Source organism: Bos javanicus, chromosome 3 (assembly GCF_032452875.1).
Source record: "Bos javanicus breed banteng chromosome 3, ARS-OSU_banteng_1.0, whole genome shotgun sequence".
Taxonomy (NCBI): Eukaryota; Metazoa; Chordata; class Mammalia; order Artiodactyla; family Bovidae; genus Bos; species Bos javanicus.
This window is the reverse complement of record NC_083870.1, coordinates 30,461,456-30,605,634: the sequence shown is the minus strand read 5'-3', so window position 1 is coordinate 30,605,634 and position 144,179 is coordinate 30,461,456. Positions and strand designations below refer to the sequence as shown.

At 41.8% G+C, this 144,179-nt stretch overlaps 2 protein-coding genes across 9 annotated transcripts; one reads left to right on the top strand and one right to left on the bottom strand.

Annotated features, from left to right (window-relative positions):
* The first annotated feature begins 29,712 nt into the window (after positions 1-29,712).
* Positions 29,713-95,728, top strand: LRIG2 (leucine rich repeats and immunoglobulin like domains 2). 8 transcript variants are annotated; one of them, XM_061410694.1, is made up of 19 exons: positions 29,713-30,206; positions 69,665-69,730; positions 71,103-71,177; positions 71,332-71,466; positions 72,008-72,151; positions 72,275-72,418; positions 72,883-73,026; positions 73,229-73,372; positions 75,580-75,660; positions 76,403-76,474; positions 76,613-76,681; positions 81,163-81,326; positions 82,889-83,209; positions 84,171-84,452; positions 85,564-86,013; positions 86,614-86,763; positions 89,052-89,372; positions 90,623-90,664; positions 91,237-95,728. In XM_061410694.1, the coding sequence occupies exons 1-19, from the start codon at positions 29,968-29,970 to the stop codon at positions 91,302-91,304; spliced, it is 3,111 nt and encodes a 1,036-aa protein (XP_061266678.1). In that variant the 5' UTR covers positions 29,713-29,967; the 3' UTR covers positions 91,305-95,728. The 8 variants fall into 8 exon arrangements, with proteins under 8 accessions (XP_061266678.1, XP_061266682.1, XP_061266670.1 ...); XM_061410698.1 differs by having other exon boundaries at positions 29,714-30,206; positions 89,052-89,342; XM_061410725.1 differs by adding an exon at positions 37,890-38,806 and having other exon boundaries at positions 30,116-30,206; positions 90,623-95,728.
* A 37,760-nt stretch (positions 95,729-133,488) lies between these two features.
* Positions 133,489-134,059, bottom strand: LOC133245304 (large ribosomal subunit protein uL11-like). Its single transcript, XM_061413233.1, has one exon. It carries the CDS (start codon positions 133,984-133,986, stop codon positions 133,504-133,506), a length of 483 nt encoding a protein of 160 aa, XP_061269217.1. The 5' UTR covers positions 133,987-134,059; the 3' UTR covers positions 133,489-133,503.
* Between the last annotated feature and the right edge of the window lie 10,120 nt (positions 134,060-144,179).

Sequence of the window (144,179 nt, the reverse complement as noted above, 5' to 3'; positions counted from 1 at the left end):
ACAGGATTAGGGAAGAGGGAGAGGTAAATTTTTTTTCCCTGTAAAATGGCAAGAGGGCAGTTGTGAAAGAGATAGGAAAAGAAAACCAGGGTTGCAGATGCCCTCTGAGGCACGCCAATTTTATGGAAGAACACGAATGAAAAGAGTGGAAATTGAGTCCTTCCAAACAATCTGTGGTCATATACCCTTCCTAAAGGATTACCATGCTGGAACCCCTAGCAGCCCTGCCGGTCTCCATGTTAATTGGATCCCCTCATGAGCCCAGGTGAAGAAACTGGGTCATGGTAGCAGTAACCAAACAGGGCTCTTTGTTCCCTACTCCAGGGAAATGGCACCTCACTCCAGGGTTCTTGCCTGGAGAACCCCAGGGACAGAGGAGCCTGGTGGGCTGCTGTCTGTGGAGTCGCACAGAGTCGGACACGACCGATGCGACTCAGCAGCAGCAGCAGCCAGGGTCTTTAAACAACCTAACCTCTCCTTCGTGATCCTCCTGAGTCATTCTGGAGTCACTGGGAGTGGCTTTCTTGTGCTCACAAAGCGATCTTCTGGGCTCTTTTGTAGTTTCTGCGCGTTTGCTAATCTGCTATAGCCTGGCACAGCCAGCTGCTAGCCCTTTAGCTGCCAGAGCCAAGTAAAGGGTCACGCAAGGAAGCTGAGCATCAGTCCTCTAGACCCATCGATCTCCTCTGGCTCACACAGTGGCCCCACCCCAGCCCAGTGTCTTCCCGGGGAGCCAGAAGGTCTCAGCAGGGAAAGTTCCTCCAGCTGACAGTTATTAACAGGAGTTTGTGAAATCCAATCTTCCCATTTGGTCTCCCTTTTGGTTCTGGAGTGGTGATAAATGCCCAAAGTGGGCTGCAATACCAGGTGCTCTGAAAGAGGACCCTCATCCCAGCCTGCCTTTTATATTTCAGCATTTCCCATCCCAAGCAGATGGCTCTTGCCCTTGACTTTTTGTCTCCTTGGTGAACTCATACTGACCCTTCCCATCTCAGTGCAATCTCTCTTATTTCAGGATGACTTCCCTTTCCTCTGATGGCTTCAAGGTTGGTTTGTTTGTTTTTTGCTATCTCTCTGCTCATTTTGGCACATTTGCTCTCACATATTACACTTCTTTCTCTCCTATGGACCTATGGGCTCCTTAAGGGCTAGGACTGGGTTTGCTAGACTTTTCTCTGTCTTGTTATCTTTTGGTGCAGAAACAGAAGCCAGTGGCTCTCCTTAAGACACTCTAAGTGTCTTTGAGTGCTCAGCTATCTGGAGAATAACCGGCTTATTCCACAAACCTCTGAGACTATAGAGAAGTTTGAAGGATGCTGAAGGTAGGGGTCAGAGGCCTCTGGGCCACAAGCTGTTGAACACAGCCGTGGTAGAGACAGCATGCAGACAGAATCTCCATTCCCTGCCTACTGTGAAGCACGGCCTATGGGATCTCCTGCTTTTGGGGATGAGATAAACAGTTAACGGAGAACCAGCCTATTATTTGAACTCATCCCCCTCCAAACAATGCTCTGCTTGATAAAGTCTCTGATCCTTTTCCAAGGGGAGGCAAGGGCAGGAGGCTGAGCGATAAGATCTTCTGGCCTGGATTTGGAAGGATCTGGACTGTTCTAGGGGAATTCACCTTATCAGGATTTTATTCAAAAAAGCCCCTGACTCAGATCTGTAGAGTCTATTCACTGCATTTGGTGTACAACAGTGCTACTGAAGATGTGATCTACCACTAGCAGCGTGAAAATATCTTGGGAGTATGAAGAGTGTAACTGTTGGGCCCCTCTCCAGACTTACTAATCAGAATTCCTGGGTGAGGCCCAGGAAGCCGCGTTTTAACAAGCTCTCCAGATGATTTTTCTGTATACTGAAATTTAGCAAGTACTTGTATTGGATACACATACACATTCCTTCTCTGGCTCTCTCTCTCACACAGACACAGACACACACACACAGACACAGACACAGACACACACACACACACACACAGAGCTGCCTATAGCTGCTAATGCCACTTGGTCATTTCCCTGTGGTTTCCCTCATCAGGGCCCTGGGATTTGTTTTTCTCCACTGTGGACCTTGTTCATTTCCTGCAGCTTCCCAGAGGTTGGGAGAGGAAAGCGAGACAGCCTGAAGGCAGGAGGGAGGGGGAAGGGGTTAGCTGAGGCAGTGAGCTTTCTCGAATGAAAAGGAAAATGCTTAGTGACAATGTTCCTTTGTGAAGAGGTAGCTTTATGTTGATGGAGCTGCAAGTCATTAGCGATCTGGGTGCGTGCGAGAGGCGGGAGCTGACCCGGTCATTCTCCAGGGACAGATCGCCCTCTGCTGCCAACGGATAAATAATACTCTGGGACTCTAGGACAGCCAAGGAAAAGAGAAAGAGTCCCTGGGGCTGGGGTGGGAGAGAGGACGTGACTAAGGCCAAGAGGTCACAAAGTCAGCACTTCAGGCAGTAGATGAATCTTGTTCCAATCTTGTTTGCAGGAAGGACGAAGAAGCCAATTCAGTGCGCGTTTCCAGGACCCATTCAACAAATAGCCGAGTTCTGCCAAGATCGCTGCTGGCTCCCATGATTCCAAGCTCTCAGCTTGACTTGGCTCAGTGGACACTCATTCCCCATTACCTCACCTTGAAAGGAAAAGAAGGGGTGTTTAAAATAGGAAGAGGGATTACAAAAAGAAGAAGTTTTTGTTTTTGTTTTCCTGGTGAGGGCATCTAGGGGGAGTCAGTCAAGCCTCAGACTTTTTTCTAAAAATCTCGTTTTCTCAGAATCTCTCATTTCCTTTTGTCTCCACGAAAGCATTATGTCTCTCCATCTTTCTTCTCTTAGGAGGGAACACTTACCCCGCAAATGTGGAATCAGCCCTTCTTTATTGCTCCATTTTATTGCTGTTGAGAATTATGGGTCATGTGGGTCACTGGTGAAGAGAGCAAAGATTTGTTCCCAGAATAAAAGCTCAGGCACAGCAGTTGCTCCTGCCAAGCACGGGCAGTGACCCATTTCTTCCAGGTTCTTGTTTTTGCCATTTCCCAGCTGTGACTGGAGCTGAGCACCAGTAGACCATCAGCCCTGTATCCCCAAGTCTTGGAACTTCTATAGACTATAGGACTCCTGCTGGGGAGATACCATGAGGGTCTGGTCTAGAAAGTTACTTAAACTGCCCTAAAGGGGTTAAGGTGGAGTGGAGGAAGGGAGGAGAAGGAAAGGGTGGGAGACTGGGGAGATGAAAGGTGGAGGTGAAATGAGAACAGCAAAATTTTCAGAATGTTCTGGTATCATGAAACATTCTGGCTTTTCCTCAAAACATCTATGTGTAGAGTAAGTCTGTGTAGTTCCAAATCCCTCAACCAAACCATGTCTTAGGTAAACTTGGTTGTTTGCTTGGTTTTTGGTCTGTGCTGTGCTTAGTTGCTCAGTACTGTCCAACTCTTTGTGACCCCATGGAATGTAGCCCGCCGGGCTCCTCTGTCCGTGGAGATTCTCCAGGCAAGAACACTGGAGTGGATTGCCATGCCCTCCTCAGTTTTTGGTCTGCTTGGGACCAAATATCTTTTGTAAGTCGCTCGACCCTATGGACTGCCAGGCTCCTCTGTCCATGGGATTCTCCAGGCACAAATACTGGAGTGGGTTACCATTCCCTTCTTCAGGGGATCTTCCCAACCCAGGATGAAATATGCGTCTCTTATGTCTCCCGCATTGGCAGGGATGTTCTAACGCCACCTGGGAAGCCCCGTCTGGATCTTTAGATAACCACATTTGGATGATCTGATCTGTATGACCCCCAGATATACGCTGGTTATCTATTCATATTAAAATCAGAGCACCTTATACACTGCCTTGTGGTTATGGTACTTGGCGGACGGACATAAGTGACCTACTTTGTTGTGGGTAAGGTTGGATCTCTGGAACAGTTTTGTGCCTGGAGTTGGACCAGAACTCCAGGTACAAGGGGCATAATCATAGACACTTTGGGTGGTGAGAGTGATCTGGTCTCTGCAAACATAGGCAGGTCGGGAGTTTGGGAGAGTAATGGTTTATAGAGGGCGTGATTGTAACAACGTATGGTGGTGAATTGTAACCAGAATTATTGTGGAGATCTTTTCACAATATGTACAAATAGTGAATCATTATATTGTATACCTAAAATAAATATACTGTTATATATATGCCACTTATATCTCAATTAAAAAGTAGAGAGTGTAAGTAGCTACATAATTTGCAAGACTCAAGGCAAAATGAAAATTCAGGGCCTCTTGTTCAAAACTGTATTAAGAATTTCAAGATGGAAACAATAAACATAACATTGTAAAGCTCCAACATTGTAATACTCCAACACAAATTACTTAAAAAACCAAAACAAACAAACAAACAAAGAAGGCAACAGCAGAACATTAAATGTGGGGCCCTGGTAAGCATGGGGGTCTGTGTGATTGCACAAGCTGAAGGCCATGGAGCCAGCTCTGATAGAGGCTCCCCTTGTGAGTGTGTGGACTCACAAACTCAGAAAGCTGTGATATGTCCTTTCCAGTTTAGGAGTCTCTCCATTTCAGTGTCATGACTCCCATGAGACTCAAATCTTCTGTCAGACATTTTTTGGACACTCACATGCTGGTCTTCTCTGTGCTTTGGGGAGGGAAGGATGAAGCCTATGTCCATGTTGGGGAGACACGCCTTGGGGAGAGCAGCAGCAGTATCCAGCGTCAGGGAGGAGACAGTCCAGTCCTGGGATGGCATCTCGTGGTCTGGGAGATGTGGAGCAGCGGCAAAAGTGGCAAGTGTACCTGGGGAGGAAATTGCAAATGTCAGGATCATGTTGGGTTTCTTCTGTGATTCCTGCTACCAACAAACAAGAAAGAAAACTAAGATCCAGTGGGAATCAGCTACTCACATTCTAGAGAAGATGACTTGGAGTCATGGTTCGGTTCAGTTCAGTCACTCAGTTGTGTCCAACTCTTTGCGACCCCATGAACCGCAGCACGCCAGGCCTCCCTGTCCATCAGCAACTCCCAGAGTCTACCCAAACCTATGTCCATTGAGTCGGTGATGCCGTCCAACCATCTCATCCTCTGTCGTCTCTTTCTCCTTCTGCCCTCAATCTTTCCCAGCATCAGGGTCTTTTCCAATGTAGTCAGCTCTTTGCATCAGGTGGCCAAAGTATTAGAGTTTCAGCTTCAACATCAGTACTTCCAAAGAACACCCAGGACTGATCTCCTTTAGGGTGGACTGGTTGGATCTCCTTGCAGTCCTGGAGTCATGGTAACATGTATATTAAAGAGGTGTGACTTTATAGTTTTGGGCTAATGAAATCTTGGGACACTTTGGGTTGCGTAATCAGACATAACTGGTCTGACATGCCTTGTAGCTTAGTCTCATCTTTTTTTTTTTTTTAGTCTCATCTTTTAATTTTCTACTTATTGAGAGAGTCAATTCCTAGGCAGGTTGAAAGAAGTCCGGGGTCCCCAAGGAGGAGAAAGGGGTCTGGGGCTCTCCAAGCAGAGATAGGGGACTGGAATTCTCAAGGAGGAGGAAAGGCAAACATCTTTTTTTTCTCTACATTCCTTAGTCACATAAAACGTTTTTTTCTTTAAGTCCAGAACTGATGATTACACAACAAACAACTCAGTTTAAACTAAGGATTATATAACAACATGGAGAAGGCAATGGCAACCCACTCCAGTACTCTTGCCTGGAAAATCCCATGGACGGAGGAGCCTGGTGGGCTGCAGTCCATGGGGTCGCTAAGAGTCGGATACGACTGAGTGACTTCACTCTCACTTTTCACTTTCCTGCATTGGAGAAGGAAATGGCAACCCACTCCAGTGTTCTTGCCTGGAGAATCCCAGGGACGGGGAGCCTGGTGGGCTGATGTCTATGGGGTCACACAGAGTCGGACAGGACTGAAGTGACTAAGCAGCAGCATATAACAACAATGTATCCTGCTTGAGGACAGTTTCTCCTTCCTGAAAACCTTCTGGCTAATCCTGTTATTTTAAAATGCAAATTATGGGAGTGAGTCTAGTAAGATCTTTACTGCATTCTTTTGATGTATTGTAATAACTAATTTAAAAAGTATCTAACTCTCTTGCTAACACTAGTGAGGGGGGCACTCTCTGTCCCCCTTCTGATGTCTATGTCAGAAGCTTTCTCTGTCCTTTTTCTTACTTTAATGACACTCTGCTTCACAAAAGCTCTTGAGTGATCAAGCCTGGTCCAGAGATCATGAATCAATGACTTCGTTCACCGTAAGCTATCGTTACCACCTAGCCCCCAACTGCCTTTAGTGGTGGGAAGTCCAGTATCTCCTTGGAGACCTTCCCATCTCCCTTTGGAATTGTTTAGGAATAGGGGGCTCCTGCAGGTCTGCCCAGGTCCTTGCTTGGAGGGAGAAATAGCAACTGGGAGAACTTGAGAGAGTGCAGGAGGAGATGCCTGGTCATTCACTGAAACCAAGGAAGCAGCACCCCTCAAGTTCTACTTGTGATTTCCTTCCCCTCTTAGGCAGAATCGGGGCTGTATCTGTGGGTGAACGAGCCAGTTACATCCTTCTTCACTTTTTCTCCTCAGAATTAGGATACCCAGATGAGTTTTCAAAACCTCACTTTTCAGTGACATCAGACTAATTAAAATATCAAGACCTAAGCAACACACTGATGACATTTCATATTAAGGAAGTTAATAGAATATATTAAAATATGTTTAAAATGTGTGTTTTGAAAATGAAAGTGTTAATCTCTCAGTCGTGTCCCACTCTTTGCAAACCCATGGACCGTAGCCTGTAGCCTGCCAGGCTCCTCTGTCCATGGGATTTCCCAGGCAAGAATACTGGAGTGAGTTACCATTCCCTCCTCCAGGGGACCTTCCCAACCCAGGGGTCAAAACTGTGTCTCCTGTGTCTCTTGCATTGCAGGGAGATCCTTTACTGTCAGAGCCACAAGCATAAGGAAGTTAATAGAATATTAACATATTAAAATATGTTCAAAATGTGTATTTTAAAATGTGTTTAAAATATGTATTTAAAATGGTTATAAGTCTCAGTAATTAAAATTGCAGTTTGGACTGATAATTGTTACAGATTCTTTCTTTTAAGGAAGGTAACAAAATGCGTATTGATAGGGAAATGAACCTCTACCTTGATTCCTGATTTTCCCAGGGGCTCTTGGGGAATACGAAGAGAAAAGGGCTCTCTAAGTGTCCCTGAAAGGTTGGCTCTGGGGAGAATGCTCACTGGTTAGCAGAGCACAGTCAGGAGTCTGTCTTTGTAGAGAAGGGTTAGGGTTGAGTTAGCCGGTGAAGAGGTCAGTTGTTTTGCATAACAGAGATAGGGGAACAGCGTTTCTGAGAGGTCAAAGGAAGGGGAATGGGGTTTGAAAACTGGATAAGCAAGGAGGCTTTGGGGAAGAAATGATGATCAAGTTCAGTTTGTTTTTCTATAATGTCTCCTCAAGTGTTCAGTAATGTCTACTACACACATGCATGCCTTGGGCTAACAATGAAACAACAGATAATACTTGCTGTGTATCACATACTATTCTGAGTACTTGACATATACAAACTTATTTAATCCTCACAATAATTGTATGAAGCCAGTACTGTTATCCCATTTTTATGGATGAAAAAACTGAAGCACAGAGAGGGTAAACAAATAGCCTAAAATCATTCATGGTTATTTTGAAATTTCACTAGAAATTAATATGCTTTTATTTATTTAAATGCAAGTAATTCAAAAGGTTCAAAAATTATACATCAAAATACCTGATGAATGAATTTTAAGTTATCAAGTTTAAAATTAATGGAGAGATGTAATAAGGATGAGTGTGGGCCAGGACTGACTTTTGTTGATTTGGCTGTTTTCTGTTTTTCTTTCTCACACTAAAGAGGCACTGAGACCACAACTCTAGACACACAGACACTGTAAGGTAAAAGGGGCTAGTGTAGCAAGGATAAAGACATGAGCAATGCTGTGAAGAAACTGAAGTCAGAGCAAGTAAGGAGATGGTAAATGAGCTTTTAAAAAATGTTCCTCCCAAATTTCTTTTAAAGAATGCCCCCCAAATTTTTGGGCCCAGAGAATTATATTCCAGTAGTAAAATAATTTGTTGATGGTATCACGGATCTACCAGCAATTTTTTATCTTTGAGCATAAAGTTATAAATATTTAACTTTAAAAGAACCCTTGAGAAGTTGTGGCAAAATGAAAGGGTGTCAGAAGGCAGGAAACATGAAAACATCAATTCCATAAATGAGAAAGGGGCAGATTTCAGAACCTCAGTAGCAGGATATTGATCACAGGAAAAAATAAATCTCAGAATAGTGTATTCAATCGTTATATTGACACTTCATAAAGAAAGATGTTATCACTTGGAATGAGTTTTCTAGGAATATTTCCTATCAAATTGTCTGTATTTTATTTTATGATTAAGTTACTAGATGTGTGAATTCGGGTGATGCGATAGTTTTGCTCTATCTTGATTTTAGCAAGACATTTACAGAGTTCATTGATATTATCATGGAAATGATGAAAAATGTGACAAGATTCTAATATGGTGTGCTAGGTTGTATGGGTTAAACAGCTCATGTCAATGTGAACTGATTCAGGGTCGTTGGTCCTGTCCTCCTTGGTATTTTCATCAAGGGCTTAAGAAAGTGTTTTTATTAAATTGGTAGATAACAAATTTGGGAACAGTATCTAATGAATTAGCTAACAGGGCCAAGATTCAAAAAGATGTTGTTATTTTGGAATAATTACCCCAAATCAATGAGAATATTGCATCCTGTAATAAAGTCTAGAAACAGATTGAACAGGTATGAGACTTTGAATGAATGATTCTAAAGAAAATCCTGTGGAAAACCCTGAGGGGAGGGGATCTTCATTATTTTTAGTATGACTACTAAAAACAGACGAAAAACAAAAGAATTATTCCTGGAGTGGCCATATCTGGAGCCTTGCATGTGGTTTGGTGGATGTTCGTTTAGGCAAATCTTTAAAGAACTGGAGGATATTCCATGTAAATAACACTGTGCAAGAGGCTTTAGTATATTTTCTTGTTTAATCCTTGCAACAGTCTTATTTGATAGCTCTTACTATCTTCATTTCACAAATGAAGAAACTGGGACATAATAAGAGTAAACATTTGTGCCATATCACACAGCTATAATTAGGATTGAACACAGATCTGGCAGGTTATCCCACACATTCACTTAGCCACTATGCATGCTGATTTTCAGAATGACCAGGTCAGTGTGGTCTTAAGTTAAACTGTGACTTAACACAAATGGTTAGTGAGTCTAGGTCTGTATTTTCAAATATTTTTTCGTTTCATGTGGAAAACTTGGCTCCAGAGGGCATAATTAAGACAAAAAGTGTAGTCAATATCTGCTATGCATAAGGAAAGACTTTATAATCATTAGAACTGTCCAAAAATGAAATGAGCTACTTAGAAAAAAATTTTTTGTTTGTGTGTGTGTGAGAGAGAGAGAGAGAGAGAAAGAGAGTCCAGGCTCTAGGTGCTGGAATATGGCAATGATCAAAATTCCTACCCTGAGGGAGTTTCTTGTCAGTGTTTCATTCCTTGCACAGTGTATTCAGGATGACTGGTGCCTGTCCAAATTCTTCCCAGAAGTGATGGTGTTTGAGTTGGGTCTGTACAAGGTGGGAACTTGGGAACATGGACTGGTGAAATCAAAGTTTGCAGTCAACTCAATGATTCTTATCTGTAAATGTTTAGATAATTTGATGCTTAGGATTTTATGCAAATATTAGCTAAACATACTAAAAAGAAACAGTATTTTGAAAAATATTTGAAAATGCAGACTCAGACTCTTTAACCATTTATGTTAAGGCACAGTTTAACTTAGGACCGCACTGACCTGGTCATTCTTCTGAAAGATAGCATGCATGCTGGCCAAGCATATGTGTGGGATAGCCTGTCAGATGTGTGTTCAATCCACATGTCACCACGATCACTCACGGTTGTTGCTGTTGTTGTTTTAACAGTTGTTCAAATCAGACTGGCTTTTATGTCTACACAGACTTGTACACAAACGTTCAGAGGAGTTTTATTTGTAATAGAAAAAAACTGGAAATATCTCAAATATCCATCAATAATGGATGGATAAATATATTGAGATATATCTATAGCATGGAATATTACTCAGCAATAAAAAGGAACAAAATATTGATGTATACAATAACCTGTGGGATCTCAAAATAATTATATTGCATGGAGTAAGCCAGATTCGCACCACCCCCCCCCAAAAAAAACAGAGTACTTTTTGTCCTATTTAATTACTGTAGAATATGTAAGCTAATCTATAGTGATAGAAGGCAGATCTGTGGTTTCCTGTAGACAGGGCTGGGGAGTAGGGGAGTGAGGGATGGATTACTAAGGAACAGAAGGAAATTTAGGGAAAGCCATGGACAGTACATTATCTTGATCATGGTTATGGCTTCACAGGTATATATGTGTGTTAAAACTCACCAAGTAGTAATCTTTAACTAAAGGCAGTTTATGATTTGTCAGTTACACCTCAGTTAAAGCTGAAACTAAAAAAAAAAAAAGTGTGAAAGGAAATACAGGAAGCAATAAGCAATAATTACCTCTTAAGTTAGGACTAGGGAGGTGATAATTTATTTTCTCCTTTTTGTGCTGTTTAAGTTGTTATATAAAAAAAAAGGAACTTAAAATGTTTGAAAAATAGGACCACACAAGCCAAAAAAAAAAAAAAAATCAGGCTGTTTAGAGCCCAGAAAATAATGGATTTGGGGAGACCTCAAAATGGTTACATGCAGAACAAAACGGGCCACTGTAAGAAGCTGTTCAGAGGTGGCCTAATTACTAGAACTGCAAAGGCTGAGCCATATAAGCTCCCTCAGGGGCCTCACATTCCTCTTCCCTTGGGGTCAAAGTCTTTGGGATTCAGCAGTAATCAGAGAATAGCATTCTGCCTCTCTGGGATTAAATTAAAGGTCTTTAAGAAATCTGACTATTGTTCACTTTTTGGGAAAAAAAGTTATTTATCTGGCTGTGTTGGGTCTTAGTTGTGAACTCGGGACCCTCACTGCATCCTTTGGGATTTTTCTTTGCTGCGCACAGACTCTTTAGTTGTGGTGCATGGGCTTAGTTGTCCCAAGGCATGTGGGATCCTAGTTCCTAGACCAGGAATCCAACCCAAATCCCCTGCATTGCAAGGTGGATTCTTAACCATTGGACCACCAGGGAAGTCCCTATTGTTTACTTTCAACACTGTGCTTAGAACATGCAAGGGACTGGATGGTACTAATTGTCTTTGCTGTTAGTTGTAACCATTGTTATAGCTAACCTGTGCAAAGCCCTCTGCCAGAGGACTTTGTTTAATTTTAACAGTCATCTATGATATGGATATTATTTTTAAATCCCCATTTTACAATGAAGAAATTGAGGCAGAGACTCTCTTATCCAAGGTAATATAGCTAATAAGAGGAGGAGCTGGGATTTTAAAGTAGGCAATGTCCCTCTAAAACCAGTTTACTGAACCACCAGTTTATACTGCCTCTTTAGGGATATTGAGATGAAAAAGACAGAAGCCCTGCTCTTGAGGTGCCACGGCCTCGTGGGGAAGACTGGCACAGAAACACTGGACCGTAGCATGTGAGAAGCACTATGATGAAGGTGTGTACAATGGAGTGCCACAAAAAGACCAAGGAAAGCCTCCCTGCCCTGCCTCTGAAAAATGGGGGCAGTGGCCCTTGACTTGCACCTTGAAGGTGGATTTGCCATGTAGAGGAGGGAGAAAAATATGGCAGGCAAGGGGAACTGCTTGTGTATAAGGTACTGGCGAATGGAACATGAAAGCACGTTGGGTTTGCATGTGTGCTCATCGTGTCTGACTCTTTGCACCCCATGGACTGTAGCCCACCAGGCTTCGCTGTCCATGGAATTTTCCAGGCAAGAATACTGGAGTGGGTTGCCATTTCCTACTCCAGGGGATCTTCCCCATCCAAGGATTGAACCCATGTCTCTTGTACTTCCTGCATCAGCAAGCAGATTCTTTACCACTGCACCACCTGGGAAACCCCATATTGGATTTGGAGAATAGCAAATAGTCTGACGAGAGAATAGGGTAGTGCAGAGGGAGATGAGGATAGAGGCGAGGCGGCTTGTTAAGGGTCCTTAACGGGTGTTCAGGAGCCATGGAAAGTGTATGAGCAGTGTACTGGGGTCCGAACTGTGGTGGTGATGCTGGTGTAACTGCCCCTCAACAGCTTAACAAGGAGAACCTAAGACTTTTGCCATGGGTTCAAGAGACCTGAGTTCAAATTGGTTATGACTTTGAAAGAAGAGTTTTTGCTCTGTTTGTTTATTGTTTATTTGCTTTTGCTTAGAGAAGCCTACCTTGGGCTATGCGTTCTAGAAAGAGAAGGAAGAGGCTCTAGCAAAATACTTGTTATTTTCTTGTGAAATAGGAAGAAACACTAGACATTCCTTGTCCATTGTTATTGCTACCTATATAAGAAATACTTTTCTGGAATGCTTTCAAACAGAAAAAATAGGCTTGAGTAAGGAATTTATCAAGAAAAGACCCTGATGCTGGGAAAGATTGAAGGCAGGAGGAGAAGGGAACAACAGAGGATGAGATGGTTGGATGGCATCACCAACTCAAAGGACATGAGTTTGAGCAAGCTCTGGGAGATGGTGAAGGACAGGGAAGCCTGGTGCGCCACGGTCCATGGTGTCGCAAAATTCGGACACGACTGAGCCAGTGAACGACAGCAACAGAAGAATTTATCAGTTCATGGTGTTAGAAAGTTCAGAGGCAACTTGTTTTAATTATTATTTTTTATTTTTAAAATTTTGGGGTATACCATGCAGCATGTGGGATCTCAGTCCCCTGACCAAGGATTGAACTGACATCCCCTGCACTGGAAGGCGGATTCTTAACCACTGGACCTCCAGCTGCTGCTGCTGCTGCTAAGTCGATTCAGTCGTGTCCGACTCTGTGTGACCCCATAGACAGCAGCCCACCAGGCTCCTCGGTCCCTGGGATTCTCCAGGCAAGAACACTGGAGTGGGTTGCCATTTCCTTCTCCAGTGCATGAAAGTGAAAAGTGAAAGTGAAGTTGCTCAGTCGTGTCCGACTCTTCTCGACCCCACAGACTGCAGCCTACCAGGCTCCTCCGTCCATGGGATTTTCCAGGCAAGAGTACTGGAGTGGGGGGTACCATCGCCTTCTGGGACGTCCCTAAATCCTTGATTTTCATATAACCTCATTCATGGATTTTAGTAGCCTCCAAACCGTCACACTCATGGCAGCCTCTGTTTAAGGTGTGATTCTTAACACCTTCAGAGTTTCTGATTTCATTGGCCTAGACATCAGTAGTTTATTTTCAGCTTACCAGATGATGATTCTAGTGAGCAGCCAGGGCAGCAATGGAGCATCATTATGCTAATCTTCGTTATTGCCACTTCTTCCGTCATAGGCTTAGTTCTTTGTGCAGCTGAACTATGTTGAATATAATAAGAAGAATATAGGCAAACATATAAGAATTAATAATAACTACTCTTACTGAGACTTATATGTTCCTTATAAGACTTATATTTCATAGTATTATCTGATTTCATCCTCTCAATAGCAATCCTATGAGATAGAGACTTTTATCTCTTTATCACAGATTAAGAACCTGAGGCCCAGAGAACTGAACTTCGAGTCCAAGGTCATGCATCTAGCATGTGGTTAAGTTAGGACTTGAATCCAGATGATCTGATTCCAAAATTCCATTCACTTAACCCCTGTTACACATCGTTTGTTCCAGAACTGTGACTGTAAGCGATCTTATTTAGAGTTCCTTTCCCAACTCTTTTTAGTCTCTGACATACTTTTTTTTCTCCCAGTTTTATTGAGATATAATTGACATATAGCCCTGTATAAGTTTAAGGTTATAGCATAAGGATTTGATTTATATATATCATGAAGTGATTATCACAAGAAGTTTAATGAACATTCTTTATCTCATATAGGTACGAAATTAAAGAAATAGGAAAAACATTTTTGTTGTAATGAGAGCTCTTAGGCTTTATTCTCGTAACAACTGATACATGTAACACACAGCAGTGTTATTTTGTCATGTTGTAGTCCCTGACATATTTTTGTCAGGAATTTGTCAGGGCTTGCCAGGGGACATTTAGGTGGGGTTTTATTTTTAAACCACCTCTTAGTGTCTCCTGAACACAATATATATAAAATCTATTACATTTTATAAACGTTGTATCAGTATTATACACATAGAGATTATACCTAGTATATGTCTGTTGGTATAAAACAGGGTGTGATCTAAATATGTGCTCACAAATTACACATTGTGCACATAGTGTTCATACACACACACACTTATATTTTATTTACACAAATATAAAAATCGTGGATGAGGCGTAAGAGGGAGAATACTGATTTAGAGTTCCACTTTTGACTAGCACTGTGACCTTAGGCACATCGCCCAAATTTGTTAGTCTCCTTTTTATCAGCTCTAAAATAGGGAGATAACACTTGCTTTTTTAAACTGCATGATTATCTGATGATTGAATGAGATCCCAAATGTAGCAAGAAGTCTTGAACATACTTTTTTTTTTTTTTGGTCAGTCAAAAAGCTGTACATTTGAACTCTAGTATAGGTGATGGGTTGACATAACCTTTTACAGAGGATTGCATCTCTGTGTATGCCAGTTGATGAGCCATAAAATCCCCCTCCCTTTGTTTTTTCATTGGCTGACAAACCTTTGAAATTCTGTAATGTGCATGGGTCAGAGGTTGTGAATTTAATGGAAAGTAGGTGAAAGGACAGGTTTCCCAGATGGTGCTAGTGGTAAAGAACCTGTCTGCTAATGCAGGAGACATAAGAGAGGCTGGCTCGGGTCAATCCCTGGGTTGGGAAGATCCCCTGGAGGAGGGCATGGCAACTCACTCCTAGACAGAGGAGCCTAGTGGGTCTGTGGGTCGCAAAGAGTCGGACACAACTGAAGAGACTTACTATAGCACAGCACAGATGAAAGGACAGAAGGAAAGGAAAAAAGTGGGAGAGGCTTTTTTGGTTTTGTTTTTACTTTTGGCTGCACCATGCAGCATGTGGGATCTTAGTTCCCTGACCAGGCATGGAACCCAAGTTCTCTGCAGTGGAAGCTTGAAGTCTTAACCTCTGGACCTCCAGGGAAGTCCCAGGAGAGATATTTTTACTGTTTACATACTAGCACTTTTTTTCACTACAAAATAAGTCACTGTTGGCTAGGATGGGAGGAAATGTACTCATTTATACACTCTTGGTAGGAGGGTAAATTGGTATTGAATTTTGGAAAGCTTGTTATCAAGTTGAAAGTCAACATATCCCTCCCATTTTATATTAGATAATAAAAAATTTAAAGTGTAAGCTCATAGTTATGCCAAGATTTGGCTGAAAAAGATATGAAAAGATAGACAGCAAATAGCAGTCGTGAGTGGGAGATCTGGGAAGAGGAGTTTCAATTTATACTTTAGTTTATACTTTATATTCTCCCATATGATTTGAACTTGCCTTGTAAGCGTTTATTTTTTGAAAAAAAAAAAAAAAAGCCCAGAGCAGAAGATTAGCTAGACATGCACACATCAGCTGTGCTCCTGTGTCTCTATTCCTTGGCTCCTATCAGCAAGACAAGGCCCTCAGTCCCGGGAGGGCACTGACCCCTGCCTGCCAGGCCCTCCTCATGTTGTTTTTGCAGTCCATTACCAGCTGCTTAAGCAGCAGGTTCCCAGTGGCTGGTCAGCTGGAACTGCTTCAGAAGGACAAACAGGAAGGACACAGCTACCAGTGCAGATTATCCTGTTAGCCTTGTGGACAGCAAAACATTTTTTTTTTTTTAGATCTTAAAATGTTGAGGAAAACTTCATGCTGTTAGCAACTCCCTCAAACCTCTGCCTGGAGAGGGCAGTGAGCCGGATTTAGCTTGTCCTGAAGGAACCCTTGCAGTTGCATCCAAATAAGCTTCTAGCTCCAGGTCCTGGCGATTTATCCCCTAGGCTTGCTTGGTTAGGCTTCAGCTCCACAGGCTAAAGCTCAGGGCTATCCTTATCTTCTATGTCAAACTGTAGTTTCCACTAGAGAATAATGACGTCTCACCATTTCTGCAGCTAGCCTTCTTTTAGGTAAGATGCCTGCAGGAGCTTGGAGCAAAGAGAGATTAAGGGAGGCAATGAAAACTGTTCTCCCCCTACCTGAGGTGTGTGCTCAGTCACTCAATCGTGTCCGACTTTTTGCAACTCCACGGACTGCAGCCCGCCAGGCTCCTCTGTCCATGGAATTTTCCAGGTAAGAATACTGGAGTGGGTTGCCATTTCCTCCTCCAGGGGAAAAATGAATGCAAGGAATTCCCATCTCATATGGCTCTTGTGAAGATTAACTGAAATAATGTTCCTAAAACAATCAAGTAGGGACTTCTCTGGTGGTCCAGTGGCTAAGACCCCGTGTTCCCAGTGCAGGCGACTCAAGTCCAGTTTTCTAGACAGAGAACTACATCCCACCCACCACAACTAAGAGTTCACATGCTGCAACTAAAGATCCCATATGCCACAAGGAAGATGGAAGATCCCATGTACAGCAACTGAGACTCGACACAGCCACATAAATATTAATAACAAACAAGCCAACGATAAAGTGCCCAGAGCACAGGCTTTTAGGACATGGGATGGTACAACTTGCTGATGAAAATGATTATGTTCCCTATAAAAAGTGTGAGGCTTGTAAAGCCACTCTTCAAATCCCTGCCTGCCCACTCCCTAGATACACAGAAAGTGAGTTGCTGGTTCCAGTTTGAAATCTTGTCCTGAACTCCTGTGCTGTAGATGTTCCTGTCTTTATCACCTTCCTTCTTACTCTTCCAGCTTCTCTTTCTCTCCCTGCCTAAGCCTCTCATTAGTCCAGTTAATAAACTGTTGTTGTCATTGTCCTGTCAGTTCAACACCCCCCCCCCCCACCCGAGGAGCAGGGTCCTCTAGGGATGTGCATCAAGCTGGGGAAGGCAGGCGGAAGGGGAGCTGCAGGGACATCCTCATTTCCATGGGGGAGTCGAACAAGGAATCGGAGTTGGCAGCAGATGGATCATCCTGGGCCCTAGTCTTTTGGTACATCATCAGGATAATCAGGGAGCACTTCATTATACAGAGAGAGTCTGGTTGTTTGGAAGAGTCCCATTAAGGGACTGAAAGGTTCTGGCCTGGAGATAATGACTACCTGGAAGCCTTTAGCTTTCTTCTGTGCACTGGCCTTCGGCTGCCCCTCGGCACGTGCACACGCACGCGCACTTTCTCATACACACACACACAGAGTTCCCTGGGCTTTTAGTCAGCTGAAGAGTTTGTGGGTGCATTCCAGGCCTGGAAGGCTGGTGAGCAGAGTCAAGCTGGAGGGGCCAGATACGCACGACTGCTCTTGCTGATTGCTGAGAATATGCAAACCCCCAGGTTCCCAAGGACCCATTAAACCGTCACTAAATGCCTCACCCAGGCTTCCCAGGTGGCGCTAGTGCTAAAGAACCCGCCTGCCAATACAGGAGAGGTAAGAGACTCGGGTTCAATCTTTGGATCTAGACGATCCTCTGGTCCCCTGGAGGAGGGCATGGCAACCCGCTCCAATATTCTTGCCTGGAGAATCACCATGTAGGAGCCTGGCGGGCTACAGTCCGCCAGGGGTCGCAAAGAGTCAGACACAACTGAGTGACTTAGCAGGCACATGCAGTGCCTCATCCAGAGTGGGAGTGGGCTCCCTCCCGACCTGGGAAGGATAAAGGAGCAGACCTGGGGAGTGGCCCTGCCAGCTGAAAACAAGAAAATGGACTAACAGCTTACCTCAGAAGTTCCAGCAGCCCAGGGACAGTTGGTTCGTTGGGTACACACAACGGAGTCAGCATTTTCAACTCCCTCCCTCCTACCATCAGGGTGTGAAACTAGAGTTTATTCTGAGGATGGGGAAGTGGGGACAGTGGGGGTGGGGGGTAGGGGCTCATGGGGAGGGGGCATGGTTTGATGGGAAGTCAGTCAAGTTACTTTCTCAACCAGTTACATCATACCTACCTGTTCGGGCATATATTTAGGGAAAAGGGAATTCAAGTCAAGCTCATTCCCCTGACGCTTGGCTCCTACCGCTGCCCTGTCAGCACTACTGTTCTCCACCTAGAATTATGAGCTTCCATGCTGGCCTCCGCCCAAGGTGAAGGTGGAGAGCGCCGCACTTTCTTTCACTGCTTTGTCTCCTAATTCCCCACAACCACAAAAACACATGTACGGTGTAAGACACACTTTACTGTAGGTCTCAAAGTGTGGCCCACGGACCAGTTACTTCAGCATCACCCAGGAACTTGTTAGAAAAGGAACTTCTCAAGTGTCAACCCACACCTACTGAATCAGAAACTCTGGGATTTGAGTGTTAACAAGCCCTTCAGGTGGTGCTGATACTTGCTGAAATGCAAGAACTGAAGCTATATGTTTGTGTATAACTTGAAAAAAAAATTACAATGTAGAAAGGTGACTAAATTAAAACAGAAATGTAAGTAGGACTGTTTGCAAGACTATGGGAATATAAAAAGGGTCTTTCATGAAGTTTCACTTCCCTCTCAGGTGGCCCGCATGCAGAAGTTAAAATGTTGCCAAAATCTTTTTGTCGTGTCTTTTGTAAATTCAGATTTACTATAATGTATTAAAATTTACTGTTCTTGTATTTATGAATTTTTTTTTTCATTTTAAGATATAATTTTGTACTCAAGTGAAAAAGATAGTCTTTACTATTCTCTTCTAAAAGAGTCTTGATTTTGCTTTTCATTTTTAGGTCTTGAATTGATTTTTGTATTGGGTTAGCCAGAAATTTTGTTCAGGTTTTTCCATGGTATCTTACCTGTTAATCCCCTATCTCTACTTTGTCCCTCTCCCCTTCACTCTCCCTACTGGTAACCACTAATTCGTTTTCTATATCTGTGAGTCTGTTTCTTTTTGTTGTATTCACTAATATGTTTTACTTGTTAGATTCCACATGTAAGTGATATTATCCAGAATTTGTCTTTCTCTGACTTACTTCACCTAGCATAATGCCCTCCAAGTCCATCCACATTGTTTCAAATGGCAAAGTTTCACTCCCTTTTTATGGCTGAGGACTATTGCATTGTATACACACACCACATCTTCTTTATCCATTCATCTGTTGATGGACACTTAGATTACTTCTGTATTTTAAATGTTGTAAATTGTGCTTCTATGAATATTGAGGTGCATGTATCGATTTGAATTAACTCTACACTTTTTTTTTGGTCTTGCTGCGAGGCATGCTGGATCTTAGTTCTCCAAACAGGGATCAAACTCATGCCCACTGCAGTGGAAGTGTGGAGTCCTAACCACTGGACCACCAGGGAATTCCCCCTAATACTACACTTTTTAATCACTACTACTTTAAAACCTATTTTGAAATTTGGTAAAGCAAGTACATACATACAAGACTTTTTTCATTATTATTTTCCCCTTGCAATACCATGTACATTTGGGAATTTTGAGGAGATTGTATTAAATCTACAAACTGACCTGAGGGAATTGACATCTTTATAATAACCATTCTTTCAGTGTAAATGCATAATGAAAAACTCTCCATCTGCTTAGGTCTTTTAAAAATGGTTTTCAATATGTTTTATAATATTTGGTACATATGTATTCTCTTGCACTTCTTTGTGTGATCTAGGTATCTCTCAGCTTATCCTAAGAATCTTTTCGTTTTTATTGCTATTACAAATGCTATCTTTTGAAAATTGTATTTTATTATTGCTGACTTATTAGAACAATATTTATTTTAGTATTTTGATCTTGTAGGCACAACTTTGTTGGAATTTTTTGCTGATTCCAATAGATTACCTGAAGATTTTTTGGATTTTTTTTCTTCAGACATTCTTATCCTCTGTGAGTAAGGGTAATTTGTTTCTTCTTTTAAAATCCTTATGTCTTTATACTGGCACAAGAAAAGGGATGCATAGATCAAAGGAACAGAATAGAGAGCCAGAAATAAACCCATGCCCTTACGGTCAATTAATCTATGACAAAGGAGGCAAGCATATACAATGGAGAAAAGACAGTCTCTTCAATAAGTGGTGCTGGGAAAACTGGACAGTTGCTTGTAAAATAATGTGATTAGAAAATTTTCTTATGCCATATACAAAAATAAACTCAGAAATAAAAGGATTAATGACCTAATGTAAGCTTTTGGACAGCAAAGTAAACCATTAACAAAATGAAAAGAAAACCTACTGAGTCGGAGGAAATATTTGCAAATGATGTGACTACCGGGGGTTAATATCCAAAATATATAAACAGCTAATACATCTCAATACCAAAAAACCACAAACAATCCAATAAAAAAATGGGCTGAAGATCAGAGTAGACATTTGCCCAAAGAAGGCGTGCAGATGGCCAACAGGCACATGGAAAGATGCTCAACATTGACAGTCATGAGAGATATGCAGATTAAACCCATAATGAGACCACTTCACACCTGTCAGAATGGCCATTATCAAAAAGACCACAAATAGCAAATGTTGGCAAGGATGTGGAGAAAAGGGAATGAAAACTGTTGGTGAGAATGCAAATTAGTGCAAGCACTATGGAAAACAGTATGGAGGTTCCTCAAAAAAATAAGAGTAGAGCTACCATATGACCCAGCAATTCTACTCCTGGGTATCTATCCAAAAAAAAAAAACAACCCACAAAACACTTAATTTGAAAAGGTACCTGCACTGCAATATTCATTGCAGCATTATTTATAATTACTAAGATATGGAGGTTACTGAAGTGCCAACCAACAGATGAATACATACAGAGTGGTATATACATACCACTGAAGTCGTTCAGTTGTGCCTGACTCTTTGTGACCCCCTGGATAGTAGCCTGCACCAAGCTCCTCCATCCATGGGATTTTCAAGGCAAGAGTACTAGAGTGGGTTGCCATTTCCTTCTCCAGGGAATCTTCCCAACCCAGGGATCGAACCCAGGTCTCTCACATTGTAGACAGACGCTTTTACCGTCTGAGCCACCAGGGAAGTCCATATCCATACAATGGGATATTATTTAGACCTAAAAAAGAATGAAATTCTGCCATTTGCAACAAGGCGGATGGAACTAGAGAGTATTATGGTTAGTGAAATAAGTCAGATAGAGAAAGACAAATATTCTGTTATCACTTGTGTGTAGAATCTAAAACATTAACCAACTAGAGAATATAACAGAAAAGAAACAAACTTGCAGATATAGAGAACAAACCAGTTGTTACCATTGGGAAGCAGAAAGTGAGAGGGACAGGATAGGCATATGGGATTTGTTGCTGTTGTTTAGTCCCTAAGTCATGTCCAACTCTTGCAACCCCATGGACTGTGGCCTGCCAGGCTTTTCTGTCCACGGGATTCTCCAGGCAAGAATACTAGAGTGGGTTGCCATTTCCTTCTCCAAGGGATCTTCCCGACCCAGGAACCGAACCTGGGTCTCCTGCATTGCAGGCAGATTCTTTACCGATTGAGCTATGAGGGAAGCCCTGTGTAAAATAGATAAGCAGCAAGGACATGTTGTACAACACAGGAAAATATAACCATTATTTTGTAATAACTTTAAACAATTATTCATGTGTTTTTGGCTGTGCTGGGCCTTTATTGCTGTGTGTGGGCTTTGGGCTTCGGTAGTTGCTGCACGCCTACTCGGTAGTTGTGGCATACAGGCTTAGTTGCCAGTGGTGTGTGGGCTCTTCCCAAGGACTGAATCTATGTCCCCCGCCAGTGGTGTGTGGGCTCTTCCCAAGGATTGAATCTATGTCCCCCGCATTGGCAGGTGGATTCCCAACCACCGGACCACCAGGGAAGTTCCTGTCATAACTTTAAATAATCTATAAAAATATGGAATCACTATGTTGAACACCTGAAACTAATACATATTATTGTAAATCAGCTGTAGTTCAATTTAAAAATCCTTGTACCTTTAACATTTTTGCTTGTATCTGTTAGGACCTCTTTCTGTACTTGTTACAACCTCTAGTACACTGTTGTATAGCAACAGTGATAGGCATCCTTATCTTGATCCTAATGTAAAATAAATATTTTTTAATATTTCGCTGTTAAGTATGAAGTTTGTTGTTGCTTTTTTGGTAAAGGCCTTTTATCACTTTAGGGAGGTTCACATATTCCAAGCTGGTGAAGAGTTTTATAATGAATATGTCTGGAACATTACGCTTTATACACATATGTGATACACCTCAGGCTCCCCAGGTGGCACTAGTGGTAAAGAACCTGCCTGCCAATAGAGGAGACGCAAGAGACACAGGTTTAATCCTTGGGTGGGGAAGATCCCCTGGAAGACGGCATGGCAACCCACTCCAGTATTTTTGCCTAGAGAAACCTATGGACAGAGGAGCCTAGTGAGCTACAGCCCATAGCATCACAAAAAGTTGGACAGAGGAGCCTAGTGAGCTACAGCCCATAGCATCACAAAAAGGTGGACACGACTGATGTAAGTGACTTAGCTCACACATAGATGATATACCTCATATAGTAGATGTTTACAAGTATCTTAGATGGTATATGTGACCTATATCATATACCATATACTAGGATATGTGTGTGTGTCAAAAAAGAAAAGCCTTATAGTTATTTCAGTACATATATCTCTGTACTGAAATAGAGACAATGGGAGATGTAATGGGAGATAGATATGGAAGATGGGGCAGCTAAATTTTAACAAGGTGGTGTTATACAAAGGTCTGGAACAAGGTAGCCAAAGTAAGCAGTTTTATTTTTCTTTTTTAAAATATTTATTTATTTGGCTGTGCTAGGTCTTAGTTGCGGCAAATGGGATCTTTAGTCATGGCATGTGGGATCTAGTTTCCTGACCAGGGGTTAAACGGGGGCCTCTTGCATTGGAAGCTCAGAGTCTTAGCCACTGGACTACCAAAAAATCCCAACCTGTTTTATTTAGGAGTCTGGAACTGAGTTATCTCTGCTTGTAGATCACACTGAACTCTAAAGGTACTATGGCACCCAAGGATTAATTAGATAATTCTAGAGCAATGAATACAAAACTCTTTATTCCATTTTTAATGAGAAGCGAATCACTAAACTCTTTATTAAAAACATGCATTTGCTAAATCTATTTGGTTACATGGGGGGTTATACTGTGATTCTCTTTATTTGGAGTTTTTTCACACTAAAATAGTTTCAAAAGGAAAATTTTCTTTTATTTTTTAAAGGTTTATTTATTTAATTTATTTACGGTTGTGCTGGGTCTGTGCTGCTGTGCTCAGGCCTTCTCCAGTTGTGGTGAGCTGGGCTTACTCTCTAGTTGCGGCGCACAGGCTGCTCATTGCAGTGATTTCTCTCGTGGAGCGTGGGCTCTAGGCATGCGTGCTTCAGTAGGCATTGGGCTTAGTTGTCCCGCATCAGAGATCGAACCCATGTCCTCAGCCTTGGCAGGTGGATTCTTTACTTGAGCCCCAGAAAAATGTTTAGATGACTTTATTAAGTAGAGTGTAATCTCATCATCTAGTCATTTATCAAACATTTATTGAATGTTTATTATGTGGCAGTATCTGTGCTAGTCCATATGGGAGTATAAAGATATATAAGGTACATATAAGCGCTATCAAAATGGAAAAAATAATGTGCAGAAGAAATTAAGAGCTGGGAGGGACACCTTGCGGGTGTGACCTGCATCACTTATTGGAAAAGACACTGGCTAGAGAGCCCTTTAGTATGTCTAAAGGGCCCATGGGGAGCTTTGAAACTATAATGCACAGTGGTACTAAGATGCCTCATTGTTTTTTTCTTTTTTTTTGTGGGGCTCTTTTCTAGGCCCAGTTTCTTAGTTGAGGTTGTTAAGCATTCTCAACAGCAGGGAAGTGAGGCTAAGAGCAAGTTTCACTCTGCTCTCTTGGTTTTTTAAGTTTAGTTTGCATTGGAGCATTGGATATGTCCTTGAGTCCAAGAAATATTTCAATATTAAGAAACAGAAAAAGGTCCTTAAAACCATAATTGTGACTCCAAACCTGCCATGGGAAGATTGATTTTTATTACTTTCTAGGACAACTCTATGACCTAGGCATTATCATTCACTTTAACCTGCTCAGGTTTTTAATTTACAAGTCAGAAAACCCACAGTAATGCCAGCTTGCCTCTGTTTCTGGCTAAGTTAGTTTAACCTCTCTGGGCTTGTTTCCTCAACAGTAGTAACTGTCTTGCCAACTTCATAGTAGTTGAGAGATCAGACCATGTAACTGATGTAAATGCTCCTTGAAGAGCATAAAAGCACTATATGTAAGTGGACTATCACTATTATTCTTAACGTCTATTCATAATCTTGGGTATAACATATGACTGAATGAATATAAGGCTGTAATCAAGCAGGACCCTATGGGGCCTTCCCTCATATCTTCTGCTTTAGCTCCTGTCTGAAGTACCTAGATAACAGTATTTGATGCACATTTCCTGAGTTGTTTTACATATGTGAAAGTTCAGTTCAGTTCAGTTCAGTCACTCAGTCATGTCCAACTCTTTGCAACCCCATGGACTGCAGCACGCCAGGCTTCCCTGTCCGTCACCAACTCCCGGAGTTTACTCAAACTCATGTCCATCGAGTCAGTGATGCCATCCAACCATCTCATCCTCTGTCATCCCCTTCTCTTCCCACCTTCTATCTTTCCGAGCATCAGGGTCTTTTCGAATGAGTCAGTTCTTCGCATCAGTTGGCCAAAGTATTGGAGTTTCAGCGTCAGCATCAGTCATTCCAATGAATATTCAAGACTGATTTCTTTTAGGATGGACTGTTTGGATCTCCTGGTTAGACTCTTCTTGCGAGTCTAAGGGACTCTCAAGAGTCTTCAAAAAAATCAATTCTTCGGCACTCAGCTTTCTTTATAGTCGAACTTTCACATCCATTCATGACTACTGGAAAAACCATAGCTTTGACTAGATGGACCTTTGTTGGCAAAGTAATGTCTTTGCTTTTCAATATGCTATCTAGGTTGGTCATAACTTTCCTTCCAAGGAGAAAGTGTCTTTTAATTTCATGGCTGCAGTCACCATCTGCAGTGATTTTGGAGCCCCCCCAAAATAAAGTCTCTCACTGTTTCCACTCTTTCCCCATCTATTTGCCATGAAGTGATGAGACCGGATGCCATGATCTTAGTTTTCTGAATGCTGAGTTTTAAGCCAACTTTTTCACTCTCCTCTTTCACTTTCATCAAGAGGCTCTTTAGTTCATCTTTGCTTTCTGCCATAAGGGTGGTGTCATCTACAAATCTGAGGTTATTGATATTTCTCCCGGCAGTCTTGATTCCAGGTTGTGCTTCATCCAGTCCAGCATTTCTCATGGTGTACTCCACATATAAGTTAAATAAGCAGGGTGACAATATACAGCCTTGATGTACTCCTTTCCCGATTTGGAACCAGTCAGTTGTTCCATGTCCATTTCTAACTGTTGCTACTTGACCTGCATATGGATTACTTAGGAGGCAGGTTAGATGGCCTAGTATTCCCCTCTCTTTAAGAATTTTCCAGTTTGTTGTGATCCACACAGTGAAAGGCTTTGGCATAGTCAATAAAGCAGAAGTAGTTGTTTTTCTGGAACTGTCTTGCTTTTTTCATGATCCAATGGGTGTTGCCAATTTGATTTCTGGTTCCTCTGCCTATTCTTTTTTTTTTTTTTCCTCTGCCTATTCTAAATCCAGCTTTAACATCTGGAAGTTCATGGTTCATGTACTATTGAAGCCTGGCTTGGAGAATTTTGAGCATTACTTTGCTAGCCTGTGAGATGAGTGCACTTGTGCAGTAGTTTGAACGTTCTTTGGCATTGCCTTTCTTTGGGATTGGAATGAAAACTGATATTTTCTAGTCGTGTGGCCACTGCTGAGTTTTCCAAATTTTCTGGCATACTGAGTGCAGCACTTTCACAGCATCATCTTTTAGGATTTGAAATAGCTCAACTGAAATTCCATCACCTCCACTAGCTTTGTACATAGTGATGCTTCCTAAGGCCCGCTTGACTTCACATTCCAGAATGTCTGGCTCTAGGTGAATGATCACACCATCATGATTATCTGGGTCATGAAGATCTTTTTTGTATAGTTCTTCTGTGTATTCTTACCACCTCTTCTTAATATCTTCTGCTTCTGTTAGGTCCATATCATTTCTGTACTTTATTGTGCCCATCTTTGCATGAAAACTTCCCTTGGTATCTCTACTTTTCTTGAAGAGATCTCTAGTCTTTCCCATTCTATTGTTTTCCTCTATTTCTTTGCATTGATCACTGAGGAAGGCTTTCTTATCTCTCCTTGCTATTCTTTGGAACTCTGCATTCATATATGGGTATATCTTTTTCTCCTTTGCCTTTTGCTTCTTTTCTTTTCTCAGCTATTTGTAAGGCCTCCTCAGAGAACCATTTTGCCTTTTTGCATTTCTTTTTCTTGGGGATGATCTTGATCCCTGTCTCCTGTACAGTGTCACAAACCTCTGTCCATAGTTCTTTAGGCACTCTGTCTATCAGATCTAATCCCTTGAATCTGTTTGTCACTTCCATTGTAAGGGATTTGATTTAGGTCATACCTGAATGGTCTAGTGGATTTCCCTACCTTTTTCAATTAAGTCTGAATTTGGAAATAAGGAGTTCATGATCTGAGCCACAGTCAGCTCCCAGTCTTGTTTTTGCTGACTGTATAGAGCTTCTCCATCTTTGGCTGCAAAGAATATAATCAATCTGATTTCAGTGTTGACCATCTGGTGATGCCCATGGGCAGAGTCTTCTCTTGTGTTGTTGGAAGAGGGTGTTTGCTATGACCAGTGCGTTCTCTTGACAAAAGTCTATTAGCCTTTGCTCTGTTTCATTGTGTACTCCAAGGCCAAATTTGCCCGTTACTCCAGGTATTTCTTGACTTCTGCATTCCAGTCCCCTATAATGAAAAGGACATCTTTTTTGGGTGTTAGTTCTAGAAGGTCTTGTAGGTCTTCACAGAACCGTTTAGCTTCTTCAGCATTACTGGTCGGGGCATAGGTTTGGATTATTGTGATATTGAATGGTTTGCCTTGGAAACGAACATTGATCATTCTGTCATTTTTAAGATTGCAACCATACTGCATTTTGGACTTTTATTGTCTATGATGGCTATTCCATTTCTTCTAAGGGATTCTTGCCCACAGTAGTAGATATAATGGTCCTCTGAGTTAAATTCACCCATTCCAGTCCCTTTTGGTTCTCTGATTCCTAAAATGCCAATGTTCATTCTTGCCATCTCCTGTTTGACCACTTCCAATTTGCTTTGATTAATGGACCTAACATTCCAGGTTCCTATGCAATATTGTTCTTCATAGCATCGGACTTTACTTCCATCACCAGTCACATCCACAATTGGGTGTTGTTTTTTTTGGGGCTCAGTCTCTTCATTCTTTCTGGAGTGATTTCTCCACTGATCTCCCATAGCATATTGGGCATCTATCAACCTGGGGAATTCATCTTTCACGGTCTTTTCTTTTTGCCTTTTCATGCTGTTGATGGGGTTCTCAAGGCAAGAATACTGAAATGGTTTGCCATTCCCTTCTCCAGTGGACTGCGTTTTGTCAGAACTCTCCACTATGTCCTGTCCGTCTTGGGTGGCCCTATATGGCATGGCTCATAGTTTCATTGAGTTAGACAAGGTTGTGGTCCATGTGAACAGATTGGTTAGTTTTCTGTGATTGTGGTTTTCATTCTGTCTGCCCTCTGATGGATAAGGATAAGAGGCTTATGGAAGCTTCCTGATGGGAGAGACTGATTGAGGGGGAAACTGGGTCTTATTCTGATGGGCAGGGCCATGCTCAGTAAATCTTTAATCCAATTTTCTGTTCGTGGGGCTATGTTCCCTCCCTGTTATTTGACCTGAGGCCAAACTATGGTGCAGATGAAGTTAATGGCAACCTCTTTCAAAAGGTCCCATGCAGCACTGCTACACTCAGTGCTCCCGACCCTGCAGCAGGCCACCATGAACCCACGCCTCTGCTGAAGACTCCTGGACACTCATGGGCAAGTTTGGGTCAGTCTCTTGTGGGGTCACTGCTCCTTTCTCCTGGGCTCTAGTGCACACAAGGTTCTGTTTGTGCCCTCCAAAGTGCCCAGTGCCCAGTCCTGTATAAGCTCTGGTTGCTCTATGGTGGGGTTAATGGAGACCTCCTCCAAGAGGGCTTATGCCATGCCCAGATCTGCTGCACCCAGAGTTCCTGCCCCTGGAGCAGGCCACTGCTGACTGGTACCTTTGTAGGAGACACTCAAACACACAGTTCTGGCTCAGTCTCTGTGGGTTCTCTGGGTCCTGGTATACCCAAGGTTTGTTTGAGCCCTCTGAGTGTCTCTGGTGGGTATGGAGTTTGATTCTAAATGCGATTTCGTCCCTCCTACCATCTTGCTGGGCTTCCCGGGTGGCTCAGAGGTTAAAGCGTCTGCCTGCAATGAAGGAGACCTGGGTTCGATCCCTGGAGAAGGAAATGGCAACCCACTCCAGTATTCTTGCCTGGAGAATCCCATGGACGGAGGAGCCTGGTGGGCTCCTCCAGGTTAACCCGGTGACACCACCCTGTTACCTCACTGTCAGTCAGAGAACTGTGCCTGAGTTGATCACACACTCTGTGACCCCTTCCCTCACTTGGCCTTTTTGTAGCTCAGCCGGTAAAGAATCTGCCTGCAGTATAGGAGACCCACTCCAGTATCCTTGCCTGGAAAATCTCATGGACGGAGGAGCCTGGTGGGTTGCAGTCCATGGGGCTGCAAAGAGCTGGGCACAACTGAGCGACTAACACTTATTTACTAAAACCTTTTTTGTGTGCCTGAGCCACCAGTCTCTCTGCATGACCCTCAATAAACCTTTCTCTTCTCCAAACTCTTACATTTCAGGTTGTTTGGCCTTACTGTGCCTTGGTCACATGAATTCACACTAACAAGGTGGCCAGACTTCACTGTTCTTGTTACATTTTCCACAGGCTCTGCTTTAGAATAAAAAAAAATTCCTCACACCCAAGCCTTTTCTTTGTTGACAGTTCAACAGTCTCTGTCTATATGTCCTGCTTGCTTCTGTGAGAGTGAGTGTAAATACACCACAGCATTCTCCGAATCAGAGGAGAGAGGAGTATTTTCCTTAAACACATGCCTTGCAAGTGTGGCCCCATCAACATTTACTGAACTCCAAGACAGAACAGAAGCTGGAGGTACACAGATGAATAAATAGGTTGTCTGCTCTGATAAGCGTAAGAGTCCACCAACGGATGGGGCTTCCTTTTAGGAGACTGGGAGTTGCCTTGCATTTGCAGGAGCCATAGACGAGCAGGATTTGCAGAGGAGGCCCAAGCTTGGCTCTGGAGTCCAATGGGCTGATGAAAGCTCCCGCACCCCCTTAGTGTTTGCCACTCGGAGGCACCTCTTCTGCCATTCCCCTTACTTGATGCCCAGAGACGATTAAAGATCCTTTTCTAGTACCATAGCGGATACATTGCAAATCAGGACTTCGGACTTCAGCGCTTCTGCCCTCACTCCCTCCTAAGGAGCCACTGCGCCCTCCAGCGGAGAAATGGCAGTGGAACTCCAGGGGCCGCCCCCAAGCTCTGGACACCTTAAAGTCCTCCTTAAGGAGCTCGCTGTCTCCGACACCTCCCCTCGTGGAGTCCCGCCCCTACGCGCCTCGTCCTGTGGCACCGATTGGTTGGCTCCTGTGCGTGAAGACGTTGCGTCGTGGGGCGGGGCGAAGCAGCGTTGACCACAGGGCCTGTGTTCTGTGTCCTCGGCCGCCGCCCCCGCTGCCGCGCTGTATCCGCCCCTCGCCTTCCTTTAGAGGGTACAGGCGACCGCCGTTTCTCTGGGTGGTCGCGCAGCCACCAGACGTCTCCGCCGAGCTGCTTTTTCTAGCTGGCTGCTGTTCTCTGCTGGGTCCAGGTCTGGGGGGTGGGGAGTAGGGAAAAATGGCGCCGGCGCCCCAAGGCGTTCGGGAGGAGCCGCTGCTGGAGTGTGGGTCAAGATTGCTTTCCCGGCTGCTCTTCCTCGCTCAGGCAGTGGTGCTCCTGCTGCCAGCCGCCCGTGCAGGCCTCTGCCCCGTGCCCTGTTCCTGCCGCATCCCGCTGCTGGACTGCAGTCGCAGGAAACTACCAGCGTCCAGCTGGAGGGCGCTGTCGACCTCGCTGCCCCCCGATGCCGTCAGCCTGTGAGTAGAGTTGCTGGGCGGGGACCAAAGGAAAGCAGGGGAGAGTGGGTGGGTGCTACCCCTCTCAGAGGGGCAGGAGAGAGATGCTTGGCCGGAGGGTGCGGCCGGGAGCCCAAGTTCTGAAGGGAAATGCCATTGCGATGTTGTGAACTTTTCGGGAGGATGGTGGGAGCCTGAAATCCTGGTGTTAAGGTTCTGGAGACTTGTATGAAGACCACAGTTAAAATTCTCGGGACCAGGGAATATGTGAGTCCTGGGCTGGGAGGAGTTGGGGCGGGATGCTGTTAAGGGCTCGCTGGTTCTGGGCACCGGCATTGGCTCTGAATGGTTGGGGCTCCTCGGCCACTTTGGGCTGCATCATCCAGTGCATCAGCTTGAATGATCCCCAGGTATGTGGTTTTATATCCTTATCATGAAGACTTGTCTACTCTTTTTTTGGCTGCCGTTCACGTTTTGGCAGGTTTTGTGCTGTTTTTGATATTTAACTGGGTTAAAACTTCATGTGTTACTACATCCAGTACTACCTCGAACAAGCATTTTTATAAATAGAATTTTTGTTCTACTTTAAGAGTCATTGTCTGCCGTCTATGGGGTCGCACAGAGTCGGACACGACTGAAGCGACTTTGCAGCAAGAGTCATTGTAAAGAAGAAGACTTATCCTTGACAGAATTAAGTGATGTGCATTTCCTTGTGGCAAATAACCTAAGAATCAGTACTCTTTGTTTATGTATAAGAAGCAAGTACAGTGGTTGGATGAATTCTTCTGGGGACTCCATTGCTGAGTCCTCGTCTTGACAGGCCTGTGTTAGACAGTGGCACCTGGAGAGTTCATTAGTCTGAGTCAGCCTGATGGCATTAGGAACAACAGTAGGTATTAAATGCTGCAATTATGGAGCTTCTTAACCACTAACATACAGTTATTTTCCTGCCACTAACTGAACAATGTATTTATTAATTGACAGACTTCTAATAGAGTCGTCTCTGAAAAAAGTCCTGTCACACACACGAAAAATAGCTGGAGGTGTGACTAAAAATAGCTCGAGGGGCTGTTGGGTGTTTGACAGAAAACAACAAAATTCTGTAAACAATTATCTTTTAATTAAAAAATTAAAAAGGAAATGGAATACAAATAGAACGTCTCTGTTTGCAGTGGTTAAAGCATTTATACATTTGGGAATAGGTTCTGTTAGGAAAGAAAGCTACCTTGTAAATTCCTTGAGGAAATTCATGTTAACAACCAAGTGTTGTCATAGCATAGACCTGCAGTGTAATAATATGGTGTTTTCTGTTGTTTTATGATAGTGACACCTTTAACTAATTCTGATTCTGTTGACACAGATAAAACGTAAAAATTTATATCAATGTGCAGCATAGTCTGAATTCAACCTAGCATGCTGCTGCTGCTGCTGCTGTAATGCAACAAGTACCTTTTCCTAAGAAATTCTTGAAACAGCTATCTGATTATGACAAACTAAATCTGGTGCAGGTTTAAAAACAACCCAACTTCATTTAGCTGTAATTGAAATAAATGGGGCCTACTTTTCAAGCTCATCCATTGGTAGATAAACAATAATTAGCAGTGGTTTCATGCTGGATACATTTATTTTGTGTTGAGGTTTGATTTTTGTGTAATGAAGACAAATTGCCCAAAGCCAAATAAAATTCAAAAATTTTGTGTCCTCTAGTGAAATTGACATTTTCAGTTGAAGTGAGATGCCTTGGAGAGCAGTTCTCTTGAAGAAATGTAACTGGAGGGAAGTCTTACATTAGCAAAAGAACTCTTAGGATATTAAAAGATGGGATTGTGCTATTTTAAACTGAGAAATGTAACATTAAAAAAAAAAATCAGTTGCTTTCAGCTATGAAACCACCATTGTACATGGGTTTATGTATTTTTGAATCTTTAAAACACATGCAGTGCTTTAAATTATTAATGATTCAAACTCAAATGCTCTAACTTGTAGTCATCAGAAAGTTGGCAGACAAAATTCATTAATCTTGGGTTCTAAAATATGTATCTGTCCCCAGTTACAGGCTTCCCAGGTGGCTTACTGGTAGAGAATCCACCTGCCAATGCAGGGGATGCAGGTTTGATCCCTGGGTTGGGAAGGACCACTCCAGTATTTTTGCTGCGAAAATCCCATGGACAGAGGACCTGGCGGGCTACAGTTCATAGATTCACAAAGAGTTGGACATGATTTACTGACTTAATATAAATGCCCCAGTTACTGACACAGAGCCCCTGAAACCCTTGTAATTTCCAAAGTGATAGGAGAACTAGGAGCGCCTTTCATTTTTGTGTTTGGCCTTTGACCCTGATTCCTGACATAGAACTCATACATCTCTTAGTATTTTCTGGATGATAGGAATGTCTTTTGACCAAATGAAGTGACTTTTAGTTGGCTCCAGGATGGCTTCAGGATGGGGGCTGGTCACCAGAAAGACTAAGCTGTGATTAGAAGCTTGGAACTTTCAGCCCCATCTCCCCTCCCCATCCTCCTGAAAGAGGAGAGGGGCTAGAGATTGAGGTAGTATTTGATCATGCCTGTGTGATGAAGCTTTCATAGAAGTCCTAAAGTATGGAGTTCAGAGAGCTACTAAGTCGGTGAACACATCCACAGGGCGTTATGCTGTGAGGGTGGTGCATCCCAACTCCATGGAGACAGAAGCTCCTGCACTGGACCCTTCTGGATCTCACCCTCTGTATGTCTCATCTGGCTCTTCATGTGTGTCCTTTATCGTATTTTTTATTATATAGTAAACCGGTAAATGTAAGTAAGTGTTTGCCTGAGTTCTGTGAGCTGCTTTAGCAGGTGGTTGAATCTAAGGAGGTGGGTCTTGGGAACCTCCAATTTATACCAGGTTGACGGAAGTTGCAGGCAACGTGGGGACTTGTGATTGGTGTCTGAAGTGGGAGGCCGTCTTGTGGGACTGAGCCCTTAAGCAGTGAGGTCTACAGTAATGCCAGTTAGTGTCAGAATTGAATTGAATTGCAGAATATCCAGCTGGTGAAGGAGAATTGGTTGGTGTTGGGGGGAAAAAGCGCACATCTGGTGTCAGAAGTACTGTATGTGTGAGTAAAGGAAAAAACCAGTGACAAAAATTTTTTGCTTGACCAAACTTTAGTCAGGTTCCTGAACCTTATCCCAGACCATTTCTGCACATTCTTGTAAAATGTAGTTTTAGCAGTATCTCTACTGAGTCAGTGTAGTGGGAATCCCCCATCCTCAGTGTCTGATCAGATTCCTCCACCTATACCACCCCCCAGGTGATATTTGATTACCCTGGCCTGTCTTCAGCAAGAATCCTGTTGGATCTGTTTAGTTAAAAACCCCCTTACCTTGATGTTTACTCTTAGTGATTTTCCATTCACCAACCCTACTTTGCTCCTTAGCTGTGAGTTTCCTCTTATTCATGGAGTATTCAGAGTTAAGCCCACTCTCTTTTCCCCAACTTCAAAACTTCTTTGCAGTGGTTCCTATATGGAGAAAGCATCCCCAAAAGTCTTCCTTATCATGCTTTAACAAGTATCATTGAATATTTCTTTCCTTTTAACAGTTTGTGGTGCCACAACTCGGGATAGGATCAGATTCATCATTGGACCCCCGGACCTCTCACCCAGGACCCTAAGTGCATACCTTTGAAGTCTTTATCTTCACTCCTGACTGATTGATCGGGGATCCATTGGTGAGTCCGACTCCTGAACCATTGCACCGGACAAACATCTGTGGAAGCTGGTAAGGACAGATTTAGATTTTTAAGAGTCTGAGTACAGTTGACCTTGAACAACATGGATTTGAACTGTAAATAAATACTCCAGTACTACACAGTCCATGGTTGGTTGAATCCACAGATGCAGAACCTTGAATACAGAGAAACCTCATGTTTGGAAGGCAATTACAAGTTACCTGTGGATTTTTAACTTTGCAGATGGTCGGTACCCCTAACCTTCATCTTGTTCAGAGGTCAACTGTATGCTCCAGAAAATGGGATAGAGTCCTAAATAAACACAGGCTGGGTTAGAGTCCCAGATTCTGTGTTTGTAAGAAAGCTCAGTTAGAGTCCTAGGCTTCTTTGTTTGAACCGTACTTACTGGCCTGGAAATCTCTTCTTCCTAGCTCTGTTTTTCCTGAGTGGGGATTATTCCTTGACTCCTTACACTGGAAATCTTTCTTCTTGGCTGTCTGTGAGGCCTCTCTCTCTCTTGGGTCCTACTTCTTCCATGAGAACTCATCAGATGGCCCAAACCCCCTTCTTGAATCCCTGCTGACTCTGTCTGCGTCCATTCTTGTTGTCATGCTTTTATTGAGGATAATGTGGAATTTCACTGACTTCTTTGGGAAACTGGAGATCTTTCTACACTGACTCCTCTAAGCCCTCTCCTTTCTCTTTGCTTCTACTCCTCCTTTGCTCTCTCACCGCCTTCAGTCTTTCTTCCAATTCCCTTGAATCCTATGATACATGTGTGCGTGCTAAGTCACTTCAGTTGTGTCCGACTCTTTGCAACCCCGGAGACTGTAGCCCGCCAGGCTCCTCTGTCCTTGGGGTTCTCCAGACAAGAATACTAGAGTGGATTGCCATTCCCTTCTCCAGAGGCTCTTCCTCACCCAGAGATTGAACCCATGTCATGTGTCTTACATCTCCTGCATTGGCAGGCAGGGTCTTTACCAGTAGCACCACCTGGGATATGTCTCCCTCAAAATCCCTTCATCCTTCATCCATATGTCCACCCTGCTAAATCTTTTTCCACCTCCATCTTTATAGTCACTTGAACTTTGGACCTCCTGCTCTCCACTGGAGACTATAAAGAAACTTAGGGACCCCCAAAAACAACTGAAAAAGAAAAAGGCTAATTGGAAATACTCTGGATGTTTTCACCAGTTGAATGGGCTTTGGAGACATCCATATAAGTCTCTTGATATCTCCTCAGTCAACACTTAAAAAATTTGGTCCATAGTCTCCATATGATTACGTATTAGGGCAAGGGAAGGTGGTCTGTACAAAATCGGTAAACAGATAACCTTAACTTGTCCCATTTGCCATAAACACAACTCACATAAAAATACAATGAAAATGCAAGAGGTTATTATTTTATGTAAACCAGTAAGTTTATATTTCTGTGTTTACTAACTTATGACTAAAATTTTCCATTGAAAACTGAGATCTCTTAGAATCTGTATGTTTATATAGGTCTGTAGATATGTTGTAGATACGTGAATTTTTCTATTTCTAGATGATATTACCAAATTAATTTATAAAATCCAGGTCTGTTCAAATTGGCTTAGAGATAAATGAGCGATTACATAAGTATTCCTGATGCAAAACTAGAATCCCAAAGTTTTATTGGATTATTGATCCGCTCCTTTTAAGATCTGTTCAGTAGTTGTGGTACGTGGGCTTAGTTGCCCAGTGGCATGGGGGATCTTCCTGGACCAGGGATAGAATGCTAGTCCCCTGCAAGTGGATTCCTAACCATTGGCACACCAGGGCGGTCCTTCCTGTGCCTTTGCCTTCTAAGTAATCTTTCTAGGAAACAAAGATTTTGTATCTTATCAAAATAATTTCCTGTATTTCATGTTGTCTTTTTCAGATCTTTGATTACTTTAAAAAATTGAGTTGTATCTTATTAGAAGAGCTATTTTTTTTTTTAAGGAACTGTGAGCCTTTGAAATCTTTTTCCACTTTGTTTAAATGGATAACTACGTATTTTCACAATGACCTGTGATCTTAGTCAGATTTTTAAAACTTTTTGATATTTTTAACGTCACAAAATCAAATTCTGAATGGAATCTGTTTGATTTCATACTAACTTTGAGACTTTCCAGAGGGTCCCTGGAAAATCTCAAAGGATATGTCTCTCACCTTGTAAAAGGATCAGATCAGATCAGTTGCCCAGTCGTGTCCGACTCTTTGCGACCCCATGAATCGCAGCACGCCAGGCCTCCCTGTCCATCACCAACTCCCGGAGTTCACTCAGACTCACGTCCATCGAGTCAGTGATGTAAAAGGATATGTTAAACTAATTAGGTTTATTTGATATTTTAAATTACATGAGAAGCATAGTAAATAAATGAGGACAAACCTTAGGTTATACATGTATGGATATAAGTTACTAACATAGGTGTTTCAGAAAAGTTACGAAGTTCATAGAGATATGAAATAGCCTTGTTGTCTGGTTGTTAGGTTGAAGTATTGTATGCCACAGAGGTAGATAATTTTCTTTATCAAATGAACTCTCATCAGAACTTTAATCATAGCCATTTTAAGTCTTTTTTCATTCACGAACAAGTTGTTGTTTTACTCTCCTTCTCTGAAAGTATAAACAGTCAGCCACAGGCAAGACTGCTCCATGATGGCATCAGGAAGGCCATGCCACAAGACTGAGAATTTCCAGAAGTAGTGAAGCTGATGAATTGATAAAACTGTTAACCCAAGATCAAGTAGAATAAGAATTAATTACATCAGACTGATAAACTAATGAGAATGGTTATAATTTTTTATCACTCTTTATTTGAAGCAGTGCTGGTTCTTTAATGTTTTTTCCTTCAAATTTAAATAACCTTTTTCTTTTCTGTTGTGTTATGTATAGCTTACAACAGTAATACCTTTGTGAACAAAGAAGAAACAGTTACTTTTTCTCCCTACCTGGTTCCTCCAGAATTCAGAAACTTTTAGCTAGTACTCTTATTTTCATGACAATGTAGTAATTTGAATAAGTTCAATAATATGCTCTTGTAACAGGATTGAACTTGGAAATGATTGATATATTACCATGGCTTTGGTTGAAATGTTATATTGAAGAGTGAACTGTGTATGAAATCTGGTTTAAGCTACCAAGGTTGAGGTCATGGACCAGTGTTCTTGGGAAAACTGGCCTGGTATCTGGGTGATAAGGTTCCCAACCCCATAAATGAGTAAGGAAAGTTGCTTCTGGGCTGGCTCAGGACCCGTAGGATATCTTGGGGACCCCAAGAAAAGCGAAATTCTCCTGAATCTTTAGGAGTGGGAGATAAAGTCTGGTGGCTGCTCCCTGAGCTGTCTTCCTAGCCTCGAGAGGCTTTTAAAAGCCTAATCTGAGTTTTCTTTCAGCAAGTTTCTTACATGGCCTACTTATATGGTCAGTCACTATTCCTGCTGCACTTATGTAAATAATCAGGACAAATCTAATGAGATCGGAATTTGTAAGCAAGAGTTAAAAGGTTGACTGTAGAGAGAAAGTTTTTTGTTTCAGTATAAAACTGTAATGCAGTCTTGTGAATTCTGTCTTGCTCATTGGCCAGTCCTTACCACATTCTCAATTCTAGTTTCCTCTGATATCTGGCTTTGATGCTCCAAACTGATGTTTACAGTTTTTCTCCCACCCTCCTGACGCGGCATCCCTGAGATCTAAAATTGCTGTTTTCCTGAAATTGTGCAAGATGAAGCTGGATGACTTGGTATAAACTTGAAAAAAAAGACCACGACACCTTGCATATGGGCAGCCTCTGTGCCTGCTGAATACTTAGTGCCATCACCACAGACATTCAAACTGCAAACCAGGAAACTTCAGGTGACCACTGCCATCCTCACTGTACCATTAAAAGATGATTCAAGCTCAAAATCTAAGAATCCCAACTGGCTGCGTCTGGGTTGAGAAACTGGGTCTCTAGCTATTAATTTTGGTTTCTCTTTTATTTTCATAGAAACTGCCATTATTAAATGCTTGACTGCTGGCACCATTGAGCAAATATCCACTAAAACCAAGTCTCCACAGAAGGTTTACCCTGGTCCTTCATGAGCAAAAGACCACTGAATGAGAAAACAGACTTATGTTTCTCCTTTCTTTGAACAGAAAGGGGCCTGACAAAGATTCTTTGACTACATTTTAATTGGACTCCTGAACCATCTTCTACTAGGCTCATCTGTATACTTCCTTGTAAAATGCAGTTTTAGCAAGAATCCTGCTAAGTCAGTTTAGCAATAAACCCCTGATATCTGATCACCCTTGACCTATGATCTGGTTTCTCATCTTCTGCCACCTCTTAGGTGATGTCTGATCACCATGGATCATCTTCAGCAAGAATCCACTTAGGTCTGTTAGCCAGAACCCCCCTTAGCCTTGTTGTTTCCAGTTTTCCATCCATTGACCTTGTCTGTCCACCCTGCTTCATGGCTATGAATTTGTATTAGCCCATGCAGTATTTGGAGTTGAGCTCAATTTCTTCCCCCACTGCAGAATTTCATTATTTTAGTCCCTGTACTCATAAAGATAACCTGCATCACCTTGAATAAAGTCTTTCTTACCAGGTTTTAACAAGTGTCATTGATTATTTTTTCTTTTAGCACAGGGAGTTTTTCCTGGACATTTGGTATCACAGGAGTGAGACTTGCTAGAATGGACCTGGCTCATGGAAACATGGTTTGGGAAGAGAAAGGATAAAAGGCAGGGGATACAGAACCTTTGATTCCTGGGAGAGCATGTGGTCACCCATGGTATGGAGCAGCAGCTTTGCTGCTCTCAGTTACTAAAGGTGAAAGTTACCAATGGAATTTAGAGATGAATCCAGTTCCCAGCATGTTGGTCCACTGGATGCATAAGGACATGGAAACTAACAAGAAGGTGAAATGTTTAATCTCTTGGTTGTTGTGATAACCAAATTATAATAGTTGACATTGAAATAATGTAATATAATGCTTCTGCTGCTGCTAAGTCACTTCAGTTGTGTCCGACTCTGTGCGACCCCATAGACAGCAGCCTACAAGGCTCCTCTGTCCCTGGGATTCTCCAGGCAAGAACAGTGGAGTGGGTTGCCTTTTCCTTCTCCAATGCAGGAAAGTGAAGTCATTCACTTGTGTCCGACTCTTCGAGACCCCATGGACTGCAGCCTACCAGGCTCCTCCGTCCATGGGATTTTCCAGGCAAGAGTACTGGAGCGGGTCGCCATTGCCTTCTCCTTGTAATATTATGAGTAAGAGCTAAAATTGAAATTAAAAGCGAGTCCTGAGTCAGACCTTGATATTGGACCAAGGTCAGATTTCACTAAGTCAGAGCTTTGGTCATTGGCCCAAAGCTGCCCACCAAGGAAAAAATTATGCAAGGACAGCAGAAAGTACCTCTTAGACCTCTGGTCACCAAGAATGTAGCCAGGGTGGGAGGAGAGGAAAACCAAGAAACTACTGAAATCAGGCAGTATAGTGTGAAGAAGACATTTGCTTTTGTAGATCAGTAATACCAGCTTACTGAAGACCAAGGCATACCCTGAAGAACCTTTATTAAAATGGATTGTGGAGTAATTAGGAACAGTATCTGGTTTTAGATGCTACAGTGGAGAAAAGCATGTTTGAGTTGATGAAGGACCCACAGCTTAGCGTGAAACAACCACTGATGGCCATATGTGATTCAGACACAAAGCAGCTTATTCCTGAGGGAACAGCCAGCCTAATGGATTGGACAGAAGCCACTGTAACGTTTCTTTATGCCTGAAAAAGAGGACTGCCCACCTCTTCCAATAAATATTAAGTGAAAACAAACAGTGTGTTTCGTGTATAAGCCATGTGGGTTTATCTTTCCAATAATTGAGATAGTCAGCTGCTGAATAGTTACCCAGTCCATGGTAAATGCTGTGGTTGAGGGGGAACTCTTATATGGACACCCCATATAACCTTGCTGATGCAAAGCCAAGGGACAGATGGGGAAGCCTTTTGCATTTGCTGCTTCAGCTTGTCCTTTGGATCTTATATAAGTAAGTAAGTGTTAGTTGCCCAGTCATGCCTGACTCTTTGCAACTCCATGGACTGCAGCCCACCAGGCTCCTCTGTCCGTGAGATTTTCCAGGCAATGATACTTGAGTGGGTTGCCATTTCCTTCTTTAGGGGATCTTCCCAACCAGGGATTGAACCCAGGTCTCCTGCACTGCAGGCAGATTCTTTACCGACTGAGCTACAAGGGATCTTACATAGATGCCAATAGAAACATTAGGTTAGTAATAATGAGGAAAGGCAAAGGAGAGAGTCAAGGAACTGATCTTAGCAAGGTGAACATTTTTAAACAGGTTTTAGAAATGTGGGGAATAAAGCAAATATTTTTAGCAAAACGAAACTGGGAACAATCATGGGATCCAACCTATGGAAAGCAGAATAGAGAATGGAAGGCTTTAAGATGACTTTTAAGAAATGGGATGAATAAAACGGACTTTAATGGGGTTGAAACAAAGGCTTTAATACTGCACTATCCAAGGCTGGGCAGGCTGAAGGGACCTCTTCCTGATCCCCGGAGAGTAAAGGGCCTTGAATCTGCTCTGTTTAATAGTTTGAAGAAGTCTAAAAGTCCAAAGACTGAGAGTGCAGTGAAGAACATGACCAGCAAATGCTTGAGTCATTGGTTAGGCAGATTAAATGGGATAAAAACTGACCCAAAGGGGGACTTCTCAGGCAGTCCAGTGGTTGGGATGCCACACTTCCCACTTCCACTGCAGGGAGTGTAGATTTGAACCCTGGTCGGGGAACTAGTATCCCGCATGCCTTGTGGCATGGATGAAAAAAAAATTGACAAAGAGGACCAGGGTCCCTTGGCTCAGCCTATGGTGGGAGTACCGTGAAACCTTTTGCAGTAGAGTGGATAATGGTTAGAAGGCAGAGAATTTGCCAGGATTTTTTGATAGGAGAGCATCTTGCCCTCTGGTACCAAAACCATTTGTGAAATCTGACGCAGCTGAGAACATAAAAATGTAAGAGTTGATAAGTAGGAATGTTTAAACAGGCTTTATGTAAAAAAGCTGTATCTTCTTTATCTGAATATTTTATGGGAATGGGTGTTACATCTGGGGATTGCTTCTCTTACTTAGTATTGTAAAATGAAAACCTGTTAATATCAGCCCTAGTGGAGACTACAGTTAAGAATGTAAGGTTAAAGTTTGTAGGAGAATGATATGTTTGATCAGACTTTTTACCTGATTATATAATGAGGACAGACATTGTATCTGATCAGGGAATGTTTCCTCTACCACATAGTATCATAAAACAGAAGGCATGTAAATCTACCCTTTGAGCAATATTAATTGGACCTGCTAAGTGGGAGCCAATCAGATGGACCAGGCCCACACATCATAGGGTAGAAGCTGGAGTGTTGGTATGAACAAATTCTGTGTGTGATATCCCTGTGTGTACCTGAATGCCTCCCAGCAACAACTACTAGGACTTCAGACTGCAGAATTCCCAGTTGAAGGGTAGCTGTTGGCTTGCTACCACACATTCATTGAAACTGCCACTATGACTAAAACTCATAAAGTAATCCTGAAATATGAAATAGTCATAATGTGTTGCATAATGTCTGATAAACACTCCAGGGGAGGGCAGTGCCCAGAAGAGTAATAAAGTGGAAATGGTTTACACAGGATCATACTGCTTGGGGAATGTGAGGAGGAGATCCTGAAGAGTAGGGAGCCTCTTTTCCCCTAGGACTGGCTCTGGAACTGTGTGAAGAGCTGCTGGGTTCTCTTGTCACCTAGCAGTGTCCTATAACTGACCAGCAAAGAGTTGCTTAGTTTTTGAATGACAGTTGCAAGGTGAATGGACAGCATTCTATTTGGAAGGTCACCACTGATTGAAGAAGGTAAGGACATGAGCTAATTGGGTTGAATTGCATGCTGTTTTCCTAGAGTCCTCTTCTTTCCTAGAGTAGGAATTGAACAGTGGTAAAAGCCCTGTGTTTGAGTTTGACTCATGGGCAGTGGCCAGGCCATATGGTCAGGCAGAAGAGCAGTGAAAACCTGGCCTGTGTAAGGAATGCCCTTAAGGGGCAGAACCCTGTGGGAATTACTGTGGGAATTTGAAGGGTGTATTAAAGTGGGACTTTCTTGATGCCCACCAGGAGAAGCCCCTTCTAGGTTCAGAAGGTGAATAGGATCAATAAGCCAATACGCCTGTGTACTTTCTTGAGGTGGCCACCTGGGTCCCTGAATGAGTAGATATGGGGACACTGCAGGAATGCAGAGATAGTCTGAATCTATAGACATAGTTGTCTTGTACCCCTGAGGCACGAAATGATGGTAATCATTGACAGAATAATGTTCTGTCTTCAAGTGAAAGAGACGAAGACAGCAGATGGTTGTGTCAGATTGCTCTGGTGGAAAGGCTTGAACATAGCTGGTAAATGAGCCTGGTGCTGGTAGGCCTGAGGGGCTACAAATGAGTCCTGATAGAGTAGATACTGACTCTGGACCAGGCTTTGTTTACTTGATGGTAGATGCCAATGTTCAAGGGTGCTTTAAAAGAACCAGAAAGTGAAAGTTAAGTCGCTCAGTCGTGTCCGACTCTGCAACCCCATGGACTGTAGCCCACCAGGCTCCTCTGTCCATGGGATTCTCCAGGCAAGAATACTGGAGTGGGTTGCCATTAACCAGAAGAGAAGATAATTGTACCAATTTAGATGGTTGACCACCATCTCTTCACATCAAAGTATATACCTTGTAGCCCATAATGTCCCAACAGTGGGCAGAGAGAGATCCTCCTCAGGGTACTAGTTTGATGGAGAACTGGAATGGGCAGTTAAAACATTGGTTATTTAAGATGGGGGAGATAAAGACATGAAGGGCTGTCTTATTATATACCATCAAAGTGTACTCACAACATGGGGTGTGGTTAAAGGAGTGGCCGTACTCTATAGGTGAGTCTGGGGAAGAGGGTATGGAATGACTGTGCACTTCTTACCAAGGGAGAAGAATGCTGGTGTAATAACTATACTTTTTTCTTTCTTCCCCATATCATATCAGCTTTTTTCACCTGCTTGATGCAGTGGTTACTAGGACCAGGGCTGCAAATATAAGTGCTGGAAATGGATGATTTTTAAGCAAGAAACTAACTCTAATTTAAAATTTGGGGTCAAGGTTCCTAAGTGTCTAGTTGGGTATGTTGTGCTTTCATTCCATCTCGCAAAATTGAGGTCAACAGTGAATGTCTCTATATTGCCTGGTGGTAGAAATAGCCCAGTAGTTCTGTACCTGTGTAACCTTACCCTAAATGAATGAGTGGATTGAAGGGGAGGAACTTGCTAAACTAGTATTGCTGTTTGTTATCTAGATCAGCACAGTGGCTGAACCTGATGTTCCTTCTAAAGTTGGAAGAGTTTGGGTTGGAAGAGCTGAAGATAAAGAAATAAATGGGTTGTTATAGTGAGGGAAATCCAATATTAACACCTCAGAAGGGCTCAGAGTAGTAGATGATATCATATCTTAGTTCAGCCAGACAACTAAAAGAATGAAATCGTATGTTTGCCTAGACCATACCTGCATTTGGAACCTGACAAGATTAACTGGAAGCGTGCAAACCCAAGTGGCCTTGCCTGGAAATTTATTTTTCATATCATATGATGACGGATGGTCCAGTTATTAATGACTGAATGGGATTCTAACAATATGCCAGTGTCTTTTTTGAGTTGTGTGTCATTTTGCTGTAAAGGGGGTTGGCCAGAGACCAAGAGTGTGAAGTAACAAAATATGTGAATTGATCTCTGCCCCTGGTTCCTGGCACAAAGCTGAAACCCTTGTGATTTCCAAAGTGAAAAGAGTATTTGGAATGCGTACTGGTCTAATATTTGTGTTTAGACCCTTGATTCCTGACAAAGAGCTCCTACATTTCTTGGGATTTCCTGGGTGATAGGAGTGTCTTTTGACCTAATGAGGTGACTGTTAGTAGGTTCCAGATAGCTTCAGGACGGGGGCTGGTCACCAGAAAGACCAAGCTGTGGTTAGAAGCTTGGAACTTTTCAGCTGCATTCCCCTGCCCCCTCCATCCTCCTGAAGGAGAGTGGGTAGAGATTGAGGTAGTACTTGATCATGCCTGTGTGATGAATCCTCCATAAAAATCCTGAAAGTATGGAGTTGAGAGAGCTCCTGAGTTGATGAATACACCTGCTGGTAGGTATGCTGTGAGGGGGGTTCATCCCAACTCCATGGAGACTGAAGCTCCTGCTCTGGACCCTGCTGGATCTCCCCCTGTGTGTGTCTTCGTCTGGCTGTTTATCTGAGTCCTTTATCATATTTTCTTATTTTATAGTAAACTAGTAAACATATGTGATTTCTTGAGTTCTGTGAACTGTTCTAGCAGGTGTTTGAATCCAAGGAGGGGGTCATGGAAACCTCCAGTTTGTAGCCAAGTCAGACAGAAGTGGGTAACATGGGGACCTTCTATTTGTGATTGGTGTCTGAAGTGGGGATGGGGGCAGTCTTGTGGGACTAAACCCTTAACTTATGGGGTCTGCACTGACTCTAGTTAGTGTCAGAATTGAATCGCAGGATATCCAGTGGGTTTTGGAGAATTGGTTCGTGTCGGGGGGGAAACCCCAAAATATCTGGTGTTAGGAGCATTGTGTGTGTGAGTAAAGATAAAATTTTTTTTCCTGGACAGAAACTTTATTTATTTTTAGGTACTGTCTGTAAAAATTTTTTATATTGACTTACAGTGTTGTGTTAGTTTCAAGTGCACAGCAAAAGGATTCATTATATACATATATATATTCATGTATCTATTCTTTTTTAGGTTCTTTTAGCATATAGATTATTACAGAATATTGAGTAGAGTTCTCTGTGCTGTACAGTAGGTCCTTGTTGATTATTTTATATATAGTGTATATTTTGCTAATCCCAAATTCCTAATTTATCCTTCCCTCCCATGTTTCCCCTTTGGTAACCATAAGTTTGTTTTCAAAGTCTGTGATTCTTTCTGTTTGTAAATAAGTTCATTTTTACTAAAAAAAGATTCCATATGTAAGCAGTATGTGATATTTGCCTTTCTCTATCTGATTTAGTATGATAAATACTTCACTTAGTATGACCATCTCTAGGTCCATCTATGTTGCTGAAAATGGCATTATTTAATTCCTTTTTATGGCCGAATAATATTCCACTGTGTATATGTACTACATGGTCTTTATCCATGCTTCTGTCAGTGGACATTTAAGTTGCTTTTGTGTCTTGGTTGTTGTAAATGGTGCTGCAGTGAACATTGGGATGCATGTATCTTTTCATACTGTGGTTTTCTCTGGATATATGCCGAGGAGTGGGATTGCCGGATCATATGATAGTTCTAGTTTCAGTTCTTTAAGGAATCTCCATACTTTTCTCCATAGTGGTTGAACCAGTTATAGGTTCTGGGTTTTTTTCGGTCATGTTACTTGGTTTGCAGGATCTTAGTTCCCTGACCAGGGATAGAAGCCAGGCCCCTCAGTGAAAGCATCGAGTCCTAATCACTGGACTGCCAGGGAATTCCCTAGATACTGTCTTTGCATGTCAGAAACTTCTAAATTTTATTTGGTTATTTAAAAACTGACTGGATTCTTCATGAGTGGTGAGGGCTGTATCACACTGTTCTGATTTTACACCTCTACCACCCCCTATACACAGAGAATTGAAGGACCAGGTGTATTAGTTAATTTTTTGTTTGTTTCAAGTAAGGGCATTAGAACCCCTCTTCTCCAACATTTGTTTTTATGGTAATGATTACTGTGATACTGAATGGTTTGCCTTGGAAATGAACAGAGATCATTCTGTCATTTTTGAGATTGCATCCAAGTATTGCATTTTGGACTCTGTTTACTATGATGATTACTCCATTTCTTCTAAGGAATTCTTGCCCACAGTAGTAGATATAATGGTCATCTGAGTTAAATCCACCCATGCCAGTCCATTTTAGTTCACTGATTCCTAAATGTCGATATTCACTCTTGTCATCTCCTGTTTGACCACTTCCAACTTGCCTTGATTCACGGACCTAACATTCCAGGTTCCTATGTAATATTGCTCTTTACAGCATTGGACTTTACATCCATCACCAGTCACATCCACAATTGGGTGTTGTTTTTGCTTTGGCTCAGACTCTTCATTCTTTCTGGAGTTATTTCTCCACTGATCTGCAGTAGCATTTTGGGCACCTACTGACATGGGGAGTTCATCTTTTAGGGTCCTTTTTGCCTATTCATGCTGTTCACAGGGTTCTCAAGGCAAGAATACTGAAGTGGTTTGCCATTCCCTTCTCCAGTGGACACATTTTGTCAGAACTCTCCACCATATCCCATCCGTCTTGGGTGGCCCTACATGGCATGGCTCATAGTTTCATTGAATTAGATAGGGCTGTGGTCCATGTGATCAGTTTGATTAGTTTTCTGTGATTATGGTTTTCATCCTGTCTGCCCTCTGATGGGTAAGGTTAAGAGGCTTATGGAAGCTTCCTGATGGGAGAGAGTGACTGAGAGCAAAACTGGGTCTTGTTTTGATGGGCGGGGATATGCTCAGTAAATGTTTAATCCAATTTTCTTTTGAAGGGCGGGGCTATGTTCCCTCTGTGTTGTTTGACCTGAGTCCAAACTATGGTGGAGGTAATGAAGATAATGGTGACCTCCTTCAAAAGGTCCCATGCATGCACTGCAGCACTCAGTGCCCCCGACCCCGCAGCAGGCCGCTGTCAACCCACACCTCTGCAGGAGACTCCTGGACACTCACGGGCAAGTCTGGGTCAGTCTCTTATGGGATCACTGCTCCTTTCTCCTGGGTCCTGGCACACCCAACGTTCTGTTTATGCCCTCCAAGAGCCTGTTTCCCCAGTCCTATGTAAGTTCTGGCAGCTTTATGATGGGGTTAATGGTGACCTCCTCCAAGAGGGCTTACGCCATACCCAGGTCTGCTGCACCCAGAGCTCCTGCCCCTGTGGCAGGCTGCTGCCGCCCCATACCTTTGCAGGAGACACTCAAGCACAGTGCTAGCTCAGTCTCTGTGGGGTCTCTGGGTCCTGGTGTGCCCAGGGTTTGTTTGAGCCCTCTGAGTATCTCTGGAGGGTATAGGGTTTGATTCTAAACGTGATTTCACCCCTCCTGCCGTCTTGCTGGGGCTTCTCCTTTGAAGGGGCTTCTCCGTGAAGACTGGAGATCCAGCATTCTCCAGTTGATGGTTGTTTAGTAGCGAATTGTAGTTTTGGAGTTCTTACAGAAAATGAACACAGATCCTTCTACTCTGCCATCTTATGCCACAAAATGGTATAGACCTAAAGAAGCAGAAGAGGTGGCAAGAATACACAGAAGAACTATACAAAAAAGATCTTCATACCTCAGATAACCACGATGGTGTGATCACTCACCTAGAGCCAGACAGCCTGGAATGCAGAGTCAAGTGGGCCTTAAGAAGCGTCACTACAAACAAAGCTAGTGGAGGTGATGGAATTCCAGTTATGCTATTTCAAACTCTAAAAGATGATGCTGTGAAAGTGCTGCACTCAATATGCCAGAAAATTTGAAAGATGCAGCAGTGGCCACAGGACTGGAAAAGGTCAGTTTTCGTTCCAATCCCAAAGAAAGGCAATGGCAAAGAACGTTCAAACTACTGCACAGTTGCACTTACTTCACATGCTAGCAAAGTCATACTCAAAATTATGCAAGCCAGGCTTCAACAGTAGGTGAACCATGAACTTGCAGATGTCAAGCTGGATTGAGAAAAGGCAGAGGAACCAGAGATCAAATTGCCAACATCCGTTGGATCATCGAAGAAGCAAGAGAGTTCCAGAAAAACATCTGCCTTTCACTGTGTGGGTCACAACAACTGTGGAAAATTCTTAAAGAGATGGGAATACCAGATCACCTGACCTGCCTCCTGAGAAATCTGTATACAGGTCAAGCAGCAACAGTTAGAACTGTACATGGAATAACAGACTGGTTCTAAATCGGGAAAGCAGTACATCAAGACTATATATTGTCACCCTGCTTATTTAACTTATATGCAGAGCACATAATGTGAAATGCCAGGCTGGATGAATCTTGGAAACAAGATTGCCGGGAGAAATATCAATATCAATATCCTCAGATATGCAGATGACACCACCCTTATGGCAGAAAGTGAAGAAGAACTTAAGAGCCTTTTGATGAAAGTGAAAGAGGAGAGTGAAAAAGTTGGCTTAAAACTCAACATTCAGAAAACTAAGATCATGGCATCTGGTCCCATCACATCATGGCAAATAGATGGGGAAACAGTGGAAACAGTGTCAGACTTTATTTTTCTGGGCTCCAAAATCACTGCAGATGGTGATTGCAGCCATGAAATTAAAAGACGCTTACTCCTTGGAAGGAAAGTCATGACCAACCTAGACAGCATATTCAAAAGCAGAGACATTACTTTGCCATCAAAGATCCATCTAGTCAAAGCTATGGTTTTTCTAGTAGTCATGTATGGATATGAGAGTTGGACTATAAAGCTGAGCACTGAAGAATTGATGCTTTTGAACTGTGTGTGGTGTTGGGAGAAGATGCTTGAGAGTCTCCCTCAGCAAGGAGATCAAACCAGTCAATCCTAAAGGAAATCAGTCCTGAATATTAATTGAAAGGACTGATGCTGAAGCTGAAATTCCAATACTTTGGCCACCTGATGCGAAGAACTGACTCATTTGAAAAGACCCTGATGCTGGGAAAGATTGAAGGCAGGAGAACAAGGGGACAACAGATGATGATAATGTTGGATGGCATCACCGACTTGATGGACATGCGTTTGAGTAAGCTCCAGGAGTTGGTGATGAATAGGGAGGCCTGGTGTGCTGCAGTTCATGGGGCCGCAGAGTTGGAAATAACTAGCAACTGAACTGAACTGATGGTCATGATAACATCAAAAGATTAGGAAATACATGTTTTTAGAGTTAAGGGCAATTTTGTAGATTAAGTATATTTAGCTTCATGGAAAACTTGTAACCTTGACTTTATTTTCATTTCTTGTTGACTGGTGGAAACTTCATCATGTAGTTGGGAACCACTGCTGGACTAGATTAATTGGGTTTCATATACATTCTTTGGTTCAGTCACTCAGTCATGTCAGACTCTGTGACCCCAGGGAATGCAGCACTCTAGGCTACCCTTTTCTTCACTGTCTCCCAAAGTTTGCTCAAACTCCTGTCCATCGAGTCGATGATGCCATTCAATCATCTCATCCTTTGTTATTCCCTTCTTTTGCCGTCAATCTTTCCCAGCACAAGGGTCTTTTCTTTTTTTTTTTTTTATGACAGTTGTTTTTATTTTATTTTATTTTTATTTAATTTTTTTAATTTTTTAATTTTTTTAAAAATTTTTTTTTAAATTTCAGGAGGGAGGAGGGTTCAGGATGGGGAGCACGTGTATACGAGGGTCTTTTCAAGTGAGTTAGCTCTTTGCATCAGGTGGTCAGAGTATTGGAGCTTCAGCTTCAGCATCAATCCTTATTTATTTATTTTTTGTTTTAGCATCAATCCTTCTAATGACTGTTCAGAGTTGATTTCCTTTAGGATTGACTGGTATGATGTCCTTGCTGTCCAAGGGACTCTCTAGAGTCTTTTCTAGCACTGCAGTTCGAAAGTGTCAATTCTTCAGCATTCAGCCTTCATTATGGTCCAACTCTCACATCCATACATGACTACTGAAAAAACCATAGCTTTGACTATATGGACCTTTGTTGGCAAAGTGATGTTTCTGCTTTTTAATATGCTTTCTTGGTTGGTCATAGCTTTTTTTCCAAGGAGCAAGTGTCTCAATTTCATGGTTGCAGTCACTATCCACAGTGATTTCAGAGCCTAAGAAAGTACAGTCTGTCACTATTTCCATTTTTTCCCCATTTATTTGCCATGAGGTGGTGGGACCAGATGCCATGATTTTAGATTTTTGAATGTTGAGTTTTAAGCCAGCTTTTTCACTCTCCTTTTCATCTTCCTCAAGAGGCCCTTTTTACTTTCTGCCATTAGGGTGGTGTCATCTGCATGTCTGAGGTTATTGATATTTCTCCCGGCAATCTTGAGTCCATCTTGTTCTTCATCCAGCCTGGCATTTCACATGATGTACTCTGCATATAAGTTAAATAAGGAGGGTGACAATATACAGCCTTGACGCACTCCTTTCCCAACTTTGAACCGGTTCATTGTTCCATGTCCAGTTCTTACTGTTGTTTCTTGTCCTGCATACAGATTTCTCAGGAGGCAGGTAAGGGGGTCTGGTATTCCCATCCCTTTAAAAATTTTCCACAGTTGTTGTGATCCACACAGTGAAAGGCTTTGGTGTGGTCAATAAAGCAGAATTAGATGTTTTTTTGGAATTCCCTTGCTTTTTCTCTGATCCACAGAATGGTGGCAATTTGATCTCTGGTTCCTCTGCTTTTTCTAAATCTAGCTTCTACATCTGGAAGTTCTTGATTCACATATTGAAGCCTAACTTGAAGGATTTTGAACTTTACCTTGGTTGCATGTGAAATGAGCATACTTGTAGAGTAGTTTGAACATTCTTTGACATTACTTTTCTTTGGAATTGGAATGATAACAGACCTTTTCCAGCCCTATGGCCACTGCTTAGTTTTGCAAATTTGCTGGCATATTGAGTGCAGCACTCTAACAGCATCATCTTTTAGGATTTTAAATAGCTCATCTGGAATTCCAACACCTCCTCAAGCTTTGTTTGTGGTAATGCTTCCTAAGGTCCATTTGACTTTGCATTCCAGGATGTCTGGCTCTAGGTGAGTGAACACATTATCTGGGTCATTAAGACCTTTGTATAGTTCTTTTGTGTGTTGTTGCCACCTCTTAATCTCTTTAGCTTCTGTTAGGTCCTTGCCATTTCTGTCCTTTATTGTGCCTGTGTTTGCATGAAATGTTCTCTTGGTATCTCCAGTTTTCTTGAAGAGATCTTAGTAGATCTCTCTAATTGTTTTCTTCTATTTCTTTGTATTGTTTACTTAAGAAGGATATCTCCAGGGAGATTTCCTCTCCCTCCTTGCTGTTTTGATTTACCATCTAAACTTGTTTTGACACTGAGAGTGCCTTTCTTATTACACTTTCCCTGGCATTGATTATCATCATCTAAATTATTTTTTGTTAATTTGGTAGGGGAAAATCATATTGGTTTAATTGCTTTTCTTTATATAATTTGATTCTCTTAATATTAACTTTGCTTCCACTGCTTCCTTTGTCCTGAATGGCACTTAATTTTAGGTGTTAGAACCACTTGGAAAGAGGAGAGTAGTGTGCTCAGTATCAGTTAAGTTCAGTCGCTTAGTCGTGTCCGACTCTTTGCGACCCCATGAATCGAAGCACGCCAAGCCTCACTGTCCATCACCAACTCCCGGAGTCCACTGAGACTCACGTCCATCGAGTCAGTGATGCCATCCAGCCGTCTCATCCTCTATTGTCCCCTTCTCCTCCTGCCCCCAATCCCTCCCAGCATCAGAGTCTTTTCCAATGAGTCAACTCTTTGCATGAGGTGGCCAAAGTACTGGAGTTTCAGCTTCAGCATCATTCCCTCCAAAGAAATCCCAGGGCTGATCTCCTTCAGAATGGACTGGTTGGATCTCCTTGCAGTCCAAGGGACTCTCAAGAGTCTTCTCCAACACCACAGTTCAAAAGCATCGATTCTTCGGCGCTCAGCCTTCATTAGGGAGATGCAAATAAAACCCACAATTAGATACTACTACTTATCCACTGGCATAACTAAAATTTAAAAAGGTCACATCAGATCAGATCAGTCGCTCAGTCGTGTCCGACTCTGCGACCCCATGAATCGCAGCACGCCAGGCCTCCCTGTCCATCACCAACTCCCGCAGTTCACTGAGACTCACGTCCATCGAGTCAGTGATGCCATCCAGCCATCTCATCCTCTGTCCCCTTTGGTCTTTTTGACAAGATCTTGCTGGGCAAGGGAACAGTAGTTAAGAGATGAAGACAGACAGACAAGGCTACTGCTGAACAGTGGTAAGGAAACCTAGAGTCATTTTACCTTGCTAGACTCCCCCGCGGGCAAAGTCGCTTTGGTTGTGTCCATCTTGTTGCAACCCTATGAACTGTAGCGCACCAAACTCCTCTGTTCATGGAATTCTCCAGGCAAGAATACTGGGGTGGGTTGCTACACCCTCCTCTAGGGGATCTTCCCAACCCAGGGATCGAACCCACCTCTTATGGCTCCTGCATTGTCAGACAGGTTCTTTACCACTACCACTACCTGGGAATCCCATTGACTCCCCTACCTAAACCTATTTCCTGACTCTGTTCTCCAGTGAGATATCCAAGGAGCTATCCAAGAATCTACTAGTATGTCTTGCTGTGTTTATCTAAGACCTCACTTTTAAAATCTAATTTTAGAAAACATGCATAAAGTATAAAAGGGTATATATTCTTATTAAAAGAAATAAGCAAAACAGAGGTGAATTAATTAGAAAAGCATCCATCCCTTCTACCCCTTCTATCCTAACTTCCTGTGGTATAAATAGGGATTTATAGGAATTTCATCTTGATAATGAATACTGTTTAGTGACATTTTGGTGTCAGTGAGACTTTATATTAAAATGATCCTGTAAACTCCAAGAGGGATTGTATAACTCCTTTAATGCCTATTTTATTCTGTGCTACTTAGTGCAGTGCCTGGCATATGGTTCAGTTCAGTTCAGTCACTCAGTCATGTCTGACTCTTCGAGACCCCATGAATCGCAGCACGCCAGGCCTCCCTGTCCATCACCAACTCAAATATTTGTTGACAGGTTTATTGCAGAGCATCCTTTTGGGTATTAGATTTCTGGAGAAGCGCAGTGGCTCTCAGCCCTGGCTGCAGGTTAGACTACTACTTGGAGAACCTTAGCACAATACCAGTGGTTGGGGCGCACACCCCAGTGATTGTGCTTTGATTGGTCTGAAGGAGACCCCTGCATCAGTGTTTTAGGCATTCCCTGGTAATGCTGAAGTATAGTGGTGGTGAAGAACTGCTGAACCATAAATGGTTGTTGCTTACTGAATGTTAATTGAAAGATCTGTGCTTTACTTAATTCTTTAAAAGTCCTTTATGCTTTGGAAGACACTTTTATTTTTATAGAGATTGTTGTCCTAATTATGTTTCATTATATTAAAAGTATTTTGCATTTCCTTATATACAACATATATAATCAGCACGTGAATGAAAAATCAAAGAATTACTTGTACATTAAGGTAATCATTTGGCTTCCCAATGCTAGAAAATACATTTCCCTCATCTTAGGTTCATGACATTTTATGTAGTATACTTTCTTTATTAAGGACTCTTTAATCATAATGGAGGACTGGCATTTAAGCAGTAGAGAAAACAAATCATATTAAGAGATTAGCAAAAATGTTTAAAAAAAATGCATTTGTATGTTGTATTTTCTTTTTTATGCCAAACTAAATGACACAGCTTGTTTTTTCTGTATTATTCAAGTCATCAAAAATGTTAAGATGTTCTGGTAGTACAAATAAAAAACAAAAGCAATTTAAGTAATTAGATTCCATCCAAATTATTCATTTCATATTTGGAATAAAAACCAGAATAGAGCATTTAATGCAAGCTTTTTTTACTTTGCTGTAAACCTTTTTTTAAGTGTGTTTCTTCTTTTCCTCTGCTTCTCTTGTTGTTCCCTAACTTTTCCCCAAAAAAGAGACCATAACTATGTTGTTTGTAATAAACTTAAATAACTGTCAGAATTACTAGTAGTGAAGAATAGTTTAGACGTTAAACCATAAAAAGTGCAACATTAATGAAGTGTGGTGTAAATAAATTTGTTTCTAAATGCTTCTTAACTTTGGATTTCTCTTATATGTTTTTATTTTTTGTATTTCCTTTTCAAAATCACTCTGACATCCTGCTTATATAATAAAAATCTTGGCAGGTTGCAGCCTGAAAACCATAGCCAACCCTGAGCATAATTAGGCATATTTGAGGAGATACTAGACTTGGTGCCAGGTTAAGCTACATGAGTATTAAGGAATGATGGATTATGTTAATAATGAGAAACCAGCTGATGCTTGGCTTTGATTAGACCTGCCTTCTCTGCCAATATTGTGACAAGATAACTTATATTAAACTTATTGCATATCTATTCACTTCCCAAAATCTTTACAGTAACTTAATAATTTTTAGGTTGGTGCAAAAGTAATTCCAGTTTTTCACTATTGAGCTTTGCCATTTGATACTGGAATACATTCTTAAATAAATGTGGTTATGTTATACATAATTTTAATACACATTTCTCCCTTTTTCTTTTTTCAACTGCTGCTAAGTTGCTCAGTCGTGTCTGACTCTGTGCTATCCCAGAGACGGCAGCCCACCAGGCTCCGCCGTCCCTGGGATTCTCCAGGCAAGAACACTGGAGTGGGTTGCCATTTCCTTCTCCAGTGCATGAAAGTGAAAAGTGAAAGGGAAGTCGCTCAGTTGTGTCCGACTCTTAGCGACCCCATGGACTGCAGCCCACCAGACTTCTCCTCCATCCATGGGATTTTCCAGGCAAGAGTACTGGAGTGGGGTGCCATTGCCTTCTCCATTTTTGTTTTTTTTTTCTACTAATGGCTTGTATTTGCTTTTTATATTTATTTTAGACTAGGGAAATGATGTTAGACAAAAGCAAATTTGAGCGATATTCTTATTTGACTTCAAAATGGGTCGTAAAGCAGTGGAGACACTTGCAACATCAACAACGCATGTGGCTTAGGAACTCCTAACAAACATAAGTTGCAGTGGTGCAAGAAGTTCTGCAAAGGAGATGAGAGCCTTGAAGATAAGGAGCATAGTGGCCGGCCATCTGAAGTTGACAGTGACCAATTGAGAGGATCATTGAAGCTGACCCTCTTAAAACTACATGAGAAGCTGTTGAAGAACTCAGTATCAACCATTCTACAGCCATGCGGCATTTGAAGCAAATTGGAAAGGTGAAAAAGCTCAGTAAGTGGGTGCCTCATGAGCTGACTGCAAATCGAAGAAGTTGTCATTTTGAAGTGTCATCTTATTCTACACAACAAAAATGCACCATTTCTTGACTGGATTGTGGCATGAGAAGATCGGATTGTGACTGAGAAGAAACTCCAAAGCACTTAGCCAGACTTGTACCAGAAAAAGGTCATTGTCACTGGTGCTCTGCTGCCAGTCTGATCCCCTACAGCTTTCTGAATTCCAGCAGAATCTTTACATCTGAGAAGTATGCTTAGCAGGTCGATGAGATGCACTGAAAACTGCAGCGCCTGGAACTGGCACTGGTCAACAGAAAAGGCCCAGTTCTCCGTGACAACACCCACTGCACGTTGCACAGCCGGTGCTTCAAAAGTTGAATGAGTTGGGCTATGAAGTTTTGCCTCATCCATCATACTCACATGACCTCTCACCAACCGACTACCACTTCTTAAAGTATCTTGACAGCCTTTTGCTTCTACAACTAGCAGGATGTTTTCAAGAGTGTGTCGAATTGCAAAGCACGCATTTTTATGCTACAGGAATAAACAAACTTAGTTCTTGTTGGCAAAGATATATTGAAGATCATGGTTCCTATTTTAATTAATAAAGATGTTGTTTGAGCTTAGTTATACTCATGTAAAATTCATCGTCTGAAACCACAAAGTTATGTTTGCACCAACCTAATATAGGAGGAAAGTTATGACCAACCTAGATAGCATATTGAAAAGCAGAGATATTACTTTGCCAACAAAGGTCCCTCTAGTCAAGGCTATGGTTTTTCCAGTGGTCATGTATGGATGTGAGAGTTGGACTGTGAAGAAAGCTGAGTGCTGAAGAATTGATGCTTTTGAACTGAGAAGACTCTTGAGAGTGCCTTGGACTGCAAGGAGATCCATCCAGTCCATTCTGAAGGAGATCAGTCCTGGATAGGTGTTCATTGGAAAGACTGTTGCTGTAGCTGAAACTCCAATACTTTGGCCACCTCATGCGAAGAGTTGACTCACTGGAAAAGGCCCTGTTGCTGGGAGGGATTGGGGGCAGGAGGAGAAGGGGACGACAGAGGATGAGGTGGCTGGATGGCATCACCGACTTGATGGACATGAGTTTGAGTGAACTCTGGGAGTTGGTGATGGATAGGGAGGCCTGGCATGCTGAGTTTCATGGGGTCGCAAAGAGTTGGACATGACTGAGAGACTGAACTGAACTGAATATAATAAAATATAGTCTGTCCAAATATAAATATAAAATAGTCTGATACACAGATGTGAACCCATTTGATACCCAGAAACTGATGATGGAATGTATCTTAACTTTTTGTATATTTTCATATATAAGCAAAAGCCTTTGTCCTGCTGTTGCTGAATTATTTTTTATTTTATTGAGTAAATGGAAAAAAAAATTGAAAACATGGGATTACTCTGCAATGACCTAGATGGGTGGGGTGAGGGGAGGTGGGAGGGAAGTCCAAGAGGGAGGGGACATATGCATACATATAGCTGGTTCACTTTGTTGTACAGCAGAAACACAATATTGCAAAGCAGTTAATATCCAATAAAAATAAAAGCATGGGATTAGTATGCCATGGTTTTGTACTGCTTACTAAAAATTCAGCTGTTCATTGGCTTAAAATTTGAGGGCCAGACACTGGGATATAAGGTGCAATGCACTGTTTCATAAGTCAGTCCAAAAACTAAGTCTAGTATATATGTATTTACCACTCTCTTTCTGAGGTATATTACTAATTAGGAATACAAAAAACATCTGATTATTATTTTTTCCTTTGTCCAGTGTCATAATTAACCTTATTGGGTCAATTTAGGGCATTATTCTGAAGGAGATTCCTAATCTCTTTGAAAAAAAAAAACAGAATTAAAATCTTCTTTCCCAGTCATATCTTGGGCTAAAGATAGGTTTTATGTGTGAGTTTATTTTTAAATAATATTTTCCTCTGGTAAACTATTAAAAAAGTACAGGAGCATAAAAAATAAAAAAGTGAAAAGTTCTTTTGTTCCATCTAAGGAAGGCTCACTGTTAACTGTTTCTTGGGTGTACTTCCACAAAGTTTTACATATATGGCTTTTCCTTTTTTTTTGGTCACAAATCACAGGGATTCTTTTATTTTTGTGGCTGAATAATATTTGTATATGTATGTTTATAATACAGATATATAAATATATAATTATAAATTATATATATATTATATATAAATATATATTATATATAAATATATAAATACAGATATATGTGTCTATATATATATTCACACACATATACATATATTCTTATATTTCCTTTTTCTATCCATTCATCAGTGAGCACTTAGTTTCCACATCTTGGCTATTTTAGATAATGCCACATTGAACACAAGGGGCCAGTATCTCTTTAATGATTTCATGGGACGTTACTTCAAGGTGGTGGAGTAGGAGGATGTGCACTCATCTCCTCCTGCTAGTGTTGGAAGGTCTCCCTTGGAGGCACGGGTTAGCAGTGGCCTGCCTTAGGGATAGAGGCATTGGCAGCAGCAGTCTTAGGAGGTGCCCCCTGGTGGAACCTTCCTGGAGGTCCTCCCGTTTCTTTAAGCAACCCTCCCCAATGCTGTTCTATGTACTATGTATAAATATCTCTTATTCTTTTGTTTTTTAAATTGAAATATATAGTTGATATACAGTAGATATACAGTATTATGTTCATTTCAGGTGTGCTACATAATGATTTGACACTTGGATACATTATGAAGTGATCACCATGATAAGTCTGGTGTCATGATAACCATCTGTCTCCATATAAAGTTATTACAATATCATTGACTGTATTCCTGATGCTGTTCTTTTTTTGGCTGCAGAGATTTCCACTGTATGGAACTTTCATAAGTTATTTAATTGATCATGTTTTAATGGACATTTAGGTTTCTTTTTATTTTATGGTTTTGCTATTATAGTAACTTCCTGGTTCAGTTCAGTTCAGTTGCTCAGTCATGTCCGACTCTTTGTGACGCCATGAACTGCAGCACGCCAACCCTTCCTGCCATCACCAACTCCCGGAATTCACCCAAACTCATGTCCACTGAGTTGGTGATGCCATCTGACCATCTAATCCTCTGTCGTCCCCTTGTTCTCCTGCCCTCACTCTTTCCCAGCATCAGAGTCTTATTCAAATGAGTTAGCTCTTTGCATCAGGTGGCCAAAGTTTCAGCTTCAACATCAGTCCTAAAGTGAACACCCAGGACTGATCTCCTTTAGGATGGACAGGTTGGATCTCCTTGCATTCCAAGGAACTCTCAAAAGTCTTCTCCAACACCACAGTTCAAAAGCATCAATTCTTCTTCACTCAGCTTTCTTTATAGTCCAACTCTCACATCCATACATGACCACTGGAAAAACCATAGCCTTGACTAGACACACCTTTGTGGACAAAGTAATGTCTCTGCTTTTGAATATGCTATCTAGGTTGGTCATAACTTTCCTTGCAAGGAGTAAGCGTCTTTTAATTTCATGGCTATAATCACCATCTGCAGTGATTTTGGAGCCCCCAAAAATAAAAGTCAGCCACTGTTTCCCCATCTATTTGCCATGAAGTGATGGGACTGGGTGCCATGATCTTAGTTTTCTGAATGTTGAGCTTTAAGCCAACTTTTTCACTCTCTTCTTTCACTTTGATCAAGAGGCTCTTTAGTTCTTCTTCACTTTCTGCCATCAGGGTGGTGTCATCTGCATATCTGAGGTTATTGATATTTCTCCCAGCAATCTTGATTCCAGCTTGTGCTTCCTCCAGCCCAGCGTTTCTCATGATGTATTCTGCATATAAGTTAAATAAGCAGGGTGACAATATACAGCCTTGACGTACTCCTTTCCTATTTGGAACCAGTCTGTGTTCCATGTCCAGTTCTAACTGTTGCTTCCTGACCTGCATACAGGTTTCTCAAGAGGCAGGTCAGGTGGTCTGGTATTCCCATCTCTTTCAGAATTTTCCACAGTTTATTGTGATCCACACAGTCAAAGGCTTTGGCATAGTCAATAAAGCAGAAATAGATGTTTTTCTGGAACTCTCTTGCTTTTTCAATGATGCATCGGATGTTGGCAATTTGATCTCTGGTTCTTCTGCCTTTTCTAAAACCAGCTTGAACTTCTGGAAGTTCACGGTTCACGTACTATTGAAGCCTGGCTTATTTTACTAGCGTGTGAGATGAGTGCAATTGTGTGGTAGTTTGAGCATTCTTTGGCATTGCCTTTCTTTGGGATTGGAATGAAAACTGATCTTTTCCAGTCCTGTGGCCACTGCTGCATTTTGCAAATTTGCTGGCATATTGAGTGCAGCACTTTCACAGCATCATCTTCCAGGATTTGAAATAATAGCTCAACCGGTATTCCATCACCTCCACTAGCTTTGTTCGTAGTGATGCTTTCTAAGGCCCACTTGACTTCACATTCCAGGATGTCTGGCTCTACGTGAGTGATCATACCATCGTGATTATCTGGGTCGTGAAGATCTTTTTTGTACAGTTGTTCTGTGTATTCTTGCCACCTCATCTTAATATCTTCTGCTTCTGTTAGGTCCATACTATTTCTGTTTTATCGAGCCCATCTTTGCGTGAAATGTTCCCTTGGTATCTCTGATTTTCTTGAAGAGATCTCTAGTCTTTCCCATTCTATTGTTTTCCTTTATGTCTTTGCACTGATTGATGAGGAAGGCTTTCTTATCTCTCCTTGCTATTCTTTGGAACTCTGCATTCAAATGAATATTTCTTTCCTTTTCTCTTTTCGCTTCCCTTGTTTTCACAGCTATTTGTAAGGCCTCCTCAGACAGCCATTTTGCTTTTTTGCATTTCTTTTTCTTGGAGATGGTCTTGATTCCTGTTTCCTATACAATGTCACCAACTTCCATCCATAGTTTATCAGGCACTTTATCTATCAGATCTAGTCCCTTAAATCTATTTCTCTCTTCCACTGTATGGTCATAAGGGATTTGATTTAGGTCATACCTGCCTGGTCTAGTGTGTTTTCCCCAAACTCTTCAATTTCAGTCTGGATTTGGGAATTAGGAGTTCATGATCTGAGCCACATTCAGCTCCCGGTCTTGGTTTTGCTGAGTGTATAGAGCTTCTCCATCTTTGGCTGCAAAGAATATAATCAGTCTGATTTCAGTGTCAACCATCGGGTAATGTCCATGTGTAGAGTCTTCTCTTGTGTTGTTGGAAGAGGGTGTTTGCTATGACCGGTGCATTCTCTTGGCAGAACTCTATTAGCCTTTGCCCTGCTTCATTCCATACTCCAAGGCCAAATTTGCCTGTTACTCCACGTGTTATTTGACTTCCTACTTCTGCATTCCAGTCCCCTATAATGAAAAGGACATCTTTTTTGGGTGTTAGTTCTAGAAGGTCTTGTAGGTCTTCATATAACTGTTCAACCTCAGCGTTACTGATCAGATCAGATCAGTCGCTCAGTCGTGTCTGACTCTTTGCGACCCCATGAATTGCAGCACGCCAAGCCTCCCTTGTCCATCACCAACTCCCGGAGTTCACTCAGACTCTCGTCCATCGAGTCAGTGATGCCATCCAGCTATCTCATCCTCTGTCGTCCCCTTCTCCTCCTGCCCCCAATCCCTCCCAGCATCAAAGTCTTTTCCAATGAGTCAACTCTGCACATGAGGTGGCCAAAGTACTGGAGTTTCAGCTTTAGCATCATTCCTTCCAAAGAAATCCCAGGGCTGATCTCCTTCAGAATGGACTGGTTGGATCTCCTTGCAGTCCAAGGGACTCTCAAGAGTCTTCTCCAACGCCACAGTTCAAAAGCATCAATTCTTTGGTGCTCAGCCTTCTTCACAGTCCAACTCTCACATCCATACGTAACCACAGTAAAAACCATAGCCTTGACTAGACGAACCTTTGTTGGCAAAGTAATGTCTCTGCTTTTGAATATGCTGTCTAGGTTGGTCATAACTTTCCTTCCAAGGAGTAAGCGTCTTTTAATTTCATGGCTGCAGTCACCATCTGTAGTGATTTTGGAGCCCAGAAAAATAAAGTCAGCCACTGTTTCCACTGTTTCCCTATCTATTTCCCATGAAGTGGTGGGTCCGGATGCCATAATCTTCGTTTTCTGAATGTTGAGCTTTAAGCCAACTTTTTCACTCTCCACTTTCACCTTCATCAAGAGGCTTTTGAGTTCCTCTTTCTGCCATGAGAGTGGTGTCATCTGCATATCTGAGGTTATTGATATTTCTCCCGGGAATCTTGATTCCAGCTTGTATTTCTTCCAGTCCAGCGTTTCTCATGATGTATTCTGCATGTAAGTTAAATAAGCAGGGTGACAATATACAGCCTTGACATACTCATTTCCTATTTGGAACCAGTCTGTTGTTCCATGTCCAGTTCTAACTGTTGCTTCCTGACCTGCATACAGGTTTCTCAAGAGGCAGGTCAGGTGGTCTGGTATTCCCATCTCTTTTAGAATTTTCCATAGTTTATTGTGATCCACACAGTCAAAGGCTTTGGCATAGTCAATAAAGCAGAAATAGATGTTTTCTGGAACTCTCTTGCTTTTTCCATGATCCAGCGGATGTTGGCAATTTGATCTATGGTTCCTCTGCCTTTTCTAAAACCAGCTTGAACATCAGGAAATTCACTGTTCACATATTGCTAAAGCCTGGCTTGGAGAATTTTGAGCATTACTTTACTAGTGTAGAGAAAACCACTAGACCATTCAGGTATGACCTAAATCAAATCCCTTATGATTATACAGTGGAAGTGAGAAATAGATTTAAGGGCCTAGATCTGATAGATAGAGTGCCTGATGAACTATGGAATGAGGTTCGTGACATTGTACAGGAGACGGGGATCAAGACCATTCCCATAGAAAAGAAATGCAATAAAGCAAAGTGGCTATCTGGTGAGGCCTTACAAATAGCTGTGAAAAGAAGAGAAGCAAAAAGCAAAGGAGAAAAGGAAAGATATAAACATTTGAATGCAGAGTTCCAAAGAATAGCAAGAAGAGATAAGAAAGCCTTCTTCAGCGATCAATGCAAAGAAATAGAGGAAAACAACAGAATGGGAAAGACTAGGGATCTCTTCAAGAAAATCAGAGATACCAAAGGAACATTTCAGGCAAAGATGAGCTCGATAAAGGACAGAAATGGTATGGACCTAACAGAAGCAGAAGATGTTAAAAAGAGATGGCAAGAATACACAGAAGAACTATACAAAAAAGATCTTCATGACCCAGATCATCACGATGGTGTGATCGCTCACCTAGAGCCAGACATCCTGGAATGTGAAGTCAAGTGGTCCTTAGAAAGCATCACTACGAACAAAGCTAGTGAAGGTGATGGAATTCCAGTTGAGCTATTCCAAATCCTGAAAGATGATGCTGTGAAAGTGCTGCATTCCATACGCCAGCAAATTTGGAAAACTCAGCAGTGGCCACAGTACTGGAAAAGGTCAGTTTTCATTCCAATCTCAAAGAAAGGCAATGCCAAAGAATGCTCCAACTACCGCACAATTGCACTCATCTCACATGCTAGTAAAGCATTTGTTACTGGTAGGTATCTCTTAATTATATGGCTGTATATGTAGAATGGTTTCTTAGAAGTATTACTGGGTTATTCTAAAACATCTTGTGATATAGGTTTCTTGCTCAGGCATGTCTGACTCTCTGAGATCCCATGGACTTCTATAGCCTATCAGGCTCCTCTGTCTATGGAATTTTTCAGGCAAGAATACTGGAATGGGTTGCCGTTTCCTCCTCCAGGGAATCTTCCCGACACAAGGCTCAAACCCACATCTCCTGCATTGGCAGGTGGATTCTTTACCACTGAGCCACCCGGGAAGCCCTTGTGATGTAGGTTTATACCTCAATAATTTGACCAAATCTTTGATGGACTGCCTTATTACTTACATTTTTCTCATGAAATTGGAATTCAGAAGCAATATATAGTTTATTAACTGTAATAAACTAATTTAAGGGAGTAGTTCCAGTTAATTAAAATTTTGCCTGGACTTCCTTGGTGATCTAATGGTTAAGACTCTGTGCTTCCAATGCAGAGGGTTCTATCCCTGGGATGGGAAATAAGATCCCACATTCTGTGGCATGACCAAAAAAAAAGATTTTACTTTGGGGAATGGATTATGCCTTTGTATACAAAAAAATAAATACTTAGAAGAGGTGATAGTGTTGAGCCACCGTTCTATTTCAAATCTAGTTTTCTTGGGCTCCAAAATCACTGCAGATTGTGACTGCAGCTATAAAATTAAAAGACGCTTGCTCCTTGAAAGAAAAGCTATGACAAACCTAGACAGCATGTTAAAAAGCAGAGACATTACTTTGCCTACAAAGATCCATACAGTCAAAGCTGTGGTGGTTCCAGTAGTCATGTATGGATGTGAGCGTTGGACCATAATGAAGGCTGAGTGCTGAAGAATTGATACTTTTGAACTGTAGTGCTGGAGAAAACTCTTGGGAGTCTTTTGGACAGATAGGAAGTCATACCAGCCAATCCTAAAGGAAATCAACCCTGAATAGTTATTAGAAGGATTGATGCTGAAGTTGAAGCTCCAGTACTTTGGCCACCTGATGCAAAAAGCTAACTCACTTGAAAAGACCCTTGTGCTGGGAAAGACTGAAGGCGGGAGGAGAAGGGGACGACAGAAGTCGAGATGGTTGGATGGCATTATCAACTCAATGGACATGAGTTTGAGCAAGCTCCAGGAGATGGTGACGGACAGGGAAGCCTGGCATGCTGCAGTTCATGGGGTCACAAAGAGTCGGACACAACTGAGTGACTGAACAACAATTATGTGATTACCTACAGTTTACACACTGACCTGTATTCTAAACATTTTATCTGTATTCTTTTAATCATCTGAGCCATCCACTGAGGTTGTTACTATTAATAGTATCCTTATTTAATGGTAGATAAGACTCAGGTTTAGAGAGGTTAAATGAGTTGCCCCAGGTACAAAGACTGGGTATGCAGAAACTCTATTCTTAAATGTAATTATAGAATTTGTATTTTTTGTTTTGTTGTTTGGTCCCCACAATGAAGCAATATTTTCAGTCATTAAGATCTCTGAGAAAGATAATGGAAGAAAATAAGATATGCCTCTTATTCTTGAAGTTAATGCTCCCATTTTCCTACCACCTTCATCTTTTTATATTCATGGAGAAGGCAGTAGCACCCCACTCCAGTACTCTTGCCTGGAAAATCCCATGTACAGAGGAGCCTTACCAGGCTGCAGTCCATGGGGTCGCTAAGAGTTGGACACGACTGAGTGACTTCCCTTTCGCTTTTCACTTTCCTGCATTGGAGAAGGAAATGGCAACCCACTCCAGTGTTCTTGCCTGGAGAATCCCAGGGACGGCAGAGCCTGGTGGGCTGCCGTCTATGGGGTCGCACAGAGTCGGACACGACTGAAGCGACTTAGCAGCAGCAGCAGCAGCAAAAAGTGTTACACAATGTATTGCAAATAAGTAATGCAAATGATGGATAGAAACTTTAATTTGGAGTAGCATTATGTTTCATGCCATAATACAGTCTTATTTATACTAAAAGATATTTGCCCAATATCTCCAGCCTTGCCTTTTGTTGTCCAGTTGCTAAGTTGTGTCCGTCTCTTTGCTACCCCATGGACTGCAGCACCCTAGACCTCCCTGTCCCTCACCATCTCCCAGAGTTCACCAGAGTTCATATCCATTGAATCAGTGATGATGCCATCCAACCATCTCATCTTCTGTCATCCCCTTCTCCTGTCTTCAGTCTTTCCCAGCATCAGGGTCTTTTCGAATGAGTTGCTCTTCACATCAGGTGGCCAAAGTATTGGAGCTTCAGCATCAATCCTTCCATCGAATATTCAAGGTTGATTTCATTTAGGATTGACAGTTCAACCAAAAAAGCAGAAGTGCTTCCAGGAAGCACTAATTTGTAAAGGAGCTTCTATAGTCTCACACACATCTATCTCATTTACTCCTGTTTCAGACAGTTCTAAGACGCACTGGGTTTTCTAGCCTGTGATAGTTGATAAGAATCAACAAATTAGAAAAAAATGCAAGTAGTACTGTTAGAGACAGGAAGACTGATAATTCCAGGAAAGGATAGCTTTGTATACAGCCGTTAGTGGTAAACGAAAAGTAAACCTAAAAGCAGACAGCATTTCGAGTTGTTTTGGAATCTTTGTCTTTAGTGTACTCCAAGAGCCCTTAAGGCTGATTGAACATCAGCCTGTTAAATCATAGTGCTATAATTTACCAAAATGATAATCCTGAGTTTTATTTTTAAAAATAAATTATCCTGGATACACTCTAATTAGCAAAACAGGGATTTCCATTTACAGAAAAAAAAAGTGAATTATACTGAATAAATACATAAAGCATTGTCATACCCAAACTATTGGACTTAATATATATTGTTACTATCTTGTAACTTTTGCAAAGAGCCCCTTTATCAGAAATTTTATTATTGTTGAAGTTCACAGTTCAGAACTATTAGTGCTACATATTCTGAAAAACAAAAAATATTGATGATGGCTCAAAAATGTACATATATGACTGGACAAAAGAAAACTCCAGTGTCTCCAGTGCCACAGGACTTCTTTGCAATTAGTTTGCAGAACTTGATTCTCCTCAGACTGTTGTGATTGCTCTGCACATCCTATAAATTATTTACACCCTGATGATGCTAAATGGCTGCATTAATGGCACCTTTGGCTCCACATGATATCAAGAACTTAAATAATTCATCTTTTATTACAGCTGCATCCCGGTAGATTAGCATGAGTGAGAGCTGAGTATAACACTGAGCTAAGGCCTTTGCTCAGGTCTTTATTCTCCAAATATCATATCAGTAAATATTCAGATATTAGTGCTGTTAAAAAATAAAGATTATTGACTGTTAGAAAGCTAGACTCTTTAGGTTATGTTTATGAGGCATTAAATTGCTTCACCTATTTAACTGCATTTTAAGGATACTTCAAGAGGAAAATCTTCGAAAGACAGTTCTCCATTTTAGGACTTTCACTTAAAAAACAAACTAGCATTAGTTTTACTGAATTAAATAATGACTGGCTATTGGCAACAATAGTGAGAGAGACCTTAATTTTGAAAACTATTCAAATTGTTAAGGGATTTTATATCTGATATTTGAAGTCTTCAAATTTGTCTTCTTTGGGCTTTATGGAGTACTTTAAAAAAAAAGAAGGAAGGCATGCTTATGGAGAGCAAGTGTGTGTGTGTATATGTATGTGTGCATGCATGCACACACACCTCCATATGCCTGTGGGTGTGCTAAGTTGCTTCACTCGTGTCCGACCCTTTGCAATCCCATAGACTATATAGCCCATCAGGCTCCTTTGTCCATGGGATTCTCCAGGCTGGAGAATGGTTACCATGTTCTGCTCCAGGGGATCTTCCCAACTCAGGGATCAAACCTGCATCTACTTATGTCTCTTGCGTTGGCAGGCGGGCATTTGCCACTATGGCCACCTGGGAAGCCCCTTCACATGCCCATGTAACATTAAATGCCAGAGTGAAATTAAGATATAAAAAAGCTAATTTACACCTTTTCCATGAAGGCTAGTAGCTGAGTTGATGTTGGATTCATGTTTACTCTTTTGAAGTGACTCCACAGAGTACTATACATGCTGCTTTTGAAAAAGACAAAAAGATTACTAAAGTTGACAGTGGTTGTAACCTTAGCACTTGCACAGTACCTGGCATATGGTTCAGTAAACGCTTATTGCATAAATATCTGATGATCAGATCAGTCCGTATAATTGTAGTTACAAACCTGGTATTTTGATAGAGCAGCTATATGATTTATATGATTTATGGCACCCCACTCCAGTACTCTTGCCTGGAGAATCCCATGGATGGAGGAGCCTGGTAGGCTATAGTCCATGGGGTTGCTAAGAGTCAGACACGACTGAGCGACTTCACTTTCACTTTTCCCTTTCATGCATTGGAGAGGGAAATGGCAGCCCACTCCAGTGTTCTTACCTGGAGACTCCCAGGGACAGAGGAGCCTGTTGGGCTGCTGTCTGTGGGGTCGCACAGAGTCGGACACGACTGACGCGACTTAGCAGCAGCAGTATATGATTTATACTAGTTGCTTTATATGATAGTACTACTTCGGGGAGTGAATTTCAGTTTGCTGTATTTTTTAATCTGTACTATGTGGATTTGTGGCAGAAAAGTCCAGAGAGCCTCATTATATGGGGTTCTATGAGCCGTATATTCTTAAGACAGCATTAGTCTGTAGAGAGGCTCCAGAGTTTTTCAGGTATCTTTTGCGTTCCACTGAAAATCCTTAGAAGTTCTTCAAACATACAGAGAAAATTATTCTTTACTCCAGTCAAGACACTGGACAGTTTTCGCTGATACTGAATACATAGTGGTTTATACTATATATAAGTTGAGTTTCATTTGATTGCTTTAGATTTCTTTAATAATGGTTTTCTTTAAAACTGATTGTCTGATCATCATTGACATCCATGAGAGAATTGTAGGGGATCGTACAGCCAAAAGTTATAATGTCAAGGAGATTAGGGTTTGGAAAGGCATTAGAGGCACTGATTAAAATGAAAGCCCTTAATCTGTAAAAGGAAAAAAACCTAATTTCCAGAAAGCATGAAATATAAAATTAAATCATACTGTGGTAGCCTACTATACAGATGATGTTAGCTCTCTGTTTGCCAGACCAGCCACCTTGAAGCAGAATATGGAGTATCTAACTTAAATTAGAACAGTTGAATTTCTCCTTCAGTTGAAGCACCACAATAAATAAATATCTTTTCGCTTGTATTAATATGAAATTCTGTGTTTATTGTTCAGTAACAAGTGTGAATTGGATGAAAGTGTCTGCATAAGGGCAGCAAGAGACACACAGATGTAAACAACAGACTCTGTGGGAGAAGGCTAGGATGGGATGATTTGAGACAATAGCACTGAAACATGTATATTACCATATATAAAATAGATGACCAGTGCAAGTTTGATGGGTGAAGCAGGGAACCCAAAGCCAATGCTCTAGGACAACCCAGAGGGAGAGGGTGAGGAGAGAGGCGGAAGAGGGGTTCAGGATGGGGGAACACATGAATACCCATGGCTGATTCATGTTGATGTATGGCAAAAACCATCACAATATTGTGAAGTAATTATTCTCCAATTAAAATTAAATAAAAGAAAGTGCATATAAGATTTTTATGTGGAGTGAATTCATATTTTTATTTCTTAACATTTTCCAGCACATCCCTCCATTCATGAGTGTCTTTGAGCTGATATCTGGTGCCACATATCTTAGAATATAGATTTTAGAACTATATGAAAAAGTCTTTAAAACTATGTGAAAAAGTGATGGTTGGATCTAGCCTTAATTACATTATGGTGTAAATTAGGCTCTTACATGAAAGTGGCTAGGTTTTACAGATGCACAGACAGGAATCTAGCTGAGAACAAATTGTTCTGCTGTGATAGAGACATCGTTCAAACTGCATGCATCTGTCAGCTGCCCATGGTGGCACAGTGAGATAAAGTGATCTGTAATGTGTCTCTAGTGTGTCCCATTGCTAGCCATATTGTAATGTATAATACATCTCTTGGGCAGACAGCTTGTGTGGGCTGGATTCCATCTCAGCCTTGAAAAGATGCCAGAAAGCATCAAGGTGAATTTTTAAGCCTATTTAAATATTTAGACTCATGACTAAATATCAGTGAAATCTCTGCTGTATCTGATTGAAGTGAGATGGAATTTCAAGAATACAAGAAGTGAGATGGAATTTCAAGATTACAACTTCCTCACTTATTAGCTGTGTGACCTTGGATTGCCAAATTATTCATTTCTCCATCTGTTTCTGTGTTGGGAAAGTGAGGATTGTAAAAGTATTTGCCTCATAAGGTTGTTGTATGGATTTAGACAGTTAATATGTATAAAGTGCATAGAAGAGTGCATGGCACTTAATAAATGTTAGCTGTTGCTGCCACTACTATCATCATCATTAAGGTAACTTGGAGTGAGATGAATTCCCCTTCTCTGAAGCTAGATTCCCCCCCCCCTTTTTTTTTTTTAAGGAAGACTGCATCTCTATCAGGGATGTGGTCAACCTCAATTCTAAAATAGAAACTCACTGTCTTGACTTGTGAAATCCAGTCCATCTGCAAGTTTATCTATAATTAAAGTGTAATACATATGTGAAGTTTATATTACTTTAGAAGTATGTATTTTTATTACTTTAAAATGTGTATTTCTTTCAGAAGTATATAGAATAAGAATATAGTTCATTATAATAAAAAAGTATAATCACTAGAAGGGATGAAGAAACCATATCACTGAAATGATCTACAAGATGTATTGTTAAGTGAAAAAGGCAAGAGGCAAAATAATGTGTACATTATTCTACCATTTGTATAAAGTTTTTCTGGTATATCTGACAGGCTATAAAAAAATGGTATTAATATATTTTTCACTTGATGTTGGGGAGGAAGGTTGAATGACTGGAGAAGAGTGTGGGAGACTTGTTACTGTGCATCCTTTTATAACTTCTTGATTGTTGAACCACTTGAATGTATTTCCTAGTGAGTAAAAACAAAAATTAAAAAGCCCTCAATAAAACTGAAAAAGCTGTTTTGAAATCTAGATGAATTTTTATTCATCCTTTGTAAACACTTTTTTATCTGTGCTACTCAGATTCATGTTTGGTAGTGCTTTTAGATTCCTATTTGAGTTTCATTGTTTTTTCTTTCCTTTAAGTGTGATTCCCACCATTAACCTAAGAATGGTCTTTTGTCCTCCATTTAGGGATTTGAGTCATAATCGGTTGTCTAACTGGAACATCAGCTTGGAGTCTCAAACATTACAAGAAGTGTAAGTTATTTTTATTTACTTAAATTTACATTAAATTCTTTGAGGTGATTTGTTGAATTAGGAATTACAGAATATTCAGTCCAAAAATGTCACCAAAAGAAATTTGAAGGAAAGAAAACCTTAGATTAAAATATGTTTAAAAACCTAAACTTATGTTTAGCTTTGTTACTATCACAAACTCTTTGGGTATTATGCCATTGAGTTGATGATTTCCAGTTGTAAACTACATAGCAATACTGTTCTACTTCCAAGGGCCCTAAAGTAAGATTTCTCCCCTCTTTAGAGTGATGAGTGTGTGTGTATATATATATATATTTTGCCAGAGTTTTAGCCTTAAAACTCTCTGTTGTGTAAATTTATTTATCTTTTACCCTTTGACTTGTCTGAGGTGGAAGTGTCATGTCTGAAGTAAATTTATATGAAATACAATATTTTTGGTATCATGTGAAGTATGTTGTTTAATGTAATTCAATATTCTACTTCAGTGACATTTTTTCCTTTAGTACTGAAATGTATTATTACTTAGTTTTTGGAGAGGATTTTCCAAAATATTATTAATGTAGTTATTGCATTGTGATATTCTCAGAGGCACAACTGTTTACCTCTATACTGAACACCCCCAGAATCTCAGATGAGTTTTTCTTTTGAATATTTTTGTGACAGAGGGTACTTTGAGCTCTCATTGTCTCTGCATTCTCTTCTTCCTTGCCTCAAATTGACCACCTCTGATCTGCTGTAGACTGAATGAACAATTAACAAGTTTATTAGCTGCAAGAGTAGGCCCTGAGGAAAGGAAAATGCTCAGCGGGAAGTGCATGAGCTTTATTATATATTGCATGGACTTCGTTACTTCATTTGGTTGATTGGAGGCATTTTACTCCTGGCTTCTTTTCTGTATTCTAGATTGTTGAGGTTGCTGTATTCTAGATTGAAAACCAGGTTGGTGAAATGTGATTGCATTAGATTTGCTACTAAAACAACTGAGATTATCTGTTAGGTCTGTGGTCTCAAACAGCTTTCCCTAACTTGGAGTAACTTAGAAAAAATTGGTGTGTGTATATTTTAAAACTGTATTTAATAACTTACATAACTATTGAAAGAACCTTGCTGGGAATTAAAAATACATAGTGTTGCAAAATATTTCCCAACCTTTCAAATGTTGGTATCAAATTATAGTTCTATACTAGGAAAACTTGTTAATTAAAATTTCTAATTTCTGAGTAGAATACATTTAGTCTGACTCATTCTCGGTCATAGGCTTTTTTTCCAAATGTGGTGTCTATTCTAAAGAATATGTATTAGCTAGAAACTAGAACTCGAGAGGTAACATTTCCCTCACTAAATTTTTAAATCTATTTTTCCTCCTATCCAGGAAAATGAATTATAATGAACTAACAGAAATCCCGTATTTTGGAGAACCAACTTCTAATATTACTCTCCTCTCATTGTAAGTAAATAAGATGTCAGGTCTTCTACTTAAATTGTGAATAGTACACGGTTTTTAAATTTTTGTTTTAGGGACCCTTGTTGTTAACCGTAGTTATTTTTGTGCTCTAGGGTGGATCCCTGGCAATAGCTTCAATGTAATCTTTGTTTTGTAGAGTTCATAATATAATCCCAGAAATAAATGCAGAAGTGTTCCAGTTTTACCCTGCTCTCGAGACTTTAGATCTCAGCTCAAATCAAATATCAGAAATCAAGACATCTTCATTTCCTCGAATGCAACTTAAGTATCTGTAAGTAAAATAAGAGTTTCAACTAGATTTACTTTGAAGTGCATGTTTATTATTCATTGGTACCCAGATATGTCTGTTGTTTATTGTGATTTTGCTTGTGTGAAACAAACTTAGGTTAGATTTTTTTGTTTTTTTCCGTGCCCTTGAAGAAAGAGTACCCTATTTACAGAAAATATTAAGTATCCAGGGCAAGTTTTGAGATTTAATTGTGGATTGTGTTTTACTAACAGTTTTGTAAAAGATAAATGGTAGTGGTCTGTTAAATAGGCGCTTACTCTGTGTGATGATGATGATAATTAGTATGTATGCTGGTGTTTTACAGTTTACAAAACATGTTCACACTGTTTCAGCCCAAATGAAGTAGGTATTACCCTTGTTTTGTGTTGAAGAAGCACAAAAGCAGTTACATGATTTGTAAAGTTGTTTACAGTTGCTAAGTGGTAGAACTGGGACTCAGTCATAGACTTGGGGCGGCTTTCTGGTGGTAGAATGTTTATTTAGTTTCATTAAATTTTTTTTGTCGTTACCTTGTTCATTTTAGGAATTTGAGTAATAATAGGATAACCGTCTTGGAGGCTGGTTGCTTTGACAATTTGTCAAGTTCCTTATTAGTGGTGAAGTTAAACAGGAACAGAATTAGCATGATTCCACCCAAGATCTTCAAGCTACCTCACCTCCAGTTCTTGTGAGTAACTGAATAGATCGATTATAAGAAGATCGTTTTTTTCTTACAGTGTCTGTTTCTTTTTATTATTATTAGGGCAAATCAGCAAACCGGTTTTCTGACTGTAAAACAATTTTTTTAAAGGGAACTTAAAAGAAACAGGATTAAAGTTGTGGAGGGCCTCACATTCCAAGGGCTTGACTCCTTAAGATCTTTGAAAATGCAACGGAATGGAATTAGCAAACTTAAGGATGGAGCTTTCTTTGGCTTGGATAACATGGAAGAATTGTAAGTACTGTGAACTAGAATAGGAGATTGTTAGGAAAGGAGTCTTGGACTTTTCAGTGCTAAACAGCTAGGATAGTAACTTTAATTATAACAAAGTATTTTAGCTTTTATGTGAAATAAGTTAAACTTTAAGCTTTGTTATCTAACCAGTATTTTTGTTATCATTTTTCCAAACATTTCATCTAAAATGTTTATATTCCCTTAATGTTTGGTAGGTGAAAATTATCAGAATTTATCTAGAACCAGGTATACTATATCTTTTGGTGAGTTTGTTTTATAGATACATTTTAGACAGTCTCACCACTTTCTTGCACTAAATCTAAAGTAACATTTATGAAAAGAATTTGTTCACTTGGGTTGAGCAAAAGTGTATGGCTCTCTGTTCAAGCATTAATGAAGATTTTGGAATCTCCCATTGCAGTGCCTTGTTTAAAACATATTTCCTCCTTTCTCAAATTCTGCAGAGAACTAGAGCATAATAACCTTACAGAAGTGAACAAGGGGTGGTTGTACGGCTTGCGAATGTTACAGCAGCTCTATGTGAGCCAGAATGCTGTTGAAAGAATCAGCCCTGATGCGTGGGAGTTCTGCCAAAGACTGTCTGAACTGTGAGTGTGGGATGGGATTTCAGTGGGGGCTGTGAGACTAGAGCAGATTGAGTAAGTCATTCCCATGGCTAGTAATGAGATCTAATATCCCTTTTTATTAGAAGTTTGAAAGCCCTAAATCTATCATGTAAGTAGAGTAAGAATATGAAAGTTGAACTGAGAGTGAATTCTTTACCTTGTTTACCATGTTTCCTGTGTTTAGTGATTTGTCCTATAACCAGTTGACCCGTCTGGATGAATCTGCCTTTGTGGGTCTGAGCTTACTGGAGAGATTGAATTTAGGGGACAACAGAGTCACTCACATTGCTGATGGTGTATTTAGGTTTCTTTCCAATCTACAAACACTGTAAGTACATCTGTCCTTTTGGGGTTTTTTTTGCTGACTTTTTTTTTAAAGCAGTGAAGCAAAATAACTAATGAATCTACAAATTTATGTATGTTAATATTTGCAGTTCTTCTCTCCTATGTCGTGGGGCAAGAGAGTCTTGCTTATCTCTATCCCTGTACATAAATTTTACTTATCTCTAGTGATTTCAGCTTGTACTTGAATTCTGAGTTAACTAAACAACAGAGCATCTCTTACTGTGGAATAATACACAGTTGCTAGTGTCAAGAACGCACATTTTCTTACTCTTCTGACCTTCTGCTAATAGTAGTATTCCAGAACTACCGCTTCCCATTCAGAAGAATGCAGGATATGTTATGGGAACATTTCTGGCAGGAGACCTGCTACTGTTAACAATTTGCTGCATGATTTTGGACAGAAAAAACTAACATTTATTAATGATCTGATATGGGTCAAGGGCTTTCAGAGTATTAGGATATTACTGGTCTTTTCCATATTGGGGGACTGAAGTTCAGAGAGATTAAAATGATTTATTTAAAGTCATATCCCTTGTAAATGTTTGGGCCAGGATTAGAACCCAGGTCTTTTTTATACTAAAGCTCGTGTGATTTTTTTACTTTACTGCCAGACAAATGGAATCACTTAACCTTTCCTGGGTGTTATTTTTTTCTTTATCTTTTTGTTCAGTGAAGGATAGACATAGGATTAGATAGTTGGAAAAGGCAATTTCAACTCTGTGGTTCTGTAAGTTGAATGTTTTATCTTTATCATGGAATATAATTGAATGAAGAGATATTTTAATGAGATACAGTAATCTCAAACATAGAGCATAATAAAGTAAGAGTAATTAGTAGAATTTGTAGATTGTTAAGGTTCTTCAAGAACCTTAGGGGACTCTCTGGTCATCAGGTTTAGTTGATAAATGGACTTAAAAAAGAGGCAAGTTCCAAACTTTGGGACCTAACCATCAGTGACAAAGCATGATGATTTTGTGAAGGTGTCTGTGGGTGCACAAGTATGTGTTTGATTTTTTTTTTAACTTAATGAAATAGTCCTCCTTTAGATTTGACCTTGAAAAATTAAAAATGCTTATTTTTTCTATATTATCAGAGGTTAAATTAGATCAGTGCAATCTCAGGAATTTATTTCTTTAGGAATTTATATTAGAAGCAGCTGTAGCCTTTTGGCAGTGCATGGGATGGCAGACAGGTTCTTTTAGTACAGCACTGATTATTACTTTTAGTATTAAAGCTTAGGAAAGTAATTGCAGCAGTAATAACTAATGCTACAAAGATAGTTAAGGCAGAATTAGGAACAGATCTGAAATATTCTGGCTTTGGATCAATGCTCTTGTCAGAGTAGAAATACTTGTTACTCACTTTGGTGAGTGAGTTCTGCGGAGGAGTGCAGAGTGCTGCAGAGTTGAGCCATCAGTTGTTTATTCTTTGGTAAAATAAGATCTTTTGTAGCTTTCACTTCAAGTAAAGACATAGCTAAATGGGAAGAGTGATCTATCTCTTTACTGTTATTCACATAACTTTACATATGTCTTACAAAGCAAAAGCTTTGTGCTTTGTTCTGAGATGACTTAAGGAACAAAAGTGACTAAATATCTTTGACTGGATTTCTTCCATGAGGACAAGGTGCAGTGCAGTTGTACCTTCTGAGAATGGAAGAATGAATTTTTAAAAGACTCATATTTTTTCTTTTAAAGAAAGCAGAGTGATCACTCTAGCACATGGGTATATCATTGTTACTTCCCAGGGGTCATGTTTAATTGCTTTTGAGCTGTGAAGCTCTCTATTGACATTAGTTTTTGTCAGGTTTGAGGTCTCAGGGGAAGGTGTGGGTCACCCCAAATCCCATCCGTCTGAAATCAGATTGGTAAGCCATACACCTTGCATCTTGAATTCCTCCTGCTTTTTGTAGGTCCTTGATTAATTTCTAATAAGCTAACACAGTTACAAGCTATTAACTAGGAAGATTAATACTCTTAGGGGGTTGCTTAATGTATTTATCAAGGTTGGCTTAATTCTTAGCTTATGAGAATTAGCGCTTACATGCTTATCTCAGTATTCTTCAAAAAGAGGAATGTTTATCATAAATAACCTTTAATGTAAGGGTCAAAATTAGCATTCAGGATGATGCCTGATGGTATGATGGTCATGCTGACTAAAATAATCTGTTTATCCTTGACATTTTTGCAGAAACTTAAGAAACAATGAAATTTCATGGGCCATAGAAGATGCTAGTGAAGCCTTTGCTGGACTCACAAGTCTCACTAAATTGTATGTATTTTTCACATTAATGTATGTTTACAAAGGTCAAGAATCAGTTGTAAATGTGATTGGATTGTATCTATTTGCTATGGCTAGAAAGTCAGCCTTCTGACTCATCCACTAAAGGAAGAAGCTTTGTTGTTGATTAACGTTTTTGTGTTTTGGTTTGTTTTTCTTTCTTTCTCTCTTTTGTGTGTGTGTGTGTGTGTGTGTGTGTGGTGGGGCACTTTCTTCTCTGAAAGAGCATTCCTAAGGTCACTTAAAGAGAAGTTATTTGTGGAACTAAAATTTCAATTTAAGTAAAAGAAATGCACTGAAACCACAATTGAACCAGTGATCTTTTTAATCATGTGAGATTTATGAGTAATTTAACCAGCAAAAGAGGATTCTCTCAAGTGAGATTTTAGATCTCCCATTAACAATGTCTCCAAGGCTTCACACTTGCCTGAATTTCTTTGACTGAATGATCTTTTGCTGAGAAGGGAGAAACTGGGAATATGATCCAGTTTATTATTGAAAACCACAAGTGCTATCTGTGGTCAAGATAGTTGTTTACAGGTACCTCACTGAGTACCAACATATTAATAGACGCCTTTATTCTATACTTTGCATTAGTTGATAATAAAGATTCACAACTTTCTTAAAAATGCATGTTAAGCTTATTTTCACTTTTTATAGGTAAATGTTTATTTTAATGAACTTAATTTTGTTTAGTGGAGAGCTTTATTAGAAAGGTTTGTTTGTATTTCAGAATCTTACAAGGAAATCAAATTAAGTCAGTTACAAAGAAAGCATTCATTGGTCTTGAGTCCCTTGAGCATCTGTGAGTATTTATCATTCATTTTGATTAGTATATAAATAATCTTTGCTATTAGCAGAGGTTTTCATGACCATTTAAAGTGTTTATATAACTTAATTATAGAAGTGGTGACTGGGAATGTTTCATTTCTCTTCATTTCAGAGATTTGAACAACAATGCTATAATGTCTATCCAAGAAAATGCTTTTTCCCAGACTCGCTTGAAAGAATTGTAAGTAACTTAAGTCTTTTTTTGTCACTAATTAGATAGTTATCCATGCTTGTTGTATATGTGTGATGAATGTGACCCAGATATTTCCCAAAGCACACAATTCAGGCAGGAAAAAAGAAAGTGGTAACATTCAGTTATTTTGGTGGTTGGATGTAATTTAAAAATAACTCAACATTGAAAAGCCCAGTGTGTGTGGCTCCAAGACCTTCTGTTTCTTTTCCTATGCTGCTGATGCTTATAGTTAAAAGAGACCTTAGCGCTACTCCTTATGCTTTCTGTTTATCCTTCTGTTCCTTTTTTATTCCTTTCTTCCTTTTTGGACTGTTGGAGACATGTGTTCCCTTGGGGTGGGTTACAGTTAAGATATTACATAATTTTTTGGAGGTGATCTGAAGGCAATGGCAACCCACTCCAGTACTGTTGCCTGGAAAATCCCATGGGTGGAGGAGCCTGGTGGGCTGCAGTCCATGGGGTCGCTAAGAGTCGGACACAACTGAGCGATTTCACTTTCATGCATTGGAGAAGGAAATGGCAACCCACTCCAGTGTTCTTGCCTGGAGAATCCCAGGGATGGGGGATCCTGGTGGGCTGCAGTCTCTGGGGTCACACAGAGTCGGACATGACTGAAGCGACTTAGCAGCAGCAGCAGCATAGCACTTTCATTTTAACGGTCAGAGAGGATGTCTGTAATCTATTCAAACTACTAAAATGTTCCAAAACTATTGAATAGTTATGATAGAAAAATACATATCATTTTAACCATTTTTTATTCATGATTTTTAAAAAATTATTCTTATTTCCTAGGGGGGTATTTCCCAGGGGAAGGGTGGTTAGTCGGGAACTGCTATTAATTTTAAGCTCTGGTGATTTGAATATTTAGCCACTGGTGAGAATCAATGGGGTATATCAACTTATCTACCTCAAAGGGAGGTCTGTGGATTCAGAATGGATTCATGACGAGATAAGGACAGAAATTCAGAACACACGGTTTTAGAAACTTTAAGAACAATTTGACATTACTATGATACTTTTGTTGAATTTTATAAAAGTATTGATCAAAACAGATTGAGAATTTAAAAAACTGGTCCTTCTCCACATATAGTTTGCAATACACTGGAAGTATGTGAGTTCAAGCTGTCTAGGTTGTTTGGATTCTTGTTCCATTCTTTATTACTATGTATTTAGTCTGAGACTCAATTTCCCTTCTCAGAATGGGAATAGCACTGTCCTCAGGGTTGTGTGAGGATAAAATGAGATAATTTGTTTGTTTGAGAAATATTTATTGTCATTTGGTATGTAGGATACTGTTCTAAATGCTAAAAATGCAGTAGTGAACAAGACAAAGCCTCTGTCCTCACAGCATGTTGCGGTGAATTCTAAAGGGAAATAAATTGTCAACAAGTAGGCATATGATGTCTCATCAGGTAATGTTCTGAAGAAAAAACTGGGTCAAAGGTGGTACACAGTGATAGGGGTTGTTATTTGAAATAGTAAGGGAAGGCTTTTCTGAAGATAACAGCCTTAGAGCCAGGCCCTTAGTGAGATGACATGGCAAGCCATTTTATACTGGGTGAGGGGCTGTCTAGGCACAGGGAAGAGCAGGTGAAAAGATCCAGAGGTAGAAACTTGCTTTTTGTGCTTGAAAAATGGCAGACACACTGGTGTGGCTGGAAGACAAGAGCGAGGGGAAATGTGGTAGGAAATGAGGCAGAGAGTTAAGCTGACCTGACCATGTAGGGCCTAATAGGCCGTGAATAGTTAGGATTCCCCCCACAAATGCTTTAGAAAGCTTTTGAGAAGATGTTTGATGCAGAGCTTGGCACACAGAGATGAATAAGATAAAAGCAAAAGTTAAAATATGGAGATCATTTTTTGTTACTTTCTGCCAGATTTTTAAAGTGGCTTTTTTTTTTGTTTTTGGTCTCTTGACATATTTTGAGTTATTTCTCTTAAGGCTTACTTGAAAAGGCACAACTTACTGCATAACAGTATATCAGTATTACCAGTTTTTGGTTGTGATAATCTGAGGGCCAGCAAGAAAGTTTTAATTCTAAAGAGAACTCTGTTTTAAATATAATTTATATAGTAGGTGAAAGCAAATACTGTAGTTTCATTCTTAAGAGAGTCATTTGGTAATTTTGTGAGTTGGTTTGAATAGGCTGCTAATGCAGGAATTCTAATATTGATTTTTTTTACTGAGAAGTTTTAGTTGCTCTTAAATTTAAGTCATGATTATAATACTGAGTTCGACATCACCATTTGTTAAAATATCTCTTGATACTTCTTTGTATCCTTCACAGTGCTTTGCAAAAATTTTGAGGGGAGATGGGAGAGTCAAATATAAATTAAAAATTGTTTTGCATTAAAGTTATATAATCATGGTAGAAAATTTGATAATTAAACCAAGGGAGAGAAAGACCCTGAATCCTCAGTACTCCAAAGACAACCACTGTTAGTATTTGACGTATATCTCTCCATATACTTGTGGAGAGAACACAGGGTGTACTCCGTTGGTGAGACAGGGTTCATTAGCTTGTGAAGAGTGGAAAGATGCAAAAGAAGTAGAAGTGAAGTGAACTACTGTGGATTCTGTAGTATCTGTGGCCAGGCACTGTGCTAAATGCTTTATTCAAAACAGTCTTTGAGGTAGGCACTATCAATCCCATTTTTCAGAAAAAGAAACAGATTTTGGAGGCATTCAGTATCTTGCCTAAGATAAGTAGTGAAATTAGGATATGAGTCCAGGTTTCATGCACCAACTTACATTATACCTAAGAAAGCATAAATCAGACTGTATTATTCCTTTGTTCTTTACTTTCCAGCGTATTCCAGCACATGTAGGAAAAGAACAACTTAGCTTCTTTCCTAAGTTTATAAAGCACTTGTATGGCCTGGTCCTTCTTGCCCAGCTCTTGGAGCTCATTCCCATCCTTGTCCCTCACTTTCTGTGCTCTGCCGTCAGCGACCCCCTTTCTTTTCCTGGAGCTTTTCCTGGTAGATGCTTTTCCAAAGCATTGGCCTCAAAGTGTTGTGCAGCTTCCTCCATTTGTGACACACTTACCCCAGATCACGTGATTTGCTTTCTTTCTCTGACTGCTTTATCTAAACTCGTAGCTGCTGTCTCTAAAGTGGTAGCTGCTTTCCTTCTGTCTCTGCCCAGCTTTGTTTCTCCTTGATAGGACTTAACTTTGTAACTCTACTTTGCATTTGTTTGTTTATTGCTTGAGTCTAAATATGCAAGCTTTGTGAGGGCGATAGTGCCACAGCCTAGGACAGTGCCTGGCATATAGTAGTCTCAAATATTTCTCTGTGAATGAATGCATATAGCATAAGAATTCTTAAATGCAGAAGGTAGTCTTTGGCCTGCTTACTTAAATGCCCTTAATAAACTGGCTTTTGGGGTATCCTTAAAGACTGTTTGAAACTTCTTTGGAATCAGATCTTAGGTATTTTTATACCGAACTGTAAAACTACTTGAGGATTTTAGAGATGCACACGAAGCAGGTTATAATATTGTCAAAATCACTTGCTTTCCCTGGTTCCAAGAGGATGGGACATTTAAGGGTGATTAAAAGAAAACACTGACTTGTCAAATGTATTTTATAGGCCTATTATGACCACAAACCATTTTTCAGTGGTTCTTAGTTTAAATTGTAGTACATGTTGCCACAGGGCTGAAATGTTTTTAATCTTGATGAAATAATTTGAGAATAATTATGCCCTCTCCACAACAAAGTTGTCTCTTTGTTCTAATATATATAGTAAGCTCTTCCCCAAATTTCTTTGGGAAAATTTTTAGACCTCAAAAATTTAAAGGAAGGCACAGTGAACATCGATATTCTATTTACCTGGATTCATCAATTCTGAACTATTTGCTAAATCTGTTACATATTTTTCTCTCTCCCTCCTTCCTTCCTTTTCCCTCCCTTTCTCTCTGTCTCTCTCCTTTCCGCACACACTCATATACATATATATATCATTACTTTGTTTAACCAGTTGAAAGTAAGCTACAGACATATGACATTTTACTCCTAAAATATCTTAGCATGTATTTCCTATGTAAGGTTATTTTCTTGCATAACCACAATACTATTATCACACCTAATGAAATTAACATTGATAAAATAATATCTAATATGCAGTTGATGCTTAGATTTCCCCAGTGTCCAAAAAAATGTCCTTTGTAGATATATTTTCTGAATGAAGTTTCTCACTCTACATTTGATTGTAATGACTCTTTAGTTTCCTTTAGACTAAAAATAGATCCCTTACCCTTATTCCCCAACACCTTTTGTTAGCGTCTTTCATCACGCTGTCATATTTCAGGAAACAGTTGACTGCTTGAATTTGTTTTCTTATGGTTAGAGTCAGGTTAGGCATTTTTTTGGCAAGAAAAGTGAATAGATATGTAGTAAGCTTAAATGCTGGAGAAACTTGGAATAAAAAATAAAGAGCGTTTATTTTCCTCTTTATTTCTACAGGATTCTGAACACAAATAGTTTGCTTTGTGACTGCCATTTGAAGTGGTTGCTTCAGTGGCTGGTTGATAATAACTTTCAACATTCTGTGAATGTAAGCTGTGCACACCCTGAATGGCTTGCAGGGCAAAGCATCCTGAATGTGGATCTGAAAGATTTTGTCTGTGGTTTGTATTTTTGTTTTAAATTTTGTATCTTATTCCTTACTGTCTTAACAACAATTAAAAAAATTTAAAGTAGAATACTTTCCCACTAGCCTGTTTCCATTTCTTTACTTTTTTCACTAATATTGTAATTGTAGCTTAAATTTTGTGTTCTTTGACTTAATGTAACTTAGGAAGTCTTTTTTCCTCTGTGTATTCTTAAACAATCATTTAAAATAATGTCAGTATAATAGCATCTTTGTGAATGTAAGCCTTTTCTTTTTAGGGGATTGTTAGCCTTAGAATAAATATCTAGTAAGATTCCTGCATCAAAAAGTATGAGTTTGTTTGTCTATGAATTCATTCAGAAGTATGATTTTATGTTTAGTAGATCTTGAAAAAGCGCTCCCAGGCATTTGCAAACAGAGAGCACTGGTTTATGTGGTCACTAGCAATGTATGATGTACCAGTTTCATTTGTTTTCTACTTTTAATACATTTTCTTAAGACAAAAGCAGCAAGGTTTGGCAGTTTTTTGGAGGACCAGAGGGAACATAGACAAGTTGTGGTAGACAAGTTGTCTTAATTCTAACGCTTAATCGTCATTTCAAGTATACATCTGTATTCTCATTTTGGAGATTTTTCTTTTACACTTACATTTCCTTTAAAGTAGTTAATTCTTAACTTTTACACGATGGAACTTTTAGGTCAGTGTATCTGTGTTGCTAGTAGCATTTAGATCCCTGTATATTGCCAGATCACTTAAAAATGCTTAGGACATTTGGAAGTTCAGGTGCATAAAATACTTAACATGTTTTTACAAATTTAAAATTTGTAAAGCAAATTTTAAGGAAGAAAGTAAAAAACCTAGTTATATTACCATGAATGGTTTATCACTTTACTTAGTTTTAAATGTGTAAATATACCCTATATATGACACAGTGAAATGTTACTGAGTAAAGACATTTCGTTAAAAATTCATTTACCTGCTTCTCTGAATCAATTCAATAATATATTATTATTTATGAATCTATATTTATTAGCCAGTCCTAAGCCAGTCTTCAGTTGGACTTTGGACATATTTTAAATTTTTCACTATTTTAGTTGAAAGTTATACACAAAGTACTATCGGATAGTATGTTTTATTAATAGAATATCTATTTTTATATATGTTATATATACACATACACATACATACAAAGGGTAATAGAATTAAAGCTTGTTTTAAAATTCTAATTTAAGTTTTTGCTTTTGCCAGTAACTGGTAATACTTAAGATAGTGTATTCTAAGCATAAGTGACAGTAAGGGAGGGTGGAAAGAATACTAACCCCTGAAGTTTGAAAACCCGGGTTCCATTCCAGGCTGAGCTGCTGATTTACATATCTTAGAGCAAGTCATTGACCCTCTGGGCATCATTTTCCTCATGTTGAAATAAGGGAATTGGGTTCTAGTTCTGTAGGCCCTTTCAACCTTATGACATTTTGTCAACAGAACATGCAGTTTTATATTATTTGTTTTAAAATTGAATCTGTAGAAGCAAAAATAAATAAGTGACTTGGCTCCTGCCCTGTATTTTTTCCTCTTAGATGATTTGCTCAAGCCACAGATAAGAACTCATCCTGAAACCACAGTTGCTCTGAGAGGCGTGAATGTGACTCTGAGATGCACTGCGGTGAGCAGCAGTGATTCACCCATGTCTGCTCTGTGGCGCAAAGACAGTGAAGTCTTGTATGATGCTGATATTGAGAATTTTGTTCGTTATCAGCAACAGGCTGGAGAAGCTCTGGAATATACTAGTGTCCTACATCTTTTCAATGTGAATTTCACAGATGAAGGAAAATATCAGTGTATTATTACTAATCACTTTGGTTCTAACTATTCTCATAAAGCCAAACTGACTGTGAATGGTAAGAAATTATGCTCCCTGATGGTTTTATAGTTAGAAGGATTTTTCATGTTTAATTTTTGAACTTTTGACCAAGAAGATTACATTAAACCTGACACTGGGTGAGGGTCCTTACTGTTTCTGTCTTTAGGGTTATGATGGTATACAGGCTGGATTGTTAATTTACCCACTTGCTGTCCCTAATTAGTGTTTGACTGAGGGGTAAAGGTGAATTCCGTGGTTTCAGGAGATGAACTATTCTCTTTTGTGTTTTTGAAAAAAAAATTATTTTTAATTCTCCATTTTCTTTCTAGAACTGTAATTCTGCTCTAAAAACTATAAAATTTATTCCTGACACTGTTCCCAGGGCCGTCCAGTAACTGGGAGTATTAACATTTCTGGGACCATTGATCATTATGATTGTCTAAAGGTAGTCAATGAAACCATTTTTGAAATTAATGCTCTTTTTCATTGTGTCTGTTGAAAAAATATACAACAGCTCGATTGGTCTGTTGCCTATTAGATTGAATAACTACAGCACTTCAGGCTTTGTGCAACGAAAGATGTACGTATGTCTTGCTTTCGGGCTGTTTTATGAGCTGTTTGAAGGCATAAAATTTTTTTTTATCATGCATCTCTTAAGTAAGGAATAGTAAATATTAAATGCTAAAATATAGGTTCAGAAAAGTTTACGGCCTCAGCTTTTTCTTTCCCTGTCAAGGAGATCAGATAGATTTGTCATGCATTCTGGAAGAGTTAGTCATCACTGTACTCCACGCTCTGAGATTCTTAGAGAAAAGATGGCCTCTGCAGTTGTATTTACTGTCAATGCAGAGAGCATGTCTTCTAAAAAAAATGGAGCAGCACAACAGTTGGTATTTTGCCTAATAGATTCTCCCTTGTGTGTGTGTGTGTGTGTGTGTGTGTCTATGTATATATATTTTTCCCCACCCACTATCTTTTGGTGATCTTTTTTGGAACAGAGATGCCATCTTTTCTGAAAACTCCAATGGATCTAACTATTCGCACTGGTGCCATGGCCAGATTAGAATGTGCTGCGGAGGGGCACCCTGCACCTCAGATTTCCTGGCAGAAAGATGGTGGTACTGACTTTCCTGCGGCTCGAGAGAGACGCATGCATGTCATGCCTGAGGATGATGTTTTCTTCATTGCAAATGTGAAAATAGAAGACATGGGGATCTATAGCTGCATGGCACAGAATATAGCAGGCGGTCTCTCAGCAAATGCCTCGCTCATCGTGTTAGGTATGTTTACTGCTTTGTGGATCCATACTTTTGTGGGAGTCCTTTTATTGTGGATCAACTCTTGGTCTTAATGGCAAGAAAAATCTCAAGTTAGATTTCAGTTGGGATCATTGTTCTGCCAATTTATACAGGTATGTGTCAAGCTTGGATGTTAGTGGAACAGTTAACTGGAATCTGGAGAAATTTTGAGGGCAGAATTGGAGATTTTTATCCCATGAATTGAAAATTCAAATCCCTTTACCCTGTTCTGTTCATCTCTGTCAGTTTTCTGCTTCATGTATATGTTTTTTCTACAATTCAGTGAATTTTCATCATCCTGCTTCAGAGAACTTGAGACAATTTAACTTTTCCCCCTTCATTAAAAAAAAAATTTGTAAAAGATGAAAAGATCTGTCTTCTGGTTAGATTTCCTTTTTTCCTTCCAGTGTGCTCCTGTTAATCCTGTGCTCTGGTAAAATGTCTTTTCCCTGTAGATTTCCCCTGATAAGCCAGTTTTTTTTTTCTTATTAGAACATTTGTCTTTATGGGACTCAAATCAAGGCAAATTCTCTTTGCCTCCAGATGTTAGGGTTTTTAAAAATGTTGGTTTGTTTAACTACTTGTGTAACCAGGAAAATAAATTTATTGTTTAAAAATTTTAAGAGATGCAGAAAATTTGAAAAAAGGAAGGTCACTCAAACCCTGTTTAGATTTTGACATATTCTGGACTTTTTAAAATTACTCATCTTCATGTGGTTATGTATACCTACTTTTTTCCACTTAATATTGTATCACAGGGTTACATTGTCATTAAGTCTTCATGAAATATGTGACTGTACTGTTAAATTACTCATTTTTCTGCTAGATTTTTTCATCTTTAAAAATTACAATTAATTTTGCAATAAACATTTTTTGTATATGAATCTTGACTTCTTCACCTAGGATCGCTTGCTCTAGGTAGAATTCCTAAGAGGAAATTTAGATTTTTTGAGGCTTTTGCTTTTCTGAAAAACTTCTGATCTTCCCATGAGCTTATGAAAATGCTTATTTCATCATAACCTCGTTAGTCTAATTCAGTAGAATTTTAAGGATAAAATTGCCTGATATTTTTTTTAATGCATCTTTCTGTTAGAGACACCCTCATTTATTAGACCCCTGGAGGACAAGACAGTAACTCGAGGTGAAACTGCAGTATTACAATGCATAGCTGGAGGGAGTCCCGCCCCTCGCCTCAACTGGACCAAAGATGATGGACCTTTGCTGGTGACAGAACGGCACTTCTTTGCTGCAGCCAACCAGCTTCTCATCATCGTAGATGCTGGACTAGATGATGCTGGGAAATATACCTGCATTATGTCAAACACCCTTGGGACAGAACGTGGTCACATTTACCTAAATGTGATTTCATCCCCCAATTGTGACTCTTCCCAGAGTAGCATTGGACATGAAGATGATGGGTGGACCACAGTTGGCATTGTGATCATTGTTGTGGTCTGCTGTGTAGTGGGAACCTCTTTGATCTGGGTCATTGTTATTTACCACATGAGAAGGAAAAACGAAGACTATAGTATCACGAACACAGGTAAGTGGTATCCGGTTGACCACTGTGGCTTGTGCTGAGTCAGAATGTAGTGAAGAGTTTTGATACTTTATGTGTGATAGAGGGAGAGTTTTTCTGTTAAAATGTCCTACTTCCTTGATGTGATGGAACCTCTCTAGTGAATAATTTTAAGAATTTCTAGACAGTCCCCCCAGACTTTGCTCTTATAAACAGTTGCAGTGCACCTTCTTTCTTTAATTCCTAAGGCTCATTTCTCTTGTAATTTTCCTGTGGGAAAGAATGGAATCCTTATGACAGAGGTTAGTCTTTGACACTTCTCACTCACCCTGAAGTCCTGTGAGAGAAGAGATACAATACAGCCAGATAGATTGTGAAAGTGCGTCTGTGGATTTCAGACTTTAGGTTTTGTTTCTTTTGCTAATACTTTTAAAATGAAGCTTGGGGGAGAATTCTAATAAGAAATAATTTTAAGAGAAAATTCTAAGAGCTCTTGAGTTCCTGGGTACATAACATTTTTTTGGTCATTAGTAGAGAAGTAGAATACATTTGCAAAATAGTCTTCTGAGTTAGGTAAATAAATTACCTAACTTTATTTGAGAGTTACAGATGTCTCTTTTACAGAGGAACTCAACCTGCCTGCAGACATTCCCAGCTACTTGTCTTCCCAAGGAACGCTGTCTGAGCCACAAGAAGGCTACAGCAACTCTGAGGCAGGCAGTCATCAGCAACTTATGCCTCCTGCCAATGGATATTTACACAAAGGCACTGATGGTAATGACTCTTCATTGTCTGTGCTTACCGTTTCAGCCTACCCGGTTGGGTTTAGTTTTCAGTGGATAGTCTTCCCCACTAACTTGAAGCAGTATTTTAAAATAAGATACACAATGAAAACATTTGGATCCATGCAAAATAGGATGAAAATTGACTAGAGTCCTAACAGAGGAGAAAATCATTTGACAGAAAGGAGGAACACTTTCTTCTTATTTTTTTTTTTCAAAAAGAAAAATAGTTAACATTTATTGAATGATGTTTACTATGTATCAGAAACCATTTAAATATTTTTACATGTGCACACTCAGTCCCCATGACAGTCTATGTATTCAGTACCAGTATAATCACTAATGCACTGATTAAAAGACTGAGGTACAGAGAAATTAAGACATTTATACAAGACTACACTTAGTGATCATTTAGAGGGAGAAAAAATTCAAACCTAGGTGATCTATTTCTACAGCCCATATCATTAGCTAATCTACTACATGACAAATATATTATAAATTATAAGCAGATAAAGAGAAAATGACACATATACAGCAATTATTTCCTTGTGTATGTGCTAAGTCATGTCCAACTCTTTTTGACCCAATGGACTGCAGCCCCCCAGGCTCCTCTGTCCATGGGATTGTCCAGGCAAGAATACTGGAGTGGGTTGCCATTTCCTATTCCAGAGGAACATATTCTTAAACAAGGGATTGGCGAACACAGCAAAGGCTTCCAAACCAAAGTATTGTTATGGGAGAGAGATGTTCTAGAAACTTCTTTCAGGTGTCTTTTATCCTTTTCAGGCATGAGCACCCTTCAGACCATGTCCAGGAAGTTTGGTCTGTCTGCTGACAGGTAGACATTCACTCAAGTTTAAAGGGCATTGATGATTCTCAGTATATATTGAAGAGTATCAGAGAGAGATAAAATAGTTAAGATATAAAATAATTAAGAGATATAAAATAATTAAGTTCTAATAATTAAGAACCTAACTTCTCAACAGTACTTTTCTCCACTCCACCCTTCCCATGGGGAGTTACAGAGCACAAGGAGGAGAATTAAGGGATAGAATTGGGGTTGACTCAGTTCTTCTTTCCAGCCATGTGGCCATGAACACGTTATTTAAAATCTGAGCTTTAATTTCTTCATTTTAAAAATAAAGCAACAATATTTTATAAAGCATTTCTCTCAAGATTCTCAAAGATTCTTTGAATGAATCTGTGTAGTACTTCAAGTACTAATCAAATGGAAGGTCTGTTTCATTTCTACAGAGATTTTTTTTAGACTGGATGTTACTAGAACTTCTGTGTAAATCAACAAATTGGATTTTCTTTTGGCTTTCCATGGAAAGGAGAGTCTAGCCTTTTTTTGGCTGCACTCAGCAGTTTGTAGGATCTTAGTTCCCTGACCAGGGATTGAACTGGGGGCCATGGCAGTGAAAACATCAAATTCTAACCACTGTACTGACAGGGAAGTCCTGGCTGTTTAAAGAATACTTAAAAGCCTCTACTCTTTGCAATTTGTGGGAAATAATACTACTTTCTGGGTTAAACTTAATTACTTCAGTTCTTTTCCGATTCTAACAATTCTGTTGCTTGATCATGAATAAGTAACTCACTCTCTAGTTCTCACTTTCCTCTCTTTTATCATTCAGTTTTCAAACACTTAATGGTCCAGGGAGCTCATTAAACTTCTACTTCTACCACACACACACTTGTCAGGCAGGACCCTTGACCGTCAGAAACTTTCTCTAGGAATCCTTTTAGCAATTAGTGTTGCTTAACCTCTTGACTTATGAAAGTCATAGGGGCTTTTGTGAAGTGAAGTCATCCTAGCTGCTTCTTCTCTGCTTTAGTTTGCTTAAGCCAAACGTGTCTTGTAGCACAGTGCCAACCTTATCTTGGCTCTCTTGATTTTAACATGACTTTATTTAGGCTGGACAAGGATGATTTAATGTACTATTCAAGAGCATGCGTGCTGAAGTCAGAGGACCAGAGTTTAAGTTTCAGCTTTCCGCTGGGCAATATGTCTTCGGGCAAGTTACCCAGCCTCTCTGTGTTGTAATTATTCCGTGTGTAATATAGCGATGATAATTAGTACTTACCTCATAAGCATATTATAAGGATTAATTAAGTTAATTCACAGAAAGACCTTGAAACTTCATCACGTTTATAATGTAAGTTTTGAACAAATGCCAGCTGTGATGACAATGATGACAGCTGTTAGAGAAAACTAACGATTGGCAAAACTGAGTCCTTAACTGAAGGATGTTTGGTTTCTTTCGTGGGTTGTATTAGGTGGCGCTGGCACCAGAGTTATCTGCTCAGATTGTTACGACAATGCCAACATCTACTCCCGGACCCGAGAATACTGTCCGTACACCTATATTACTGAAGAGGATGTTCTGGATCAGACACTGTCCAGCCTCATGGTCCAGATGCCCAAAGAGACTTACTTGGCACATCCTCCCCAAGATGCCACTACCCTGGAGAGCCTGGTGTCGTCAGCAGAGAGAGAGAGATGTGCCTTTCCCACCAACCATGAGAGGATGAATGAGAAGAAGCCTTCCTCCACGCGGATGAGCAGTGGTAAAGGGCACGGCGTTGTTTGTTGTTTTGGTTTGTTTTCACTTTCACCTACTTGATTTTTCCTTCGATCATGTCCGTGGCACTCTCATTTGACAGAAACAAACAAATTGGTATACTGTAATAATTAGCTACTGTTAACTTCTATAAACTAGAGCCAGAGATTTTTATGGAAAGAAGTCTGAAGTTGTAGGATGAAAACAGTTTTTGTGGGAGTAGCAAGATCTTATTTCTAAAGATTTAGGAAAAGTTACAGAAAAAGTTTCTATAAAAAAAGTTTCACATAGGCAGTACTTTTTTCTTCCATATTTATTTAAATAATGGAGACCTGAAATACCAAGGATACAATAATTTGGGCATAATTTGGTGAATATTTTCACTTCTGTGATTTAAAAACATTTTATTTGGTTGCTGTTCTATCAGGTAAATGTTGAATGTCAGTATGACTTGGCAGGTGTTTGCTTTCAGTTGTGTTGTGCAGATGAGGAAGAGGAACACAGGTTGTATTGTGAAGATGGGGCATTTGAAACAACCCAGTAAAGCAAATCAAAACAAAGCCAAATGAAACTTTCTAGACCATGAAGATGTCTTCTTCTCCATCCAGGCTCTTGATCAGCTCTCACCCTCTTGTCAGCCTGGAATGGAAGAGCACTGGAAGTAGGGTGGGGCTGACCACTGCAGGTCTCCAGTGGAAGACGTTGTGTAGTGGTGATTCCAGGGATGGTTCTGGCTGGAATAAATGGAATAGCATGGACTTTTGCTATGTGCTCTGTTGTTCTGTTAACTAATTACTGGCATGTTAGAAGCTGAAGAGGAATGGTTGCTTATTTTTAAAATGATTTTTTAAAGATATTTGTTATTTAATGATATAATGACTGCTTAGTCCATGTTTTTTTCTGTCTATTACGCAACTTTCATTACTATTTGGATACTAATTCTCTTTCAGTCTGTTCCCATGTGTGTAAAGAGTTTAAGCTTTCCTTTTTATAGTAGCAGAAACACCAATAATAGGTGAAAGTAGATGACATGTAGCATGATTTCAGTAATTAATTGGTGAGGTTGTTGGTTAGAAGGGTTTGAAAGACCATAGTTCCAGTTTTTGTTTTCTTTTCTTTTTTTGGTTGTTGCAAGAAAAGTGGCAAGTATACATTTGATCTTAACGTCCTTATTTAGGAATATTGGGCATCTTAATTTCTTTGAAGACTTGGGTAGAAGAAAATTAAGTCTTAGAAAATGTAAACTTGCGTTCACCACTGGTAATTATTCCTGTGTTTCATTCTCAGAAACCTTGCAGCGGCCTCTGTGGAACGTAAGCAGAGAACCAGGTATGCCTCATCCTCCTTTTCCCCAGCAGTCAGTCCTTGAGTCATCACAACTCCATCAAAACGAGGGCCTGGCAGAGAGTGATCCAGACTGTTCCACTTGCCCCACGCCCTGTCACAGGTTACACGACCACACTTTTGATTTTAGTAGGACTCGGAACGTTCACAATGGCAGTGAGGGCACATGAAACTCACTCTAGGATGCAGTTTCAGCAGACTCAGATTAATTGATTTTGTATTTACTACCTCAGTGTTCAGAAGAAACCCCAAAGTCAGCATTTGCTTTACTTACGTCTACAGTTCTATCTGACCACACCAAGGTAGGCCAGGCATTCGTTTGGCTTATACTTGATGAAGAAAGGGTAACGGCTGACAGAAATGGGTACATCTAATAGAAAATGTGCAACCCGGGCAGAGGAAGATACAGGGCAAAGTGCTTTGTGATGGTTCTACCGGGATGTGCCCAGGTGTGCATAGCCTCTTAGGAAGACTCTCCTTGCTGCTTAACACCTTGGATTGTCTCAACCTGCAGAATGACCCTGAATAAACAACGCCATTTTGTTTTGCCTTCCAAGGACGAGAAATAACTTTGGAGGCCCCTGAGAAGTGTGCCTGGGATTCTGCAGTGATTTTAAACGTATAGTTGAGAGTGGGGCTTTGATATTCAAGGTCGTCGACAGGAATCCCAGACTTGACCAACTATTACCAGGTCAAGAGTTTTGTATTCTTGTGAATCTCTCTCTCTTTTTGGGTCCCTGTCATCCAGGGGTCTCATTGTAAATATATGTGCATTTATAAATAACTTTTGTATTCATTGATCATATGTGTTGCAATGTAAATATTTTTGATATGCTAAAATTATATATATAATATCCACGTATAATATTGACAACAGCTTCTCAGACCACAGATTTTGTACAGCTTGGTTTAGTGAATCCAAAGATTTTGTTTCAAGTTTTGAATACATACTTGTTAAGAAGTATAATAAGTACAGAAGCATGGTACCTAGTGATTGCGTACACACAAACACAGTCTTGGTGTAATTAACCACTTTCTTGGTACCTAAAGATTCATGCATCTAATCATTTGTCATCTGTTTACAAGTGCCAGGTAATATAATCTTTCTAGCATAAAAAGACTTTCAAAAGACTAGTAGTCTTGTTATTGCCATATACACACAGATAAAGGAAAACTTGTTTTGGGAATATCTACTGTGAGCAAAGTACTTTGTTGATGAGGAAACCAAAGAATGCTTTTTTTCTCTGTGTGTGTGTTTGTTTTAAACAGTTTAATATCTCTTCTACTAATGCACAGTATATCTTAAGGGAATATTGCTTTGGGGAAGAACATGCAGAAACTCATAAAACTTCAGCATGGTCCTTGTTTTGTACAAGTGATTATTTAAGCCAAAACGTTTTCTTGAATTTCTGATAGGAAAAAGCTTTATGTTAACAAAAGACTTAGTGCTGTAATAAAGTGTAATGAACTAAAGCTCTTCTTTCTTTCTGCTTTCAGAAAGAAAGACTGTTGGATTCTGTCCTCTGAATTTAGTGAGGAGTAATTATGTACTAGATGAATTCAGTCACTTAAATGAAAATATCAGTTTTTAAGTTATTGTACATTTCAAGAGTTTTAAACTTTATGTAATTTCTCAGCTCTTTGCCAGGAAGTTTGGCTGAATTTCATACTAGTTTTCAATCCTAAGTTTTTGTCTCATAGGCAGCAGCACTTTTTTAGCTGTTTTATACCACCATGTCTGTCTTTTTTTTTTTTTTCTTTTTAAATAGCCTCATTCATTTTCATTTTGAACTTCTTAAGTACCACTATTTTCCTCTCCTTTCAATTTTGGATCCCTCTTCCTACTTACTAGGTTGAATTAATAGTGTAGCTTGTACTGGGCTGACTTAGAATCAAGAAACCTGATTTAGTTTTAGCTCTGCTGCTTAAAAGTTGTATAATCAAAGGCAAGTCTCTTTACTTCTCAGCCTGACTTTTTCATTTATGAAACGACGTTTTACTAGATGCTCTAAAGCCCTTTCCAGCTGTAACGTTCTATGAATCTGTGGTCCCTCCAGGAATCAAGGAGGATTATCTACTCTAATAAAAAGCTGCTTTCATGAAATATTTGTTAGAGTAGAACAGGAGTGATGCTGCTTACTCTGACTTGAGCCAGATTTATTTCCTCTATAGCAAGAGTAATGCTATAAGAACCTTTCACGAGGAGAAAAAACCTTCAGCTTCTAAAACAGTATCAGTAAACGTGAAGAATCGTGATTAGATTGAGAACTACCCTTGGTGTGTTACAGCACACCAGAGTATCCGAATCTGTTGAGAGGTATGCCACTGCTAATGTGTGACCAGTTTATGACTCACCTTTCTAATGTATTCAAGGTCATTCTTCTAATTATAGTACTCTGACTCACATTCTGAGGGACTTTCTTCAGTGAAAAAGGTGGAGTTAGAGCAAGGCTGCAAAGAGCATCAGCTGTTACATGGGAGAGGACAAAACCAGTGCTCTAGAAAACTTAAAATCTACCATCGCTGCCTCTCCTTCAGCAGTGGTCCCTCTGCTGCCACTGGTGTCAGGCTGCTCCTCTACAGCCAGGTTCTCTGTCGTGTCAGCTGGTTGAGATGTCCTCCCAGATATTGCTAGCTTTCCTAAATAAAAACACTTGCCTGAAAAACTAGTCAGGAATTTGATTAAATGGGGATAGTCTACCCCTGGTCTTAAAAATAGTAAATGTAATAAATTCTAATCTTAGGAGGTGGAATTCCTGAAATTTTCCATTATTGCATGTTTTTGACCAAGCAGATGCTCTGCTGTAAACAGGATTAGTGGCTCATCGTTGTTTCTTCCCAGCAGTGTAATGTCTGCCTGCCACCAATTTAATCAGAAATGTTGTAAGAGCAAGGCAAACAAATGCCGAGAGAAATCCTCTGTCTCCCACCCAATTACCACTTCATATCAGTAGGGATGCATAAATTCTCTTCATTTGTTTGTGCCCCTCTGAGACTGATTCTGTAAGTCTACCTTGAAGAAGAAATAATGTTTTCCTTGTACTTCAAGCTTCCCTGCCACAGAATCGACAAGTGGACCCCATGAGCTTTCTGTCGTTCAGCCTCTGATATGCTTTCCCTAGATGCAAGGGAATCTGTAGAACAGGAGGTACCAGAAACCCAGCCCAATGTGCTGTCCCCCTAATGTGCCATCTTACAATGCTCTAAATGTGTATTTTTCTGTAAAGTAAATGTTGTGTTTAAAAACAGTTGCCTTCATGTTGCCCATTGGGAGGTTTTGTAAAAGAAGCATTAAGATGTTAAGCAACTTAAGAATCTTACCCATTTTCCTAAGAAGAGGGAGAGAAAGTCTTTAGTTATGTAGAGGGTTGTCATAGGAAACAAGGATTAGATGCACTCATCTTCCATTGGACGGGTCATATCAGTGGGACAGAAGTTACAGGGAAATAGAGTATATATACCTGCCAATAATTCTATATACCCTAACACTCTAAAAATTAGATTTATCTGACAATAGGAATCATCAGCCTTTCATGGGAGAAGTATGCACAGAAGCTAAGCAATCATCTATTAAGAGCATTGGAGAAATTTCTGTACTGAAATGGAATATGGACAAGATGACCTAAACCCTGTTTCAGTTTTATCATTGGAATTCTCCAGAAGCAGTCAGACAATCTAAAATCTTCACCCTAGAGAATCCTTTGTATACAGTAAGTTTACTGTATAATTAAAAAATTTATTTTTAACTAAAAGATTATGTTCTTTGGTTGACAAAAGGAGCCTGTTCTGTGTTAATAATGGCAAACATGAAACTGGGCTTATTCTTTTGAGAAAATCTATAATGTTCCTAACCCAAATGGCATTACCATAATAAAAAATGTTACAGCGTATAACCCTTTTACTCTTTAATTTTTATTCCTGTTTCTTTTTTTTTTTACTCCCCATCCACCACCATTTCTTTTTTTGTCAGTGGGACTCCATGGGAATGGGAATGGGATTGTGCTGTTCAGTTTTGTAGCCAGTGTTTTACCCAAGTGTGTTGTGGCCTCTTCTAATCATGTTAATAGCCCCAGAAATGCCAGAAGAGTGGCGAAGTAACAGAGGTAAATTGGCTGTCATTTTATGCTACATCTTCCATTTCTTACGTTGCTTCTGATGCAAATTATAGAAGTAATTGTGAAGCAATTGGACCTCAGAAAGTTGAGTTAAGATTGCTAGGCAACCTGTTAGTAACGTTTCATTTTTCCATTACGTGGTCTCTTTCCTAGTTCAGTGTGGCAGATGCTTTTCCCTCTTGCTTCTAACCTAAAAATTTTATTTGGAGTACAGTCTAAGTCAACATCAGTTAAGCTTAATTTTCTTCCTTCTTTCTCTCTCTTTCCTTTCTCCTTCCCTTCCTTCCTTCCTTTCCTCAGTTCCTTTTACAGCTGCTTGGTTTGTTGACAAAAGTAACATGTTCTGAATTGAGATATGTTACAAACTTCTCTTAACAACACCTGAAAGCCCATGAATCACCTGGAGATTTTGTGGGTAGTGAGGGACGTGTGTGTGTGTGTTTGCATGCACGTGTGCATGTGTGAGGAGTGATACTTGGACCTGCTCCCTCAAGGTTGTATGTTGAGTGTTTCCTAGCAGTTCTGATAATCTCTACCAACAGGTGGGGTGAAGGTAAAGAAACAGCTTGATTTGAACCTGTTTGCAAATGTAAGGAGTAAAGTGATCTTTGTCAGCTCTAATTGATCAGCAGGTGGTCAAGTGCTCTTTGGATATCTCTTGGCTACCTAAAGTGGCCTCTTGATCCACTGAGACACTACTTCTCCCCTCTCCTTTCCCCTTCTCCCTTTTTACCCGTCAGAGGATGTCAGTCCGAGCAGCCATGGTACTCGATGTATGTAAAGAGAATTATAAGCCAAGTTGTCGTTCAGTGTGGCCCTTCCCTAGTATCTATTTATATTTTCTCACACATGAGAATGTATATTTTATAAAGCATGTGTTTGTCTACTTGTTTGTCTACTGTAATGTCTTCAATAAAGCTAAAATACATGATGATGTTCTGGTCTTTTCTTGCCTAAAGGACAGGAATGAAATGGTGCATTTTAAAATTTGTGGTCCTTTTGAGAGGGACTCTAAGTAGCTGTACAAGTTAAAATGGGGAAAAGCCACTCTCCTGTAGTCCTGCCATGTTTAGCAGTCACACACAGCCTCCAGCCTGCCTCGGGTGCAGCCTGCACTGTGAGTTGCCCCAGGCGGGCACTGCTGGTTCTCCTCTTCCTCCTTAGGCTACCCACTGTGGTGCTGTATGCCTGGTGGATGGAAAGAAGCACATCTGACAGTTTGTTAGAAAATAAGAGTGCTGGACTTCCCTGGAGGTTCAGTGGTAAAAAGTCTGCCTGCCAATGCGGGAGACTTTAGTTGGCTTCCTAATCCAGGGAGATCCCACATGGTGCAGAGCAATTAAGCTCATATATCACAACTTCTGAGCCCGAGCTCCAGAGCCTGAGAGCCGCAACTCCTGAGCCCATGTGCCTAGAGGCTGTGCTCCACAACAAGAGGAGCCATGGCAATGAGAAGCCTGCACATTACAACTATAGAGTAGCCCCTGCTCTCTCCAACTAGAGAAAGCTGGTGTACAGCAATGAAGATCCAGGGCAACTAAAATAAGAGTGCTTTCTGCATCAAGAATTTGAAGACTGTTTTCTAATCTGGTAAATCTTTAATAAGATATTTGAAGAATGTCAGTATTCTGGTCAGCCTCCTTGCTGTACGGTTATAGGGGCTATTTCCTCTGAGTTTGTCAACTGTTTGAAGGCCGAGCTCATAATACTGATCCCATTATCACCTCTGTTGCTGTTTATTCTTTGAGGCATGTTCCACAAACATTATTTTGTTTGACTCACACAGTACTCCTAAGATGTAGATTGGGCAGAGGATTTTAATCTCTTCTTTTTTGTAGTTACCAAAAATGGCTCATTGAGATCATCAAACAGTGTTAAGAAGTTTTTAGGCAGTAGAGCCAGGATTTGAATTCAGAACTTCTGATTCATGTTCAGGATTTTTCCCACTGTGATATTTTCCAGTTCTGAAGAGTGCTTACAGTCTTCACAAACATTGGATAAAAACCTTCTGGGCATTGATCACTTTCAATATGGTCAAAGTCTAGACTGGAAATGTACAGTGGCAGCTGATTTTTACTTTATTCCTGATAGGAAAACACACTGTCATTGTCTTCTTTTATTAGGTGGAATGAAGAAAAATGCCATGATTTTTTCATTTTTTTGTCTTGAAGTGTGATATACTAGCGCCCAAGTAATAGTCCTGCTGAGTTATGAAAGGTATTTGTTTGTACTCAGCTATTTGGAAGCTTGTAACCCAGTGCTGAAGCTGTCTGTGTTGCAGGGCCAATTGCTATGACCTACATGTTTGTAAAATACACTAAGCCTTGTGTAATCAAGGCTCTATAGGGAATGTTCCATCTGCCACCTCTGCTGCTTTTTTCAGCCAATCAAGAAATCTTGAACTTTCTAAGGCCAAGTTTGGTCACTTTGTTTATTTAGGTCATAGGCCAACATCAAAGCCAGTTTCCAAAGCTCTTGACAAAAAGAGACAAGTAAAAAGCACAGTTGTTCAGTCTCTAACTCATGTCTGACTCCTCATGACCCCATGGACTGCAGCTCACCAGGCTTTCTTGGTCCTTTGCTATCCCCTGGAGTTTACTCAGACTCATGATCATTGAGTCAGTGATACTATCTAACCATCTCATCTTCTGCCACCCCCTTCTCCTTTTGCCTTCAATCTTTTTCAGCATCAGGGTCTTTTCCAATGAGTCAGCTCTTTGCATCAGGTGGCCAAAGTATTGGAGCTTCAGCATCAGTCCTTCCAATGAATATTCAGCGTTGATTTCCTTTAGGATTGACTGCTTTGATCTTCTTGCTAAGGGACTCCCAAGAGTCTTCTCCAGCACCACAATTCAAAAGCATCAATTCTATAGCACTCAGCCTTCTTTATGGTTCAACTCACATCTGTACATGACTACTGGAAAAACAATAGCTTTGACTATACGGACCTTTGTTAGCAAAGTGATATCTCTGCTTTTTAATATGCTGTCTAGGTTTGTCATAGCTTTCCTTCCAAGGAGCAAAAGTGCCTTTTCATGACTGCAGTCACCATCCACAGGTATTTTGGAGCCCAATAAAATAAAATCAGTCACTGCTTCCATTTTTTCCCCTTCTATTTGCCATGAAGTGATGGGACAGGATGCTATGATCTTAGTTTTTTGAATGTTTGCATTTTAAGCCAGCATTTTCACTCTTCTCTTTCACCCTCATCAAGAGGCTCTTTAGTTCATCTTTGCATTCTGCCATTAGAGTGGTATCATCTGCATATCTGAGGTTGTTGCTTTTTTTCTTGGCAGTCTTGATTCCAGCTTGTGATTCATCCATGTGACACTTCATATGATGAACTCTGTGTGTAAGTTAAACAGGGTAACAGTATACAGCCTTGTCTTACTCCTTTCCCAATTTTGAACCCATTAGTTGTTCCATGTAAGGTTCTAACTGTTGCTTCTTGACCTGCATACAGGTTTCTAAGGAGACAAGGAAGGTGCTCTGGTAGCATTAATCAGTTACTGCTAGGAACAAATAATGCAGTTTTAGCAAACATATTCTGCCACCCCTTTCAGGTATCATTAAGCGCTTTACATACTCAGCACTTCATCTTCACAACAGTGGTTTGAGGAGGGTTTTTTTAAATTTTATTTACTTTTGGCTGTGCTGGGTGTTCATTGCTGCTTTTTTTTTAGTTGGGGTGAGTGGGGAGTACTGTCTAGTCGTGGTGTGCAGGCTTCTCACTGTGGTGGCTTCTCTTGCTCTAGACACGCAGGCTTCAGTAGTTGTGTTTCACGGGCTCCAGAGCACAGACTCCTTAGTTATGGCATATGGGGCTCAGCTGCCCCACAGCAGAAGGGATCTTTCTGGACCCTTGCATTACAAGGCAGATTCTTAACCACTGGACCACCAGGGAAGCCCTGCAGGAGGTTTTCACAGATGTTGAAACAAGAAACTTAGCCAAATTCACATAATTAACATGCAATAGAAGCAGGAGTTAAAATGAGCTTCATGATTTCAAAGCACAGGTTCTTACCCCATGCCTAGAAAGGAAAAAATGAACTTTTTATCAAGGCCTTACTTTGTCATTTAGTCTTTGTTATGGGCTGAATTCTGTGCCCCACCTCCCTACCCCCCCAGATTCACATGTTGAAGCCCTAATCTCCAGTACCCCAGAATGTGACTGTGTAAGATCTTCAAGAGTAATTAAAGTGAAGTCCTTAGCGTAGGCCCTAATCCAATGTAACTGGTGTCTAACAAGAAGAAATCTGGGCACCAGACTTGCAAGTGCACAAAGAAAAACCACGTGCAAGAAGGATGCAGCGAGAAAGCAGGCCAACGAGAGGCCTCAGAAGAAACCAGACCCGCTGACATACTGACCTTGGACTTCCAGACTGCAAAATTGTGAAAAAATAAGCTGTCATTTAAGCCACCCACTCAGTGGTCTTTGGTTATAGTAGCCCCAGCAAACTAATTCAGGCTTTCAGTAACCCTGCCAGGTTGGTAGACTTACCTTACACCTCAGGCTAAGTGAATTGTGCAGTCACGTGATCCGAAGCCCATGGTCTTCTACTGAGCTGCTGCTGCTTCTCTGCTTTATCTACTGAAATGTAGAGAGACTGGAAATGAAACCGGTGAACACTGGCTGGCATGCTTGGAGTTCTGAAGTATCGCACATCGCCAACCTCACAGCGGTTGCAACAGTTACTACAGTGCTGAACGATGCTTTGCCAGAACACAAAAAAGTGACACGTGTTTACGGCATAAGTGATTGTATGTTGAGTGCCTCTGGAACCAAAATCAAGGTTTTTGAAGCATTTAGAAGTGAGTGCTTTTAAGCTTCTGTTTTATTCTTCTTTCCAAAGGAGAGGCCAGGTTTTTAAATCAATAAGTAGAATCCCATATGTGGAATGACTGGCTGCTTTTGAGTCATATGCCAGATCAAGTAGTTTAATTTTTGTCTTTTTTAAATGTGCCATCAAAGGCTGTGTGAATTCCTCTCTTTCAAAAACAGTAGGCATGTGGTTAAGGTCGGCAGTGCTAGAGGCTAGCTTGAATTATTTATTCTTCTGGGCAAGCTCCAGAGACAAGTGCATGAGTATATGTTCCATGCTAGGAACAATTAGTGCAGAGAAGAAATACAATTATCATCAAACTGAATTACTGCTTCCAGGGCCCTGTTTTCATATGAGTAATCTGGAGGTGGCATGGGGACCACACAGATGAGCTCTTACTGAAAAGGAACTTCAGGTTACGACTCAAGTGTGTAATGTTGAGGACTTTGGACTTTTGGAGAAGCGCAGAATAAATCACAATGAGTTGCAGGTTTGGGGAAAAAGCAATGCATCCTGTTGGCTGGAGTTTTACCTCCCGGGCCTCACTCCTCCACAAGCACCAGTTTTGTCTGGCCCTTTAGTCACCTGTCTAACCTGTGAATATGTACCATTTTTGGAAGGTCCTTTGAGGTGGAAAGACTTTAATACTCAAGGAGGGAAGAAGTTTGAAAACTACCTCCTTGTCTTCCCCTGTTGAAAGTCTCAATGTTTCTTCCTTTCAGCCTTAATTTAGAGAAGCCCTTAAGAACTGGCTGGGTATATTACTTTCTTAAAGGAGTCTATAAAGGCTCCCTTTGTTTACTCCCTCTGTAAACTTCCAGTTTACAGAGATGACTGGTTCATTTTCCCCAGAAGTCTTTCCTTGTGTCTAATTCAAATTCTAGCAGATGCAGGATTTGTTAGTGAAATGGCTACTGAGGGTAGTGACAGAATTTAACAATGGCATAGGTAGGGAGGGGGCAGGGGAGGGCTTGAAAAATAATAATAATAGAATGGCACAGAATTTCTTTTGTAGCTCTTGAAGGCGGAGTGGGCTTTTAGAATACCTTCGCTTGGGAAGATCCCCTGGAGGAGGGCATGAAAACTCACTCCAGTATTCTTGCCTGGAGAATCCCATGGACAGAAGAGCCTGGAGGGCTACAGTCCGTAGGTTCACAAAGAACTGGACACAACTGAAGTGACTTAGCAAGCACACCTTGGCTTAGAAAGCAAACCTGTTTCCTTTCTGTCTCCACTAAACCTCCAGTCCTGAATGTTCCCTTCCGTATTGCACATCGCACTCTTCTCTCATGCGCCAGTAAGAGAGTTTGGGCAGAAGAAGCAAAAAAACTAAACTTGTAAGTACCCCATTTGCCATCCTTGGTGGAAATACCCTCTTTCAGGCTCAGTAGAGCTGTGCTTTTCTCCAGCGACAACTGACTGGTATGTGAGGATTTCTTATGACCAACAAAATTTTAAGTTTCCCTGGGCCCTGAATTAACCATACAGTTTTAAAGTCAGTGATTTGAAGCACGTCTTTAATGTAGAACAGAGCTGTTCCAGTCCTGCCTTCACCTCTTACACATTGTGAAAGCTCAAGTCTTGTGCCTTGTTCTCATTTTCTGTAAAGTAGAAAGGATCATGCCTACCATATCTGGTTGTTGTGAGGAGGTAATGCATTTAAAGTACTAAGCACAGTTCCCAGCAAACTGTGGGGAAAACTTCAGCTATTAGCTATTGTTATGGGCACCCAAGAACACTCCCCGCCCCTCCCCTCCTCTCCTGTCCCTGCTCTCCCCATCCCATCTCCATCCCATCTGAAACAGCTCAAGATAAGGAATGTCAGGTGTTCCCTCAAGAGTCATTTCAAGGGTATCCCTAGAGATTTGGGTTCCTAGTTGGATTTTATTTAGAAACAAGATACAATCTCCTGAATCTATGGTTAAATGAAAAAGTGGCTTTAGCTACAAATCAAATGGACTGACATTCTGATCAGCTGTGCCACACGCTGACCTTGTGATCTTGGAAAGTAGCTTAACTGCTGGGTCTTGATATCATCTGCCAAGAGAGCATTTGGAACGCCATCAGATGCTCTCAGAGGCCCCATTCCAGCTCTGAAACACTGGTTTTTCTGGGCACAGAGACCCATCCTCACCACTGTCCCTATTGTGTCTTCGTTTCTTCCAGTTACTGTTCAGTGGTTCTTCATTCTTGGCTAGGGCTGCAAGGTTTGGGCCTGGCCTGCTGAGATAGCAAGCTAAAGGCTTCAGGTTTTGTCCCCTTGCATCCAGCTGGCCCCACCCAGTCTCCTAGCCCCAGGAGGGAACTCACTTTATCAGAGAATAATAATTACAACACTTGCATGGGATTTTATAGGGGGCAAAGAACCTGTCTAGCTTAAATGAAAGGAATGAAGTGGGAACCAACATCTAAAGAAGTCTTTTTGTTGGAGAAATACATAGGAGGCAAAGAACCTGTCTAGCTTAAATGAAAGGAATGAAGTGGGAACCAACGTGTAAAGAAGTCTTTTTGTTGGAGAAATATTGATCCTCCCAGAAAGTGTGTTGTATGAACTGACCTCCAGTGACCCTGAATGAGGGTCTACAAATTCCACTTACTGTGTAGTACTAATGACTGTAAGAATTCTTACAACAATCTATGGCAGACTGAATTGTTTTTCATAACATTCTTTTCAGTACTTAATACGTTGACTTCATGCCAAGAGAGATGCTGACCTTGGGAGAACTGGAAGCAGAACACTTGAGTTCGAATCTTGGCTACTTCACTTATAGGAAAATTATGCAGTTTCTTTTAGCCTCCGTTTCTTTCTCTGAAAGACAGCAATGATAATGATACTACTCATCTCAAGATCTCACGTCAAGATTGCTGTGAGCACTGAGTGAATTGTTGCTACCAGGAGAAGCAAACTGGACTTACTAGATACAGGGTGTGTGTGTGTTCAGTTGCCCAGTCATGTCCAACTCTTTATGACCCTGTGACTGTAGCTCACCAAGATCCTCTGTCCATGGAATTGTCCAGGCAAGAATACTGGAGTGGGTTGCCATTACCTCCTCCAGGGGATCTTCCTGACCCAGAGGATTGAACCCAAGTCTTTTGCATCTCCTGCACTGGTAGGCAGATTTTTAACCACTGTACCACCTGGGAATTTAGTTCATCCACCTTAGTTGAGAGTATAGGTGAAGGGAAATGGCAACTTCACTTCCTCTGGCCCCTTTGGCCAGTCAGTGGACTGCACTTTATCCATGACAAACAGCTATAGCTTTTTAAAAATAGATTCGAAACATCATTCTAGTTTACCTAAGGCTCTTCAGGGTTTACCCCATGTTTGAATTGTCCTTGGTGTGAAGAACAACCAGAAGCTGCCTGCAGGCAAAGAGGTATTGTCTCTGTGGGCATCCATGGATACTGCACATAGTGCTATCTCCAAGCAGCTTGAACTAGGACACTTTGATGGATAATGGGAGCTTGGATATTTTATGTATCTTGTTTTCCAATTATGCTTGAGTTCAAAAAGCTTAGTAGTAGGAAACTAAATTGCAGGTCTGGCAAAAGATTGAAGAGAAAAACCTAAAGTAAGAGTGTTTAAAAAAGGGATCCTTGCTCAGTTTGGGAGCTTTGGCTTACTTTTCTTGATACTCTACTACCATCTGGCTTGGATTTTCTTCAGGAAAAAAAAAAACAAAAAAACTCTGTGCTGATTTTGAAGTATTGGCTTATCTTTGATGCCTCTGTAGATTCATCCAGCTACTTCTGAATAAATGGCCCACGATAAATGTGTGTTCATGCTCTGCATAGGGTAGCTGATCCCAGAAATATAAGCAGCATCAGCAAACTCTCCCTAAGAGGCGGGCTATTCCGCTGAAAAACTATTTTCCCAAGCTTGACAGAGAGTCTAAACTTTGGGGTAGGAGAAGAGGAGCAGATGGACTGGGGTCTAGGCTGCAGGGCAAACTGGAGGGTTTTCTTGGCCTGTTTGCTCTTTGGATCTAGAGTTTACAGTATGTGAGATACAGTGACATTCTCACACTGGTCCCTAGTCATAGAGGAAACCCTGTCCAGTGAGAAGCTGAGACATTTCAGCCCTTGACTATCTCATCAGCAAGTGACAGGGGGCCTGGTGGAGGAATGATGGGGTCCTCTTACCTGTCACCTGCCGTTTTCTTGCCTTTTAGTCCTTTGAACATTTCTTTTCCACGTTTTCTGGGCCAAGGCAAATGGTGAGACGAACCCACACAATCGTTTGAGCTAGCGCTGACCTCTAGGTGGCGCATTAGCACAGAGAATGGTAGTAACTGGCATTGCCTAGGGCTTGTGTTTCTTGGGGATATTCATTATATAAGGGGATTCGTGGGAATTGGGCTTCATGGGCTGCACAATAGACGGGTGACCTGGCTTTTGTCACGTTCAAGCTACGACCCAGAAGACATCGTGGGTGGCGCAGTGCCACAAAATCACCTAGTCCCTGGCAACATCACACAGGTTTAGGTTCCTGCCTGGCAGAGCCCAGAGAAGCTTGGCCAGGTTGCAGGGTTTGGGCTCAGCCTGCTGGGACAGAGACTCAAGGGCTTCAGGTTTGGTCCCCTTGCATCCAGGAGGCCTCACGCAGGTCCGCAGCCCCAGACTGAGCACTCTTGGTCAGCTGCCTGCCCACGGTCTCCAGACACTGCAGACAGTTCCTGGGTTACATCCCTTCCCTCCTCCCTGCGCACCTCATTCTCCCCCTCTGTTGTTTACCAAGCGCTTTCCGCGGTGTGATCTCATTTGCTGCTCACTGACTCCCAGGGAGGAGGGGCAGGGTGCGGCCCTCCAGAGTGGGGCCTTCCCTAAGACCCCTTTCCCTGTCTGTCTCTGCCAGTAAATAGACCTTTGGGGGCCAACTACTGAATCCAACTTGGTGATTTCAGAGTTTAGCATGTGGTACTTGGCACAGAGAGGTGCTCAAAATTGTTTACTGAATGAATAAATGTTTACAGTTGAAGAAACCAAATCAAGGGACAGTAGGTAGTGTAGAGTCCAGTGCAGAGAGCAGGGTTTCAGGCTTCTAGGACCAGCAACATTGCTGCACTACTAATTACATCACATGTTTTTCTAGTAAAAAATATAGGTTGCTTTTACAGGGACCCATGCAGATCTGTCTCCATGTCTGGCGTTAAAGAACATGAACACTATAATCTGGCTCAGGCCCTGGAGCCCCAGTCGACCATCTGTCAAGGGCACACCAGCAGATCTGAGTGAGTCTAGGGGAGTGACTGGCCCTCGTGTGTCCTTCCTTAGGAGCGTGAGGGCATGCTAGGCACTCTGAACTTCCCATCTATCAAAACCCTTCTATCAGGAATTCCCTGGCAGTCCAATGGTTAGAACTCCACTCTCTTACTTTGGAGGGCCGAGATTCATTCCTTGGCTGGGGAACTAAGATTCTGTAAGTTGCACAGCACAGCCAAAACAAACAAACAACAACAAAACAAAACAAAAACACCTATTTTTGGCTGTGTCAGGTCTTAGTTGAGGCACATGGGGTCTTTGTTCTGTCATGAGAGATCTTTCATTGCGGCACACGGGCTCTCTAGTTGTGGCCAATGTGTGGGCTTAGTTGCTCCATAGTATGTGGAATTTTAGTTCCCAGACCAGGGATCAAACCGGTGCCCCCTGTATCGCAGGACGAATTCTTTACTGGGAAACCAGGGAAGTCCCCAAAACTTCTATCTCTGACTGACAGAATATCTTTGGGTCAAAAACCCCATCCAGTTATTATCCACCCTATCCCACTCCAATCCATGAATTAACACTTTCTTTGTTGTTTAAATGTCCATATTTCAGGTAGTTTAGGAGTCTACAATGAGAGCTACATAAGTTCAAGTCCCGACTCCACCACCTTCTTCCTAGTTGCTGACCTTGGGCAAGTCATTTAACCTCTTGTGCCTCTGTTTCTCATCTTTGGAGTGATGATAATGAGATATTTAATTCAGAGTATTATTGTGGGGATTTAGAGAGTTAATATGTATAGAACAATTTAACAGTCCCAGGTAATAATTAAAGGCTAGAAAGTATTCTGCTGACCTCTCTCAGTTGTATTCTGGATTTGAGACTGTTTTGTATTCACCCTATGTTCACCTCTTCATGATTTTGTGGAATCCCTGGAATTCCTGCGTTCTAGCTGCCAGGCTCTCAATTTGCTCCCACTCAGTTACAGCTCCTTTGAGATCTAAAGAAGAGAGAACGTAACTTGAAATGCACTTTTCTGCTGATCTGCGCAGTCTATTATCTTTGTCTCGACAGAGCCTCCCCTGGTGACTCCTGTTTGCAGTCCAAATGCTTTCCATAGCGGGGCTCACCCGATAGCACATAGTAGTAGTTTAATCAGCGCTTGTGGCAGGAGGACAGGCAGGAAGAGACCATACAGAGGATAGCATTAGTACCCAGTAGTTTATATGGACAAGGTCCCTGTGGAATTGACACTTGTCCCCTAAGACCTACTGACTAAGCATGAAAATCACCAAGGAAATGTGATCAGCTTGGAGGAGAAGGAGGGGGTGGAGGAGAGAGAAGAAACTGGAGCAGCCTGCTATCTGACCAAAGATATCGGTGTTTCCAATGATGATTTTTCCATTGGTTCAGGCCAAATTGAAAACCTTGCCACTGCTCAGGGACATCAAAGGCATCTCCAATTGTTCTCTGCCCCAGAGATTCATCTTTCTAGAGGTAGTTTATTATTTGTTTCATAGCCTCTCAGGTGCTACTTTTAATCAAAGAGACCAGCCAGCTCACCAGACATTTCTGTGGGTCTTGGCAGGAGGAGAGGGGAAGTAGACAATGCCCCAAGACAGTTCTTAGTTGAAGCCCTTCTGACCTTGGCAATCTTATTTCAATTCTTATGCCAAATGAGACTTCTAATAGAGCCTCCCCCACAGCCCAGATCCTCCAGCCTCAAAGACTGGAGTAGATAGAATGTAACTAGAGACTACTCTAGTTTAAGTTTCCATAAGAGAGTTGAAACTGAAACTCATCAGAGCTTTTCTAGTAAACACATTAGCCATTTAATCAACTAGGTCGTTGATGGTAAGTAGGACTGTCTCAACTGGCAAGCCAACTTTGGTTGATGGATAATACCTGCTTGGGGAAGAGTGTTGAAAAGTCTGAATCTACATCATCACATGTGGGGCTTGGGAGCAAGTTCTGTGATCAGTCAACAGCATCCATTGTAGATGTGGGAAAGGGGAGTAACCCCAAGAGAGATAGGTATGTACCTGCTAAAATTTTTCATTAGAAGAGGAGGCTGTTTATTTGGAAGTTGGAAAAACAAAAATGGTGGAATGGTCACCTATGCTCATGTAAGTAAATCAAGATGGACCTTGAGAAATTCAACTCTGGGGGGAAATGTAGTACCAGCTCAAGAAGGAAGGCATAGGAGGAATAAGTATGGGGACAGAATAATGTTCTGGCTTCATGTCTTTGTAGAATCTTGATGGTATTCAAAAGCAGCCAGATGGAGAGAAACCTGTCATGTCAGATGGCGTGACAACCTTAGCAGTTGTTCTGAGTTGGAGTTCAAGACCTGGGCAGACCCCAGAGTCAAGCTATTGATAAGCAGGTGGAAGCGCGTAGGGAGTGTTTCCCAAATTGAGTTCCATGAATCACTTGGTATCTATGAGCTGTTATCAGTATTTTGCCACAAAAAACAGGCAGTAGTGGGGAAATGGAGTTCCACAGTATTCAAGTCTGGGGAACTTTCTGTCAAAAATAGTCAAGATAGTCAATGGTAGCCCAAGAGGACTCTTGGCCAGAGGGGTGTTATGGAAGAGAAATGCAATTAGCTGTAAAAGCAAAAATGTGGCTTGGTTTTGAATCGGAAAGGCCTTGAATGATTGGCTGAATTAAGGTTTGATTGGTAGGCATTGAGGAGAGTGGGTGGGACATGTAATGCAATCAAAATTGGGGTTAGGAAAATAACTCCTGGTGCCATGAAGGAGAGATTGAAGACTGGGGAGACTGAAGGGCAGAAGATTAGCTGAGAAGCTGTTATATGGTCCAAACAAAAAGAATTAACAGCCTATAAACTAGGACATCAAGAACGGAGAGAAAGGGCCCGAATCAAGATCCATCTCCCCAGTAGTATTGTTAGGACCAGGCTGACTTCAAGCAGCACTCAAGGTCGTGCAGGGTGTGGTGAAGAGCACCAACTAGCCCTGCTCTGCAACTGTGGGAACAAAATCTGTAGGGTGGGAGGCAGATTGCCAAGACAGAATGTTTGATTAGACAGAAAGTATAACTTCTCACCTCTGGGGATGGTTAAACCCTGGGAGAGCACCAAGGGCACTAGCCTTATTCTTCTGGAACTCTCTCACAGGCAAGTGGCCACTCGCTCCGGGCCCCTAAGGTGTATGATCACTCCAATCTCCATTTGCTCCAGGAGTCTGTCGTTTTAATTTAGCACATGAATATTGGAAAGGGCCTTCGAGGTTATCTAGTCAATAGCTTTCCAACATGTCTTAACACCAGATTCTCCAAGGAGCTCATTAAAATGCAGATTCTCCGTCTCCCTTTCCAGACTCCCAAGTCTGGGAAAGTCCTTTCCCAAACTTGCTGTAGCCTGGGAATCTGCATTTTATGATGTCCTGAAGAGAAGCAAAAAGCAAAGGAGAAAAGGAAAGATATACCCATTTGAATGCAGAGTTCCAAAGAATAGCAAGGAGAGATAAGAAAGCCTTCCTCAGTGATCAATGCAAACAAATAGAGGAAAACAATAGAATGGGAAAGACTAGGGATCTCTTCAAGAAAATTAGAGATACCAAGGGAACATTTCATGCAAAGATGGGCTCAATAAAGGACAGAAATGGTATGAACCTAACAGAAGCAGAATATATTAAGAAGAGATGGCAAGAATACACAGAAGAACTGTACAAAAAGGATCTTCACAACCTAGATAATCACTATGGTGTGATCACTCACCTAGAGCCAGACATCCTGGAATGTGAAGTCAAGTGGGCCTTAGGAAGCATCACTATGTATAAAGCTAGTGGAGGTGATGGAATTCCAGTTGAGCTATTTTGAATCCTAAAAGATGATGCTGTGAAAGTGCTGAACTCAATATGCCAGCAAATTTGGAAAACTCAGCAGTGGCCACAGGAAAAGGTCAGTTTTTATTCCAATTCCAAAGAAAGGCAATGCCAAAGAATGCTCAAACTACCACACCATTGCACTCATCTCACACGCTAGTAAGGTAATGCTCAAAATTCTTCAAGCCAGGCTTCAGCAATACATGAACTGTGAACTTCCAGATGTTCAAGCTGGATTTAGAAAAGGCAGAGGAACCAGAGATCAAATTGCCAAGATCTGCTGGATCATTGAAAAAGCAAGAGAGTTCCAGAAAAACATTTACTTCTGCTTTATTGACCATGCCAAAGCCTTTGACTGTGTGGATCACAATAAACTGTGGAAAATTCTGAAAGAGATGGGAATACCAGACCACCTGACCTGCCTCTTGAGAAACCTATATGCAGGTCATGAAGCAACAGTTAGAACTGGACATGGAACAACAGACTGGTTCCAAATAGGAAAAGGAGTACATCAAGGCTGTATACTCTCACCCTGCTTATTTAACTTCTATGTAGAGTACATCATGAGAAACGCTGGGCTAGAAGAAGCACAAGCTGGAATCAAGATTGCTGGGAGAAATATCAATAACCTCAGATATGCAGACGACACCACCCTTATGGCAGAAAGTGAAGAACTAAAGAGCCTCTTGATGAAAGTGAAAGAGGAGAGTGAAAAAGTTGGCTTAACACTCAATGGTCAGAAAACTAAGATGGCATCCGGTCCCATCACTTCATGGCAAATAGATGGGGAAACAGTGGAAACAGTGACCGACTTTATTTTTTGGGCTCTAAAATCACTGCAGATGGTGACTGCAGCCATGAAATTAAAAGACACTTACTCCTTGGAAGGAAAGTTATGACCAACCTATATAGCATATTAAAAAGCAGAGGCATTACTTTGCCAACAAAGGTCCGTCTAGTCAAGGCTATGGTGTTTCCAGTAGTCATGTATGGATGTGAAAGTTGGAGTATAAAAAAAGCTGAGTGCAGAAGAATTGATGCTTTTGAACTGTGGTGTAGGAGATGACTCTTGAGAGTCCCTTGGACTGCAAGGAGATCCAACCAGTCCATCCTAAAGGAAATCAGTCCTGAATATTCATTGGAAGGACTGATGCTAAAGCTGAAACTCCAATACTTTGGCCACCTGATGCGAAGAGATGACTCGTTTGAAAAGACCCTGATGCTGGGAAAGATTGAGGGCGGGAGGAGAAGGGGACAACAGAGGATGAGATGGTTGGATGGCATCACCGACTCAATGGACATGAGTTTGGGTAAACTCTGGGAGTTGATGATGGACAGGGAGGCCTGGCGTGCTGAGGTTCATGGGGTTGCAAAGAGTCGGACATGAGTGAGCAACTGAACTGAACTGAAATGATGTGGATGCATGGTCAAAGTCAGGAATTACTGAGTCCCTTCTCTTCATTTTGCAGGTGAGTAACTGAGGCCCAGACTAGAGCAAGGATGTGCCCAAGGCCCTAGGCCCTGGCACCAGGGCACTAGTTAAGTGGCAGGTCTGGACTAGTGCTCCATGCTTAGGGCTCCTCCAGTGTATCATGAACTAGTACTTGGTCCCATAGCTTGTCTCCAGGCTGAGGGCTACACAATGATTCAAAGGTTCAGAAATCTTTTCGTGTCACCTCCCTGCACTGTGAGCCCCGCCAGGAGATATATTGCTTGAATCTAGGCTATACACAGAAGAGTGCTGAGGGCAAAAATAAAAATAATAGTAATAGTAGTGAACATTTACTGTATGTCAGGCACTGTATCTGTAAGAACTTCATGTGTAGAACTCTTAATCGTCACAATAACCCCATGAGTCAATATTATGCCCATTTTACAGAAGAGGAAACTGAGGCACAGCAAGGTTAAGAGGGGAAGGAGCTGCTTTCACCGCATCCTGTTCAGGTGACTGTGTTCCTTTGCCTTGGGGGCACTCCTAGCCTTTACTTCTTTTATTCCACACACACAGCTGGGTCCTTCCCCTGCTTCCTTGTCCCCAGGGAGTCACTCAGAATAGCACTGGGGGAGTTTGGCTATAGTGCTGCCCCCAGTGCCAGGCTGCTGTGGGCCTCCTTCACTGAGGGGCTACAGTCAGAGAGCCAGGCCATCGACATGGTTTCAGCAGCTGGCAGCATGTCCTAACCATCAGTCCTGTAGTCAGCCTGGAAGGGGGCCTGCAGGCCGGCTGAGCAGGCAGTGGAGAGAGCCTGCTTCTCCTGCCAGCCCCAACTTGTGCTTAGAGAGGCAAGCAAATGCAGGGAAGGCATTCGAGGTGAAGAGGGGCGGGAGCAGAGGCATAGAGTTGCATGTAGTGTCTGAGATGAGTTTTTGTTCTAGCTGAGGCACATGTTATATGGCCTCAGAACTCCTGTTGAAACGTTGTCTAACTCTGTTACTCAAGGCCCTTGTGTTAAGACTCACTTGGTAAAAGCTCCTCTTGGGTTTCGTGAACAAAGTTTATCTCATTTGGAAGTTGGGAAAAGAAAGATGGTTGGATGGTGAACTATGCTCACTTAAGTAAATCTAGATGGATCTTGGAAGTCCTGGTAGTAGGTTCTCTTGGCTATGGTTTTATTTTTGCAGTGGCTGCTAGGAAGCTCGGGTTTCTATTTGTTGCTTAAGAGAATACTCTACCCAGTTTTGAGTTCTTGATGAAATTAACTTCCCCCTGTCTAGTTTTCCCTCCAATTTTAAAGTGTATTAATCTCTGAATCAGTTTTTTTTTAGGTCATGCCATGCGGCATGCAGGATCTTAGTCCCCAGCTAGGGATCCAACCCATGCCCCCTGCATTGGGAGCATGGAGTCTTAACCATTGGACACCAGGAAAGTTTCATCTCTGAATCAATTTTCATTTGTCATGCTTCTAACTACAATATATGAGACTATCACTTTCATCGCCTCCTCTATTAATCTGACATTTTTAATAAGTTGTTTTTTGGTTGGTATTTAAATTGGTTTATCTTTATCGAGTACTTTTTCATGTTATTTTCTCCTATAAATTTTTGTGCTTTATGTCCTGTCCTCATCAATCTAAGTGGTGTTAGTGCTTACTTATTGATCTGTATGATTTCTTTAAATATAAAAATTACCCTTGTGTTGTAAAAAATTTTTTTAAATTGCCCAATAGAGTGTGTGCTTTTATTTTAAGCTGCTTCAAATAGTTTTCCAGAAATAAGCAGGGCAGAAAATGAATGAACTAATTAAATTTCTTATTTTGTACTACAGTAAGTGTTCATGGAGCAGTCTTTTTTGATATTCTACTTTATCTGCTTTTGGTTTCTGGTGATAAGAGCAATAGCATTTATTGAGTGGTTATTATGTGCTAGACACTATTCCTTACACATATTATTTCATAACAATATTCTGAGATAGATATTACTATTATCCCATTTTACAGATAAGAAAACTAAGGCCTGGATTAAACAAACTGCAGTGCTCACGCAGCAGCCAATGATAGAGCCAAGATTCAAGCCTGAAGCCTTGAAGCCTATACAGCAGTGGTTCCTAATCAAGGACCAGTCTTACCCACCAGGGTACATAGGAAATGGTTTGAAACATTTTTGGTTGTCACAACTGGGGAATTGCTCACTACCACATAGTGAGTAGAGGCTACAGAAGCTGCTGAACATTCTACACGACACAAGGCAAAGAATGATATGATTCAGATGTCAGTAGTGCCAAGGTTGAGAAATCCCATGTAGATCAACCATTCCATCATCTCTTTAGGACTCCCTGAAAACTCTTACCAGGTTCTTTGATCTACTTGTGCAGCTGAAATGCCTCCCAAGAGGGTGGGCCACTATATTCATCCTGGAGGGCACACCTGGCTCTCTGGGAGCCTGAAGGGCAGAAACCTCCTGGGGAAAGAATGCTGAGTGCCAGAAGCAGAAAACAAAGAGCATTTAGGTCCATAGTCATTGCTGGTCCCAAAGGGCAGAGGCTGCGGAAGGAGTTTGTGGGCTTGTTACCGTAGGAAGGAGTGCCCCCGTCCCCTGACAGGAACCAACCAAAAAGTCCCAGGTCACTGAAGCCCCCGAACACAGCATGTCACAGGCCCTGCATACCTGCACCCAGCCACCCCGCCCCGGTACTAACCCTGTATCTTACCTCATCCAGACCTCGGAGAGCAGGTCCTTCTTACCCTCTCCATCTCATCTAGATACTGACCCAGCCACCACTGGAAGGATCCTGGGATAGGATGAGTCCTGTTCACCCAGGAATGCTCTCACCGGCTCACTGCAGAACCCTTGTACAGAAGTCCCAGGTTCATCTTTCCAGAGGATACAGAAGGGAAGAATGCTCCTAATCCTGGCAGCTTAGACATCCTCTTTGGAAGGCAGTGCTGCTGTGGAAAGAATACCACGCAAGGAATTGGCAGACTTAGGCTGGTGGATCTGTGTACCCAGGAGCCTGGCATGGGACTCAGCGCAAGCCTGAGTTGCATTTGTCTCCTCCACAGTACCTGGCACAGGACTTTGCATGGGGTTGACTGTCAACAATTACTTGTTGGGTAGAATAAATGCATCACTGCTCAGCTCTGTTCTCTGATCTGGACAGATCAAAGCCATTTCCACAGATGGACCCAGGTGGCTGCAGCCGTCTGCTCCATGGCAGAGGATGTGGGATCCATGTCGATCTATGTATGGTACATGACTGAAGGCCGTACCAACCTCCTCCTGCCTGCTGTGCAGGCGCTGGGACACAGCGGTGAGTCCTGCTCTTGCCTGTGGGCTTGTCTCGGCCCACCTCATTCCCCGTCCCAAACATACGCACCTAGGCTAGAGGACCTTTGAGTTGAGGGACTATTAGTGAATTGAACTTATAATTGAGACTTATTAGGGGCCTGTGTGTGTTTAGTTGCTAAGTTGTATCCAACTCTTTGTGACCTCATGCACTGTAGCCCACCAGGTTCTTCTCTCCATGGGATTTCCAAGGTAAGAATACTAGAGTGGGTTGCCGTTTCCTTCTCCAGGGGATCTTCCCAACCCAGGGATCGAACCAACATCTCCCGCATTGACAGGAGCCGGGCCCTCTGTGCCAAATGCTGGGTCTAGTGTTCAGAAGCAGCAATGAATAAGAAAGACATGGTCCTTGACTAGTGGGGAACAGGGATTTTGAACAAGGAAATATTAGTGGGATGTACATAATGAAGGAAGTACAGCCAAGTTTGTTACTGTTTATTACTATTATAGAAAAATGATAGAAATTTGATGGATATAGTTTTCATCCCAGAAGCCACATTAGTGTCCCATTCCTTCTGTGCTGTTCCGGCCCTTAGGCAAAGGTGATGGTTATGTCTAGGGCATGATTTAATGGCAACTGAGAGTTACATCCACCCCAAATTATCTGACCCAATAGTCTTTTATGATATAAAGAATACAGGAATTTTGAAACGATCTGGATTTGAATCCTGTCTCTTCTGAGACAGTCTCCCCACTCTGTAAGATTAGATTAACAATAACCATCTCCAGCATCTCAGGAAGTACCCCTTGAGTGGCCTTGGGACAGCTTTCATCCTCTCTGACTGGAAGTTCCCACAACCAGAGCGAGGGATGGCCACAGGACTAGGCCACGTCCTAAGAGGCAATAATTAAAAATCCATGTAAGCTGAGAGAGGAACAAAGGCAAGGCCTGGTCCTCTACCCAGTGGGCTGGTTTGTTAGACAAGCCTTGAAGACCCCAGTCCAGGATCCCCAAATGGTAGGAATCAGACGTTGGCGTGGGGAGTGAACACTTCTAAATTTACCACCTGATGTTGATTTCAGTGTGTTTTGGGAAAATGCAACCAGCACAGCAAATGCATGATTTTATCAATATTTTTGTCTAGGCTGATGCTAGGTTTTAAAGAATGCATTTATTTAAAGAACCAGGTAAATAATCCTTCAGCTGACATAATAATAATCGTGAAGATGGCTCACGAATGACTCAAGTATGGGAAACACTGATCTTATAAGCCCCCTCTTGTTACCACTGAAAACACAGAGATCCAAAAAAGTGAAGTTTTAGGTTGTCAAGAAGCAGAACTGGGTTGAGAAGTGAACCCTCCAGAACCCAGGGTGGTGGTCTTCTTAGGAGCCCAGGCCACCTTCCCACCTTGAGCTCCTTGCACCAGAAGGCATTTTTTTTTCTTTTTTTTAACCAGAAGCTATTTTGATTAGAGCTCTTTTTTTTTTTTTCCAAATAATTTTATTTATTTATTTTTGGCCATGCTCGGTTGTGCACAGGCTTTTCTCTAGTTGCAGTGAGCGAGGGCTGCTCTCTAATCGCAGTGCATGGGCTCCTCATTGCAGTGGTTTCTCTTGTTGTGGAGCACAGGCTCTAGGGAGCACAGACTTCAGTAGATCCTGCACCCTGGGTCCAGAGCATAGGCTCAGTAGTTGTGGCACATGGGCTTAGTTCCACGTGGGATCTTCCTGGACCAGGGATTGAACTCATGTCTCCTGCATTGGCTGGTGGATTCTTTACCACTGAACCAAGAAATCCTCAGGGCTCTTTTGTTTTTAAATAATGCTTTATTGTAATATGACTCACATACCATAAAATTCACCCTTTTGAAGTGTGTCATTCTACGGGGTTTAACCAACAGCATGGTCAATATTAGGACATTTATCACTATCAATATCAGTACATGAGTGTGTGGTCAATCAGTCGTGTCTAACTCTTTACGACCTCATGGACTGTATAGCCCACCAGGCTCCTCTGTCCAAAAAGTTTTCCAGGCAAAATACTAGGTGGGTTGCAATATCATATCCATTGGTAATCACCTTCCCCCTCAAGCCCTGTCAACAACTAATCCACCTTCTGTCTCTATAGGTTTGCCTGTTCTGGGGCTTTTACATAAATGGAATCACATAGTATGTGGTCTTTTGTGTCAACTTCTTTCACTTAGTGTATGTTTTCAAAGTTCTTTCGTGTTGCAGCATCTGTCAGCACCTCATTTCTTTCATGGCTGAGTAGTATTCCATTGTGTGGATATACTACATTTCAGTTACTCATTTATCAGTTAACGGACTTTTGAGTCATTTCCACTTTTGGCTGTCATGATGAATGCTGCTAAGAACACTGGTGTACAAGTTTTTGCATGGATATATGTTATTTCCCAAAGGGCAGCAATATGAAGTTAAAGTTGAAGGGAATGATGGATACCCCCTAAAAGACAAACATCTACTACAACATGGCCAGATTTTGAGAGGGAAAGTCCAGGACTCCTGGAGTAGCAGAACCGGTCAAACCTAGGGCAGGAAGAGGAGGCTGAATGAAATGCAGAGATAGGAGGAGGCGAGGAGAGCAGGTGAGAGAGGCTCAGCCATAGGATGGCCCAGGTTGGGGCCCAGACTAATTGGCCCCTCTATTCCTGCCATCTTAACTTTTCTTCCTTTCTCCTGTCTGGCTCAGGAGTTGTGGTGCACAGGCTTAGTTGCTCTGTGGCATGTGGTATTGAACTGTGTCCCCTGCATTAGGAGGCAGATTCTTAACCACTGAACCACCAGGGAAGTTTGAGACTCAAAATTTTAACCTTGTCCAAATAAAGGATGAGTGTTCCAAAGAGACAGAGTGACTACACATATGACAGACTCTGCCACAAGATTGGCTCCAGTTTGAGAAAATGAGGCCCAACAGCATTGTTGGTTGGAATCTCTTAGGAAGAATCTTCCTCATTTATAAGACAGACACAATAAGAGACTTTCTTTTCCTCTGGACATTGTGATGTGTTGGTTGGAGAGCAATAAATAATTTTGGCATGGGAGAAGCCAGCCTGAAAATGAAGCCAGTGCACAGATGAGGAAAGAAACAAGAGAGGGGCAGAGTGGACAGAGTCACAGTCCTTGGTTCCTACCAAAGACATCCAACCTCTGCGTTTCCAGTTATATGAGCAAGTGTTGCTTGGCTTTTTGGTTGCTTGCAGCCAAATGGATCCTAACCAATACAGTAGTGATAATACATAAAAAACTACTAGAGAAACCAAAAGGCAAGGGAATCAGTGAAGACCTGGGTCCTGTCCCATTTCTGCCTCGCGCCTCTTAGCCAAAGCGTTTAATACCTGAGTCGCAGTTTGCCTCTTTCACAGAGCTGCTGCAGAGTGAAACCAAGGGTGGGAGATCCCTGTGTAGACTAGTCTAAGCCGACGGATTTTCATTTTTCCCACAGACTCTTGTAATCAAATGAGACAGGGGCAAGAGTATGGTGATAAATGAACAAACAAACGGCTGTTTTCTCAAAGGCTTTAACATCCCAGGTTCCCACTTGGCCTAAGTTTTCATGTATTCTCTGTACTTGGCAGCTGGGTAGGAGGCAGTGGGAGGTAGGAAAGAGAAGGAAAGGCTTTGAAGTAGAATTGGGTCAAAGCGGATCACTAAACTGCATGTAGATGTGTTCTTAAAGATGCATTGAGAAAGCTATGGGCTCTTGTTCAGGAGGGAGGGAGGAAGGCTGTCTGATGTGCCAAATGTTTTACTTTTATTTTCTTATCCTCCTAGCAGCCCTTGGAGGTAGGGATATTTGCTTCTGTTTTTAGGTGTGGAAATGCCTTAGCGAGGTCAAGTCACCAGTGCTCGGCATGAACTTGAACTTAGTCCTATCAGATTCCAGACCGCATGCTCTGTTCTGTATCCCTCACCAGCTCCTAGGAAAACATAAAAGCATACTCCATTGTATCTGAGCTCCAGAAGTTTAAAACTGAAGCTTAGAGAGGGCTGAGGGGAGGCACTGTTTCTTCCGGTTAACTTCAAACATTCTTTTTCCCTGAAGGCTACACCCTCAGGGAAATATGTGTAAATACCTAGGGTATCTCTGAAGGACACTCAGGAACTGGTCAGAGTGGGTAATGGTCAGAGTGGGTAATATGAGGCTGGCAGGGAAGGGAACTGGGGGGTGGTGAAGAGAGAGGCTTTAACTCTTCACTGCTGACCTTTTCCTTGGTAAACACTGTCCTATGTGTATGTTACCTACTGAGAAAGTAAATTACATGATTTTTGGCGTTAGGTCTTAGATCTGCTGCTTTTCACCAGCAACCTGGTTTAGTAACTCTTTAATATTTCCTCATTTGTAAAATAGGGATTAAAACGTCTACTATTCAGGCCTCCTCAGAAGATTAGATCATAAAATGCACAGGGAAGGGTTTGGCACTGAGTAAACTGGCAACCCACTCCAGTATTCTTATTGGGAGAATCCCAGGGACGAGGGAGCCTGGTGGGCTGCCGTCTCTGGGGTCGCACAGAGTCAGACACGACTGAAGCAACTTAGCAGCAGCAGCAAACACTCAGTAAATGAAGGCTGCGTCTCAAAACTGCAAAGGTCTAGCCACATGAAAATTGTAATTAATAAGTCATTATTGCTTGTTGTTCAGGGCATTTATACAAATAGTTTTGAAATATTTAAAATTTCAGCCTGAACTGCTTCTTGGGCTTTAAATAGTTTGGCAAGTTGACAATGAGAATAAACTGTATATTACAGGAGAGAACATAGGTGTGGAGTCAGACAGATCTGACTTCAGAACCTGAGGCTGTGTAACCCTGGGTGAGGCACTCAAGCTCTTTGAGCTTCAGCTCCCTTTTCGCCCTGGAACAGCTGAATCCTCATGGATGGTCTTTGTTCCTCATCAGATTCCTACTGCCCAACCAGATCCAACTCAATAACATATTAGCGAGAAATCTTTTAGGGGGGGGACATAGGGAAGAAGACACAGATCACATACTGGAGTGGGTTGCCATTTCCTTCTCCAGGGGATCTTCCTAACCCAGGGATTGAACCGGCATTGCAGGTGAATTCTTTCCCTGAGCTCCCAGGGAAGCCCACACACATACTACATAATAGATACTAAATCAAATTCTCCATCAGACACCTTTTTAAAAAAAATTTTAATTGAAGGATAGTTGATTTACAATGTTGTGCCAATCTCTGCTATACAGCCAAGTGACTCAGTTATATACATATTTATATATTCTTTTTAATACTCTTTTCCGTTATGGTTTATCACAGGATTATTCCATATAGTGCCCTATGCTGTACGGTAGGACTTTGTTGTTTATTCATTCTAAACGTAATGGCTTGCATATGCAACCCCAAACTCTCAGTGCATCCCTCTCCCTCCCCCTCCCCCTTGGCAACCACAAGCCTGTTCTCTTTGAGTCTGTTTCTGTTTTGCAGATAGGCTCATTTGTGCCATATTTTAGATTCCACATGTAAACGATATCATATGATGTTTAGCTTTCCCTTTCTGACTTACTTCATTTAGTGTGATAATCTCTAGTTTTATCCATGTTGCTGCGAGTGGCATTATTTCATTCTTTTTTATGAGTGAGTAGTATCCCATTGTATATATGTACTACATCTTCTTTATCCATTCATCTGTTGATGGACAGTTAGGTTATTTCCATGTCAGGGGTGCATATATCTTTTTTAATTATAGCTTTGTTTGGGTATATTCTCAGGAGTGGGTTGCTAGATCATATGGTAATTCTATTTTTAGTTTTCTGAAGAACTTCCACACTGTTTTCCATAGTGGCTGTACCAGTTGACATTCCTACCAACAATGTATGAGGATTCCCTTTTCTCTACACCTTCTCCAGCAATTGTTAATTGTAGACTTTTTAATGATGGCCAGACTGACTGGTATGAGGTGGTACCTCATTATAGTTTTGATTTTCAGTTCTCTAATAATTAGTGATGTTGAGCATCTTTTCACGTGCCTACTGGCCATCTGTATGTCCTCTTTGGAGAAATGTCTGTTAAGGTCCTCTGCCCATTGTTGATTGGGTTATTTATTTAATTTTTGTTGAATTGTATGGGTGTTTGGATGTTTTGGAGCTTCAGCACTTGCATCACACATTTCTTTCCCACCTACCCTCCAAAATTCCTCTTCCCTGTCAATCATTTTCCTGCTCTCTCCTTTTCACCTTTATATCTTCTTAAAACTCTCCCTGTTGTTGGGAGCAGTTCACCTCTGCCTTCAGTGGGTGTGCCCCACTCAGCAAAACAAAGACCAAGAAGAAGCTATCCTTCTAGTTCTTGAGTGTATCTCTTTGGAGAAGGGCTGGGGCAGCCTCAGTCCATCCTGCCATGCATAACTGGGGGATAATTATACTTATCTTGCAAGGCCGTTGTAAGGATGAGCGGAGCTAGAATTCAAGTCCAGGTTTTCTGACCTCAAGTTCAATATCCCTCCCCCCAGCTACAACAGAATAATACAAAATCTTGTTTGCTGGAAACTCACCTAACGGTAGGTTGGTTACCAGAAACTCACTAGCTCTCTATCTAACTGCACTTTGTTGTTGTTATACATTCAAATTTTAGAAGAGACAAAGAGCTAGTCAGGAATGTGAAAATAAAAATTCAATTTCCAGAATAAGTGCTGAGGTCAGTATAATTTTATGCCAATGTTTTATTTTCTCTCTATCTGTGATGCCAACCAGGGAGACTTGAATTTAGAGTGATGACCCTTGAGGCAGAGCAACATCCTCTCTTGTCAATGAACCATCTTACTATGTTCACTGACCTCCAGTTAGGCAAGAAGGCAGACTACGATGTTTCAAAAGTCATCCACAAGACTTGAGATATGATGAGGTTTTCTTCTTAGTCTGACTTCCCACTTTGTAAACCTACTAGTCAGTTGGGATTTCACTGTATTGACCTCTCAGAAAGGGAAGGGAACCAGGGTGACCAAGCCTATAAGATGTCCAGCAGAGAGGCAATCTGGCGGAGGCAGGCACCAGTGGGGCCTGGAGTAGAGTGTGTATAAGTTTCTTTGGGCAGCTGTAACAAAGTATTGCAAACTCAGTGACTTAAACCAACAGAAATTTATCCTCTCTGGAGTTCTGGAGACTGGAAGCCCAGAATCAAGGCGTCAGTAGGGCTGCTCTCTCTGAAGGCTGTACGAGAGTGTCCTTTGCTTCTTCCTACCTTCTGGCATTGCTGGCAATCCTTGGCACAGCGTAGCTGGTAGATGTATCAATGCAATCTGTGCCTCTCACTTCACATGGTGGTCTCCCTGTGTGGCTCTGTGATCTATTCTTATTTTCTTTCTTCTTTTTTTTATTGAAGTGCAATTGATGTATAATGTTGGGTTAGTTTCAGTACAGTAGGTCCTTGTGATCTCTTCTTATAAGTACACCAGTCACTAGATCAGGCCTGCCCAATCCAGTATGGCCTTATCTTGACTATTTTCAAGACCCTATTTTCAAATAAGGTCACATTCACAGGTCCTGGGGGTTAAGATTTCCCAGAAGATTTCTCATCTTCTACTCATATAGAACACTTCAACTCATATAGAACACTTCAACTCACAGTGTTCAACACTGCTGACAGTGCTCAACAGAGCACTGTTCTTATCTTCCAAGTTTTTCAGCCATGGTAGCTGCTGAAATGATTCAAAAGCTAGGACACAACTAACAGTGACTGAAGGGAGGAGGCTGGTGAGAAGGTGAACTTGTGAGCATTTCCAAAAATGGGGCAGCAGAGGCCTTGAGTGCCCACTCAGTTCTTAATCTCTTCCCCCAGCCCTGGTGGAGGCACAGTTTCATAACATCTGAAGTGTAGGATACTCTTCTAGCCTTAATCTAACCCATAACTTCAAAATTAATGCTGACAAATTGACTCCGTCATCATTTATAAGACAGAGTTTCGCATGATGGTTAACATCCCCTTTCAAGATAGATGTGCATGTAATTCATTCCAGTTTTTAAGAGACATCTCCCAGAATTCTTCTCAGATTTATTGTCAAATAACCATTCCAAATAATTGCATCTGATGCTGACTCAGGCCTGGTGGGGACAGTTGCCACCAGCACTGAGCTCTGGCATCGATTTGTGACTTCCCAGCAGGATAACCCCAGGGGTCGAAGCCCACAGGCCTGATTGCCCTCTTCGATTAATATTTAATAGAATGGCTGCCCCCACCCAGCCTGCCAGCCTGGATCAGTGCCACAAGTCAGTGTTTGGCCTTGCCATGCACAAGGGCGGTGAGGAAGACTTGGCAAAATTTTAATTAACTGAGATAAATAAACATACAGAGGAAGCGTGAGTCCATTAGCTGGCACCACCACCCAGGGAGGAAAGGCCTCACTAATCACACACCACAGCAGGTGAAAAGACCTGCAGACCAGCAGCATCCATTTACTTTCAAATTAAAAACCATTTTTTCAAAACGAATATGCGTGGGGATCTCTGTCATATTGTTTCTCCTGAAAAGCAGGAAAGCTGGGATATTAATGAGCAACTGTTTTCAATATTTCAGCCCAGGAAAGCTGAAAACATGAGTGCAGCAAAACAGGCTGGAAGGCCCTTCCCTTGGAGGGGAGAGAAAGGGGAGTTGTTCCAGAAGCCAAGCGGAGGCAATCAGAAATTGAGGATCCCACTCCGAGGGAAAACACAAGCAACACAGTCAGACCAGACTGGATCTGCTGAATTCAGATGTGGCAGAAAATCAGGTGCGGCAGAGGTATGTTGTTTGCTCAGAGTCGAGGAGTCAGCAAGGTTAGATTTTGGGTAGGCCTGCAATTCACCAACCTTGGTTTGGATTGCAAGATGAACAAGAGACAGGGCTGGAGCTTCAGTTTACAACACTCTAGAAGGATGATTTTATATAATTTTAGAACCATGTCAGAAAGAGGTACTTCATTTACTCATTATATGCTCATATATTTATCACTTGGTGTGTAAAAGTCAGAGAAGGCAATGGCACCCCACTCCAGTACTCTTGCCTTGGAAAATCCCATGGACGGAGGAGCCTGGTAGGCTGCAGTCCATGGGGTCGCTAAGAGTCAGGCACAACTAAGTGACTTCACTTTCACTTTTCACTTTCACGCATTGGAGAAGGAAATGGAAACCCACTCCAGTGTTCTTGCCTGGAGAATCCCAGGGACAGAGGAGCCTAGTGGGCTGCCATCTATGGGGTTGCACAGAGTTGGACACGACTGAAGTGACTTAGCAGCAGCAGCAGCAGCAGTGTAACAAGTGCTCTCTGGGTCTGGAGGTTAACGAAGTCTCTGTTCTTATGACGCTTACGTTCCAGTTGGAGGAATTGAATGACAAAACCAGAAAAGATCATGTGGCAACTAAATGAAGAGACCTGAATGGCAAGAAAGAGTTGGCTGTGGCAAGATCTGGAGAGCATTCCAGGGAACAGAAGTGGAAGGTCCCCAGGGAGATGGGAGCTTGGTGTGTGGGAGGAAGGGCTAGTGTTGTCGAATGTTCGAAACTCAGTGAGAAAGGAGATGAGCAGTAGAGGAAAAGAATAGGCAAGGCAAGGTAAGGAGATTGGATTTTGTTCCAAGTGCAATTATTTATACTTATTTACATGACCACCTGATGCGAAAAACTGGCTCATTGGGAAAGACCCTGATGCTGGGAAAGATTGAACGGCAGGAGGAGAAGGGGACGACACAGGATGAGATGGTTGGATGGCATTACCAACGTGATGGACATGAGTTTGAGCAAGCTCCAGGAGTTGGTGATGGACAGGGAAGCCTGGTGTGCTGCAGTCCATGGGCTCACAGTCAGACATGACTGAGCAACTGAGCCAAATTGACATGAAAACAGTCATTCCCACTGGATTACAAACTTCAAGAGAGCAGAGACTATATCTTTCCTATATGCTTACTCCATACCTCATTTGCATTCTAGGGCATGTACTGCTTGCCTTTTCTTCCTTCCTTTGTTGTTCCCTTTATTCCTTCCTTCCTTTCTCTTCCTCCTCCTTCCCCTTCCCCTTCCCCTTCTGCTGCTGCTTTTCTCCTCCTTCTCCTCCTCCTCCTTCCTCTCCTCCTCCTCCTTCTTCCTCCTACTATTACAAGTATGTAAGATTTCTCTCCCCCATCTCCTACCAACTAAGTTGCAAACTACTTGATGGCTTGAGTCTGGTCCTCCTCTTCTGACGCTCCTATAGTGTGGTGGGCCAGCATCCAAGGTGACCTCCAATGATCCTTGCCTCCCTTCATGGTCCTCTTTCACACTGAGGCAGGGCTGTCCCTGTGTGATGCCAGGGTATGACATTCAAGGCTAGGCTAGGGCATAAAAGTCATTGCAGCATCTGACTTGGACTCTTGGTTTCTTGCCTGGGCGAGGCCAGCTGCCACGCCACGACGGCACTCAAGCAGCAACATGGAGAGGCCCAGATGGAGAGGAACTGGGTCCCCCTGACAAGAGCCAGCAGCAATTCAGTAGTCAGGTGAGTGAGCCTCCTTGGAAGTGGATCCTCCTGCCCCAGCCAAGCCTTCAGATGATCGCAGCTCCAGCTGATGTATGACTGCAATCACGTGAGAGATCCTGGGCCGGAACTGCCCTACTGAGTCCTTCTCAAGTTCCTGACCAACAGAAACTGTGAGAGAGAATAAATGATGTGTGTTTTTTTTTTTTTTAAGCCATTAAGCTTTGGGCAACTTGCCAGGCAGTGTTAGAGAACCAGGGTGCAGAGTGTAAAGTCATGCATGAAGTAGTGGGGTGAAAACACAGCTATGAGGCAGTCCCTTTTTCTGTGGGACAGAGGGTCAGGGAGCACTTGAAACAAGCGGAGAGCTAATGCTGTGCCTAAGGGCATCTAAGAGTCAGGTCTGAAAGAAGACCACTGATGAGACCACTCAAGAATAAATGCGGAAGGCAGAATCTGTCAGTTAATATCTCCTGCAAAAAAGACAAAAGCCAGGAGAGCCAACCAAAATACACCTGCAAGAATCTAGAACCTGTGGAACCTCCCGAAGTTTGTTGTTTTTGCCACTCTGGTCTAGTTTTACAGAGTGGAAAGCTCTTGAATGTTTGTTTAGGGCAGCACGTCACAAAGAGTCGGGGAGTGGGGAGAGACAGTGCCCCACCCAAAGCTACTTGGAGGCAGCTACCAGGAAGAGAGGCAAGTGAGTGAGGCCCTGGGACCTGCTGAGGGAATCAAGTTAGGACAGAGCCCTGCTGAGCCTGAGTCAGGTCCCCGGGGCTTAATAGTTGAAAGTCCCCTGAACATGCATACTGCATGGAGTGAGGATGTTTCATTAACACCATGGGGCACAGGCACGGCTGTTTCCAAATCTGCCCTCTTCCTAAGACCCTTCTCCTTTGTCAGAGCTGGCACCTCACAGGTGAAAATGTGGAGTCATCAGTTAGCTGTGTGAGGCATGTGCCCAGCAAATTATTTCTCCTCCAACAACCCCCTCCTGACGCATTTGTCTGGCTGCTTATTTGTGTAATTAATTTGCATCGTGCAGTTGAAGTCTGTTGAATTATTTAAAAATAAATTTGATCTGGAATTCCCATGTATGAAGCCATTGAAAGCAGTGCTGTTGCGGTTAAGGTGGGGATGGGAGGGGGTGCTGAGGCCTGCCTCCCCCCAGTGTCCCCTTGCTTCCCAGGAGCCCTAGTGTTCTCAAGATGGTAACCTGAAAGCTGCAGATCAAGGGTATTCTAGAGTCTGCCACATAGTCTTGTAATGATCTGCCATTTGTGATTATTTATGCTGCTCTTTTCTTCCAGGACTGAAAATAAATAGATTAATCTTCCTCAGATACCATCTTATCACATACTTTCCATGCTTCACACCTCTGGTGGGATGTTGCTTCTCAGAAGTTAAAGTGCAGATCGTTTGCTTGGTTTTCGCCTCGGCTTCTGGTAACTGAGCTCCTTCTCCAGTCACACTCCCTCTTCACAGTCCTGTGTGTGCCCCCCTCCAGGCCCCCTGTTTGCAACTCCTCCCCCATCCACACAGGCACTGCTTAGACCCCACTGCCTGGAGATTTGCCCTCCCCCACTCCCCTCCATCTAGAGATTTCCTTCCTCAGCATTCTGTTAGCAAACACTATCTGCACCAGCTGTTGACCCTTAAATTACTACAGGTCAAGAGTCACAGAAACATGAGGGTGGTCAGGAACCTGAGGGCTGGTCTAGTTCAAGCCCTTATTTCACAGATAAAGAGAATAAAGCCCAAGAGTTGAAGTAAGTTGCTCAAGGTCACACAGCTAATTAGTGCCAAAATCACACACAGAGTCCAGTTCTCCCAGGCTAGGCTCAATTCTGCAGGAGCCTCTTGAAGGCCAAGACTTGTGTTTTCTATTTCTTTGAATTCCCTACATGTAATAATGAATGTGTGTGTTCAATTACATCTGACTCTTTGCAACTCCATGGACTACAGCCCACCAGGCTCCTCTGTCCACGGGATTCTCCAGGCAAGAATACTGGAGTGGGTTGCCATTTCCTCCTCCAGGGGATCTTCCTGACCCAAGGATCAAACCCAAGTCTCCTGTGTCTCCTGTGTTGGCAGGCAGATTCTTTACCACTGAGCCACCTGGGAAGTAGCAGGTGTTTAGCTAGTCTTAGTGACACTGTTGATTGGTGGTCAAGGACGCCTCTTCACCTTCCCAGTTAACCAGAAGCCAGCACTGAGGATGGAGGTTTAGTGATCGTGAGTGCAGAAGAGAGTGTTTGTTACCCAAACTATAAGTGCCTTCATCTGGAGGGCACACATAAAAGAAGGGCAAAGAAGTGTCCCTGACCCTGAAACTGCATTTCTCTGAATGCTAACCTCCTGGTCTGTCAAATCAGGATAGGATAAGGAAAAATTTATGTAAAGCACTTGGCGAACCTCGGGCATCAGTAAATGTTTGCTATTGTTAACGAATCACACTATTCTTATTTCTCCCATTTTATTGTGACATTTTTCATACACATAGCAAAGTGGAAAGAATTTTACAGGGAACAGCTGTCTACTAGCCACCTAAACTCTACCATTAACATCTTACTAAAATTGCTTTCTCATGTATTTATCCATTTCTGTATCCATCCATGAATCCGTTTTATTTTAGTGGCACTTTTCACTGTAATTTGTAGACAGCAGAACACTTTTCCCTAAATACTTCAGCATGCATATCATTACTAAAGCTTGGTCTTTGTTTAGATTTTTCATTTGATGTAAAATTTAGATACAATGGCATGCCCAGATCTTAAGGGTACTTTTGCTGAGTTTTGACAAATGTGAGTGCCTGTGTAATCCGAACTCCCATCAAGATGCAGAGAGCATTTCCATCATTATAGAAAGTTCCCTCGCATCCCTTCCCATCTTACCCCAACCCCCAGAGGCAAGCGTTGTCTGGACTTTTTCCCACCACAGATCACCTGTTAGAGAGCATAATACTAATGGAACCTATAGTGTGTACTCTTTCATATAAGGCTTCTTTCACTCAGCATAATGTTTCTGAAACCCATCCCTGATGATGTGTGATTAGTGGCCCATCTTTTTTGCTGTCGAATAGTGTTCCATTGTATGAATATACTACTGTTTATTTATCCACTATCCTGCTATGAGGTTTTAATAAATGCTAGCAAGCTCCATTCTTTCCTTACAGTGGCTCATTTTCAATGAAATCAACCACCATAAAACTCAGCTTGAAGAGAATCGGCATTTCTAAGATAGAAAAGGCCCTGGGATAGTGGGAAAAGACACTTCTCACAATGAGTCTTCAGCTAATTCTTTCCTGGCGTAAATCAGCACATAGATTGAGCATCATTTTGGTTGAAGAGTCTATTTTAATTTCCTCCCAGGAGATCTCTCATCCTGTCTTATTCTTATTCAGTGCATTTTTCCTAGCTTCCTCCACCATGAAATGAGTTGGAGCCAATTAAGAGCCTTCTGCTTCCTCATCAGTGATATTTATGACTATGGAAATATTTATGATGCATGGAGACGGTTTGGGTCAGAGAGGAGATCAAGATTTTGCTGTCCTTACAAATGGGATTTGTCTCCTGCCTACTTTTGTCAGGGTTGTAAAAAGGAAGAGTGGGCATCATATAGTTTAGGGTTGCCTTTTTTCCCCCCCGCTTCTAACCTTTGCATTCAGGCTGTGGATTAAATGCTTTTTTATTACTGACCTCTGTGCTTGGAATGAAAGAGACATTTTGGTTTTCTGGGCTCATTGGTAGTGTTGTTTAGTGTTATCTCCTTTTTCTGAGCCTGCCCTCAAATGCCCTGTCTAGGCTAGAGCTATAATGTTCTAGGGTAGACATTTAAAATCTAATGACAGAAATCCTGCATTCTATAAGAGGCTCAAGAGCTTCTGACATCCATCAAAATGACTCTGCATAAATAAAGAGTCAGAGTTATTTCATGTTTTTGGCAAACTTGCTAGGGAAGCCATCCCTTCACTGCAAAATATACATTTTTTCCCACCCTCCCTGCATGCCATCATTCCTGTCTTCCAGGAATGTTTGTTTCTTGACCAAGTCCAAGAGCCCCCACCTGGAGCTCATGTTCTCCTATCCAGACCTGGCTTGCCTGCATCTTCAAACACTCCACTGCAAACAGTTCTTCCGCCTCTGCCAACAAACTGTTTCTGTCTCCCCTATATATTCATATATATTTATAAAAATAAATATACATATTGATTATACATTTTATAAATAGATATATTTAAGGAATGCCTCCTTTGTGCCAAGCTGCCCTTTCATGGGACTGCCCTCTCTTTCCTTCACTTCTGAAATTCTTGGAAACTGCACTTGCTGCCTTACTTTGCTGACTTGCTGGCTTCTTGCAGCATGGCCCACCCTCGGCACTGTACCACGAGGACCCAGAAGGCACCTTCAACTCCTCAGCTGACCTGTGGAGCAGCCCCTCTTCACTCCCGCGTGCTCTGGTCCTGGTGACCTGTCCCCTCCCTGCCGACTTCTGTGAGTCAGCAACATTCCCATGAACTCCCCCAAGCCTGTCATCCTGTCTTTTCCTCAGTTGGGCATTATATTTCCTCCCACATCCTGATGGTGGTCATTTTTTCAAACAATGTCATAGCTTCTCCCACCAGTGTCAGCTCTCCTGTGGGTAGCTGCATCCCAAATCTGTGTCAGGCTCCAAACTCCTCTCTCCTCCTCAGACCCACATTCCACGTTGATCTCCAGATGCCTCTTCCTGAGTCACCTTACACCTAAATTTCACCTTGTTGTGGTTCTGTCGCCCAGTTGTGTCCAACTCTTTGTGATCCCATGGACTGCAGCGCACCATGCCTCCCTTCACAGATCACCGCCTTGTCATGGCAAAGGGGCTTGTGTAACCCAGTGAAGCTATGAGCCATGCCGTGTAGGGCTACCCAAGACAGATAGGTTATAGTGGAGAGCTCTGACAAAACCTGATCCACTGGAGGAGGGAATGGCAAACCACCCTAGTACACTTGTCAGGAGAACCTCCTGAACTGTATACAAGGACGAACTTCACCTTCAGTTCAGTAAGTTCAGTCGCTCAGTCGTGTCAGACTCTGTGCGACCCCACAGACGGCAGCCCACCAGGCTCCCCCGTCCCTGGGATTCTCCAGGCAAGAACACTGGAGTGGGTTGCCATTTCCTTCTCCAGTGCATGAAAGTGAAAAGTGAAAGTGAAGTTGCTCAGTCGTATCCGACTCTTAGCGACCCCATGGACTGCAGCCTACCAGGCTCCTCCATCCATGGGATTTTCCAGGCAAGAGTACTGGAGTGGGGTGCCATTGCCTTCTCCATAAAGAGATATAAAACATGGGTTCTGCCCTCTGGGAGCTTATGATTTACTCAGAGACACACAAGCAGGTTTGGAAATGTTCTAGAACAAACCCTGAGAGTTAATATGAAAAGTGATGCTATAACAAGAGTCACACCACATGACAAAATACTACATGAGCCATCGTTGCTCAGAGTGGGGAGAGGCTGAGGGCATAGCGACCTGCTGACCTTGGCTCAGCACGTCCAGGAGGGAGGGACAGAGAGGATGTAAAGAGCTGGGCTAGGACCATTCAGGACATTCTTTCCACCTGCATTCAACCACACAGGTCACAGTGCTTCTTAACCTGAGGTGGTACAGCTTACCCTGAAGTAGTACTGCGCCCTAGGAAGATTTTAGAGGTTTTTTTTTTTTTTTTTTAATTGTCACAATGACTGAAAGGTGCTATTAGCCTTTAGTACCTGGAAATCAGAAATGATAAATGTCCTGCTATGAGTAGGTTAGTCTCATGCAAAGATTTGTACCTCAGTAGTGCCAAGGTTGAAAAACACATGCAATGTAATGGGGAATTGACTCCTCCTCACTCCTCCTTGCCCCCTCCATCTTTCCAAGATGACAAAAGAGGGGGAGGTTTACCCTACCCCGCCCCCACCTTGGCTTGACTTTGTCAAGTCAAACTAGTAAAATCCACATAGAGTGAATGGAATTATTCTGCATCATGGAAACCATCGCCCAACAGAGGAACTACATGCCTGGGGTCCTACTAAACTGAGAAACAGGAAGAAACATAAGTACAGCTGTAATGAGTTTATTCATATTTTTGCAGGCAAAAAATCTAGAAGAAAGTTGCTTTTAAAATTTTTAGCAATTGTTAGATCAAAAAGTAAAATGTTATTTTTATTTTCATGTGAAGTCAGTCCTTGTGTACTTAGCAGTGCTTAGGGCCAATGAAGACATTAATTGGGCCCAGGGAGTATTGCACATGAATATTATACATATATGACTGAGGAGTTGTCATATATGAATGGGAAATAATTGTGATGCTGATGAGATGCTTCTCCAAGAGGTAAGACTAAATCTGTAGCCTAATCATTGGTGCTCTATCTTGTCTAGCGGAAAACGACAGTCCAATTGGTTGGTCCGTTGGTCGACAAAAAGCTACCCAGTAACCATTAGGTCCCAGGCACTGGGGTAGGTGCTGGAATAAAGCAAGAACGGGGCAACATCCTTGCCCCCCGGGGGTGGGGAGGGAGGAACAGACAAATACCAGAGACTGAGACACATGCCAACTGAGCTATCAAAAGACGTGTGCTCCTTGGAAGAAAAGCTCTGACCAGCCTAGACAGCATATTAAAAAGCAGAGACATTACTTTGTCAACAAAGGTCCATCTAGTCAAAGCTACAGTTTTTCCAGTAGTCATGTATGGATATGAGCTGGACTAGAAAGAAAGCTGAGCACCAAAGGATTGATGCTTTTGAACTGTGGTGTTGGAGAAGACTCTTGAGAGTCCCTTGGACTGCAGAGAGATCCAACCAGTCAATCCTAAGGGAGATCAGTCCTGAATATTCATTGGAAAGACTGATGCTGAAGCTGAAACTCCAATACTTTGGCCACCTGATGCAAAGAACCAGGTCATTGGAAAAGACCCTGATGAGAAAGGAGATGAGAAGTAGAGGAAAAGAATAGGCAGGGGAAAGGTAAGAAGATTGGATTCTGTTCCAAGTACAATTATTTATACTTATTTACATGACCACCTGATGCAAAAACTGACTCATTGGAAAAGACCCCGATGCTGGGAAAGATTGAAGGGCAGGAGGAGAAGGGGACGCCAGAGGAAGAGATGGTTGGATGGCATCACCAATTCAATGGACATGTGTTTAAGCAAGCTCCGGGAGCTGGTGATGGACAGGGAAGCCTGGCGTGCTGCAGTCCATGGGGTCACAAAAAGTCAGACATGACTAAGCGACTGACCTTGACACATACACCTTGATAGACATGAAGGTTACAGGTCAGCAGGGAGCCTAGAGGATGATGAGTCTGAGAACAGCAATTGGGCAGGTGTAGTCTGACCTCTCAGGGAGGCAGGAAGGGGCCTTGGCCACTAGTCATTTGATGACTGGCTCCCCAGGTCTCCCCAGTGATGGAGGAAAGCCCCAGGGACTGAACAGGGCAGGGACGGGCAGCGCCAGGGAAGTCCTGAGAGTCAGAGCCATGAATCAGAGATGAATTTCACACTGCGGGAGGAAACTGGACTTGACATGGGACAAAGTGCACAGGAAGATGATGGTTGGTCACCAGGAAAAGAGTTGAAGGTATGATCTTGGCCTTATTGGCTGCCGGGCTTATGGGGATGTGGTCTGATTCAAAAGCTCTTACCAAGGTGTGGATGAGGCATGCGGAAACCAAGAGATGTTGGAGTGATTCTGCCATGGGTCAGTGGAGCTGTAACCTCCCTAAGTCCTAATTGAAGGGGAGGGAAGTGAATACTGAAACCAGGGAGGGGGAAAGTAGAGATGAGAAGGCTGTCCCGAGAGAGACTGAAGGGCATAACTAGCCTGGGTCCTTCTCTCAGGGAGGCCACAGGGATTAAATACTGTGACCTTTCCCCCCCCGACCTCCAGTCTTCTGTTAGCTCCCATTGGTTGAACCCAACGAGAAGTCAGAGAAAAAAGAGCAGGATCCGAGGAGTGAATGAAGATATGGAACCCAGCATGACCAGTAGGACACAGGCAGCCCTGATACTGGAAAGAAACCTTCCACCGAAAACAAGACTGGCTAGCTTCCTGAAGGAAGAGGAACTAGGAACAAGTGTGGCTCCAGCCCCTGTTGTGATTCTTCTACCTTGCTGATCTAACTGCCTCAGGTACCATAACCTTCCTCTAGGGATCTCTCTATGTCTCCCATCCCCACTGTCACTGCCTCTGGCCACCACCTTCCCTTGCATTTCTCCAAGTTTCCTGCTTGGTCTTCCTGCCTTAGCCCCTATCCAGTCCCCTCTTCACCTGGCAACCAAATCTTTCTAATGTACTGATCTGAGCATGTCATTTCCTTTGCTAAAACCACCTCACCAACATAAAGTCCGAACATCTTACCATGACTTATGAGGCTCTATCATGATCTGGCTCTGGTTTACATGTCCAGCCTCATTTCTTGCCGGTTCTACTTTTCCATCTTCCCTCAGCCAAACTTTCCTTCCTAAATCTAGCATGCTATCTGTCCAGCCATACAGAACTGCTTTCTAATCTCTAATCCCAGGGCCTTTGCACATGCTGTTTCTTCTCCTGAAAGCCAGGAAGTCAATTTTAACCCAACTTTTGCTTATTCCTCATTACTTCATTCCAGCTGCCCTTGGCAAGGGTTCAGCGCCTCTCCTGTGTGCTCCTATAGCACTATGGCCCTGCACAAATTGTAGCATTTATTTTAAAAGTTAATTCAAGAGATATTTACTGAATACCTGTCATACATCAAACCCTTACCATCCCAGAACGATGAGTAAAGACTCATGCTGTTCTTTCTGCTTGCCATGTTCTTTTTTAAAAATTCTTCGTTTGACCAACTCTTTTTTAAAAGTTATTTATTTATTTTATTTTTGGTTGCTCTGAGTCTGTTGCTGTGCATGGGGTCTCTCTAATTGCAGTGAGCAGGGGCTGGTCTTCGTTGCGGTGTGTGGGCTTCTCATTGTGGAGGCTTCTCTCGTTGCGGAGCACAGGCTTCAGGCACATGGTCTTCGGTAGTTGCAGCCCGTGGGCTCCAGGAGCTGTGGTACACTGGCTTAGTTGCTCCACAGCATGTGGAATCTTCCTGGACCAGGGGTTGAACCTATGTTTCCTGCCTGGCAGGCAGATTCCTATCTACTGTCCCACCAGGGAAGTCCATCTGAACCACTCCTAACCTTTGGGTCTCAGCTAAAATATTTCCTATGAAAATTTTGCTTCCTTATTCTCTCTCACAGCATGCTGTGTGATTTAGCTTACTTGACAGTGCTGTCTTCCTCTCCACACCCAGGAAGATGCCGTATCTGCTCCATCGCCCACCGTGCGCCTGCCCAGCCCTAGCTCTGAACCGGGTACTCAGTGGGCATTGGTCACACACGTGTGGAGCAAGGGAAGGCAACTGTGCTCTCTCCTCAGACTATGAAAGGGAGTAAACCATGACTGGATGCTCCAGGGATGTCTGTGGGACCTGAAACTTAAGACAATTTGAAGGACCCTCTTTAAGAAAAATAAAAAGTTACAAATTCAAAATTGGGTGTGAAAGTGGATATTTGCTTAGATTGAGAAAAATGACAACAAACTGTAGGACTCTTTTTTTTTTTTTTTTTTGGTTGTCAAATGATCCTTTATTTTTCTTTTTCCCTTGCAGTTCTTAACTAGCGGGGCACTCCACTGTGCCACTGTTGATATCATCTATGATGTCGTGAGGGTGGTGGCCTACGGACTGGGTGGTCCCCAGGATCTCTTTAATGGTTCCAGAAAGTTCTCTAGCTAGAGACCGATGCCACATCTGCAGGGCAGTGTTGATGATCTCATCAAAAGTGATGTTTCCACTGTGCTTAATGTTTTTCTGCTTCTTTCTGTCCCTTGGTGGTTCCTTGAGGGCTTTGATGATCAGGGCAGAAGCAGAAGGTACCACCTGAATCTGGGCTTGTCTGTTCTGAATGGTCAGTTTCACTGTAATCCTCAGACCCTTCCAATCACCAGTTGCCTTGGCGATGTCATCACCGACTTTTTTTGGAGACAGACCCAGAGGGCCGATCTTGGGGGCCAGGGCAGACGTGGCACCGACTTCCCCACCGGTGCACCTCAGGTACACGACATTGATCTCGTTGGGGTCGAATTTAGGCGGCATGGTGGAGGCAGCTGGTGTCGGATGAACCTGGATTTGGGACGACCGAAGAAAGTTGCACCTTTGCCTCCTCCCAGCCGAAAGCCGAAAGCTGTAGGACTCTTGAAGTTGAAATATTTCACAAATATCACAAGATACGGAAAAGTAATACAATGTTTTTATTAATTGCCTAGCACACTGCTGCAATACTTTTCTTCCTCTGCAGTTTTTGTTTGAATACTCTTTTCTCACCTCTTTATATAACAACAGTTTTGTCATCTTTTCTATATAGAAAAAGGAAAGTGAATTAAGTCTTTCCTCCAGCATAATAAAAATAAGATTTATTGTTGATGATTGGGATGCATAAAACATGTGACTTCACAACCAGACATACTGGCTGTTTGTAGGGCTGCTACAGTTTACAAACATATTCTGATAAGTCCTATTTGGCATAATTGTCACCAAAAAAGAAAAAAGGTATAGGATAGAATTGCATCACTGTATTATTACTGAATATTCCTAGTATATACGACTTGGTGTCTGTGAGAACTGAATCCTGCATTTAGAATTTTACACATAGAAGATTTTCCCATAGACTAGCTTTTGGCTCTGTACAATTCAAATCTTGTTTCTCCTCCACTACCCACATACTTCCACTGCCAGTTTCTGTAGGATGTATTCAAATCTGATACGAACTCTGGCCCTGCTCCTTAGTGCCACATGCCAGAGGAGAAGATACCATGGGCAATAGGAGGGTTCCTGGCAGCTACTTCCACACTGAGATGGCTAGAGAAGTTTATTTAAAAAGTGGCTGCAGGACTTCCCTGGTGGTCCAGTGGTAAAGAGTCTGCCTGCCAGTGCTGGAGACACGGGTATGATTCCTGATCTGGGAAGATCCCACATGTCGAGCAACAACTAAGCACCTGCACCCCAACGACAGAGCCCACGCTCCACAGCAAGAGAAGCCACTGCAACGAGAAGCTCACGCGCTAGAACGAGAGAGCAGCCCCAGCTCCCCGCAGCTGGAGAGAGCCCACGAGCAGCATGAAGACCCAGTGCAGCCAAAAAAATCATAGCAAAGAAATAACGTTTTTAAAAAGTGACTGCAAACCACCTAATACACCCCCACAGAATGCAAACCTAGTCGTATCCCCTACTTACTTGCCCTTGGCCAGATCCCGTCAATGCCACTTCGTTGATGCTCTACCCTGGGGTAAGTGTGACAGAGTCTAAGCAGAAAGAGACCGTATTCCTAACTGAGTGTGGTTAAACTAATTTACTTTTTCAAAGTTGACCAAAACGTGAACAGCATTGCTAGCATCCCTTTCAGGACTTGTGCTGACGGGATGCCCTAAAGCTTAAGCTTCCTTCACGTCATGGTAAGTTTGTATCTTGGTTGTTATTGCATGTTGCCCCGGCACCTCTCCTGGCCCAGAGTACAGTGGTCCCCCTAATCTTTTTGTTTTCTACAGTTTCAGTTACCCTGTAGTCAGCCATGTCAGAAAACATCAAATGGGAAATTTCAGAAATAACAATTCATAAGTTTAAAATTACATGCTATTCTTAGTAGCCGAAGAATTGATGCTTTTGAACTGTGGTGTTGGAGAAGACTCTTGAGAGTCCCTTGGTCTGCAAGGAGATCCAACCAGTCCATCCTAAAGGAAATCAAACTTGAACATCCATTGGAAGGACTGATGCTGAAGCTGAAGCTTCAATACTCTGGCCACCTGATGCGAAGAAATGATTCATTAGAAAAGACCCTGATGCTGGGAAAGACTGAAGGCAGAAGGATAAGGGGATGACAGAGGATGAGATGGTTGGGTGGCATCACCAACTCGATGGACATGAGTTTGAGCAAGCTCCAGGAGTTGATGATGGGCAGGGAAGCCTAGTGTGCTGCAGTCCATGGGGTCGCAAAGTCGGACATGACTGAGTGACTCAACTGAACTGAATAGTGTGATGAAATCTGAGTGTCCTGCTTCATCCCACCTCCTCCCACTGAGACGTGAATCATCCTTTCATTCAGGATATCTCTCCCATTAGCATTTAGTGGCCATCTCGGTTACTAGCATGACCATCATAATATTGTGGTACTTGAGTTTGAGTCACCTTTGTTTTACTTAATAATGGCCCCAAAGTGCAAGAGTTGTGATGCTGGCAATTCGGACACGCCAAAGAGAAGTCACAAAACGCTTTCTTTCAGTGAAAAGGTGAAAGTTCTACATTTAATAAGGAAAGAAAAAAATCCTATGCTGAGGTTGCTAAGATCTATGGTAAGAATGAAACTTTTGTCTGTGAAATTGTGAAAAGGAAGAGAAATTCATGCTAATTTTTTTTTGTTTATTTTGTATTGGGGTATCGCCAATTAACAATGTTGTGATAGTTTCAGATGAAGAGTGAAGGGACTCAGCATATACATGTACCTAATCTCCCCTAAATTCCCCTTCCATCCAGACTGCCACACAACACTGAGAAGTTTGTGCTAGCTTTGTCGAAGCTCAGACTGCAAAAGTTAATGCCACAGTGTGTGATAAGTGCTTAGTTCAAATGGAAAAGGCATTAAATTTGTACCATAAGATATTTTGAGAGTGAGAGAGAGGGAGGGAACATGTTTATATAACTTTTATTCTAATATATTGTTATAATTGTTCCATCTCTTACTGTGCTAATTCATAAATTAAGCTCTTTCACAGGTATGCATGTATAAGGAAAAACATAGTGTGTATAGGAGACTACAGTCTCAGTCATCCACTGGGCGTCCTGCAACATATCCCCTTGGGTAAGGGGGACTGTGGTAGTTTGCTTAATAAATACAGACTGAGTGAGAAAAAGTGTTGCTTGGCCTCATTATCCAGGAGATATTCTTTTCCCCAGTAGATCTCATTGCCTTGATTTAAAGCTGGTGCTCAAGAAATAGTTCAGTAGAGTTGTTGGAGGCCATGGGAGGGGGGAAGAGGGGACCGCTAGGCAGGGTGAGTTTCCCATCCCCTCCTCACTGGGCAAAGAAGCCAATGCCAACACATCATTTGCCCTCATTAGCGGCCACGCTGCCCTGGCTGCCCTCTCTGGGTAATTCTAATTGGCTCCAATCAAGGAGAGCCGAGTCCAGGCTTTATTAACACTGACAGCAGCTCCTCTGTTAGAATCGCAGGTAGAAAGGTCACATTGGAAACACCATTTCCGAACTCAGAGTAATTACGGACAGAACTCATTCTGGCTTTCACAGCTATGCTGAAGAATCTTTATTTATCCAGCCCTGCTGCTGGGGGCCTTCTGTGTCCTGCTTCTATTTTCTTCCTTGTTGTGAGGAAGGTTGGCCTTACGAGTCACACCTAAGTTTTTTCTTCGTGGCTGAAGGTCCAGCAAACAAAACCAGTCTGGATCCCCAAGGGGCTCCACGGGTTCCACTGCTGAAGAATTCGAGTCTAAAATTCCAGGGAGAGGAGAATGGGCTGCACTTCTAGACAAAAGATGGCAGGTCCTTGGTGCTTGTGTGCTAAGCAGCTTCAGTCGCGTCTGACTCTCTGTGATCTTGTGGACTGTAACCCGCCAGGCTCCTCTGTCCATGGGGTTCTCCAGGCAAGAATACTGGAGTGGGTTCCCACGCCCTCCCCCAGGGGATCTTCCTGACTCCGGGATTGAACCTGCATCTCTTGTTTCTCCTGCACTGGCAGGAGGATTCTTTACCACTAGCGCCACCTTTACATGTATTGGTGTATGAGAACCAAGGACACTTCACACTTTCTTGCAGCTGCTTAGTATGTGCAGCTCATCTGCGACACTTAGGTGAAATCTTCCCTGATCCTCAGGCAGTGAGTCGCTCCTCTCTTTGTGCTCCCACAGCATCTGGCTCATGTCTCTATTACAGGACTCGTCCCACTGTATTTTATTTATTTGCTTAGCCATCTGTCTTTCAAGATGGACTGCCAACTCCTTGAGGGCACTGACAAAATCATTCGTATTTATATTCTTGGTTTATTCCCTAGCTCAGGCCCTGGCACTTGGTAAATATTTATTGTATGATTCTCCAAATGAAGGGAGTGGAAGACTGATAATATTGTGAACCAGTGTGGGCATAGAGTTGTACAGTAGAAACAGCATGTCAGAGTGGTTAATTTGGGCCTTTGGTGTCAAACTGGTTTAGATTCCAGCTCCACCACTATGTTAATTAGGATTAGGTTTGGCTGTAAATGACAGAAAACCCAAAATAATGGTGGTTTAATCAAGCTGGGTGTTTATTTCTCTTTCATGTAAAAGTTGAGACGTGGTTACCTCAAGATGGCTGAGTGGACTTGGCTCCATGGAGTCCGTGGAAACCCAGGCTCCTTCTACCTCGTGGCTCTGCTATTTGTGGCCTTGGTCATGTCACGGCTCAAGCTGGCACCCTTCCAGCTCCAGCTCTCAGGTCAGCATTCCACCAGCAGGAAGGAGGAAAGAAGACTGACATTTCCAGGAAGTTGCACATAGCATCTTTTAAACTTTTTATTTTGTACTGGGGTATAGCCGATTAACAAACAATATTGTGACAGTTTCAGGTGAACAGCGAAGGGACCTAGCCATACATGCACATGTATCCATTCTCTCCCAGACTCCCCTCCCATCCAGGCCACCATACAACACTGAGGAGAGTTCCCTGTGCTATACAGTAGGTCCTTGTGTACAAAGCATTTTTGCTTACATCTTGTTATCCATGATTTAGTCACATGGACTTGAATAGCTTCAACAAAATCTAGCAAATAAATATAGTCTTGATTCTAGAAGGCCACATATTCAGCTAATAATGGGAATCTATTATTCTACAAGGAGAAAATGGATTTTAGAGGATGTGGTTGTTTAGTCGCTAAGTTCGTGTCTGACTCTTTGCAGCTCCATAGACTATAGCCTGCCAGGCTCCTCTGTCCATGGGATTTTCCAGGCTAGAATACTGGAGTGGTTTGCCGTTCCCTTCTCCAGGGGATCTTCCAGACCCAGGGAGCAAACTTGCGTCTCCTGTGTCTCCTGCGTTGGCAGGCAGATTCTTTACCATTGAGCCACCAGGGAAGCCTTTAGAAGAAAATAGTCCCTGTCATACTTGCTTACTAATCATGTGACTTTGGGGAAGTGAATTAACCTTGCTGATTCTCTGTTTCCTCATTCAAGAGTTTGAGGAATGCAAGCAGATGCCTTAGCAAAGCACCTGGGACTTAAATGGTTCAGTTTAATGATTATTATTACCGTGGTGCGGCTAGGCTGGCAAAAAGAGGCGTCCCTAGTGGGGAGCTTGTGCACTCCAGTCAGACTGTCTGAATCTGGTCTTAACTAATACCACTTACCTGCTATATGACTTGGGGTTAGTTACTTGACCTTTCTGAGCCTTTTCTCATCTATAGAATTTCTCATCCATAGAATGGGGGTAATAATACTCCTTTCTTCATAAAGTTATGTGGATCATTTGAGATATTTATGTAAAGCATTTTGCTTAGTACCTAGCAGTAAATACTCTTCATAGTTGGCTTCTTCTATTGTCAGTCAGGGCAAACCCTGAATGACCTTTGGATGGGCCATGAAGAGGATGATGGAGAAAATTCCATAGGATTCTGCCCAGCCACGAGACTCCAAACTTAATTCATTCTAAGGGGGCGGGACCACTGCTGTAACCATGAGGCAATAAATTAACTTGGTCAACAGCGACTGCACGAGTACGCTTGCATTTTGAATTGCCTCCAAATGGAGCTGACTTTCAATGCAATGAGAACGTCCTCTGTCTTCCTGCTTGTTTCTATTTCCCAAGGCTGTCAGTAGTTCTCACCAACTGGGGGCTTTTCCCAAAGGGGTCAGGTAAGAAGCTCTGGGAGGAGAAGTGTGGAGAGCCAGAAGGGATTTCTGGCTGGGGCAGGACTGAGGGGGGTTGTGCATTTGGGTTGGGACTTCTGTCCCTTCAGGCAGAAGTTGCAGGAAAGCAGAAAATATGCCAGGATCAGGTTAGACAGAATGCAACTTGATGAAATGAGCAAAATCCACCATATCGCTTCTGCTCAGCCTCCTGGGATTAGTGGTTAGGTCCTCCAAGTTGCCTGAGTATTATCAGGAGACCCAGTGCTCTGCAGCCTGGAAGAGCCAAAGGCACAGAACCTTCTTAGGTAGCTTGTTGTTGGTTTGGTTTTTTACGGCAGCCAAAATGGGACCCTCTGTCATTTACCCCCTGTGTTCACAGGCTGCTTCCTACCTCAGTGCTAGTTGAGTAGCTGCCAGGGGTCCCTGAGAGGCAGGAAAGCTTGGGTGGGAAAATGCATGATCCCGCCTGACTCTAGCTCGCTGGCTCCCAGCCCTTCCTCCCCACCCAGCCTTCCCTCTGTGCTGACCTCTCCATCAGTCACCACAGCCTCAGGGTGATTCCTGGGCACCCACCTGTAAACGGAACCACTGTTTGATACCAGAAAACTCCCAGGTAAATCAAGAATCAGCCGCTTTTCTGCAGTCTGCTAAAGAATGGGTCATTTGAAGTGAAAACTTGGAAACAACTTAATGACTAAGGAAAGGAGGATTGTGCAAATGAGGGCTCCATCACTTCAAGTGATCTTATGCGCCATTAAAAAGATTATTGTGATGATTATGTGGCAATGTGAGAAAATGCTTCTATTATGATGTTAAATGAAAATATAAAATCTCATCTTTGCATAACTGTAAAAATTACATGCATATCTGGACAAAGAAACAAAGGAACACCAAAAGAAAAAATTGAGGTGATAGGGTTATAGGTATCAATTTGTCTTTCTTTTATGTATTCTGATATCAATTCTTGCTATTTGCACCTATCACATACTTCTGCCCCACCCCCAAAAAGGAAAAAGAATTCAGACCACTGGAATTTGCTAGTCTGGCTCCTTTGCTTATTTTGATATCAACTTTTCAATGTTCTCAGGAAAAGACACGACTATTTTAAGTTGAAAGCAAACTCCAGATGAAGCCTCTTCAATTCTCCTCCCAGTAGGTGGTAAACGATGAAAGCAGATCCTTAAGGGCCAAATCAATCCCGCCCTTGCAGTGAGGGCTGTTAACAACGGGGTGGGGGGTCGGGACCTCAGGTGCTGAGCATCTGAATTCCAGGATTGCCTCCAGCAGGCTCACCTGAAGTAGGAGTGAGAGGCAGGGCCAGTTACTGTTTGGATCTGGGAACAAAACCACCCACCCCAAAGCTCCTGACTCTTTGAGTTTGGCTGAGTGAATAGGAGAAATAAGAAATCATCACTTAACAATGACCCAGAATTTCAGGAGCTGCTTTAATACCATTCCTGCCACCAACTTATTGTGTAAACTGGAGAGAATTGCTCAGTCACTCTCCAGATTAAGGGGCCAATTGTAACCTGTCTCTAAATGGCTGATGGTCAGAAAAACAAATGACAACAACGGCACCAAGCACTCTGAGAACAAAGCAAGTCTATTGGAAAGAACATGGGGTCTGGAATCAGAAACTCTGGATTCAAGCCAAGGCTCTGTTACTCTTGAGCAGTATGACTTTAGGCTAATAGCTTCTTAGGCTCAGTGTTTCATCAATAAAATGAGGATAATACTCTCACTCAGTTGGATTGTTGTGAAAATTAAGTGAGCTCAGGTATGAGAAAACAGCTTTATAAATCGTAAAGCATATGTATTAGTTTGCTAGGGCTGCTATAACTAGATACCATGGACTGGGTGGTTCAAACAACAGAAATGTCATTTCTCACAATTCTGGAGTCAAGTCTGAGATTAGGTGTCAGATGAAGCAGTCATTTCTTCCTGAGGCCTCTCTCCTTGCTTCATAGAGATGGCCATCTCTCTCTGTATCTTCATCTTGTCTTTCCTCTCGTGTTGTCTCTGTCCTAATCGCCTCTTCTTCTTATGAGGACAGCAGTCATATTGGATTTGGGCCCACTCTAATGACCTCAGTTCAACTTAATTACCTCTTTAAAGACCCTGTCTCCAGATATAGTCACATTTTGAGGCATGGGGGGTTAGGACGTCAACATGTCAATTTTAGGCAGATTCAGCCTTTAACAGTACTATATAAATAATTTTCTGGACCTACCCAGGACTGCCCATGATGGGCCTTTAGAACACAGTGGAAAAGAGCCTTGCTGGTCATTTTCTATTATGGCATCAAGGCAAGAGGCAGTCAGAGACACCTGCCAAAACTCTGAGTGAGCTTCTCTCGGTGCAGGGCCAAAACCTTCTCAAGCTCTGCTGCCACCAGTCTTGTTCAGCAAATAAACAAGCCGTCTTCCCTTTGGGTTCAGGATGCTTTTTTGTAGGAAAGGAGTTATTAGTACTTAATAGCTTCTAACTCACGGGGAAACAGGTTTGTGTGGGCTGTGGGTGTTTGTCTCTTTTTACTTGGATGGGTGTCTTAGAGAACAGCCCATCCAGGTCTTTTAAGGAGCTCTCATCTGCTGATGGATAAACCACAAATAGGGAGCCCACGTCATTTTTCAAAAGTACTTGCTCTGACCTGCTGGGAAAAAGCCTCAGCAAACATTTATCAGGTGCCTCCTTGGTGCCTGGGGCCAACTGAGGAGTGGGGGGGGTAGTTTGGCTCACTTAGCAAACACTCTGCTTGACCCACGAGGAAGAGAGGAGACCTGTCGCAGTGTCAGGAGCTGGGACTGCACTTCTGTGGACACTACAAGCTGAAGGTAAAGCAAAGCAGAGGAGGGTCCCGTCAGGAAGTCCGGCTGTCTGGGCTGTTAGGTTATTTTGGTCTTTTAGGGACATCAGGAAGAGACATGTCTGGCTTACCCACGAGCCCTCCCTGAGTGGCACAGAAGCTGGTCCCGCCAATTTTACAGTCACTCTGGGTCCCTGGGTTTCCAACATGGTGTGGGGAGGAGAGGGCTCAGTACTCTTCATGAGAACCTGATTCCAATTTAAGGCCAATTGACTTGCTCTCCTTCCAAATATCTAGAATTTAGTCTAATGGATAGAGGCTCTAGCTATATCAATTTGCACCTTGGCCCCCAAATGGTTCTCTCCTATTGACCAGAAGTCGAAGACTTGTGATGTTTTTGCCTGCCCAGCTTACCCTCCTTCTAGAAATAAAGCCACTCTTTTCTCCATCACACGTGGTTCAGGTGCCACTGCCCTCACCTCCCCCAACACAGGGAGGTACCTGTCCTCAGTCTGGCCAATGAGAATAGACCTCTCACCCTTGACACCAATGATTGGCACAGGGTCGGGCACATGATTGAAACACAGGTAATCAGCATCTGTTTTAGTCATTGTTAGGAAAGCCAGAGGAGAGAGGCTCTGCCTTCCTTTTGGATAATAAGCCTTGTTCTGAAGCTCCACTCAGCCATCTCCACCAGTGTTGAGGGGTATAGGAAACCACACCATCTGGAGGAAATAAAGCCAATGAGCAAAGAGAAACACAGCTGAGAGATGTAAAGGTAAAGGGAACCTTAAAGTCACAGTTTGAGCCCCTGAATCCACCTCTTCCCAGGAGCCAGTAAATCTCCTATTCTGCTTATCCTCCTTTGAAGTGGGTTTCTGCTACTTGCCATGGAAAGAAAATCCTGATTGTTGTAACAGGGTTATACCAAGGCTTGTACCAGGCCTCCATGGAAGTAGTCCGATTTTCTCATGCTCAGCCTATCATGTTCCCCGCTGGCTGGAGCCCTGATTATTATAAAGCTAATTATGGGCAGAGTATGGGGGCCAAAATCACTCAGGGATTGTCTCACCAGTGATGGTAACAGTTTACATTTGGGTTTGGTTTGGGGCGGGGGCTTTTGTTTAGGCTTGCAAAATGCAAGCCCATTCTGACTCCAAGGCCTCACTGAAGCCTTTCTGACTCAATTTTCAGGAGTCACCCTGTGAACATTTGCTCTGCATTAACCTCTGTTTCCTTCTGCACAAAGTACTTGAATTGTCTCTCCTCTCAAACGTTAAGCCTGACAGCTTGGGTTTCTTTCCCTGTTGTGTGACGGTGTGGGGGTTTGGACAGGAGTCTGATGGTGATTCTTTTTTGTTGTTTTTGTTGCTGTCAAGTTATACCTTCTTAAAGGTCGCCTCTTGTCCTTTGAAGCAGATTTTTTTTTTTAAAAGTGGCTATGTGTCTTATGCCCTACATGTATAAAGAGCCTTTTATTATTGATGAAGATATATTATTCCAGGAGACTCTCAGCTTATCCAGGTCAAGAGCTGGGCACCTTTCTCCAGACCTCTAGTTCAGCCTCTAGTCCCACAGTGATTTGAATACAAAGCAG

Bases quoted from the DNA above. Each gene is read 5' to 3' on its own strand.
- LRIG2 (XM_061410686.1), top strand. From the start codon at position 29,968: ATGGCGCCGGCGCCCCAAGGCGTTCGGGAGGAGCCGCTGCTGGAGTGT. The intron at 75,661-76,402 runs GTATGTATTTTT...TTTGTATTTCAG, and splicing joins CTCACAAGTCTCACTAAATT to AATCTTACAAGGAAATCAAA. The intron at 86,764-89,051 runs GTAATGACTCTT...GGGTTGTATTAG, and splicing joins TTTACACAAAGGCACTGATG to GTGGCGCTGGCACCAGAGTT.
- LOC133245304 (XM_061413233.1), bottom strand. From the start codon at position 133,986: ATGCCGCCTAAATTCGACCCCAACGAGATCAATGTCGTGTACCTGAGG.